Source organism: Kogia breviceps, chromosome 2 (assembly GCF_026419965.1).
Source record: "Kogia breviceps isolate mKogBre1 chromosome 2, mKogBre1 haplotype 1, whole genome shotgun sequence".
Lineage (NCBI taxonomy): Eukaryota > Metazoa > Chordata > Mammalia > Artiodactyla > Physeteridae > Kogia > Kogia breviceps.
The window spans coordinates 19,771,679-19,915,857 of NC_081311.1; the positions used below are offsets into that span (position 1 = coordinate 19,771,679).

Genomic DNA, 144,179 nt, shown 5'->3' on the forward strand with positions numbered 1-144,179 from the left:
TATCACTCTGGACTTATGGATTTTAAAAATTTATTTAATGATTTGACAATCTATCACAGTCATTATTCTTTTTAGTGCCGTGATTGACTCATATTTAGCCAGTGGAGTCCCCTCAAGCTGGGTTATGTGAACTTCTGACTTGATCCTGTTAGTTTTGGGGCACTTCCTTGTTTTCTGGCACGATGTTCCAGGCTCACCTTTGTACTATTGTACTTTCCGGGCCTAAGACCCAAAAGCAACCATTTCCCCAAGAAATACTGTTTCTTTTGTGGAGAATGGTATTTAAATATCAAGATACGGGCACCCTCCACTGGGGTAACATTACATCTAAGATATATGTATATATATATTTATTTTTTTCCAAAATTCAAGTTTAACATCAGAGGGCTTTCCCCCCCAAAACTTATTTTTTTAATATATTTTTCTTTCCTCTTATTAGAGTTTTAACTAACAAAATTTATTAATTATTCACTTTATCTAGAGTAGACATAAAAGTTTTAAATTACATTACTAATAGTACTATTGGAAATAAATCTGTGATGTTTGAGATTTTTTGTTTTTGTTCTTTCTGCCCTCAGACTATATCCCACTAAGAATGTAGGAGTACTATTAAACACCACTTTCAAATAGATCTAAAAAACTTTGATGACTCTGCCATTTCTGATCCTTGTAGAGCCTAGATTATCATCTTTTTCAAACTAATCCTTTTTTCTTTTTTTAGTGGTACACGTGAAACATAGAATAGCTGAAAATGTGCATCCTAAGACTAGAAAGGCAATGCAGATTTCAGTGAACAAATCAGGATTGCTATGACTGGTGAGGACCTGCATCGGTCAGCATTCATTTAAGGTTGTTTTTCCATCAACCTTAAATGGATGATAAAACCTAAAAGTCATCTCAGGATATGTTTTCAAGGTACTGTACCCCAAAACACTCAATAGGCAGAAAAAGTCAGTAGCTTGCCCTGCAACAAATCTCCATGCAAACATTCAAAACACCTATTATGACTAAAAAGGGCAAAAGGCATAGATATTTTGACTATGTACACATCTTTAATTCATTACCTTAGGCGTTTGTACAGATAGCAAAAAAGGTAGGCAAATCTGGGGCTACTTTTAGTCAAGAAGGGATACAATAAAAGCTAAGCTAAAGAATGCAATCTCCCATTTAACCAACATGTACTAGTTTATTCTATACTTTTATGCTTTGCAGTGAGTTGGTACATTTCCAAAGGCAGTGGCTATACTTTAATTATCTTTAGTAGTGAAAGGAAATAGCTGCATATATGACAATGTGGAGTCTTTAAATTTTATGTACTTACGGAGTTCAATAAAATAAATACCAGCTTTAAAGAACTAGAGGTTTTAGATACTGTTCTTTTTGAAGATAAACACGATTAAATTTGAGTGAGAATATTTTAAGATTTTGACACTTCAAAGGAAGTGGTAAGTCAGAACTCCTATTTGAAGGAACACTCTTAGTCAAAGCTTGTACTTGCTCCAGGTTTGTCTTTAAAAGCACACAGAATCACAGTGAAAAATAAATGAATACATGTAAAGTGTTTATAATGCTGTCTGGTACACACAACTGTTATCTCTTTGTGAGAACTAATAACATTCAGTATAACTTTTCTTTCCAAATATAATCTATGCTGCACACAGGGAGAGATTAAAAGCAGTCCTGAAAACAAAAGCGATCAAAAAACTATACTGAAGCTTATAAATACTTTCCTATTTTCTGATCTTGGGGGTTCATTAAGAGTTCTTATTTGAGAAATTTTTAAACAGCTGTAAAGTTTACTTTATATTCATGGAAGATCCTCCTGGCATTAGTTCTTAAAATACACAATTGAAATAACAGTTGTCAAATACTACATTGTGTTTTTAATAGATTTCTACTATATTAAAGAAAAGTACATCCTCTCTGGTTTAACCAGTCTTCCCTCTTAATTCTAGCTGCACACTGCTGCCCTCTGCAGCATTTTCCATTCTTGCAAGCTGACTGCCACTCTTAATCATCACAAACCCACCTTAGAAGAGGGCTTTCTTAACGGTCCAGCTACAGACCCCAGTCCTCCAGGGAACGTTCTTTCCCGGCATTTACATAGCCTCCTCGTGTTTCAGGCCTTTATCTTTTTTTAAACTAGTTTTTTTTTTGATTGGAAAAAATTATATACGTATGGTTAAAAGAAAGGATAAAAAGGATTATTAGTGAAAACATATGGCTTCCACTCCAAATCTCTACATAGATTCGTGCATCCGTCCATAAATGGTATATATTATTACAAACATACACACTTAATACGCATTTCTTTTTAAACATAAGTGGACGTATTCACACCACTGCTTATCATTCAACATTGTAACTTGGAGATTGTCCCCTTTCAGGCGGTATTAACCTATATAACGTAATTAAAACCAGTAAGTGCTAACAAAATAGGTTTTTCTTTTTTCACGGTACGCATGGCCTTTATTGTTTGCTACAGGAAGTGGAAGAGGCGGGGACGCGACAGCTCCGGCTCCTGGGGCGACTCCACAGATTGGGTCACAGCCCTCGAAAAGTCCAATTAGGTTTTAAATAAACCAATCTACTCTCGAATAGGTTCTGCCACAATCTAATCAGCTTTTTGTTGCCACTAAGACTTTTATTATTCTGTGAAGCGGTGGTTCTCAAACTTGACCAGACATTGGTATCACCTAGAAGGCTTGTTGAAACAGGTTGCTGAGGCCATCCTCAGAGTTTCTGACTCAAAGGTGTGAGGTGGGTGTTGAGAAACCGTATTTATAGTAAATTATTTTCGCAATAAATTATAAATTACTGTAAACAAAATAAATACCACGCAAGGCTGATGGTACCAGGACCAAACTCAGAGAACCAACCGGTAGTATGAATGCTGTACTAAACCCCGTTCCTCCCACCACCCTGGGAACCTCAAGAACTACCCAACATCACACAGCCCTAAAGTAACTACCCAACTGACGCCCCACTCCGAGCCGGAACTAAGACAAAACGAACCTACATCCGGCGCCTGGCGCATACCAGTACGTCATTTCCTTCCTACAAAACCCTGCCCACTTTACTTCCCTAACGTGATTAAGGGCCCGCGACCTAGAGGGAGCTGGGAATCACGTGAGTCGAGCGGCATCTTGCGAGGATTTTAACGTCTCGCGAGACTTCACCCGCCTCCTCAATTCCTCCTTCCAGTGCCCGGCTTTAGTCCGCTCCCGCTCGCCGCCGACTGAGGTATTCTCTTGAGACCGAGTCGCCTAGTTGTCGCCGCGGAGCTTTTGCTTGCTGCTGCCTCTGTCGCAACCACCACTGGGCTGCTTTGCCGCGACCCCGTCCCGCCGCCACTCCCCCAGCCCCACACAAGGTAACAAACGCTATGAGGAAGAGAGTAAGGCCTCGCCGGGCTTCGGCCTCCCTCTAGTTGAAGCGGAGGCCTGAGGCCGAGGAGCGGGCCGCGCTGGAGAGGCTCGGGCGCCGGCCGGAGTGTCAGGAGCGCCGGCCTCCTCTTCCACCCAGAGTTGAGCCCTGAGCGGCCTCGGACGGGGTTGGGCTAGCCGCGGAAACCCAGCGGGTGGGGTTGGCATTTTAAGGACGCTCCGGGCCCTTCCGAGCCTGTTTGCGGGTGGGGCTCCGGCTCCGTGGGCCTCCGCTGGGTTCGTGTTTTCGGTTTCCCTGGAAGCTGTTTGAATTTCGAGGTCTGAAATGGTCAAGCAAGTTGTGGCGGGCTTTGAGGTGTTGGGTGACCGAGGGGGAGCAGCCTGGCTTGCTCTAACCCTTTTGGAGTCCTTCCAGGCTCCAGGCTGTGGTTGGACGGGGATTGTACAACAGACGGGTCCTCGGAAACCCCGTATGTTTGCTAATAAAGCGAGAAAGAATTCTCTCCTATCTTATTTTCGGGAGAAGAATGATCCAGATTTGGTGAAAGCCACGTTCCTTAGATTGCCTAAGTAGGAGAGTATCAGTGCTGGTTTTTTTTTACTGCAGAAGATGCATCGTCAGTATTTAAGTGACTGGGTTTTTGCTCTGGATAAGAGTTTCTAAACACATTCATATTAATTGAATAGCTCTTGTGGAGAGTTATTTGTGTAGTTAATCCAAAATCAGTTGGAATTGGCTTTGGAAGTATTTTTTAGTGCTTAAAAATCAGAAGCCTCAACTCTTTCAACAGTTTAGTGCCTTTCTGTGTGTGTGTGTGTGTGACAGTACAACAGTCCTGTTAATTGAGCCTAACACACAGTGCCTTCCCTGTTACAGGACTTTAAAGAAAATTAGAAATTCTTCTTTTTTCTCTTACCTCTTGTTTTCTGTTCCTATGTGGAATTTGTCTGACATGTTTGTAATCATCAGAATACTTGAAGTTTGTGTTTGGCTCATAGCTTTTCTCTGAATTGAAAGTAAAGGTAGTAGTGATAAATTACGCTGCAGTGAATTATAATAATGAGTTGGGAGCAAAATTGGTTTGGGTTGATTTAGGCAGAAAGGGACAATTATTTTTTATGGTTTGTTTGGGTTTTTTTGTTCTGTTTTCATGGGCTTACTCTTTTTATTTTTTCCAGATGTCAGAGGATCTAGCAAAGCAACTGGCAAGCTACAAAGCTCAACTCCAGCAAGTTGAAGCTGCGCTGTCTGGAAATGGAGAAAACGAAGATTTGCTAAAATTAAAGAAAGATTTGCAAGTAAGTATGAGGGGACACTTACAGTTACATTGCTTGAAAAGAATATTTCTGTGTTTTACAAATGATCTATTGTTAAGAATCTGGGGGTATCCAGAACACCATTTGGAGGGAGTGTTTCACCCCTTTACACTACCCTTTTGTGTACAAGTGTGTATGCACATAGGCATACATGGCTTCTAGGAGTAGGGTTGTTTCCTCAGTTTGTGTACATCAAGATGATTGAAGCATTGTTCTTTGTTAACGTCAACCTTGTATGCTCAGATAATTTTTAAAAATAAGAGTTAACGTTAGAAGTCATTGTCAAACTTTCTAGAGAAAGAGCTACATACAACTTTACAAGGAATAGCACTTCTGTTTTTAAAGATCTGGAAAAGGAATTTTAGTTCAAAGGGTAACTAAAATTAAAGGAGGAAAATATAACCTGATTAAGATTCTTTTTAATGCCAAAAGATTCTTTGAAAATGAAATAGAGCACGCATGCCAGAGATCCTGTGTGTGTGTAACAGAGCTAGCTCTAGTGCCTTGTGTTGAAAACACATTATAAAAATAGTTAAATAGATGCTTGTTTTCTGCATAAATGTTACATAATGTTTAAACTTAAGGGTAGGTTTTACATGTAGTTTTTGACGCTTGTTAGCAACTTAAAATTAAACCAAATCTGTGAGAAGGAGATCTTAATTTGTTCTTTTTGTTGTGGAAGGGCAGTAAGTATGAAACCTGCTTTTTAAAACTTGCTCTGTGGTTTCGAGACAAACATAAAGCCATGATAGTAAATATCTGTTGTTTCTCTGAACAATAGGTTGATTAATAAAAATACCATATATAATACTTGTAAATATGTATGAGTTTTCATCTTAACAAATTTGTGAACTTAAAATTCTGAACCTGATTTTTTGGAACGTTTTAAAAGATGTTTTGATTAGATGGTCTGTGTTCACTGATTGAAAACAAAACTTGAATCATCTTCATTCTATCTAAGTAATCCTTTCCCTCCCTTTATATCATGCTCTTGCCTGTTAAAATTATTAAATTTTAGAGATATTAGAACTGCAAACAAATGAAACTTATGTGAAATGGGGTCCAGATTCAGGATTCTGAAAGCGCTTACCAGGGCATAATTAAGATGAGTTAAATATTTTCAGGTTCAAGTTCTGGATATAGGATAGACTTCCATGAAGTTGCAATAGTATGTTATTTTTCTAAAAACACAGAAACCAGGGCCTCACTTCAATACGTAGGAATAAGGCCAGTGGATTTCAAGGAGCCAGTCAATAAGAAAAAGATGTTTTGGGAGCAGTTTCTCCTACTCTCAGGCCAACTTTCTGCTTGCCTCAAGGAGAGAGCCTGGCATGCCCCCATCTCTCTGTCTCTCTCTCTCTCTTTTTTTTTTAAAAAAAAAAAAAAAAAACCAACTTAAAAGCAGTGCTTTTTTTTCTTTGAAGAAAATAAAACGTCATGTGCTAATGTTGTATATATTGCTTCCTGGGCAGTTGGAGGGAGGGGTATATGTGGAACTGGTGGAGGGGGGAGTTGGGAGTGAAGACTGAGAACATTATTATAAGGTCTTTTTAGTACTTACAGAGTAAATTGTCAGAGCCTGGGCAGAATTGTCTTATTAGGACATGATCCATAGTGGAAATACTATTGGGAGACAGACCATTGTGGTAGGCATTGTAGTAACCAGGTAAATGGCTTACTTAGGGTTCAGTTAATAATGACCTGGGGGCCATTTATCTGTAAAATGTCCTGTTTTCTGTAACCGTTTTGAAAAGCATTGTCCAGTAGAACTTTCTGTGATGATGGAGATGTTCTATATCTGCTGTGTAATATTATAGCCACTATCCACATGTGGCTGTCGAATATTTGGAATAAGACAAGGATGGCCAAAGAGCTGAATTTTTTATTTTATTTAAGTAGCCATATGTGGCTACCATATCAGATGGCACAGATTTAGAAGCATAAGTTCTAACACTTCAGTTAGAAATAATAGAGAATGTTTTTCCTGACCAAAACTACTCAAAGGTGGAAGGCATCATTTAGGATTACATAAAATTCTAGAAAGTTTTTTGCTGTCTGCTTCCATCTAGAAATTGTTATCTCCATTGACTACAGCTACAGCTTCTATTTTGTTATAGGTTTTTTTTGTGTGTTTGTTTTTTTTTTAAATCCTTTTCCTTCTCTGCATTCTGGGATATACTTTGTGCCATTGATATTTAATCCTGCCTTTTATATTTGCTGAAGAATCTGTTCAGACTGATGACTTGAGTTTGTGGCCTCCTTTATTTTCTTGTGTTCCTTTTATGGAATATCCTTACTCTGGTTAAAAATTTGTTTGCTCTTTCATTTATGCAAAATGTTCTTTCTGCATTTTTTCAGTGACCCTCATTTTGCCAGTAAAGCTTCTATGTTTATTTCTTTATGTACTATCTTTCATATAAAGTTACTCAACAGGCAGCAGATTAATTTACTAAAGTCCTAATTGCCTTTCTTTTTTCACTTAAAAGAAGTGGGTTTAGTAAAATCCAGGCTAGCTAGTTGGCTAGCTCCCCAGGCAGTCTCTGATAATCACAAAAAATAGTCAATTTATTAGGCTGTTTGCTGAATACACTGGTTCTAAAGGAGGCAGGGGTCAAGTCACTTGTCTCATATGTTACAGTGGCTCTGCATCCCCGAAACGCCTTCCTTCAGTAAGCAGAGTGCTTGAGTGCACCCCCTTTGACCTGCTGATATGTAGATCACAACATCTGATGCTTCCTGGGATTGCCGATTACTGTAACTGCTGCCCATCTGTCAATGAAGGAGCAGTTTCAGAACTCAGACTTGGGGGAGGAAAAGTAATTAATGGTATGTACCTTTAAGAACTCCCTCATACATAAAATAGTTTCTCTAATACTTTGGTCCATATACACATGGGAAGAAAAAAAAAAAACATTTAGAAGGGTCTTCATAGTTGTTGGGAGGGGTATGTAAAACATGGCAAAGTAAAAAGACAACTAAAGATAAATGCTCCAGATTTTTTAAAGTGTCATTTCAGTGCAGGACTCTGGAAATTATAACATGCACAGCTTTTCAGAACCCTTTTCTTTGGTGAAAATGTATTTCCTTATGAAAATATAGTGGGGAGATGTTTTATCCCAAGACAAGTAGAGTTCTAAATCTTGAGACCTACAAACACAGACTTCATGTTTGTGCTTTAGTAGTTAAATGATCCCTAGTTAAATGGAATTATTTAATGATAGGGATTGTATGGACTCTAGAGTCAGGCTTATTGGATTACATTCTTGGCCCTAAAAGTGGTTAATTAAAAACAAGACTGGGTAATTTACTCTCCTTCTTTGTGTAGTACATGATCTATTTATTTGGAAGTTGTTTGCTTATTTGCAAAAGATTGTCTTATTAAAAAGTATTTGAATGGATATTTGGCACCTAATAAAACTTTCATTAAAGATGTTAATCTACTGAATTTTTAACTTAAATCTGAGTCTTCTAGTTTTTTCATTCATAAAATTTTTTATTTTTATTTTTATTTTTTTTTGCATTACGCGGGCTTCTCACTGTTGTGGTCTCTCCCGTTGCGGAGCACAGGCTCCGGACGCGCAGGCTCAGCGGCCCTGGCTCACAGGCCCAGCCGCTCCGCGCCATATGGGATCTTCCCGGACCGGGGCACGAACCCGCGTCCCCTGCATCGGCAGGTGGGTTCTCAACCACTGCGCCACCAGGGAAGCCCCATAAAATTTTTTAATTAATAAAACTGATCTTTCTCCAAGGGCTTTAATAATCCTTTTTTTTTAAGGCTCAAATGTAAGTTTTTAAGAAATAGCCAGGAAGATTTAAGATCTTTAGGAGAGAAGTAACATTAAACTTTCTCGGCTATTGAATCAGAACTACTATTATAAAACCTCAGTGGGAACCAGAAGAAACTCAATACAGAGTGTAATTTTGCTAATTTTTCTCCCAGAACATACAGTGTTATGTTTAAGGTATTTTATTTGCAACAGAAGAGGAACAGGTATGCAAGTTCTTAAAATAAATCAGATAAGGTGATGCATAATATGAGTCTTCATCAGAGTAAAAATATAGCAGATTGGTAGCAGAATCTATCAATTTGTTCTATTTCTTAAGTTTTTTAACCAACCCTACTAAACACCTTTAAAGTCAGTAAGTGTAAGCTTGAGTTAGAAAATATATTTGCCACACAGAAAGGTTTTGCCTACCTGTGTGTGTTACAGGTATTTTATTTTTTTCTTTTAAACGAAGCTGTGCTAATGTGCTTAACATTAAGGTATTGAGATGTTTAAAATCTGACATGGTAATTTGCTTATGCAGATGGGATAGGTTTTATAATAAATGAATAGAGAAACTACTATTTTTTTAATACATCTACAGTACTTTGGTAGAAATATATATGAGCAGGAACATTTTTATTACTAATAAGGCTGCTTCAAGTGTTTGGGGGCTTTTGAGGGGGAGCTCACCTGTTGGCAGGCAGTTAATACGACTGCCAAGCAGTGCCCTCTAAAAAGTGCAGTTGCGTGACGTACATGTGACAGTGATGTGAGAGAAAAGTGATCTTGAATCTAGGTCAGTGCCTTGCAGTTGACTGTTTCTCATCTTTAGAGAGATCTCTTCAGCTAAAATAGGCGCTTAAAAATGTACAGTGTAAATTCAAGTCTACCCTATTTCTGTTAGTATTTGAGGTTAATTAAATTGAAAGGCAACTAACTGCCTGGGTTTAAATCCCAGCGCCAGTGTATAAAATACTGTATCTCAGTTTCTACATGGGGATAATCCACAGTATCTACATCATAGTATTGTTATGAACTGCAAATAAATATGTGTAGAGTACTTAATGAGTGCTATGTGGTATGAGAGCTGTTATCAAAAACTGAAAGAACTTGCTTGTTGAAAGTAGTTGACAATGTGAATTATAAAAATAATGTTAATGGTATTTGTTTTTTCTTTTTAGGAAGTTATAGAACTAACCAAAGACCTTCTGTCAACTCAACCTTCTGAAACGTTGGCAAGTTCAGACAATTTTGCTTCTACTCAGCCCACTCATTCATGGAAAGTAGGAGACAAGTGTATGGCAATCTGGAGTGAAGATGGACAGTAAGTGTAGAAAAAAACTGTAACTATAACATGAAATAGTAAAGTACAATGGTAAGGTGATTTTATTCAGCTTGAACTACCCTATTTTAATCTTTCTATAATAGCCAGTATGACTTACAGAACAAATTTGATTCTTGGGTGGTTACCATTAATACAGTTTAATTTTTAGCTTTAGGTTAAGTTTTAGGGCAGAAGAATGGCTTGGATCCTAGAGGAAATAAACATGAAAGTAGAGGAAAATGAATGGATATTTTTAAAAAAATAGTCTAAATTCTTTTTTTCTTAAATTGAAAATTGAGTAATGGTTGTTTATCTTAGACTTTTGTGAAGCACATACACTGAAATTATTCCTGTAAGAAGTATCTTTTCTCAAAAGAGATTGACTAAAGCACATATAGTAGACATGTAAGAGACTTCCTTGGCAATATTTTGGTTAGGACTTCCTTTTTTAAAAGCAGATGGCTAACTCCAGCCACTATTATCTTTACCAAAGGGACATTTGATTATAGAAGTTTCATTTTAGACACATTGAATAGTTGAATCACTGCAGTATAAGTCTTGTAGGCTGAGTGCTAAACCTTTACTCACCTGCTTACAGCCATGATATCTTTACAGGTGTTATGAAGCGGAGATTGAGGAGATAGATGAAGAAAACGGCACTGCTGCAATCACTTTTGCTGGCTATGGCAATGCTGAAGTGACTCCACTGTTGAACCTCAAGCCTGTAGAAGAAGGAAGGAAGGCAAAGGAGGACAGTGGCAACAAACCCATGTCAAAGTAAGTGATTTTGACTTTAGCATTTTAAATGTAGTCTTCCCCATTTGGGTACTTGAGGTGCCTGCAGTATCTATGCAGGCTAGACTAGAGTAAGAAACTTACAATACTGTTTACCATTATTTTGAAGATTAGCATTGTATGGTCAACATTGTCTGTATATGTATGCCTAGGTAAAGTGAAGACATTTTGGTTCCCACTTACGCATTTAATGAATAATTATTAAGAGGATTCTATATATCGATACTTTTCCCTAAACCAGGTTCTGGGTTCCATCACAGCAAAGAAGAACAAATTAGTGAGGCCTTGTCCTGACTGAGTTTATAGTCTAAAGAACAAACACGTAATTAAAGAAGAACTTTAATAATAAAGTGTAAAAGTAATGGAGGGAACATAACGGGTACTTTAGGGAACAAAGAAAAGGTACCTAAACTGTATTTTAGTCGTCAGGGCCAATTTCTTTGAGGAAATGATGTGTAAACTGAAAGTTGAAAAGAACAGGTGTTAGCCAGTTAATGAACTAGAAGGCATGATCTGGGGCAAGCTGCTTAACTTCTGTTTCCTCATCTGTGAAACAGGGACAATAGTATATCCGTTATGGGGTTGTAAGGATTAAATGACAGCATAAGTAAAACATGTAGCACAGTTCTTGACATGTAGTAAGATCTCACTCAGTAAATGTTTACATTTAAAGAAGAAAACAAGGTGGGAACCTAGAGGTAACAAAGAAATTCCTTTGGTAAAAACTTGGGGCTCGTGGGTGGGTGGTTTGACAAGAGAAGAGGTTAGAGAGGCAGAGGCCAGATCATAAAAAGCTTGAAAGCCACGGATGCATTTCAAGTAGAGAGGATCTGGCGTGTTCAGATTGGAGCTTTCGAATGATTACTGGCAGCAGAGAGAAGGCAGCTACTGCTGTCATCCAGGTATAAGATGATCGTGGACCTGAACCCAGGGAGTAGCAGTTAAGGATGAACCTGTGTATAGTTAGAGAGGTATTTAAGAGATAGAATGAACAATTTTCAGTTCTGCATATTTGCCACAATTTGGTATCTTTTGGATTTGTCAGGAGTTTTCAAAACTTAAGTTGCTACATAAATATATTTGAATTTGGGAAAATTATATCATCTATTAAAATAAATTTGGTTTAAGCATCCCAATAAGAAAGATTGTAGAACAACATGACATTTCTATTTTTAGTCTTTGATATTTGTGTAAAAACCACACTTCATAGTAGTGATTATATGATACAGGAGTCAAGATCATATAGCCTTGTTTTTTTTTTTTTTTTTTTTTTTGCGGTATGCGGGCCTCTCACTGTTGTGGCCTCTCCCGTTGCGGAGCACAGGCTCCGGACGCGCAGGCCTAGCGGCCATGGCTCACGGGCTTAGTTGCTCCGCGGCATGTGGGATCTTCCCGGACCAGGGCACGAACCCATGTCCCCTGCATCGGCAGGCGGATTCTCAACCACTGCGCCACCAGGGAAGCCCTATAGCCTTGTTTTTAAAGACCTCTTTCTTCATCGTCCTTTTGGTGAGAAGTCATTGTTAACAGACTGAGCAGAAATTATTGAGAGGGCTTTAGGCTCTGATTGGAAAACCGTAGTTGTTTTTGTTTTAAGAATTGTTAGCTATGATTTCCCTTTGTACTGCTGTGCTCTTCCAGTCTACATGAAATAGTTTTATCTGCGTTGAATCTCTTCATACAGTTTTTCCAAATGCAGCATATCACACTTGCTAACTGCCCATTTAACAATTAATACAGGTTTAGATAGCTTTTAATGTTGAAATTCATCCTTTTCCTAAAACACAACTGGTAAAAGCCATGTAAACAGCAAATTAAAAGTCATAGTTGAAATGTTTGATTTAAATGGATAATAGATTACTACACTTGGCGTTCAGAAGCTTCCAAGGATACTGTATGTTTTAAATAACATTTATTTCTTAGTAGTCCTGAGTGATCGGCATTGATGTTAGCTTTTAATCGTGGGGTGAAGAATGTGTAAGTTCATTAGGTTTTGGGTTTTTTTTGGGGGGTGGGCAGTGGTTGCATTGCTAAATATCTCTAAGGAAGTCATCTTTTAAATTTTAAGAGTTGACATTTACCTGTTCTGTCCACGCAGAAAAGAAATGATTGCCCAGCAGCGTGAATATAAAAAGAAGAAAGCTTTGAAAAAAGCACAGAGAATAAAAGAACTTGAACAAGAAAGAGAGGACCAGAAGGTGAAATGGCAGCAGTTCAACAACAGAGCCTATTCTAAAAACAAAAAAGGCCAGGTTAGTAAATCCTTCCATCATACTTTGTAAATTTGCAAAGTGCAACTGTCATTAAAATAACTTTAAAATGAAAAAGGTTCATAGATTTAACGAAATAGTAACTGGATCTTGAATTCAGAATCCTCTTTAATCTTCATTTTGACTTACTGAAAAAATATCTCCATTAGCCACTGTCTCTGCAGTGGAAGCACTATGAATGAGCTTATACCAGGAATCACAAAAGATCTAGGTTATTTCCTTTTATTTTTTTAAATTAAAAAAAAAAAATTATTTTATTTATTTGTTTTTGGATGTGTTGGGTCTTCATCGCTGCGCACGGGCTTTCTCTAGTTGTGGTGAATGGGGGCTACTGTTTGTTGCGGCAGGCAGGCTTCTCATTGCAGTGGCTTCTCTTGTTGCAGAGCACGGGCTCTAGGCGCACGGGCTTCAGTAGTTGTGGCACATGGGCTCAGTAGTTGTGGCTCGCAGGCTCTAGAGTGCGGGCTCAGTAGTTGTGGCGCATGGGCTTAGTTGCTCCATGGCATGTGGGATCCTCCTGGACCAGGGCATGAACCCATGTCCACTGCATTGGTAGGTGGATTCCCAGCCACTGCACCACCAGGGAAATCCCTGATTTTCTTTTATAAACTAAAATTTGAAAAATTATTTGCTATCTTACATACCTGCTTAGAGTGTATTGAACCCTACCTGATTTGTTAACATGCCTTACGTTGGGTATCACTAGTGGGTTTTATGAACACTCAGGTTCCCTTGAGGTACTTTTCCTTATAGGTGTATTTTGGAATTTTAATTTTTTCCAAAACTAATCAAGAATTGTTTGTTTCATTTCTCCTAGGTAAAGAGGAGTATTTTTGCTTCACCTGAGAGTGTAACTGGCAAAGTTGGAGTAGGAACTTGTGGAATTGCTGATAAACCTATGACACAGTATCAAGATACCTCTAAATACAATGTTAGGCATTTGATGCCTCAATAATCAGAAAAACTGTTGGATTTCATCTCTGCAGGGCTTTACATTTACCTTTTTATCCTTATATTTTTCTAAAGGTAAATTATTTGTTAGATGAGTAAGGAAGATACCGTTGTCGTCATTGTTTGACTTCAGTAGAATGAAACTTGAAGAAATTGTATTTGATAACTGCTTTTCATTTAAACTTTTTTCATCACTACTACCATTTTCCGCAAAGTTTGTTGGATACAGCAACTTTTCTAGATAGATGCTGAGTAAATACAGCACTTAGATGAATTATTGATCTTCTTAGTACCGGGCCCCCACTTAATGGATGGCATATACGTTTTGTAAGGTTCTAACTGGGAATTTTCATATGCTTTGAACTTGCCACATATTTTAGCAATTGACTGGAATATCAAGGCAAAATGCCAACCTGCTAAAGAGAACTTCATTTTTTTTTTAAGCTTCAGCTTAAACCTAGCTGTTGCCCAGTTAACCTAAAAGTAGGTTAATTTGTAAGTGGCAGAGTTTTTTTTGAGGTTTTTCTCAACTTGTTTCCTAAGCCTATTAGGCCATCTCTAAAATTGATCCAGCTCTGTATTCTTTTCATTGAATTTTAGTTTTATGTAAGAAACCTTGTTTAGGACCAGCTACCTTTTCTAATGTTTTTTTTGTTTTTTGTCCTTTTGCTTTCCTCCTGTGTTGATTTTCACTTATGGTAGTAGTACCATTTTTTGGACGTGTAATGTTTATATGAGAAAACAAAAAGCTGATGTATAGCCCTGTATACAATGTAGATACTATTTTTGTAAAAAACCAAGGCTAAATTAATGAACAAGAGTACCGAATGTTTCATCATTAAAAATTTACTGTATTTCTTGTGCATTAATCTGACCATAATTTCCCTGTATATTATGTTCACGTAGCTGAGTTTGTAATTTTTGTTAACTAGATCAAGTTGTCAACATTTGTTGGTAAGTGAACATCACAATTATCCTGAGTTGAGTTTAAGCCAAATGTATGCGTAGAAAAGGGTCTTCCTATTAATGGAAGATGGTGATTTTTAAGATGTGTATTAATTTCAGTTTTTGTATGTTTAACTTTTATTAAATAAAGTGTTTTTAAAATCTCCAGGGTGTGTTAACAGAAAGGTGAAGTTAGCTGCCAGCATTGATATAGTGATTAAGCATACATCCTTTCCACAGGAAAGAATATTGAGTGTGTAATAAATGTTTCAATAAATCCTTATGTGCTCCTTATATTGGACATAAGAAATTGGAAAGGATGCACTAGTTTTATTTTAAGGGTTGTGCTTGCATAGGGTTGTTTGTAAATTTTTGGTAGAAGGGGAAAATAATTTTTATTTCATTAAGAAAAAATATTTTTTTATTTCATGAATTTTAATTTTTTTGGTAAATTGAAGCTTTTTAAAAAAGTTTTTGGCCACGCAGCATGGCATGTGGGATCTTAGTTCCTGAATCAGGGATCAAACCCATACCCCCTGCAGTGGAAGCTCAGAGTCTTAACCACTGGACTGCCAGGGAAGTCTGGTAAATTGAAACTTTCAGAAGGACAGTGATGAGAAAGAGAATTCCTCATGTCTCCATCTCCCTCCCAACCCAGGAGATCACTGTTTTTTGGTTTCTTTCCCTGTAGTTTATGGCCAAAGGGTAGAGCACATAGGACAGAATGAAACGTGAAGTAGTTTTTCAATACAAGGCACAAATTACAGTAGAAGAGGAGCTACTTAGCCTGAAAAACTTCTAAATATACTAATGTTCTTGTTACCAGTATAACAAACTTTAAATCAGTGGTATCCTTAAAGGATTGCAAGGGAACCCTAGTAATTAAAAAGCACTGGAAAGAAATTTGGTATAACTCTGTGGCCATACAAAGTGGTTTTTGGTGAGATCATCTTGGTGTGTTTGCTGGAGTAATAGTTCACCTGGTGTTTGTGTAGGCAAGACTTGTGTTGAGACTAGTGCCTCCTTTGACTCTATGGGCCTTCCTTTCTGCACATTAATTTTCCTGGAGGGCTTTGCAGAATGAGGAGAGAAAAGGGGGGAAAAAAGTGACTGTTGCAGAAAACATTTTTTAACAAATAGGCATATAGCATGAAGTCAAGAGCCTGTGTGTCGAAGACCTAGATGTGGTCCTTTGTAAAGTCCTGTTGTCAGGATGATGATAGTGTCTCTGGACTAAACTTAAAAATTAGGAATCCTGGGGGGACTTGTCTCATAGTGGATGCTGAAGTTGAGAAATGCTTAATGAGCGTGATACCAATGGTATTTTACAAATGCAGGTGGTTAAGCTCTCAATATTCTAAAATCAAATATGATGCTTGGTTTATGAAGGTTTGTTATTAAAATTTAATGTAGAGGTTACCGTCTTGTCAAGAAAGGAGATGGGAAGCTCTGAAACGGACAGACTGAACCATACTTGATGGCCCCCACGTGGCTGTGGTTGCATTTGTCTTTTCTCAAAACTTGACATTTGACTTTGGTATTAACTCTTTCAAGGAAAGAACAGTCCTAACACCCCCAAAACAAACAATTTAAAATTTTAATATCACAGGTGACAGTGTTTTAATTAACATGTAGAAGAGTCATATTGGAAGAGCAAGGACTCTGGAGCCTGACTGCTGTGTTTGAATCCTGGCTCCCTCATTTATTATTTGTATGCATAATTCTCTGCCTCAGTTTTCTCAGCTGTAGAATTAAATTAATACATTTCATTAGGTTGTAAGGATGAGTGAGTTAATATGTGTGAAGTGTTTAGTAGAGTACCTGGTATGTTGTAAGCACTATAGATAGAAGTGTTTGCTACTACTGTGCAGAGCTAATGGTGACTATCTGATCTTTTTTCCTTAACTTGAATAACAATAACAATTCACATTATAATGGAAATAATACTATTGCTTATAAATGTGTTACTGAAATGTTACCAAATTACCAAAGTTCTAAGACGTATTAAGTAATCCTGGTAGAGGTTTAAATTTTTGTATTAGAATATTTTAGGGTTTGTTTCTTAGTGGGAAGGGGGTTACACTCCTAATAAAAATTTTTTTTTAAATTTTATTTTTATTTTTGGCTGCGTTGGGTATTGGTTGCTGCACGCGGGCTTTCTCTGGTTGAGGTGAGCTGGGGCTACTCTTTGTTGCGGTGCACGGGCTTCTCATTGCAGTGGCTTCTTGTGGAGCACAGGCTCTAGGCGTGCGGGCTTCAGTAGTTGTGGCACGTGGTCTCAGTAGTTGTGGCTCACAGGCTCTAGAGCGCAAGCTCAGTAGTTGTGGTGCATGGGCTTAGCTGTTCTGCGGCACGTGGGATCTGCCTGGACCAGGGATCGAACCCGTGTCCCCTGCACTGGCAGGTGGATTCTCAACCACTGTGCCACTAGGGAAGCCCCACTCGTACTTCTTGACTAGAATGAATGAGGGATTCTTGGATCTGGGTCCTACCCCAGGCCTATCCAGGCCAAGGTATGTGTTTTTTGACAGACACCACACAGGTGATTCTGATGTGCATCCCTGGCTGAGCACCATGTTTTAGGTTAAATGTGAAAACGGTTGGATTTTTGAAATGAAGGAAAAAATTTATAAGTGGCAGTTTTCTGAGCCCAGTTATGAAGACTCAGGCATCAAACCAAAGTGAAAATGTATCCATTTAATGAAACAACTCATTTTTTAAATACTTGTTTTTTCACAACAAAGGATGTGCATGTGCATGCACGTGTGTGTGTGTGTGTTTCCATTACAGTGCAGTTTTAATGCTGTGTCTGCCTTTAAAATAGCAAGGGAAAACCATGAGGTGACAAAGGAAACTCAGTTTTGTAAGTTGTGTGGTGTCTGTAGATTGTGATTATATAAGGTGAAAAATACCACTTGCAAATTAAGCGAAGAATTAGAGTTTTGATTTGGCTTTTTGCCTCGACTGGGTATTAACTGAGATATAAAAGAAGGAAGAAAATGTATTAAACCCAACAAGGTTTTGTATTTGTTAAAATATTTAGAGAGTTCAATAAACATGTGCTGAATTGTATTATTTGTATTAAACTATGAAACAACCAGTTAGTATAAATGGTAATTTACAAGTTCAGTAGTAAATGTAAACATTCTTTATATCTAGGATTTTTGAGTTGCAAGTTAAACTGAAGTTTTACTGCAGTGGAGAGGAAAAGCATAGCAGGTAAAATAACAGGTAATGCCATAGTTTAAACAAAACCAAAGCTATTGATTCCCCTTATACTATGATTTTTTTTAAAAGTGTACCTGTATAGATGGGTATAGATGTATTCTTAAGAAACATCTCAAGAGGTTCACAAACCAATAATATTGACATTCTAAGAATTTGTTTTGGCCTAGCCAAAAGTACTAAAACAAACAAAAACAGATGAAGGTGTTAGATTTCTGTGAGGGTCGTCACTTGCCTTTTCTGCCATTCAGCTTAAGTATATAAAGGTTCTTTTGTGGCCTTGGGTGGGGAAAAGCAGATCTGAGAATAATGCTGGGCTTGGGTTAGCTGACAGTTGAACTAACTAAAAATATCAAATTATGGCTACTTGTCATCTTCTAGTTCCCAGAAATAAAAACTGGCAGTTTACTTCCAACCAAGCACCTTGCCAGTTCATTTTTACAAAACCAGTATGGACTTGTTACTGGAATTACTAAAATTGTAACTTGTTTCCCCAGTTAGTTTTTTTTAAGAGCACAGCTAAAGAAGCTATGGTTATTCTCATTGGGAGGAAAGGTTTGTTTTTTGTGTGAAGAGCTACTTCACACAAAAATCATGGTTATTTTGCAGGCTCATGATTTTTCTTTTTTGGTGAAACTGATGTGCTTTTGTTTTTTCTCCTTTCAAGCCCTGTACTCACTTTAGCAAGATGCAGTGAATTTATGACCAAAGAAACAGAATTCAGGCTTGGAGGAAACACTTGACTCTACATCCTGGGAAAACTAGAGGTGAAGCCTGAGATCCGTAGCTAGGCTAGTCTTTAATAGATGGTAATTGTCCCAACTGTTAATTGCTCAGAAGTATGCAGGAAGGAGGAGTAAGTATCCCTTTGGTTCTTTTGCTCAGAATTTTTCCCTCCAAAAGCCCTGTCAGGTTTAGTTGACCTAGCTTTCAGAGTGAGTGTGATGAAGCTGCTAATTTAGAAACAACTGACTTCTTAAATTTGTATTTCTTACATACATTTTAGAGATATTTTATGGCTTTTATGTTTTTACGATGCTATTCTGTGCCCTGGTGTGAAAATCTAAAATATCCCAACTATTGTCCTACTAGTAAAGAGTAAAAGCATTTTTTCCATAGCTAAGAGCTTGAAAAAACAGAAAATATTCCAAAATTATAGGAAGTTGGCAGTACTTTAGAAGAGCTTCATTTAAGCTATTTCCCCTAATAATTAGTATATAGAAAGGTAAAACAAACAACTGAAGCTGTCAGCCAATACATCTATTTTGAACTACACTTATTATTTACAAAAATCAGATGTATTCCAAAAGAAAACTAGTTTCCTGTTGGATCTGGTACCTAGGCCAATACGATTTTTCTTTATGGTGAGGCCAGCACTAAAATATTAACTAGGACACCCTATTATGCAATGGTTACTATCAGTGTGTAACATACTCAAGCTCAAGTCCTTTCCTTTTTTTAGGAAGACCAGGTAATCACTAAAACCAATGATACATGAATCTTATAAAGCCTTTATTTAAAAATGTCTATAGGATGTCAAAATTTACTTCTTACAATGTATAACCTCCCACAGAATTTTGTGAAAATGAACCATTTTATTAATAGTCTTATTCTGCAAGACCCAGAGTCAGAATAACTAAAATTCAAGATTAAGGATGAAGAGATTAGAAGGCTGCATTCATCAGAGGAAGTAGATAAGTATAACACCTGTTAATTTCCTTCTGGCGCGACATGCTCCTGGGCTGTGGGGGTGGCGTGGATCCACATTTGTCCGCTTTTGTAATTTTTTTTTTTTATTCAAACAAAGTCAAAAATTATAATCATCCTCATCAGTTCACTCAGTCTACATATATCAGTTTTAATCCTTAACAGTCTTTCAAAATAGAGGTAGTATTTCTATCAACTTCCCAGGAGGAAACAAGTCTCCATGAAGAAATTTAGTTATCTTGCCCAGGGTCCTTAGCGAATGTTAGAACTGCTATTTAAATGTAACCAAGACCCTTGTTCTTCCCCTATTATGCTCTTTTTGGAAGGGAGTGTGGAATTTTTGAGGTGGAAGGATAATAAAAGAAAAAGGGCAGCTAGTTGCTTCTTCAAGTGGAAGAAAACAAACCCTCAAAAAACCCTTTCCCGAAAAGGTAAACCATTTCCTTGTGAGAAATGACCCAGGATGCAGTGTGGCTTCAGGTTAGGAGCCTTGCCTGAACAATCCCCCTTGCCTTTTAAAATCCCTTCATAATGCTAAAAACTGTCATTGTTACGGCCCTAGAAAAGGCATTTCTGCTGGAGTTTCTCATACCTATTCTAATGAGAAACTAGAGTTGCAATGACTTCATCACAATCTTCTTTGGTAATAATATGCACAGAAATAGGATTTACCTGTACCTATTAATAGATCACTCAGACATTTTACATAGGGGGCAGTGTAAACTCAGGTTAGTAAGGACTAAATGGGAACTTCCAGATTGGTTTTCAATTTCAATAATAGTAGAGTCAAAGGAATTCCCTAAAAAGTTATTTGGAGAACAGATAATTAGAATGACAAATGGCTTTGTGTCCTACCTGAAGAAATTAAGATTATTGGGTACATTAAACCATCTGCAGTTAGGGTATGTGGAATTATCAGTCAAGAAGGCACCTGCTGTAAATTATTGAACAGGAAATGGCGATGATTTAAACTGCCATTAATTCAGACCACTGAAGTGGTATAAACATAGACATTTAAGGAGATAGTTGCCTCTCAAGATATGGATGCTCATTCATTTTTCCTTCATAGAGAAGGGCGGTACAAAAAGCACTCGTGTGTTCTTCATTCACAATTTTTATTTCTTGCAGTTAACTTTTTGTATCTTCAAAGATACTTTTTGTATCTTTAAAAAAAATGAATACTTATTCATCATACACTCCATCCCCTTCCCCCAAGGAAAACAAATTCAGGGAAGGAGTAATTTAGGGGGCAGTTGAAATAGGTACTATAGGTTCGTGACAAAGGCTTCCCAGCCCACCATCCTGTACATATACAACAAAATTGCAGCACCTCAAGTTCACCTAAATGAAGTCCCAAATTCCAGCCCTCAGCAAGTGATGCAAGAGAATGCCATGGGAATTACAAAATGGGAGCTCTGTCACTGGCTTCCATTTATTTTCCATGGTAGTTATTAGCAGTCTTCAAACTGTCTCCCTTGGGAAAGTCAAAAATAAGCAAACATACAGAGCAACATTTTGACTTGGCCAGGAGTAATTATAAATGAAACCAGAAATAATTTACCTGGGCCACAGAAATGAGTTTCTTTTATCATGTTTTTCATTAAGTCCCCAGCACCTGAAGTAGCAAGTTCTAATAATGGGCTTCTAAAGGCATGCAGTTTTTCACACATCTACTTCAAAGAATTTCTTCCACTCAAACATACCACAGTCAAGGACAAAATATTTTTGGAGGCACGGGAAGAGCACAAGAACACGTAAGTAAGTATATGATGAGGCCTTGTGTATGACCAAGATGGTTCACTTCATATATAGAAGCAGTGTGAGAGCTGTTAAAAGTGCTACTTACAAAAGATGGTCTAACATTACACACACAACTCAACTGCACTGCTAAATATGGTTGTCTTTATTTTCTTTTTCCTTGCCCAGCCCTAGCTAAACAAAATAAAACTACAGGACTGAAATTAACCCATTAAAATCGGTAATAAGTTATGAAAATCATAAAGCTTTTTTTTTTAAGTAATTAAGGGTAGTTAAATTATTTAAAGTATACAAAGTCCAAAGAGCCAGGGTAAGGTCTCCAAGGCTTCCTGGGGTAAGGGAGAGGGCCAGGGGAGAACCTGGGAGTTTGAAACACAAAAAGGGAACACACGACATCAAAGTGCAGGCTAGAATTTCACTGAAAATAACATTTCTGAAAATATTGACAAGAGCAACAATAGCACCTGCACAACGGGACTGGGAGGGACAGAGACTGCCTGCAGGAGAACGGAAGCAAATCTTTACGTTAAAATGAGACAAGTGCCGAACTTAACTATGTTAACTATGATAGTACGTCTACTATAGATATCAGATGGTTAAAAGATGGTAAAAGGTAATGATCCTAAAAGAAAACAAAAACAGCATTGACCTTTTTTCTACTTAGCCCAGACCTCATTCATTTTGTGTACTATAAAGAGTGAGGTGTGAGGTGTTTTATCATTATCAAATGCTGCATCAAAATAGATGATTTTTTCCCATGTGTTTTTCACTATAAAAGACGTCTATGTTTTTTATGGACAAGCTTTAAAAAGATGTCATTTTGGTTTTCAACACATACAAACAGTTATCAAAATCTGAAATAAAAATGCTGCCATGGCTCAGACCTTGGCCTGTTAATCTGTGTGCACAACTCTTCTGGCCCACGCAGACACAGAGGCACATGGAGCTTTTTCCTTCTGGCCCCTCAGTCCGAACGCAGGCCCTGTGTGGTAGAGGGTGTCATGCACACAGACCCAAGGGCCTAAGGGCAGCTGACTGTGGAGCTGGCGGTTGGGTGCCCTAGTGCTAACAATGCTGGATAAGGTTAGCTTGCTTAGCATGGAATCCAACAGAAAGCTGAGCTGCATTGATCCCTTTCAAAAGGCTTCATGGGAGTCTCTCTTTTCGCAGAGCATGAAATGAGCTTTTTTTTTTTTTTTTAAAAGAATTGATCATCCACAGGCTTCATGATAAGCTGTCCCAGGCTTGAGTTTTAATAGTTCTTTAGCTATCCAAGATTAATGCCTGATTATCTTGTCCTGTCATTACTATAGGTTTGATTTTTGTTTTTAGGACCAAAAAGTTCAGGAAGCATTCATAATCCCATCCTTAAATGTGTCTACTCAATCAATGTAGTATGAGCAAACTAGAAAAGAAAAAGAGGATGGAATCTCCAATGTCCTCTTTCAAATCAACTAAATCAAATCGAGAAAATTTCACACACGTTTTCTTCTGCCATTAGAAACTGATTTTCAGATATGAATATTATGAATATTTGTTCTGCTGAGGAGCCTCTGCTCCACTTTTTGCTAAGTATTTGCTTAGATAGAGGTCTCTTGACCCTTCCATTCAAGTATAGTTTTGTTTAGCTTTAAAGAGGAGACTGCATCATGAACCCAATTTAAGAGATTGTTTGGATTGAACTGGCCCAGTGAATATTTTGCCCTGCACTGTTATGTCATGCTGGGTTCTAGGAAGTGAACGAAAGTTTGACACTGGCACTGGAGTAACCCTCGTCACTCCCAATACTCTGCAGGCTGCTGTGGTCATCAATGTCACTGATGCTGGTGGTACTGATATTGTCCACTTCTCCATGGGAGAACTCTGTGCTTTCAACATCCACTTCAATCTCCTCTGCCAAAAGGAAAAAAGGAAGAACGTTAGTAATCTAGTATACGTGTGCCTTCAAGAACAGGGGGGCATGAGGAAAAGAAATTACTTTTTGTAGTATAAACTGTTATACAAACTATTATCAGTGATCTCTGAAGAACAGAAGGACCCAAAGACTAAGAGACACGGGGATATATTTTGCAAGGGAAATGTCTGGTATACAGTGGTGTCTCAATTTAAGCAGCAAGTTTACTAAAGCCTTCGACACCAGTCTGTCTAGACCTTCCACCAAAAGCACTTGACCTATTTGTACTTAAATTAGTGCTTAATATTAAAAGTTCCCAACCCCAAGTGGTTTAACAACATTTGTTTTGCATTAAACTAGAAACTAATTCTCAGTGATCTTTATTAAGCAGAGTTGCCTTAAAGGGGGAAAAAAGCATAAACTGAATACAGTTGAACTAGAAAATGTATTCATCCGGGCCGTTGGTGGTATTATTTTACAGATAGTTCTACAGACTTCTAGGATTCATCATAAAGATCTCTGACTATTCAGTAACCAAAATTAGCCAGTCATTATAAAGTGGACTCTGAGAGATTTGTCTTCAATTAAATTCTCTTATATCAAATATAGCTTGAAATGAGGGCATGAGGCTTAACAGTCTCTGGATTATAGTGAGATCTGTAGTAAAGATTACAGTAAAGGCATTTTATTTTAATACTGGTGGTATTTAACTTTACTTCAAAAACCAAACATGATAAAAAAATCTAAATACATGTATAACCCAGCTATGTACAGATATTTTAATTGTTATATACTACATATACAATCGCCAATAATATATAAAAAGCACTACACATTTTTTTACAGGCAGTTGAAAGACCATTTTCTCCCATAACAGACAGGATGAACTCAATATTCTTCAGTTCTCTTAAAACAAACTCAAAGCCTGATGTTTCATATTCGGCACTGATTTTAGCTGTTCGCACTGATCACACAATCACTTTAGGAAACATAGATTCTAGCTAAGTGCAAGAAGACAAAGTAAGTTATTTTAAAGAGCATAATTTTCAAAAGGGCTTGTTACTGCAAAAAGTTTTAGCAATCTTTTAAAAATGCAGGCAGTTGTCCAAAGAAGCTGTACAAATAATCCTATGAATTCATAACTATTTGTTTCATATCCATAATGCTTCACAGGCTATTTAGTGTTTCCCAGTATCACAGAACACTCATCCAACCTACATTTGGGAAACAAAATCAAGACACCCTATCCAACAGAGCATGCTGAACTCAATTAAAACAAAATAAAATGAGAGACTGTTCTAGCCAAATGGACTAGAGATGTTACTAAGAAAGTCCCTGTAACTCTGGGAAAGAGAGCTGCCAGAGAAGAACAAGAATGGTACTTGGTAAGGTACTTGCACTTTGGGAATACTAGAAAAATGAGAACTATCATGATGAAAACATACCTTCTCTCTGCAATTTGGAGGTGGGGTGGGTACAAGGAGGTACCCACTTTTTGGTTATTTGAGGGTAACCAAAAAAGTTGATGAGGAAATGTTCTTCTTTAAAGAAGAAAAAGTTAATAAACACAAGAAGAATGATAGAATTAGAAAATCACTATTTTGTAACACCTAATGAAATAGTGATTGAGCAACAATCATCAATGACTGGTAAAACTATTAAGTGAAAGGTTGATACATCTGCATAAAAGATGACATCACCTGAGCCCACTGACCAATGCTATCACTATCACGGGACAATCAAAAATAACGCTGATGCAACAGGAAGTACACAGCACCATTCATGAAGTATTCTTGCCTCAAAAAAGAACATGAATTTAATCATGCCCCTAGATCTAACAACCAGTTTACAAGAAATATGAGTGACAGAACATGTTAAATGACACCATGAGGAATTCATTCAGCCAAATCTAGAATGTGGGAAACTATATAAGAAAAATGGCCCGGTTTCCCAGGTTCTACAAGAAATAATTGGCATTGAAAAAAAAAAGTGGGAAAGGGAAAACTAGTATAGATTAGAAGTACAGCTGACCCTTGAACAACTCAGGGGGTTAGGGATGCCAACTCTCCACACAGTCAAAAATCTGAGTCTAGCATTACAGTCGGCCCTCCCTATCTGCAGATTCAACCAATCATGGATCATGTAAGTGCTGTAGCACATATTTATTGAAATATATCCACACATACATGCACCTGTGCAGTTCAAACTTGTGTTGTTCAAGGGCCAACTGTACCTTAAAAGGTACAAACAAATGTAATGTAGACTTTGTCTGGATTCTAATTCAAACATACCAATGGTTAGATGCCATTTTTGAGAAAGTCTATCAGAGACTGGGTATTAGATGACACTAAATAGGATTATCTGATTTTATTAATTTTGTGGGATATTATAATAGTATTATATATATTTTTAAAGTCCTATTTATTAAACATACATATTGAAGTATTTACAAACAAAATGATAATGTTACCTGAAATTTGATTTTTAAAAACTCCAGAAAAAATGGTGAGGGAGTAAGGGTAGTAGAGAACAGGTGAAACAATAATGACAAAATGTTGACAGCTGTTCAAGCTGGATGACAGGTACATGAGAATTCATTACTCTATTTACTTTTGTGTATGTTTAAAAATGTCAATAATACAAAGTCAAAAGAAATTTTACAAAATTTTCTTCTTTTGTTTTAGAATCCTCAAAATCTTGTAAGCTCTAGTTCACCTCTGGGATCTTTTATTGTGGTGTGAGGCCTGATGTAGTGGAAGCTACAGATGAGCAGATCAGTAAGATTCAAACAATTTCTTTTCTGGTTGTTTTTTGTTCTTTAATTCTGCCAAAGACAAATGTTCTGGGGCAGATGTAAAGAGAAATGAAGGGCACGGTACTTTAAAATATAGATATAAAAATTAACATCACCAGTAATAAAACATATAAACATAATGTATCTTCCTGATACAATGAATTGAGAAGGGCACAACATCACTTCTGTGATTTTTTTTCCCCCAAATGGATAATACCTCAATCTAATGAAAAAAACATCAGACAAACCCAAATTGAGGAACACTGCATAAAATGACCAATATTCTTCATATGTGTCATGGTCATGAAAGAAAGACTGAAGAAATATCTAATGCAATGTAGGATACTGCACTGGATCCTGGATCAGGCAAAGGACATTACTGGGGAAAGTGGTGAAATTTGAATAAGGTTTATAGATTAATTAATAGTATTGCATGAATGTTAATTTCCTGGTTTCAATAACTGTATTATGGTTACATAAGATATTAACATTAGGGGAACCTGGGTGAAGGGTTTATGAGAACTCAACAATTTTCTACAGAAAACTTACAACTTTAAGTCTAAAATTGTTTCAAAGTGGAAAATTTTCAATATACATATAATCAAGAAAAAAATTCTATAATTCATACAGGCATTGCTAGACAATGTTGTGACTACATAAAATCTAGAATGCTACATTCAGTGCTGGAAAAAAAGGAAGCAAATACAATGCCACCCAACCTCCCCTCTCTAAATTCAGATGCAGGGATGCTAGTGTTTCATTAGCGAAGAAGCTCACTGCCTACCTCGCTCTGAATCAGAACGATCTGAAGAAATAGTTGATCCAATGCTGTCCATTCGTATTCGTTCCATCTCTTGAGGACCCTGCAGCTGTTCCAGTCGCCGCTTTAAAAATCTCTGTTCTCGTTCCAAATTCTCTAGCTGGTGCTGGCTCTTCCTTTCAGCTTCTTCAAGTTTCTAAAATGATAAAGTGATATTTAAGTTTGTGTGAGGTACAAACAATAAAACTGATTCCTACCTAACATCTCAAAAGATTTCTTCTTTTGACAGAGAAAACATGAATGACTATACATGTGTGTGTATACATAAAAACATACATAAGTATATAGTTTTTAAACATGAAAAATAGTTATTTCTTCACTGTGTGTGTGTGTGTGTAATGAATGCTACATTACTAGAACAGTATAGAATTCTCAAAGTCTGTCAAGTTACTACCACAGAAGAGAAACTTGCTCTGCAGTATAGTTTGATGGAAAATTACTGAGAGACACAGCCAAATGAAGTCATCTCCACCAGAGGGCACAACTGCCTTCCTTCAGAGTATCAGCAGAGTAATTGTTATTTTCCTAGTATTCTCAGCTCTTCAAATGACCACGCTGTCAAAACAATTTAATGTAATCAGGTTATGTTGCTCCCATCAGATGAGCTGATAAGTTTGCAGAAAATTTCTGTGCTGGCTGATATATATGAATAGGAATCACTGCTAAAAAGAGAGCAGGACTGAGAATCATGTGAAAATATGACAAAAAAATTCCTACCTTGATGTGTGCTTTGGCTTTGTTGAGCAAACCAAGTGTTGTGTGCCTGGTGCAATCTGGTCCTAGTGGAATCAGAACTTTTAAGCGTTCTAAACACAGGCGAAGATGAGCTCGTCTAAGAAAGACAAAAAAGTCCAATCAGTACATCCTGAATATTCCACTAAAAACATCCTAAAGCCTATTTTAAGACAAATAAGAATGTGCACATTATTCAGTCTATAACCATGTTACACCCCTAATTCTTCAGTTTCAACAAAGTATCTGCAACGCACGTGCAGGTGTGCCTACTGGTTTTCAGTTTCTGACATTTCTGTTGTTCTCTGAAGACATCGGTCACTTCAGATTATTATCCCCAATGGTTATCTCTGTCAGAGGTGATTTAATTTTAACCTGCCCCATAAACTGTCTCAACTGTATTAATGTGGAAATAGGAAAACATATTTGGGCAACTGTATTTGATTCTGAATGTGTAAAACCACAGGCTAGAGTAGAGGTTTTCAACTTCAGAGCACCCCAAAATGCTCACAAATTTCCATTTCCTCCCTTCCACTTTCATTCACACACACACACACACACACACACACACACACACACACACACACACACACACACACCCCTCTCTCCACAACTGTAGCCATCCTACAGTGTTTATGTTATTATGTATTAAGTTGAACCATATAAAATTTCTGATATTCAACCATTTCTCACTTATAAAAATGGCAACTTCATATTATCCAACACAATAAAAACAGCAAAATTCTGTGGCCAGTGAGGATAGGGTTAGGCAAAATATATGGCCCTGAGGTCAATTCTAGCCACTGAAACAACAACCCATAAAATAGTCCCCTGCTTCCTACTATCTAAGTGTACCAGCTACCATTAGCTTTTCATTTTTATTTCTGTCTCCCTCTTCCCTCTCTCTTACTACCCCTTACCCACCTCCAATTTTCTACACATGGAAAAAAGCCATGACAGAACTCTTCACTAAAAGTCACTGTATTCTTTAACACACCCATCCTGTGGACAAGTTAGGGAAAATTCTCCTGTAAATGCTAGTAGAGAGCCTCATGAATTTATATTCCCTATACCCTACAGGAACTATGATTACCATGATGAGAGTTCTGGGTACATAATTTCACCCTGAAACAATACTAGTTCGTATATCTGGTCCTGTGCTTCATAAAGTATAACTTAATTCATCAGTTAATAATATATCTGAAAAGAAAATCCAGAGATGTTTCCATAGATTAGCTCTATTCCATAAGGAGCCATAATTGAACATTTAGCAACTGTTTCAACTGCCCCACGAACAGAACACATCCTCCATTTTTTCCTCAAAGGGGGCCAAAACGGTCTACTAGCTCAGCCACCGAACTATGCTTTCTCTGTCTTAATACGTAAGAAATAATGTCAAGAGACATTCTCAAATGCTGGCAATTTCAAAGAGGGATAGCAGAAGGCAGTCAATTATGTCATTGACAAGTAAGGATGATTAAGGGTAGTGAGGTCAGAGATCTGGCAGATGAATGGTCAAGATTCTTCCAGTACCCAGTAGCCCAGCTAGTTAAAGGTCTGCTAGCATTTCTATTCCAAATCTCTTTATTGAGTTCAACAACTAAAATCTAGTAATTGGCTCCAGGCTGAAACCTGACATACCTAATGTGGATAAGGAAAAAAATTTTTAAACTTGCCCTAAATTAAAGGATTATCAATGGATTCCCCTTAATGAGATTTAACAATTTTAAAGTCACTCTCCTCCCCTGCTATGCTACCCCAAATCATAGAACCTTTAGTAGAATTTTCATTTTTAATTGGAAAATTTCAGGTGAGGATTCTCACATGATCATAGAGTGCTCTTGCTGAACAGGCTAAAACTAAACAAAGTCCACATTAAAAAGTGCCTTTGAGATTGGTTCAAGATGGCAGAGTAGCAGGACGTGCGCTCACTCTCTCTTGAGAGAGCACCGGAATCACAACTAACTGCTGAACAATCATTGACAGGAAGACACTGGAACTCACCAAAAAAGACACCCCACATCCAAAGACAAAGGAGAAGCCACAATGAGACTGTAGGAGGGGCGCAATCACAATAAAATCAAATCCCATAACTGCTGGGTGGGTGACTCACAAACTGGAGAACACTTACACCACAGAAGTCCACCCACTGGTGTGAAGGTTCTGAGACCCATGTCAGGCTTCCCCAGCCTGGGGGTCCGGCAAAGGGAGGAGGAATTAATAAAGAATCAGACTTTGAAGGCTAGTGGGATTTGACTGCAGGACTTTGACAGGACTGGGGGAAACAGAGACTCTTTTCTTGGAGGGCACACACAAAGTAGTGTGTGCATCGGGACCCAGGGGAAGGAGCAGTGACCCCATAGGAGACTGAACCAGACCTACCCGCTAGTGTTGGAGGGTCTCCTGTAGAGGTACGGGGTGGCTGTGTCTCACTGTGAGGACAAGGACACTAGCAGCAGAAGTTCTGGGAAGTACTCCTTGAGCCCTCCCAGACTCTGCCATTAGCCCCACCAAAGTGCTGGGTAGGCTTCAGTGTTGGGTAGCCTCAGGCCAAACAACCAACAGGGAGGAAACCCAGCGCCACCCATCAGTAGAAAAGTGGATAAAAAGTTTTATTGAGCTCTGCCCACCAGAGCAACAGCCAGCTCTACCTACCACCAGTCCCTCCCATCAGGAAACTTGCTCAAGCCTCTTAGATACCCTCATCCACCAGAGGGCAGACAGCAGAAGCAAGAAGAACTACAATCCTGCAACCTGTGGAACAAAAACCACATTCACAGAAAGACAGACAAGATGAAAAGGCAGAGGATTATGTTCCATATGAAGGAACAAGATAAAACCCCTGAAAAACAACTAAATGAAGTGGAGATAGGCAACCTTCCAGAAAAAGAATTCAGAATAACGATAGTGAAGATGATCCATGACCTCAGAAAAAGAATGAGGCAAAAGCAAAGATCGAGAAGATGCAAGAAATGTTTAACAAAGACCTAGAAGAATTAAACAACAAATAAACAGAGATGAACAATACAATAACTGAAATGAAAAATACACTAGAAGGAATCAATAGCAGAATAACTGAGGCAGAAGAACGGATAAATGACCTGGAAGACAGAATGGTGGAATTCACTGCTGCGGAACAGAATAAAGAAAAAAGAATGAAAAAAAACGAAGACAGCCTAAGAGACCTCTGGGATAACATTAAACATAACAACATTTGCATTATAGGGGTCCCAGAAGGAGAAGAGAGAAAGGACCCAAGAAAATATTTGAAGAGACTATAGTCAAAAACTTCCCTAACATGGGAAAGGAAATAGCCACCCAAGTCCAGGAAGTGCAGAGAGTTCCATACAGGATAAACCCAAGGAGGAACATGCTGAGACACATAGTAATCAAACTGGCAAATATTAAAGACAAAGAAAAATTACTGAAAGCAGAAAGGAAAAAATGAAAAATGACATACAAGGGAACTCCCACAAGGTTAACAGGTGATTTCTCAGCAGAAACTCTACGAGCCAGAAGGGAATGGCAGGACATATTTAAAGTGATGACAGGGAAGAAGCTACAACCAAGATTACTCTACCCTGCAAGGATCTCATTCAGATTTGATGGAGAAATCAAAAGTTTTACAGACAAGCAAAAACTAAGAGAATTCAGCACCAACAAATCAGCTTTACAACCAATGCTAAAGGAACTTCTCAAAGTGGGACACGTAAGAGAAGAAAAGGACCTAAAAAACAAACCCCACACAATTAAGAAAATGGTAATAGGAACATACATATCGATAATTACCTTAAATGTGAATGGATTAAATGTTCCCACCAAAAGACACAGGCTCGATGAATGGATACAAAAACAAACCCGTATATATGCTGTCTACAAGAGACCCACTTCAGACCTAGGGACACATACAGACTGAAAGTGAGGGGATGGAAAAAGATATTCCATGCAAATGGAAATCAAAAGCAAACCAGAGTAGCACTACTCATATCAGATAAAATAAACTTTACAATAAAGAACTTTACAAGAGACAAGGTAGGACACTCAAGGGATCAATCCAAGAAGAAGGTATAACAATTATAAATATATATGCTCCCAACATAGGAGCACCTCAATACATAAGGCAATTGCTCAAAGCTATAAAAGAGGAAATCGGCAGTAACACAATAATAGTGGGGGACTTTAACACCACACTTACACCAATGGACAGATCATCCAAACAGAAAATTACTAAGGAAACACAAGCTTTAAATGGCACAATAGACCACATAGATTTAATAGATATTTATAGGACATTCCATCCAAAAACATCAGATTACACTTTCTTCTCAAGTGCGCACAGAACATTCTCCAGGATAGATCACATCTTGAGTCAAAAATCAAGGGTCAGTAATTTAAGAAAATTGAAATCATATCAAGCATCTTTTCTGACCACAACGCTGAGATTAGAAATCAATTACAGGGAAAAAAACGTAAAAAACACAAACACATGGAGGGTAAACAATACATTACTAAATAACCAAGAGATTACTGAAGAAATCACGGAGGAAATCAAAAAATACCTAGAGACAAATGACAATGAAACCATGATGATCCAAAACCAATGGGATGCAGAAAAAGCTGTTCTAAGAGGGGAGTTTATAGCAATACAAGGCTACCTCAAGAAATAAGAAAGATCTCAAATAAACAATCTAACCTTACACCTAAAGGAACTAGAGAAAGAAGAACAAACAAAACCCAAAGTTAGTAGAAGGAAAGAAATCATAAAGATCAGAGCAGAAATAAATGAAATAAAAACAAAGGAAATAACAGCAAAGATCAATACAACTAAAAGCTGGTTCTTTCAGAAGATAAGCAAAATTGATAAACCATTAGCCAGGCTCATCAACAAAAAAGAGGGAGAGGACTCAAATCAATAAAATTAGAAATGAAAAAGGAGAAGTCACCACAGACACCACAGAAATACAAAGCTTCCTAAGAGACTACTACAAGCAACTCTATGCCAATAAAATGGACAACCTGGATGAACAAATTCTTAGAAAGGTATAACCTTCCAAGACTGAACCGGGAGGAAATAGAAAATATGAACAGACCAATCACAAGTAATGAAATTGAAACTGTGATTAAAAATCTTCCAACAAATAAAAGTCCAGGAACAGATGGCTTCACAAGTGAATTCTATCAAACATTTAGAGAAGCATTAACACCCATCCTTCTCAAACTCTTCCAAAAAATTGCAGAGGAAGGAACACTCCCAAACTCATTCTATGCAGCCACCATCACCCTGATACCAAAACCAGACAAAGATACTAGAAAAAAAGAAAATTACAGACCAATATCACTGATGAATATAGATGCAAAAATTCTCAACAAAATACTAGCAAACAGAATCCAACAACACAGTAAAAGGATCATACACCTTGATCATACCCCCATGATCAAGGGGGATTTATCCCAGAGATGCAAGGATTCTTCAATATACGCAAATCAATAAATGTGATACACCATATTAACAAATTGAAGAAGAAAAACCCTATGATCATCTCAATAAATGCAGAAAAAGCTTTTGTCAAAGTTCAACACCATTTATTATTAAAATTCTCCAGAAAGGGTCATAGAGGGAACCTACCTCAACATAATAAAGGCCATATACGACAAACCCACAGCAAACATCATTCTCAATGGTGAAAAACTGAAAGCATTTCCTCTAAGATCAGGAACAAGACAAGGATGTCCACTCTCACCACTATTATTCAACATAGTTTTGGAAGACCTAGGCACGGCAATCAGAGGAGAAAAATAAATAAAAGGAATCCAAATCGGAAAAGAAGTAAAACTGTCACTGTCTGCAGATGACATGATACTATACAGAGAATCCTAAAGATGCCACTAGAAAACTACTAGAGCTAATCAATGACTTTGGTAAAGTTGCAGGATACAAAATTAATGCACAGAAATCTCTTGCATTCCTACACATTAATGATGAAAAATCTGAAAGAGAAATTAAAGAAACACTCTTATTTACCACTGCAACAAAAAGAATAAAATATCTTGGAATAAACCTACCTATGGAGACAAAAGACCTGTATGCAGAAAATTATAAGACACTGATGAAAGAAATTAAAGATGATACAAATAGATGGAAAGATATACCATGTTCTTGGGTTGAAAGAATCAATACTGTGAAAATGACTATACTACCCAAAGCAATCCACAGATTCAATGTAATCCCTATCAAATTACCAATGGCATTTTTTATAGAACTAGAACAAAAAATCTTAAAATTTATATGGAGACACAAAATACCCCAAACAGCCAAAGCAGTCTTGAGGGAAAAAAACGGAGCTGGAGGAATCAGACTTCCTGACTTCAGACTATACTACAAAGCTACAGTAATCAAGACAATATGGTGGTGACACAAAAACAGAGATATAGATCAATGGAACAGGCTAGAAAGCCCAGAGATAAACCCACACACCTATGGTGAACTAATCTATGACAAAGGAGGTAAGGATATACAATGGAGAAAAAACAGTCCCTTCAATAAGTGGTGCTGGGAAAACTGGACAGCTACATTAAAGAATGAAATTAGAACACTCCCTAACACCATACACAAAACTAAACTCAAAGTGGATTAAAGAGCTAAATGTAAGACCGGACACTATAAAACTCTTAGAGGAAAACAGGAAGAACACTCTTTGACATAAATCAAGCAAGATCTTTTCTGATCTACCTCCTAGAGTAATGGAAATAAAAACAAAAATAAACAAACGGGATCTAATGAACCTTAAAAGCTTTTGCAAAGCAAAGGATACTACAAGCAAGACGAAAAGGCAACCCTCAGAATGGGAGAAAATATTTGCAAATGAATCAATGGACAAAGGATTAATCTCCAAAATAAACAAATGTCTCATGCAGCTCAATATTAAAAAACAAACAACCCAATCCAAAAATGGGCAGAAGACCTAAATAGACATTTCTCCAAAGAAGACATACAGATGGCCAAGAAGCACATGAAAACCTGCTCAACATCACTAATTATTAGAGAAATGCAAATCAAAACTACAATGAGATATCACCTCACACCAGGTACAATGGGCATCATCAGAAAATCTACAAACAACAAATGCTCGAGAGGGTTCGGAGAAAAGGGAACCCTCTTGCACTGTTGGTGGGAATGTAAATTGATAAGCCACTATGGAGAACAGTACGGAGGTTCCTTAAAAAACTAAAAATAGAATTACCATATGACCCAGCAATCCCACTACTGGGCATATACCCAGAGAAAACCATAATTCAAAAAGATGCATGCACCCCAATGTTCATTGCAGCAGTATTTACAATAGCTTGGTCATGGAAGCAACCTAAATGCTCATTGACAGACGAATGGATAAAGAAGATGTGGTACATATATACAATGGAATATTACTCAGCCATAAGAAGGAATGAAATCGGGTCATTTGTAGAGACGTGGATGAATCTAGGGACTGTCATATAGAGTGAAGTAAGTCAGAAAGAGAAAAACAAATACCGTATATTAACGCATATATGTGGAACCTAGAAAAATGGCACAGATGAACTGGTTTTCAGGGCAGAAACTGAGATACAGATGTAAAGAACAAATGTATGGACACCAAGGGTGGAGAGTAGCAGGGGTGTTGGTAGTGTGATGATTTGAGAGATTGGGATTGACATATATACACTAATAGATATAAAATGGATAACTAATAAGAACCTGCTGTATAAAAAAATAAATAAAATTCAAAAAATAAAAATTAAAAAATAAAAAGTGCCTTTAAACTCTTCATTAGGATTATTATAGCATATGCCTAACAACTGAACTCACGTGAGATGACTGGAGGGTGGAGAGAGACTGGTGGTTCTCTTGCAATAATTAGAGGCTCCCAAGGGAGCTCTAAATTCAGTCATCTAAAAAAGTTAACAAAGCAACTAACTAGTAAAGTTAACAAGTATTTTGCCACAGGAATAACTTGTCAATTTTGTTTAAATTATTTAACCCCAGAAATTCAGTCCATATATAGGAACTTCTACTTTTAGCTTAAGAAACTTGAAAATGACTCCTTACTATAGTATCATATCAAGAAAAAAATCAGTGGGTCAGTTTTCTGTTTTGTGAGATCTAAGTTAAAGTCATATTAACATCTAAGCAGAATTTGCAGCAACATGGATGCAACTAGAGATTATCATACTAAGTGAAGTAAGTCAGACAGAGAAAGACAAATATCATATGATATCACTTAAGTGTGGAATCTAAAATATGGCACAAATGAACATATCTACAAAACAGAAACAGACTCACAGACACAGAGGTCAGACTTGTGATTGCCAAGGGGGAGGTGGGAAGGGAGAGGGATGGACTGACAGGTTGGGGTTGGTAGATGCAAACTATTACATTTAGAATGGATAAACAACAAGGTCCTACTGTGTAGCACAGGGAACTAACTATATCCAATTTCCTGGGATAAACCATAATGGAAAAGAATATAAAAAAAGGAGTGTGTGTGTGTGTGTGTGTGTATACACACACATACACATATATATGGATAACTGACTCACTTTGCTGTACAGCAGAGACTGGCACAACATTGTAAATCAACTATACTTCAATTTTAAAAAGATGAAAAAAATAAAACTATGCTTTAATGTGAAAAAAAATACAATCTAGGCAGAAATCAATTAATAAGGGACTTCCCTGGTGGCACAGTGGTTAAGGGTCCGCCTGCCAATGCAGGGGACACAGGTTTGATTCCTGGTCCAGGAAGGTCCCACGTGCCGTAGAGCAACTAGGCCCGAGCGCCACAACTGCTGAGACTGAGCTCTAGAGCCTGCAAGCCATGACTGCTGAGCCCACGTGCCACAACTACTGAAGCCCATGCGCCACAACTGCTGAGCATGCATGCTGCAACTGCTGAGGCCTGTGTGCTGCAACTGCTGAAGTCCGCATGCCTAGAGCCTGTGCTCCGCAACAAGAGAAGCCACCGCCACAAGAAGCCACTGTAATGAGAAGTCCATGCACTGCAACTAAGAGTAGTTCCCGCTTGCCTCAACTAGAGAGCCCGTGCACAGCAATGAAGACCACCCCCCCTCCCCAAAAAAAGCAGCCAAAAAAAAGAGAGAGAAATCAACTAACAATATTAAAATGTCTGTTTTCTCTTTTTTAAAAATCATTCAGTTGTATATTACATGACTTTTGTGTACTCAGCAATCATGTTGCAGACACTTGTTTGAGTGGGAGAAGTAAAAAAACAAACGTATATTTTAAGAGTTTATAATCTAGACTACAAAATGAAACATTTTGTTTCATTTGGTTCACAATGAAATGAGTCATACAGGTATCAAGGGCAAAAGAATCTGAATAAAAGGAGAGATTGTAACTAGAGAAGGCAGCCTTATAAAAGAGGTTGAAACTTAACTTTGAACTTGAGGGATGCTGAATTTGTTTATGAAAAAAAGCAAGGATTTTCAAGGTAATTAAAAGAGTAAAGGATTCAAAGTTCACATATTGGGACCAAGTTTAAACCAAAAATAAAAAATATTTTTTTCATTCAAGAAAAAACAACTGAATTGGAATTCTATAAGGAAATATCAGCCAAGTTCAGAAGTCTGGTGATCTACAATAGCACTGTCAAATCAGGAGCTGCCCAGGCCAAAGGAGTCAAGGTGTAAGTAATGCCTAAATGAACAGGGAAGGCAGACTGCTCCTCTAAAATGTTTTTTTTTATTAGGCACTATTGAACATTTCTTCAGTCAAGTCAATTTTTTAACCATTTTTAAAAATTGAAGTATAGTTAATTTACAATGTTGTGTTAGTTTCAGGTGTACAACAAAGTGATTTGGTTATACATACATTTTTTTTTCAGATTCTTTTCCATTATAGGCTATTACAAGATATTGACTATAATTCCCTGTGTTATACCATAGGTCCTTGTTGTTTATTTTATATATAGTAGTGTGTATATGTTAATCCCAAACTCCTAATTTATCTCCCCCTCCCCTACCCTGCTATCCCCTTTGGTAAGCATAAGTTTGTTTTCTACGTCTGTGAGTCTACTTCTGTTTTCTAAATAAAGTTCATTTGTATCATTTTTTTTAGATCCCACATATAAGTGATATCATATGATAGTTGTCTTTCTCTGTCTGACTCAACTTCACTTAATATGATCATCTCTAGATCCATCCATGTTGCTGCAAATGGCATTATTTCATTTTTTATGGCTGAGTAATATTCCATTGTATATATATACACCACATCTTCTTTATCCATTCATCTGTTTTTTTTTAACATCTTTATTGGAGTATAGTTGCTTTACAATGGTGTGTCAGTTTCTGTTTTATAACAAAGTGAATCAGTTATACATATACATATGTTCCCGTATCTCTTCCCTCTTGCATCTCCCTCCCTCCCACCCTCCCTAACCCACCCCTCTAGGTGGTCACAAACCACCTAGCTGATCTCCCTGTGCTATGTGGCTGCTTCCCACTAGCTATCTATTTTACATTTGGTAGTGTATATATGTCCATGCCACTCTCTCACTTTGTCACAGCTTACCCTTCCCCCCTCCCCATATCCTCAAGTCCATGCTCTAGTAGGTCTGTGTCTTTATTCCCATCTTACCCCTAGGTTCTTCATGACATTTTTTTTCTTAGATTCCATATATATGTATTAGCATATGGTATTTGTTTTTCTCCTTCTGACTTACTTCACGCTGTATGACAGACTCTAGGTCTATCCACCTCAATACAAATAACTCAATTTCATTTCTTTTTATGGCTGAGTAGTATGCCATTGTATATATGTGCCACATCTTTATCCATTCATCTGTTGATGGACACTTAGGTTGCTTCCATGTCCTGGCTATTGTAAACAGAGCTGCAATGAACATTTTGGTACATGACTCTTTTTGAATTATGGTTTTCTCAGGATATATGCCCAGTAGTGGGATTGCTGGGTCATATGGTAGTTCTATTTGTAGTTTTTTAAGGAACTTCCATACTGTTCTCCATAGTGGCTGTATCAATTTACATTCCCACCAACAGTGCAAGAGGTTTCCCTTTTCTCCACACCCTCTCCAGCATTTATTGTTTCTAAATTTTTTGATGATGGCCATTCTGACCGGTGTGAGATGATATCTCATTGTAATTTTGATTTGCATTTCTCTAATAACTAATGATGTTGAGCATTCTTTCATGTGTTTGTTGGCAATCTGTATATCTTCTTTGGAGAAATGTCTATTTAGGTCTTCTGCCCATTTTTGGATTGGGTTGTTTGTTTTTTTGTTATTGAGCTGCATGTAAATTTTGGAGATGAATCCTTTGTCAGTTGCTTCATTTGCAAATATTTTCTCCCATTCTGAGGGTTGTCTTTGGTCTTGTTTATGGTTTCCTTTGCTGTGCAAAAGCTTTTAAGTTTCATTAGGTCCCATTTGTTTATTTTTGTTTTTATTTCCATTTCTCTAAGAGGTGGGGTCAAAAAGGATCTTGCTGTGATTTATGTCATAGAGCGTTCTGCCTATGTTTTCCTCTAAGAGTTTCACACTGTCTGGCCTTACATTTAGCTATTTAATCCATTTTGAGTTTATTTTTGTGGATGGTGTTAGGGAGTGTTTTAATTTCATACTTTTAACATGTACCTGTCCAGTTTTCCCAGCACCACTTATTGAAGAGGCTATCTTTTCTCCACTGTATATTCTTGCATCCTTTATCAAAGATAAGGTGACCATATGTGTGTGGGTTTATCTCTGGGCTTTCTAACCTGTTCCATTGATTTATATCTCTGTTTTTGTGCCAGTACCATACTATCTTGATTACTGTAGCTTTGTAGTATGGTCTGAAGTCGGGGAGCCTGATTCCTCCAGCTCCATTTTTCGTTCTCAAGATTGCTTTGGCTATTCGGGGTCCTTTGTGTTTCCATACAAATTGTGAAATTTTTTGTTCTAGTTCTTTGAAAAATGCCAGCGGTAGTTTGATAGGGATTGCATTGAATCTGTAGATTGTTTTGGGTGGTAGAGTCATTTTCACAATGTTGATTCTTCCAATCCAAGAACATGGTATATCTCTCCATCTATTTGTATCATCTTTAATTTCTTTCATCAGTGTCTTATAATTTTCTGTATACAGGTTTTTTGTCTCCTTAGGTAGGTTTATTCCTAGATATTTTATTCTTTTTGTTGCAATGGTAAATGGGAGTGTTTTCTTAATTTCACTTTCAGATTTTTCATCATTAGTGTGTAAGAATGCCAGAGATTTCTGTGCATTAATTTTGTATCCTGCTACTTTACCAAATTCATTGATTAGCTCTAGTAGTTTTCTGGTAGCATATTTAGGATTCTCTATGTTGATGGACATTTAGGTTGCTTCCAGGTCTTGGCTATTGTAAATAGTGCTGCAATGAACATTGGGGTGCATGTATTTTTTTTAGTTTTTATTGAGTTATAATTTACATACCATATAATTCACTTGCTTTACTTGTACAATTCAATGATTTTTGCGTATATTTAGAGAGTTGTGTAACCATCACCACAGGCATGGAGTTTGTTTTTTTTTTTTTTTTTGGCCATACTGCATGTGGGATCGTAGTTCCTCGACCAGGGATCAAACCTGCGCCCCTGGCATTGGAAGCATGGAGTCTTACCCGTTGGACTACCAGGTACATCCCGCCTGTATCTTTTTGAATTAGAGTTTTCTCTGGATATATGCCCAAGAGTGGGATTGCAAGATCATACAGTAACTCTGTTTTTAGTTTATTAAGGAACATCTATACTGTTCTCCATAATGCCTGCACCAATTTACAAGCCCACCAACAGTGCAGGAGGGTTCCACTACTGAACATTTCTTCAGTCAAGTAATTTTAAACGTGCTCCAAGATGCAGTTTATACTAAGAAAACATACCCTGAGATAACATGTCTCACAAAGGCCACTGATGCCATTTTCCATATTTTGTAAATAGGGTCCTTCAAAACAGATAATATTATGAAGGATGAGTGGTGAATGATGTCCTTTGCTCTTCTGCAGGGACAAGTGTATGTGTGGGAGCCAAATGTCATTTCCTCCAGTTTTTGTACTTGTAAGTGAATCAGGCATTTGGAGAATAGAATAACAAAGGGTTAATGGAAGTTGAACGATAGCAGCTGACCAGGGTGGAGCCACACTTTTCAAAGTTGCCAGTCAAATACTGCACACAGTTTTTCACATGTGCTTATATGCCACTTTTAAGTAAATGCAATGGACTCTCTGACTGTAAACTGGAAAGTTCAATCAGAAAATCCACTCTCTTCCATGTGTAAGTTTTTTCTCTCCAGCAAATTATGAAACGAACTGTATGGCAAAATTCTTCTTCCCTTACAATGGTGCTGTGCTGCTCTCCACCCTTTCCCCCATAGTCTCCCTGCTGGTAACCAGATTGCAAGCTTAACTACCAATGACCTAGAAAGGCATGTCTTTTGATGCCATCTGGTCCTTTCTTTTCTTGCCTTCATTCTCATGTGACTGGTGGCTCAGGAGTCTCCTGTACAGAGCTGCCAAATCATGAACTGCAAGACAATGGGGGGAAAGAGGACAAGAGACAGAGAAGAAAAAAAGCTTGGTTTGATTTGAAAATCCTTATGGACTGAGAAAAAATTTGCAACTATCATGAGATGATGTTTTTCAAGTCTTCAAGGAGTGGAAGAACTGACATAAAGAAGAAGGATTCATGAAAGGCATGGTTCTGTACCTTTAGTCAAAGTAGGGTAAAAAGGTTGGGGAAAGTTAAGGCTGCTGTTCTGAATATTCTGGTGAACATTAGACTAACAATCAATGGGAAAAAACCTCACATTGTAAAATTAGCGTAATCAGACTTGATGGAAAAAAATGTAGCACCCTGGTTAGCAGTTACTTAACTTTTCACAACACATCAATAGCTCAATAAAAACTATACAACTAAAATCTTTCCTAATTTAGCATGAGTGACTGTAAAGCAAAGTTAAGATTAGACACTGCAGCAGGAGGTGCCTTGTGAGAAAACTGGAGTCTTGCAGAGAGGGAGGGGGCAAGACAATGGAGAGATGGCAAAGTACTTTTATTTTCAAAGACACTTTGAGGTCTGTTTTAAAATGAGATTTAAAAGTGGGTTTTACCCAGGGGAAGAGACAATTCCCAGTGACTAACCCTGTTAGAGAGAAGGTCCTATCAGAATTACCCACACCTTCAAAAAGGGCAAGCCCCTTGTGGGAGAAGGAACAATTAGAGTCTGTTTGGCTTTTATTTTGGTAGATTGGGATCATTTTTCCCTGAAAGAACCAGTGCTGCTTCTGATTTCAAGCCTTGTAAACTCTACTGCCAAAGTGAAATATCACAGAACATGAGGGGAAATGATTTTGCCATAAAATGGTCCCTGCTAGTAGGTGTGATATTTTAATGCATAGGTATATCAACCAGAAGCAGCACACTGTTGAGGGAGGAGAGAGGAAAGAATTCCCTTTCAGAAGAAAATTGCAAGTATCTATCACAAGATGATGTTTTTCACGTCGTCTCTTGAAGCTCTAATCCCTCTGCCCAGCAACAATAAGAAATTTAACGCCTGTCCAGCCTCACAAACCATCCATTGGCTGATGCCCTTGGAGGCACGGTCCTTCGCTGGAACTTACTTGTCTTTCATTCCTCCACTACGGGATACCAGGACATTGCCAAGTAACGAAATAAAAATGGAAAACAAGTCAAGCGATAGGGACAGTACTGTATTTTCCTCTCTGTTGAACGTTACGCAATGGGCTGAGTCCTCCCTTGAGCCACTTTCTTCAAAGCTGCAGTGGCTTGGGGCCAGGTTTCCCAACTCCCTACACAACACTTTTGCACATGACAGCAACTAGCTGTTTTTCCTACACATTTTATACTCCAGCATTTCTCTAAAATGTAACATGCTGAGAATTTTCTGAAAATCTAGTTACCAAAAAACCCCCAAAAAACTGCCTGCCCTCCTTTTCTTATTAAAAAAATGACATTAAAGATGGATCCACACACTATTGTAAAACAGTTATACTCCAATAAAGATGTTAAAAAAAAAGATGGATCCAGATATCAAGCACAATCATGCTACACATGAACTTTATTTACAAAAACAAATATGATCATATTCTGCTGTTCAGCTTACTCTGTTTGTGAAATAAGCTTTAGACAAGCTATTCCCATAAAACGGCACATGATAATTATATGCTTCATTTACAACTTATATATTATCTACTTCATAAAAAATAGACTATTAACTCCCAGTGAGTAACTTAGTAAGTGGCATTTCCCTAGCATCAGAATTGACTGTGGTGTCATGGGGCTTAAGGACAATAAAATTAAAACTTAGGAGAATAGCTAGGACCCTCTTCTCACTTTTCAGAAAAAAACTGCTTTCATTAATATTCCTCTTATTTCAACTGGTATCTTGTAAAATAACCAGCTAGGAATATTAACAAGTGTTATAATGAAGTTGTAAATTATATAAAGTACATAATATTATGATAATATAAATTATTCTATAGTCACATTTATCCACCTTAGCACTTAAAGGGCTCATCTATATATAAGATAAGAAAATCAGTAAGGTTGAGATACATGTTACTCATTCTTTGAAAACTTAAAAAGATCACTTTCTCCCAGTAAAATCAAAGTAGTTCTTAGGGTAGGGAGCCAGAGAGGTGTTTTTTTTTTAAAGTTATTCTACTTTTTAAAAATAAATTTATTTATTGATTGATTTAAACATTTTTGGCCAGTTGCGGCAAGCGGGGGCTACTCTTCGTTGTGGCGTGCGGGCTTCTCATTGCAGTGGCTTCTCTTGTTGCAGAGCACAGGCTCTAGGTGCATGGGCTTCAGCGGCTGTGGCACGCGGGCCTCACTAGTTGTGCATCGCAGGCTCTAGAGCGCAGGCTCAGTAGCTGTGGCGCACAGGCTTAGTTGCTCTGCGGCATGTGGGATCTTCCCGGACCAGGGCTTGAACCCGTGTCTCCTGCATTGGCAGGCAGATTCTTAACCACTGCACCACCAGGGAAGTCACCAGAGAGTATTTAAAGCCAGAAAGTTAAATACAGTATGCCTTCCGGAAGTCATAATTTTCCTCAAAGGTTTGGAAAAAGAACACTATTTTATATAAAAACAAGAACTGATAATATAAATAGTGTTTATATAAAACAGTGTTCTTCTTTAAGAAGACTTCAAATAAATCTTACATTATTTCACAGTACAACCCAGGACCTCCAGGAATCTATGTTAAACTATTAGAGCAAATTACTACAGATCACTATCAGAGCTCGGGACTTCAGAACATCAATTCTGAATTATTGTTGGGATTATGTCTTTCAAAGGTTTAGAGAGAGAGAAAGAGTGGAGCGGGGGAAGTGAGCAGGGAGAGGTGAGTACTCAATAAATTAATGATGACAGTGACATATTCTTTCTTAAACTACACAGAATCCTTGTAGGCTGAAATTTTAGTCTTTACATCTCAGAGATGTGAAGAGGATGAAGTGCCACTCAGTCAATAATAATGACCATCAGTAAACAAAGAGCTACACTCTATTATGCCACTGAATTAGATGCTGTAAAAAATTTTTAAAGATGCCAGTAGTAATCTTTATGTGTTTGAAGATGCTATAATTTGGCTTACCACCTTTCCAGCTCCACCTACCATTATCCATTCCCTTTTGCAAACCTCTTCCACAAACCAAAGGTTTGTATTTACGAATTTCTCTACCTGGAATACCCTTTCCTCCACTGTCCTCTAGTGGGCATCTGATTCATTTGTCAGCCCACAGCCAAACTACTGTTTCTTCCATGAGGGTTTCCTTGCCATATCCCTTCCTCAGATAATTAATACTTGATTTTTACACTAACCACACTATGTTTTAATTATCTTCTGGATAAGAATGAATCCATACTTTTTAGTCATTTCAGTTCTTCCAATACCCAAACAGAATGACTGGCCCACCTCTCAAACCCAGGTATGAGAGGGAAAAGTCTAAAAAGAAATACTCCACAATGCAAGGGGGAAAAACAATTAAATGAACAGTTTTTATCTCATTTGATAAGATGAGAAACTCATGTCTGCATAGTTTTACAAGCTCCCTGGATTGCTGAGTCCTTGAAGCCTACAGAACACATAAATTATTTCTTTTTTTATTGTCCTGCATTCACCTCTAAGGGAGACTTGACTTTTGACAGCCTCATTTGAAAAAAATAATTAAAATCTGGTTTCAGAGGCATATGTTCTCTACCGAAACTCCCACAAGGACCACAATCTCCAAAGTGATTTAACAGAAATTGCTCACTTGATATCCATTCTGTGCTCAACTTAACCTCCATGCATACATCGCATTCCCTCTCATATCTGTTTACAAGAATTTTGTTTAAAAAAAAAAGAAAAACTTGATCATTCATTCACCATATTTCTTCTTTGGTCACACAAGTACTTTCTGTATTCCAAGTTTCAAAGTCTGGGAAATAGGGCTACATCACTGGTGAAAACAGTGGCAATTTGTTCTAAATACAAAATAGCTTATTTTCCTTTGGCAACTCTCCAGGGTTTTGGGTGGAGGGAAAGGATACTCCTCTCTGGAGAGATCAGGCTCTTAACCTGGCCTACTGTCAAAACTTAGCTGTGGGTGGGAGAGAAATTTTTTAAAATTATTTATCTTTCACATCAATTTGGAAACTGATTAAAGATTTTTGCATTATTAACAGTTTTTCTACTCTTCAGTCTTTTGTTGGTGTTCATCCCTATTCTGGCAGCCCCCATTGGCTGATTTAATGGTACCAAGGGGCTGAGAAGTGTTGCTGTCCAAAAGAAAAAGCATTCTCTCACAGGGACTGGGAAGGCAATCTGCAATCACAACAGTAGCTACTTGTTAATTTTCCATTTGAAACACAGTGATGTCAATAGTATTGTACCCTGCCAGCCACCATGGGGTAAAGTACATTTTGAAACCAAAACAAACTTCCTACGTGCTGGCAAGTCAGATTTGAGACACAGTGATAACTTTCTGTAAGACACTGCCCTAGTTTTATATACAAAATGCACACAACAAGCACCAGTCTATTATTCTATAAGAGTTTAAGTCTACCTCTCACAGCTCCATTCCTACCCACAGCCCAGTACAGTTTATCAAATCACAGTCCAGGGTGGAAGAGGGAAAGGAAGAACTACTGTTACTGACCTCTAATAAAATGGCGATCCTGCTTAGCACAAACAGCACACTCCAAGAATGCTTTGTAATGCAGATGTTCATTTAGAAGCATAAAATGAAAAGAGCGTGATACCTTTAAAAGTAGCCCCACTATTAAGATGTGATTAGTGTAATAGTTCACTTTAAAGAGGCGTTATGCACTTCTGAGGAAAGGCACCTTTCTTACATGAAGCAGAAACACTCTAGCCTAAGAATTAATGCATAACTGGAAGATGAATATTCACAATTTGTAATGAATATAAATAACCTGAAATAGAGAGTTAAATGACTAAAACTGGTGACCATGCTTACTACTGGCAGACGGCAAATGGTTTGGCATCGTTGGACATCTGCCAATTTAGTCAATCCAAGCTAGGGATTATTTTTAAAGCCCCATTTTAGCAAAATTTTCCCAAAATCAAAATGTGGGGTTTTCTGGTTTTGTTTTTGTTTTGGGGAGGAAAAATCTGGGGGAGGAAAAAGGGTGACAAAGAGCAATTGTTGGCCAGGTGTAATTTAAAAAAAATTAATCCTGAGGTATTTGTAGGGCATTTGGAACCTTTTAAAAAATAAGATTCACAGAATTCACAGTCCTGACAATGACAGAGAATTACTGTTCTTATTTCAAAGTTACTTAACTCCTCTGATCTTTCTCTTTCATTATATACTGTATCACATTTTTTTCTGACCACAAAGGGCCCAACCGAAGAGTAGTTTTTGAGTTACTTTTGGAGGCAGCCTGGCATAACAGCTGGCACCAATCCTAGGCATGCTCTCCTCTGATAAAGCAGAAATTTTTTCAGTGTTGTATTAGGGCACTGACAGAAGAGCATTTTTAGGCAGGTAGAAAGTGAACATGCCTTCAGAACTACTTTACTTTTAAAAACCCTTCTGAAAAGGAAAGGTATTCAAAGGATTAAGAACAATTACAACAGTCTCCTAAAAGGTAAACTTTTATCAGTAAAAGACTGAGTTCAAATTAAGACTGGGTTGCAACACTACACTTTGTGGCTTGTTTCTATTTATATTTGTCTAAATCTTAGTTTGACTCTCCTCTGGATAAGCCCAGAAAAAAATTAAATGAGAGAAGAATCAGAGATATAATATTTATTTTGTATGATTCCAGCCTCAAGGCAATACCATTATAGTTTTCTGTTCAAGGACAGCTACAAAAGTGCCATTACACTTTGATTCTAGGAGAACAGCCTTGAAAAATCTATATTGTTCTGTGGATTTGAGAAGAAGGAAAAGACATGCTGAGGGAACATGTTCCATTTTGTTACCACTCAATCAAAATCCTGGCTGTTCATGGGGGAGGTTGTGTGGCTCTCTCAAGTATATTCCAACAACAACAACATAAAAACTGTTGCTTCAGCCAAAGAAGGGGTTAGAGTTAGGAGGTTAACTAAGTTTGCCCAACTTGGGCCACAGTTCCTTTCAGTTATTAGAAATACTACAGGGTGAAATTCTTGAAACATCTTCCAGGATCACCAACATCTCTAATCTCAGGGAACAAAAGATACATGAAGGATCCTTTGAAATAAAGGAAAATAAGACCCAAAATTTATTCAGTATTCTTCTAGATACACCAATATTTCCTGAATATTGCAAGCCAACAAATACATGTTTCTTCCTTCATCTGACCCAATACACGCAGCAGTAAACTCCAACTGCTTTCAAGGGAGTTCTAAGAGCCCAATATCACCAAACTGCTCTTTAGGAAAAGCCTCCTCCATTTCAAAAATAGCAGTCTTGCAAAGCCGTTCAGCTCTATCTAAACTGTGTTATGTTTACAAATGTTTTAACTGCGAAGACAGAATTTCCAATTGAAAAAGAACCTTATTTAGAAGACACTGAATTTTTTTTACAGCTATGCCAAATACAAGCTGTTCTGTAAAGGAATAATTGTGAATCCAGATGGATTAAAATGAATCAAGATAGAAAAACCATACAGACGTTACAACCCTAGAGAAAAATGCAATAATTGGTCACACCAATAATTCAAATGCCAAAGAGTAAGTTTTGTCAGTGACACCAGCAGGCTCAGGGAAACTATGGTGATTGTCCTACATGACAATACATGTATATTACAGAGACATACCCATAACATCTTACTAAAGTCCAACAGCAATGTTTTTTCGAAGAACTGATCTAAATTGGTTTGACTTTATTTTCATGTTTTATTAGGGTAATAAGTCCCTATGTAGTTAGTACTCACTGTGTACAGCAGGACTGTCCTTTTTTTAATCCTTTCTTTCAAGCTTTCCAAGCTTCAAAGGAGTACACTTCCTAAATCTAGTCCGTTATGATTTTGGTGAAAAAATCTTAGCTGTATTCTTTATTAATTTCCAGATTTCTCCCTTGTTCTAATTTAGCTATTACATTTCCAGATTAGAAAGATATTTTTCTCATTTAATTTTAGATTATTTTAAAGGCTCAGCGTTGCTCTAATTACTTTGGGATAAAAGTACTGGAAAATAAAGGATTCGATAAAAAAATAGACTTTTTGGTAATGGCATAAAATCCTATATCAACCTCCCATTTCAGGCAAACTTAAAAGTGACAGGTTGTATGTTGAAATTTTTAAAAGTCAACGATCTAAGGAGCAGGCACAGAGTTTACAAAGGGACAGGATTTCTCACAGATATATCTTGTTCAGGGTTCTCAAAGGATAAATTGAGACACACTCAGATGAAATATAAGTTACAAGGGGAAACACATGATAGCAAAAGTTACTTGGCTCTTCATCATGAAGGGCTTATTACTGGAGTACAGTGAACATCTTCAACAGTACTCCAAAACAAAATGACATACAAGAGATTTTGGAGAGCTAAGAAAACTGGCCTTTGGTGTTATCCTTATTTACCTGAAGCTACAGCAGATGTACCTGCCCCAGCTGAAGCTTTTGGTTGTTTTCACAAGACATTTGGGCATTCATCTACACCGCCAGTACAAAAGAGGGAGAAAGAACCCTAGTAGACACCCCTTCATAGGGAAAACATAGTCATTACAAATGACCCTGTATTTTAGCTGTCATTAAAGAAATACCAGGAAAACAACTATAGATTAAGAGAATAAAAAGGCTTTATTACATTCTCTAAATGTAGTCCCAGGCCCATATCTATCTTATCCATGCTGAATAGCTGAAAGTCCACTTTCACCCCAGAACAAGTGACAAATTATCCTTTAATGACTGAAAGAACAAAAAAGTTTCAGATGCAGCATTTCTCCTGAAAACCCTTTCAAACACACTGACAATGTTTTAAAACCAATTTTGGCAAAACTCCTACAGAGAATCATGCAAGTCACAGGAATAATCACTCGTAACTAAGTTGTTCATACAAGCCTCAGCCCATGATAACCTCCTGCTTTGAGTTTACCACAATTCCCATCTGGAACACACACAACTTAGCAGTTAATTACATACTGTTTGCAGGGACTTTATAATTTTGTCTTCTACCTAGTTAGACTAAATCCTCAAACGCAGGGCCTGGGATTTCTCCTCCTTTTATCCTATCCCCAGTACCTAGCACACAGTCAATGCCTAATAAATGCTTGTCAGTTGATTTATAATTATCTTTAGGACTCCTTTGTCAGTGCCAGGAATTAAGCCACTTCAAATGAACTCCCATTTCCACACAAAGATTTTAAATCAGAAAACATGATCTTGGGGTTAACAGTATGTAAGGCTGTTATGTTAAGAGACATTAGCATAGACATCTGACCATTACCAATAACTTATAAGTCATCCTAGATTGATATTCAAAGGAAGTTCAAAACAAATTCTAAACTTTCAAGATCAAGGAAACTTAAAACAAATCCTAAACCTAAATTTTCAACATATTTCTGAGTTAAAATAAAAGTGCAAAAGATGGATGAGGAGAGAGAGTTACAGAGAGGTCTAATAGTATCTTAGCTGAAACAGTAAAACTGCTGCTAAAAAACAAAAATTATTTATTCCTAACCACTGTCTTTTGGACCTGTACTAGCAACCAACCAACCCTTCAAAGTACGCAAAGCTCTACCAAAAATGTTGAGAAACCGCCATTAAACCTTCACCTGTCGAGCAAAAGTAAGGCCATTTTGCAAATTGAAGCTGCTAAGTTCAAACATATGTTTGAGTTCCAGCTTTGCTAGGTCTAAATCAAGAAATCCTGGACAGAAGTAAAATACAGTTCTTTACATCATTTCCAAAAAAGCTTCTCTGTAGAGGACTACCATCTGAAAAAAAATTATTTTGAAATTAAAGCACTAACCAGAAAATACCCTGAAGCTCATATTTAAAAATCAATTTTTTCCTACTCCATTCAAATGTTACTAAACTAAGCATGTTGACTACAATTTTAAAATAAAATGAATTTTATTGTAGCAAACTGTAAGGCCAATTAAAAGTTTAGAAAAATAAGAGCAAATACCTATTAACTTTATCACAAGTAAATTAATCTACATATCTTTGTCAGTATGAAAATAAAAAATCTAGGATCTCAAGAATAGGGGAAAACTAACCACTAGTATCTTTCCTTCTAAGCAGAGCAGATCAAAGAGTGCTAAACATGATTATTTTTAAAATTTCTAATAAAATGCTCAACAGAGCAACAAGTTTAATACACCATATCTGAAATTCACTGAAGTAGTTAGGGATCACTTTCTATTTACTAAACCTGTTACCTTTACTTTAATTACTTCACAGCTTTCAAGTGAGCCAAACTCACAGTTACTTTTTAAACAAATACACACAAACACACACACTTTTAAATTCAGGCATAAAAGAAACGGCTCTAGATGAATACCTATGAGCACCAATTGGCCATTTCAATAACAATCTATTTGGCTAGAAGCATTTATGGAAATTCTTAGCATTCTATGATGTTTTCCTAAAGCTATTAATTCTAAACTAAGAGAGACATTATTAGCCTTCCAAAAAAGAATGTCTTTGGAAGCAACCTAAATGTCCATCAACAGAGAAATGGATAAAGAAGATATGGTACATATATACAATGAAATATTACTCAGCCATAAAAAAGAATGAAAGAATGCCATCTGCAGCATCATAGATGGACCTAAAGATTTTCATACTAAGTAAATAAGTCAGACAGAGAAAGACAAATATCATATGATATCACTCATATGTGGTATCTAATTTTAAAAAATGATACAAATTAACTTATTTACAAAACAGAAACAGGACTACAGATATCGAAAACTTATGTTTACCAAAGGGGAAATGTGTGTGGGGAGGGAGGGATAAATCAGGAGAATCAGGAGCTTGGAATGAATATACCATACTACTATATATAAGATAGACAACCAACAAGGACCTACTGTATAGCACAAGGAACTCTACTCAATATTCTGTGATAACCTGTAAGAGAAAAGAATCTAAAAAAGAACAAATATAGTATATGTATAACTGAACCACTTTGCTGTACACCTGAAACTAACACAATACTGTAAATCAACTATACTCTAATAAAATTTAAAAGAAAATAACGTCTTCCTAAGGTGCCACCCAAGAACAATGTTCTAAGTGATCATGGAAACTTCCATGTAATAATCTATTTAGATAGTTCTACAGGCTTTTAATGATGTCAAAATCAACAGCTATCACAATAAATCAAGTTACAAAAAAATCAGAAGCAAAACAGGATTAACACAACTGCAGATAAAAATTACAGGGGAAAAAAATTACAGGGAAGAGTCTATATCCCAAAAAGAAAGCTAATATGTAATAAGATGTTAACATCTTAGAGCTATGTAGACAGAACAAGGTAACAACACATCAAGGGGAAGACACCTGTATAAATTCTAAACATTCTGAGGAAATGTCTTTATAACAACAACAAAAAGATCTGTCACTGCTTCTTGCTATTTATAGCAAAACTTTAAGTCATGATTGAGTTTCTCAGTCTGCTGTACTGAATTCAGATACAGAGAGACATGTACTTGCATCTGTAAAACCATCACACTCAAGAGGCATTTTCCCATGACACAACTTTAGGGGAGGTCCCATTATGAAGCACTATCATCACATACTTCCTAAGTGGGTCATATTACCTAGAATACCCTATGAGGACAAACTGTTCTCTCTGAAGCAGGAGTGGAGAACAAAAGTATTTTCCTTGGAAATGGAAGATATCTTCAGGATAGCAAATATCTCACTATGTGCCTTGCTAAAATATTTTCTATCTTGAAGTGGCAGGTTTCAAAAAAACCCAAAAACCATAAAACCCCCAGCTACTTATTTGACTTGGCATTTAACATTTTTCTCTTAATCTAACACAATGTGCATAGCCAGCTATAAAAATAAAATAAAAATGTAAATTACTAATTCACTGACCACCTGTTACATGCAAGACACTGGTCAGATATAAAGATGAGCAAGTTACAGTCCCTTTCCACATGATCCAGAAAGGAAAGACATTACAGTATGAGGTAGTATGGGTTAAAGTTCATAAAAATGACACAGTGAACAGATAGGAATTTAGAAGAGATATCATTTTGGATAAACAGAAAAGACTTCGTGAAAAACATATTTTAGCTACACCTTGAAGGCAGTGTGAAAAAGTTCTTCTTTGGGAATCAGAAAATCTAGATTCTCATCCTGACTTTGTCATTAGCTTGGTGGAGTATAAAACTTGAAGGAACTTAGTTTTCCTTATCCATTAAATAAGAATACTAGACTAGATGATTTTCTAAGAATCCTTCTAGCTTTTTTATCTATAGAAATGTATAGGTAGAATTACATTTATTGCCTTTCAAAAAAATCTTTAAGTTCACAAGTAATACACTCTTAGTACAGAAATTCTAACAAAATCAACATGATAGTTTCTCCTTGATTCTCACTCCCCTCCCCAGAGGCAACAAGTGTTTCAGTTTAACATGTATCTTTCCAAAACTTTTCCAATGTATTTACACATTTGATTGTGTTATTTTTAACATAAATGAGATCATACTGGTAATACCATTTTTCAATTTGCTTTTTTTCACTTAGCATGTCTTTGAAATCTTTCCACATATACACATAGAAATTTGTATCATTCTTTTCACCCGATACAAGGCACAGATGTATTATTATTTACTTAGCCATACCCCTTTTGATAGGAATTCATGTTACTTCTTTTTTTTTTTTAACATGGAAATAATTTATTGGATATACTTGGGCATTTATTTTCCCATATGACTCTTAGGAATATTTCATTCAAATCTTTTAAAAAGCTGGCAGTTTACCAAAAAATATTATAGGACATCTATCAATATATATTAATTTTAGGAGAATTTATGCTATTACATTAATCAATTGTTTAAATTTTTTTAAACATCTTTATTGGAGTATAATTGCTTTACAATGGTGTGTTAGTTTCTGCTTTATAACAAAGTGAATTAGCTATACATATATCCCCATATCCCCTCCCTCTTGAGTCTCCCTCCCACTCTCCCTATCCCACCCCTCTAGGTGGTCACAAAGCAGCGAGCTGATCTCCCTGTGCTATGCAGCTGCTTCCCACTAGCTATCTATTTTAAAATTTGGTAGTGTATATATGTCCATGCCACTCTCTCACTTCGTCCCAGCTTACCCTTCCCCCTCCCTGTGTCCTCAAGTCCATTCTCTACGTCTGCGTCATTATTCCTGTCCTGTCCCTAGGTTCTTCATAACCATTTTTTTTAGATTCCATATATATGTGTTAGCATATGGTATTTGTTTTTCTCTTTCTGACTTCCTTCACTCTGTATGACAGACTCTAGGTCCATCCACCTCACCACAAATAACTCAATTTCGTTTCTTTTTATGGCTGAGTAATATTCCATTGTGTATATGTGCCACATCTTCTTTACCCGTTCATCTGTTGATGGACATGCAGGTTGCTTCCATGTCCTGGCTATTCATTGCGGCTCTATTTAGCTCATTGCAGCTCTATTTACAATAGCCATGCTACTTCTAATTTGAGGTTATTATAAACATTTTTTGTTATTCTTATTCATCCCTCTCTGTGCATTAGAAGTTTAAAAGGGGAGTGTGGGGGTGGGGGGAAGGAATTTGAGCCAAAAGCATGAAGGTAGAAAATAAAGAGGAAGATGAAGAAGTTCAAACCAGGAGTTCTTATTTTCAGCAAAGGAGGAAACAGGAGTCACAATAATATACCGCAAGTAGCTTTAAGACTAGGAATTGGGAGATATGAGTCCTAGCCCCTGGTTCACAAACTAGATCTGACAGTAAAAAGTGGAATTGGGTATTTCAAATCTCATAATTTTTTTCAGACTAGACGAGATCTTAAAGATTATTCACTTATACTTCCAGATTTTAGAGAAACTAAAGTCTTATCTGTAATCTAGAATGTGATTTTGATGACCCCTAGCTTTGAGTTTTTACCCCACACTCTGCTGAAAGGATTTTTTTAGAAGGGTTTAAATAGTCACTGTGATAAATGCTATACAGACACAATAAGAAGTGAGAATAACCGACCCATAATGTTATATTTAAAGACAGCATAAGTTTCTAGTGGACCCAGTCAGCACAGCTCTGATTTCCAGCAAACTTTACCAACTCTGAAGAGGAAAAAAAAAAAAATAGTGGAGATGTCCTAAAATTAGGGACGGGTTTGGCAGACTATCAAAGCAGTGAGGACATTATTGAAAAGCTACTTTGTCCAAATGGTAAGGAAGAAAGATCCCAATATACCTACCTACTTCCTCTTTGGATTGTTTATAGACAAATGTTTTAAATAAGCTAAGCTGCCCTTCCCTGGAGTTTTGTGTAACAGCAGTGTGCTTTTTCCTCCTGTTATGGCACCCCTCATCTAATGATCAGTGGGGCCTATTAAAATGACTGATTAGATATAGCAGTACAATACAGTTACAACCACAAAACCAGATTTCTGGAGCCTGAGCAAATGTAAACTTAAACTTGTCAGAGAATACAAAAAAAAAAAAAAAAAGTGACCAGGATTTAGCACAATAATGTTTACAGATTAACTCGTTACATTTCCTTAGTGAGTCAATGGTAAGTATTTTTCCAAAAGGGACAAGGTCCTAATATTCATTAGTATTTAAATCTCAGAACTCATATCTATATTTATGTGTGTATTCAGCTTTGAGGACTGTGTTTATATTAGTTATAAAAGACACACATGCTTCTTAGGGCAAGTTCTAGTTTTACAGAAATATTTACTATTTATCATTATAAAATAAGTACTTGTTACAAAATAAGTTTTTATTGTAGCTATAGCACCATGTGTTACAATAATCTATAGATATTTTACAAAGCTCAAGTTTGAATGAGATGAGGTTCTAAGCTCATTTTTCCAGCTGCTCTTTAATCTTGTGGGGGGGTGGTATTTACATACATACATACATACGTATATGCTTTGGAGATAGCAGAATAATATTTAAGTTTTTAATATGCCTATAAATCATTGAACTTAAAAATTCACAGAACTATAAAACTTTTCATGTAGGAAGGGAATCAAAGATCATCTAGGTCCCCTCCTTTTTACAGCAAAGGAAAGCAAGACCCCAAGAATTTAGCTAACTTATAATATCTACAACCTACCACTAGTAGAGAGGAAAAGAAAAATTATTCTACCAGTAGTTGAGATGAAAAGAAAAATTATTATCTTCTAACTTCTGGTACAATTCTCACATCAATGCATTACATATCCCTGAAGAAGTCATCTGTGTTGGATTACAGGTATCCTTTTTGACAATTTAGCTCCTAAATCACATTTAGTATTAAAATCTACCTTTCTCTATTGGCTTTCCCCAAAATAACAAAGAAAAAAGGAAGTCATTCATACTTTTTAGTTCACAAAGTTTCAACTTTTCTTGATTTAGAAGATATGAATATAAGCAATATGTCATATGGTTGTCCCAGGGCTGAATCAATTATTTTCCAAGCAAATTTGTCTTCAGAAGCTGGTTAGTGGGCTGCCCTGGTGGTTCAGTGGTTAAGAACCCTCAGTTCTACTGCAGGAGGCATGGGTTCAATCCCTGGTCGGGGAACTAAGATCTCGCATGCTGCACAGTGCGGCAAAAAAAAAAGGGGGGGGGTTAGCAAGTAACCATATTAGAAAATTCTATTCTTATTACTGAATTCTCCTTTAGAACTGTGGCTTTTCATTCTTAACACCCATGGGACTTGCAACTGGCATTATTCACTAGAATAAGAAGATAATAAGAATAAGATAATAAGAATAAGAAGAAGATAATCATGTACAAAATAACTACCCTCTTCTCTGCAACAGCTAAAACATATCAAACGGTCTGAATCTCTTCATTTTTAAAAGTAAATAAATTGAAGATACGAAAAAAGTATCTAATGTAATAAAAAGATGTCTCACTGATGTACCTCTTGGCATTCTTTAACTGCCAAAATCTGCACCAAAATAGAAATTTCTTTACATGAAGATGACAGTTTAAGAAAAAGTATTTTAATTGAAGTTATTATTATTAAACCAATATTTATCAGAGCATTTACACTGCATTAATTACTGTATGCAACAAAAGAATTTAGCAAAACAGCATACTGCCTTAAAATCTAGTGAAATTCTGCTGCTGTATAATCATTATGAACAACGGTGTAAAAAGGTATACCCAGTCTTATGGATCAAACACATTCCTTAAAGCTGACATAAAATAAATTCTTGTATACTGCATCATCTAAAATATATCAGGAAAATCTATTACTATTCCTCTTTAAATTACAAATTCATAGTTTGAGAGGAAGTGTTTTCCTAAACAAGTTACAGTTGCCCTGAGATACACACTCTGCAATCACTTGAATAAAAAGCTACTACACCTTCACTATAATACTCACCATGTCAATTATTTAAAGTCTGACTTATTTATTCATAGACATAATTTTAGAATCTGAGTTTCAAGTTATAATATTTCTTGGTTATTTTTAAAACCTAATGATCTCATCTCTTCCCAGGTATCATCTGTAGAATTGATTTAAACTTTAGGAATTGGATAACTGAAGTTCTGAGAACACTTAGTTTCTAGAATGCAATCCTTATCTGAGTCAGCCTCTGTCACCTTGCAGCCTGAGTCAGGGAATAGAAAGCTTAGCCTTAATGAGCTATTTCTAACAAAGGTCAATATAGAAATTGTGAATCTGTCTAGACACTGCTGCAATGACTTCACTGTATAGGCTGCATTTTAGATGTGTAATTTTATCCTGGCTATGCTTCCATAAATTTTACCTCTAAAACCCACCCATTACTTCATCTCTATCTCATATAACATTCAACATAATTGAATTGAACTCTAACAGGTGCCTATCTCTGCACTTGGACAGCTATTTTTAGTTTGTCTACAGTTTTCAGTGTTCCTATCCCTACAAAACTACAGTTAAAATATTCATTTACTTGCATACAACAGTAAATGCATCAATTACATGTCTCTGACAAATGATGATGTTACTCTGCATACTGTTTGATAATGTTAACATCTCTATATAGCTGGTTCTACAGTTTCATAAATAGCCAAATTCTATTAAATATGTGTCCCCTACTTTCCAGTCCATAGCTACTTTTTTAGGGTTTTGTAGTTACCCTCGATAACTCAGTACTGTAACTGGACTCCTACTGTCTAAAAAAGTACAAAGAATAAAATTAACTTCTTCAGGGACTTTTACATGAATTTAAAAAATAAGGGCCAGTTTTCCATCTTTAGACTAAAAAGAGGAAACAGCCATCATTTTTACTTGCCTAATCAGAAAACAAGATCAGTAGCTGTTTCCTGCTATCTGGACAATGCCGTTTTTCCTTCCCTCCACAGCTATACTTTTTCTTTTTTCTTTTTCTTCAAAAAACCCTCCAAAGAACTGTGTTTTTAAAAAATTTTATTTATTTATTTACTTATTTATGTTTGGCTGCGTCGGGTCTTTGTTGCTGTGCGCAGGCTTTCTCTAGTTGCGGTGAGCAAGGGCTACTCTTCGTTGTGGTACGTGGGCTTCTCATTGTGGTGGCTTCTCTTTGTTGTGGAGCACCAGCTCTAGGAGCGTAGGCTTCAGCAGTTGTGGCACTTGGGCTCAGGAGTTGTGGCTTGCGAGCTCTAGAGAGCAGGCTCAGTAGCTGTGGCGCACGGGCTTAGCTGCTTTGTGGCATGTGGGATCTTTCCGGACCAGAGCTTGAACCCATGTCCCCTGCATTGGCAGGCGGATTCTTAACCACTGTGCCACCAGGGAAGCCCCCCACAGCTATATTTTTAAAATTTTGTTGTTCAAGGCCTGACAAATACAGTCAAGTTATATTTTAGTATACCTTAAGTGAAACTGATACAATTACTATATCCTTTCAATATATGGTCTTAATTTTGTTAAATTTCATTGTTAATTAGAGGCTCTGAAAAATCTTTAAATATTCCCTTTTTATATGCTACAGAACTCAATCTTTCCTCATTATCAAGTACTCGAACCACATTAGGTAGTAGCACCATATAATATATTGGAAATTTATCTGTGGTTAATTACACATCTTAAGCAGTTGTAAAGTGTTGAGTCATCTGTGCAATGCCATCAGACAATGATGAAATCAGCACTTTTTAAGTGCCAAAAGGTCAGTAGACTTTTTCAGACCTTTTCCCCAGCCAATGGTGACTGGTATGATGAAAGGATGACCACAAAGTTGCTGAGCAATTAGCCATTTTAGTGAGTGGTGAAGTGGTTATCTCAATAGTTTTGATTTGTATTTCCCTAATGATTGTTATGTTGAGCATCTTTTCATGTGCTTATTGACCCTCTGTATATCTGTTCAAATCTTTGCCCATTTTTATATTGGGCTGTCTTTTTATTGTTTAGTTGTAAAAGTTTTTCATATATTCTGGATACAAGTCTCTTAAAAGATATATGTTTTCCAAGTATTTTCTCCCATTCTGTAATTTGTCTTTACTTTCTTGATGGTGTCTTTTGAAGCACAAATGTTTTAAATTTCGATAAAGTCCTACGTATCTATTTTTTCTTGTGTTGCTTGTGCTGCTGGTGTCTTATGTAAGAAACCACTGCCTAGGCCAAAGTCACAAATATTTACTCTCAGGTTTTCTTCTAAGAATTTTATAACAGTTTATACCTTAAATTCAGGTCTGTGATCCATTTTGAGTTCATCTGTGTATATGGTGTGAGATAGGGATCTAACTTCATTATTTTGCATATAGATATCCAGTTGTATCAGCACCATTTGTTGAAAAGACATTGAATTGTCTTGGCATCCCTGTCGAAAATTAATTTACCATAAATATGAGGGATTGTTTCTGGAATCTATTCCATTGATCTATAAGTCTGTAAGTATAAGAATACTTACATCAATACCACACTGTCTTGGTTACATAGCTTTGTGGTAAGTTTTGAAATTGGGAAGTATGAATCTTCCAACTTTGTTCTTTTCAAGATTGTTTTGGCCACTCTGGGTATTATGCATTTCCATATGAACTTTAGGATTAGTTGTAAATCCCTGCTTAAAAAAAGAAGCTGGGATTTTGACAGGGCTTGCATTGAATCTGCAGATCAATATGGGGAGTACTACAATATTAAGTCTTCCAATCCATAAACACAGGATCTCTCTCCAGCTAAGGTCTTCTTTAATTTCTTTAAACAGTGTTTTGTACTTTTCAGTGTACAAATCTTTCACCTCCCTTGTTAAGTTTATTCCTAAGTATTTGATTTTTTTTAGATGCTATTGTTAATAGAATTGTTTTCTTAAACTCATTTTCAGATTGTTCACTGCTGATCTATAGAAACAGAACTGGTTTTTGTGTGTCAATCCTGAACCCTGCAACTTTGCTAAATTTTTTAATGAACCTAGTTTTTTATGTGTATTCCTTAGGATTTTCTATACATAAGACAGGACTATGACATCTGCAAGTAGAAATGGTTTTACTTCTTCCTTTCCAATCTGAATGCCTTTTATTTCTTTCTCTCACCTAAATGTCTTGACTAGAACCTCCAGTACAACGTTGAGTAGAAGGCATGAGAGCAGACATATTTGTCTTACTCCTGATCTTAGGGGAAAGAATTTAGTCTTTTACCATTAAGTACAATGTTAGCTGTGGGTTTTTCATAAATGACCTTTTTATCAGGCTAAGGAAGTTACTATGAGGTATTTTCATAATGAAATTTATATCTTAGTAATAAGCCAAAGCTAAGAAAATCTTTCAACTGAACTTTCCAGAATTATTGGACCCAATGTAAAACTACAGACTTTTGATCCAGCTGCAGTTATATATTTCAAACCTACAATAAAGGTATAGTTTCCTTAACTACATAACTTTTTTTTTAAAAAAATTATTTATTTTTGGCTGCGTTGGGCCTTCACTGCTATGCATGGGCTTTCTCTAGTTGCAGTGAGTGGGGACTACTCTTCGTGTGGTGTGAGGGCTTCTCACTGCAGTGGCTTCTCTTGTGTTGTGGAGCATGGACTCTAGGCACGTGGTCTTCAGTAGTTGTGGCACGTGAGCTTAGTTGCTCCATGGCATGTGGGATCTTCCTGGACCAGAGCTCGAACCCGTGTCCTGCGTGCATTGGCAGGTGGATTCTTAACCACTGCGCCACCAGGGAAGTCCCACATAACCTGTTTTTAATGCAAGCAAATATCCTTCAATATTAGTTGAGATAAGAGTTTTAATGAAAGTTCTACCAAACCAATCTTGCATGTTTTTTCTCCTAACAAATGTACATTTTTTTCTAGAATATGTACATTGTACATAAAAGCATATGTTCTTTTTAAACAAGTGTCATTAAAGCACCCAAAATATGCAGCTAAAACCATTTAAGATATGCTCTTCCTGCCAAGGAATCCTAAATAGTCAGGTGATACACTAAGAAACAATTGCCTAACCCACGGTCAAGACATACTCTTATGTCTTGTTCTAAGATAATGTAGACCAAAACAATCACTCTGTCAAAATGTCCATGTCAAATGAGGACATGTATATAGTCTAAAAAAAAAACCTGTATCCATTATCATGTCCATACCACTGAGATAAACATAATACACCAAAAATTCTAACACAAAAAAGTTGAAATTATTTATGATATTCTAGTCTCCAAGTATATATAAATCTTTACCTCAAAAAATGCTTAACCATTTTCAAGTCATGGAATGAGAAAAGAGTAAAGACCTCACAAGTGCAGCATAAACTCCATCAGGTAAACTGCTCCCCTTTACAAAATTACCTGTCTTTTTTTTTAGTGTGCTATGTGATATCTTAATGAACTGAAAGAATCAATTAGCTTCTAAAAAAAAAGTTACCGATTCTTTTCTTATGAGCAGGATAAAGTTCTGCATCATAAAAATCCTTTAGTATGTTGCCAGTTATCAAGTTTTTTCCATATAATTTATTTACATTTTAAGAATTCATTGTTTTCCATTTACCTCCTATGAAACTGTTTTATTATAATAATATGTCTTCTGAGCGCTCAAGAGTATTTTATATATTTGTCATTTTTCACTTGTCATTATAATTCAATAAATAACATTGATTATAGATACGCTCAATAGCACATTTAATCATTTTTTCATTCAGTGAACGTTTAATGAATGACTGCTATCTGCTAAGGGTAAGTAAGACAAAGTCTCTGCCTTCCTGAAACTTATATTCTAGTAAAAGAAGTCAAATAACTCAAACAAATAAATAATTCATACAGAGATCAATGTTAAGGTGACAGAAAAGGCAATGGGATAGAAAGTGACTGGGGGGCAAATACTTTTCTCTAAGGAGATGACCTGAACACTGAGAACTAAATAATGATGAAATACTAGAGCAAGGGCTTTCCAAGCAGAAGAAACAGCAGGTACAAAAGCCCTAAGATGGAAATAAACATGGTGTGTTTGAGGAAAAGAAAGAAAACAGTGCCAGCTGGACCACAGGAGATGAGGGATAGAGTGGTAGGACTTTGTCGGCCATAGATTTTATCTAGTTGCAATAGGAAGCCAGTGGAGGATTGTAAACAGAAATGGCATGACGTGATATATCCTTTAAGATTACTCTTGCTGCTATGTAAAGAATGAAATGTAAGGAGGAATGAATAGTAGCAGTTAACGGAAAATAATATTCTTTCTTTACACTGTTTCTTAGTCTGCTCTGTCCCTTTCTATTCCTAATTCCATCAACTGAATGCTGGTTCTTATATCCTTCTCCTACCTGGGCTACTTCAGAATATCCAAACCAGTCTCCCTGATTTCACAGCTAGAGTATGTGTGTGTATGGGCGCATGTCTGTGTGTGCGTGTGTGTGTTTGTATGTGTATGTTTTGATCAACGGTCTCAAAAACTCACTACTACCAACAAAATAAAATCCAAATTCCTTGACATTCAATAACACTGCAGTCTAATATCAAACCACCTTTCTGGCCTCATTTCCCAACACCAATTTGATAGACTCTACTCTTCCACTATATATGGTCTACTCACTCTTTCCTGGACAGAGTTTATGATGCCACCTTCCTGCTTCCATGGCTCTGACCCCTTTCCTTATTCTTTCCTTAGATTCAAAGTCTCTCTCTTCCTCATGGCTCAGGATACATTCTCCGTGACTATCCAGGCAGTAGCTGTTTCACTATGACCACAGCATTTTTACATCACGAGCCAGTATATACAAATTTCACAATTCTACATTTAACTTTACTTCAAGCAATGCACTTTGGTATCTATTCTATTCTACTTCTTTTTCAAATGACTCACTAAAATGACTGCATAGACTACTTAATGGGTTTCACCCTTCAATTTGACAAACAATTTTAATACATCCCTCTGGACATTAATTGTTAACATATCATACATATCCTGGTATTGAAAGAGGCAACTTATAACTACCAAACTACAATGGCCTTAACCTTAAGGATAGAACAGGGTATCTTATACTTCATTTTATCTACCATGATGCCAAAAACAGTATTGATTAATCCTTACTGAAGAGAAAGACTGATATTACACATTGCTATCATATTTATGATCAGATATGATCATGATTGACTGTTTTGTGTTCCCATCAACTTGTTTCAAATTGTAGTTATGATGGTCAAAATGGATAGTTTTTAATAACACTTTGATCTATACTTTCTGCCTTCCTACCTTACAGGATTAAACAATGGTTCTGCATAGTGGGAGAATACAGTAAGTACTCAATAAATGCTCATTTTCACCATTCCTTCAGAGGTATAAGAAAACCTCTATATGGAGGACACCTATTACCATTCACTGGGCATGCTTCTCTTTTATCACAAATACTCGGGGTACTTCTGCTCTGCCTAGGAAGGCATTGTAAGTCCCGTGTCCTCATGTGGTCCTTTTAGCTTTGCCAAAGTGGGGATAAGAGTAAGCCTTTTGTTTCAATGGAATGACAACTATTAAGGTTAAATGGCCTCTCCTGCTGTCAGCACTAAGGTTCTTGATAATTAAAGTCCTATTAAAGTTGTTGACTCTTTCAAAATCATCTTCAGTAATTTGAATTAAGAAAATGAAAAAGCAATTAAGTGATCTAAAATCTGTACTGAATGGTTTCTTCTCTGGCAAAGGACCCAACTTATAAAATAAGCCAATGGAGCAATGTAAATTCTTAATTTTCAAATCTCAAAGACTCAAAAGTAAAATTAATTTTACCATGAGATGATTCACAAAGGCTCCCGAGGAATGCAGAACAGCTAAAGGTATTCTACTTCCCTTTACTTCTACCTCCTGAGCCTGTTAAAACCTCTTGTAGGTCTAGAGGGACAGGGTGAATACACAGGTAACAAATGTTCTGTACCACCTAGACCAGGCTCAGTGAAACCATCAAGGTTTTAGGCAGAAAAAGAAACCCAGGACCTAAGAAACCCAGGACCAAAAAAGAATCTGAATTTCTTTATCAGGTCTGAAACTACCTAAAAGCTCCCTAATGGGCAATAGGCATCTTGGGGTAATTGTGGGCCAGAGAAAACTACTCTGTGCTTGCCAGACCCTCTGAAATCTGGGAGTACGAACCTCAACATTTGTTGGCTATTGTCTCCTCAAGGCCAGACCCAGGGCTTCAACAATCTTAGGGCTCTGTTTAAGACAGCCATCTGGGGACTTATCTGGTGGCACAGTGGTTAAGAATCTGCCTGCCAATGCAGGAGACATGGGTTCGAGCCCTGATCCTGGAAGATCCCACATGCCGCGGAGCAACTGGGCCCGTGTGCCACAACTACTGAGCCTGCGCTCTAGAGCCCACGAGCCACAACTACTGAGCCCGAGTGCCACAACTACTGAAGCCTGTGTGCCTAGAGGCCGTGCTCTGCAACAAAGAGAAGCCACCACAATGAAAAGCCCGTGCGCCGCAATGAACAGTAGCCCCCGCTCTCTGCAACTAGAGAAAGCCCGTAAGCAGCAACAAAGACACACCTCAGCCCAAAATAAATAAATAGATAGATAAATTTTTTGAAAAAGATAGCCATCTGGAATTACTCTGTCATTCACTAACAATTTAAAATCATCTACTATAATTCTCACTGCATTGCCTCAGTAAAAAAAACCCACTAACTTGGAGTAGCTTTATATGCAAGCTTTTAGAACTAAGCTTTTTAAAAAAACTTTTTATATGAACATATTGTATGTAGAGTGGCAAAATTTCAAAAATATGACTTGCTTCAGGAATATATTTTCAGAATGAAAACAAAATCAAATCACTCTTTTGACAGTGAATTACTTTCCTCATATAAGCTCACACTCAAAAGCAAATGAAAGGTAAAGCCAAAATTCTATTTATTTTAAAGGATGCCAAATCTACGTTAACTTTTTATTTACTATGTCAAATAAAAACACTGCCTTAGAAAAAAGGATCATTAAATAGAATTGGGTGGGGACCTAAAAAGTAATAGCAATACAGACTTAAATATTAAAAATATTCTTGTGATGCTTTCCTGCTCGTTGGCTAAAACATCCCTCCACTCCTCCCTTTAAACCATCCTGTGTCTACCAATATTTTTGTTTTCTTGTTAGATCCACTTTTCAGAAGTGAAATATAGGTTATTCAATTGGATTCTTCCTTTAACACTCATCCTCTGACACATTCCACTAAATTAGAGATTTATTCATATTGATAAATATCCCTTTTAAAAACAAATATATCTTGGAAAGGTTAATTCTATATTACCTTTCAACCTCAAAGAAGAGAGGGAGGGAGGACAAAAGAACAGGAGGGAAGACAGGAGAGAGGAGAAGACATAATTTGAGAAATAAAGACATCTAGGACTATCAGAAGAGGACAGAAAAGGAGGAGTGAACCATGCTTTAAGAGAGGTAGGGTAGGAAACCAGCTAGAAAGTCTTAGACCTAAGTAAATAAAACGGGAACAAAAAGGCTTCACTGGAGAGAGCAGAGATCAGGTACAGTCCAGGTGATAAAAGCCACACATGGCTACTCCAGTGCTATAGACAAATACTAGATTAAACAATTTACAGGGAATATCAAAGTAATACTATGGGTGATAAGGTTATCAATAAGTCAGAATTGATATACAGAATGCATTGAAGTTTACTCAAAGGTTTTAAAAGCTCAATTCCAAATACTTTACTAAACAGTCTTTTTACTCTCTTGTTAAACAAAGGTTTTTGCTAGATTTCCAATGAGGGTCTCCCAAGGGCCACATTCATGTGGGTGAAATAATTATAAAAGCCACATGTTTATCAGTATTGAAAACATATGGCCCAAAAATACACTCTGTGCTCTAAAGGTCAAGAGAAGGTTTTATTTTTAGTATCTTCAAAGCTGTTATTTCTTAGTCCTTTTGCCATGTTTAAACTACCCAGATACTTGCTTTAATATACTAGAAATATAAGACAGAAAAGAGACTCTTTAAAATAAAACATTTCCTGCCAAACTGCTTTGCCTCAAACTAGCAAAACATTTTTGACTAGACCACTGAACTTTGCTCCAGTTTTATCCTTCGTTCAGTATTAAAGCTATCATCTACTATACATGCATCAAACGCTAGACACCAAGGATACAAAACTGAACAAAACAGAATCCATACCTTTGAGGTAGTCATAGTCATTTGGCAGAAAGAGACATATAAACAGATAATTATAAGACTACCTGATTAAATTTTACAATAGGAGATATGAACAGAGCATTGTGCAAATAAAGTGGTAAAAGCCACTAAGTCAGCCTGGAGGAAAATGCTAAGCCTCTTCAAGAGGGTTTGACATTTAAATTCATCTGCAATGAGGCAGCTGGGTTAGTCAATATGTAAGGGCCCTTCTATTTTAAAAAGGGCAGGACAAAAAGTTGAAGGTCGTAGAAATCTTGTTTGTCAAAAATGGGTGGTACACCCAGCTATTCTACTTCTGGGTATTTATCCAAAGAACAGGAAAACAGTGATTTGAAAAGATATATGCCCCCCTATGTTCGCTGCAGCATTATCTACAGTAGTAAAGATATGGAAATAACCTAAGTGTCCATCAATGGATTAATGGATGATGTAGCATGTATATGTATGTGTGTATACACACACACACACACACACACACACATATGCACACGAGGGAATACTACTCAGCCATAAAAAAGAATGAAATTCTGCCATTTGTGACAACATGTATGGACCTTGAAGGTATATGCTAAGTGAAATAAGCCACACAGAGAAAGACAAATACCTATGATTTCACTTGTATGTGGAATCTAAAAAAACAAAACAAACAAAATAAAACAAAAACAAACCTATATATACAGAGAACAGATTACTGGTTACCAGAGGGGAAGGAGGTTGTGGGGCAGGGTGCAATGGATGAAGGGGGTCAACTGTATGGTGATCACTTTTTAGTGCATAGAGATGTCGAATTATACTGCTGTACATCTGAAACTTATATAATTTTTAAATGGCTAATATAAACAATTCCAGTTTGTTGCTTATTACTTTAACCTCTGTACCAAAAAGAGAATATTTAGTCATTCAATCCTCATCTTTCCCCCAAAACTTGTCCTCTTCCTATATTCCTTTTTTTAGTAAATGATAATACAATCTAAAACTTAACCTTCCATAGCCAACTAATCACCAGTTTCTACTGATTATATTCCATACTATTTCTTTATTCTACTTCTATCTCCAATGGCTACCATCATCTCTTACCTTGGAGGCTTCCAATGGCCTCCAAAGAGTTTTCTTGTCTCTGAGATCCCTTCTGCCAATCAGCCAATTCTTTACACTGTAGCCAAAGTGATCTTTCTAAAACCCAAATCTGATCGTAAGACAACACACCTTAAAACCATGCAACTGCTGCTCCTTACTGCTCTCAGAAAAAGTCCAAACTCTTCAGCATAATTGTCAACATCTGGCCTGGCTTGCCTCATGCTACCATATTTTATACTCATACTGAACCTCTTGCAGTTTCCTCAATAAACAGTGCTCACTATCCTCTGGAAAGCCTTCTATGACTCCCTCAAGAGAGAATCAGGTGACCTTCAAAAATGATCTTTCAGCATCCTCTGCTTCTCCATCATCATACTTACCACACTATACAGTATTTTAATTACTTATCTTTCTCTCCCAGGAAGCTATAAATTCCTTAAGGTCAGAAACTGCCTTACACATTCTTGTATTTACTATGTAAAGCATTACGCCTGTCTGGCACTGACATATAGATGGTGCAAGATAAAGATTTGTTGAATGCATGAATGAATGAATGGACTGCAAAGAAAGAGAAATTCAATATCCTACAATTTTCCATAATAGTTATTAGCTACATTACAGAAACCTAATCCTTTAGAAAGACCATATTTAAGCCATGAGCCTATCACAATCAACCCGTTGAGACAGAAACAAAGAACGCTCAACATAAACTCAAAATTCAAATAAACTTAGAGTATATTTATGTCTTCCAGTTTAGATAGTGTAAGCAGACTACTTTTTGGAGAGAATACTCATATATCAGAACCATGATGTGTTACACATGTAAAAAAGTTATAACTACACATGCAATATATTTTCACAGGTCAAATGTTGAGTTTGCTTTTTAACATATATGAAAGCTGCACCTCATCACTGACTCACCGATTCTTTTCCAGCTCATTGTGTGTAGACCTAAAAGGGAGGAAAAAAGGGGGAAAAAAAGAGTATTAGCCATGTTTTGTTGCTGAGGCTATAGAAAGGGGGATTAGTTTAGGTACTGCTAAATAAATTCACCCAGTTAATTTATTTAACAATGCAATACATGGTCAGATTCCTATCTGTCTCACTCATCAAGAAGAAATAGTCTATGTTCATTAAGACTGTTCATTCAGGTATACTGTTTTCAGTTAACAACTCTAAATATTTTGAAATTAGGATCTCATTGTCATTTTTAATAAAATTGACACTAACAAGTATTCTCTTGCCTACTTCTAGGGTCCTATGTTTTACTGATTTGTAGACATCATATAAGAAATTTTAATTCAAACATAATCCCTTTTTTGTTGTTGTTTAAAAAAAAAAGGTATATGTACTTCCGTGTCCTCTTCTATCTCCACTTACCTACTCCTAAACATAGGGGGAGAAAAAGTTTTGGCCACAACAGAAGCTGAAACAGGCTTGCCTTACTGCTAAGTGATACAGACAAATTCAAGCCTTCTTTCCTTGAATATGAAACATAAACCAAAAAAGTTATACAAGGGAAAAAAATGACATGAACAGAAGGAAATATATTAATAAAATAAAAAACACATTTTTAAAAGACTGGGAGGATACACCTCAAAATGCTAACAGTCTTCTGTTTGTGACTTTTTTCATTTTACTTATTAGTATTTGTTATAATAATACTTACCATCTATTGAACAAGCTGAGTGTCTGCTAAACAGTTAACATACATTACCTCATTTTATCCTTCAAAACCCTCGTTTTATAAACAAGAATACTGAGGCTCAGAGAGGTAAAGAGACATGCTCTTGTCCCAAGAATATAAGTTGCAGCCATGATTTAAGCCCATGTCTGTGTTACTCCAAACCCCAAGTTCTTAACCACTCAGTGACAAGCAATACTGAAGAGAGGGTAAGGGCACAGACTCTAAGGCCTGATTGACTGGGTTCAGATATTGTGTGGCCTTTTAAAAGTCCCTTCATTTCTCTGTGCTCAGTTTTCTCATCTATGAAATAGGAAAAATAACAGTACTTGCCTCAATATGATTGTTATGAGGAATAAACAAGTTTATGTTGAACATCAAAATATAACAAACTCTACCTAAAGTTAGCTACTATTAGAATATTATACTAAGTTCTCTTGAATAAATGTATTATTTTTACAATAGTTTACCATTAACAATAACGGAATTTTATAAAGGAAAATTTAAGTGCCTGTCATCAGAACTGAAACTTTAAGCATTTAATATATTCTGGTTAATGTCAAAAGCCTTCAGATTATTATATTACTGATTACTTTAATCTGATTTATTATTTTAATGGATATTTAATAATCACATTTCTAAATTTTAACAATAAGAATATTTTTGTCAGTCTCATAATTTGTGGAAATTTTACCCACTGTCTTAGTTCAAGAGCCAAAAGGTCTTCTTTGAATTACTGTCTACTGTCCACCTTTTGTTTTCTTAGCAGTTTCATAAGGTCCAAGTGACACAGGATGAAAAAGACTGATGTTCATTTTCTTTTTTTAAAAAACATTTTTAATGGAGTATAATTGCTTTACAATGGTGTGTTAGTTTCTGCTTTATAACAAAGCGAATCAGCTCTACATATACATATATCACCATATCTCCTCCCTCTTGCATCTCCCTCCCTCCCACCCTCCCTATCCCACCCCTCTAGGTGGTCACAAAGCACTGAGCTGATCTCCCTGAGCTATGTGGCTGCTTCCCACTAGCTATCTATTTCACATTTGGTAGTGTATATATGTCCATGCCACTCTCTCACTTTGTCCCAGGTTACCCTTCACCCTCCCCATGTCCTCAAGTCCACTCTCCAAGTCTGCGTCTTCATTCCTGTCCTGCCCCTAGGTTCTTCAGAACCATTTTTTTTTAGATTCCTAATATATGTGTTAGCATATGGTATTCATTTTTCTCCTTCTGACTTACTTCACTCTATATGACAGACTCTAGTTCCATCCACCTCACTACAAATAACTCAATTTCGTTTCTTTTTATGGCTGAGTAATATTCCATTGTATATATATACCACATCTTCTTTATCCATTCACCTGTCAATGGACACTTAGGTTGCTTCCATGTCCTGGCTATTGTAAATAGTGCTGCAATGAACACTGTGGTACATGACTCTTTTTGAATTATGGTTTTCTCAGGGTGTATGCCCAGTAGTGGGATTACTGGGTTGTATGGTAGTTCTATTTTTAGTTTTTTAAGGCGACTCCATACTGTCCTCCATAGTGGCTGTATCAATTTACATTCCCACCAACAGTGCAAGAGGGTTCCCTTTTCTCCACACCCTCTCCAGCATTTACTGTTTGTAGATTTTTTGATGATGGCCATTCTGACTGGAGTGAAGTGATACCTCATTGTAGTTTGATGTTCATTTTCAAGAGATTATCTTAATAAAAAAACCTCTCTCTCTCTCGAGATGTAAAAAAATATCTCAGGATGCTTTAAGAGTTCAGACAAATTAATGGCAAGGATATGTAAGATGGGAGAAACAATAAAAACACAGAACTTTTAGTATAACACAGACTCAGACTTCAAAACTCAATAAATAAATTACAACCAAATCTCTATCACATATAAGTATTTATAAAAAGGTTTAAGTTCTTTTTTGTTTGAATGAAATGTCAAAGTAAATCAAAAAGTTAGAAGAGGGAAAAGGTGTATTTTAAAGAGATTTAAAGCAAAAAAATATTGTCCAAAATTTGAACGGGTAATCAATAAAATTTCCCACCTACCACGTCTTAGTAAGTTATGGTTTAATTGCCTTAATCTGAGAAGAAAACTCAGAACAAGTAAAACAAAAACAATGAAATACTATAGTAAGGGGACCTCTCTGGTGGCGCAGTGGTTAAGAATCTGCCTACCAATGCAGGGGACATGGGTTCGAGCCCTGGTCCAGGAAGATCCCACATGCCTTGGAGCAAATAAGCCCATGCGCCACAACTACTGAGCCTGTGCTCTAGAGCCCACGAGCCACAACTACTGAGCCCGAGTGCCACAACTACTGAAGCCCGCGTGCTTAGAGCCCGTGCTCCACAAGAGAAGCCACCGCAATGAGAAGCCCACACACCTCAACAAAGAGTAGCCCCCGCTCGCTGCAACTAGAGAAAGCCCAACGAAGACCCAACGCAGCCAAAAAATTAAAAAATAAATTCATTTAAAAGAGAGAGAGAGAAGCAGAGATTTTTAAAAAAAGAAATACTACAGTAAGTAATAAATGGAAATAATCTATTTAGAGAGACAAAGACTATGTACCGTATACTTATTTCAAACAGTGGCATCCCACATATGGTATTAAATGCAAAAGATATATATCCAAAGATGACCAATTGCTGAATTCCAGCATTATATTGAGCCTACTATCAAAGCTAGCACCAAAACAACACAATCTGAACCACTGCTGTGAACAAAATTAAAACAGCAGGTTATTCCCACCTCTTTCAGATTTTTCTTTATTATCTTCTTAAAAAATATAAAATGATAGCTAAGTATATGAACTTTTCCACAAAACCAGAAAATGTATGCCATATCTAGTTATACCACTAGTAAAATTTAACAAGATCTCCAAATACCAAGAAGCAAAAATGACCATATATGTACTAATCTTTATCATATTGCCATATTCTTCCAATTTTTAAAAAATGCATCAGTAGTGTTTACTCCTATTTTGATGACTTTTTTGCCTCTAATATCATGTCAACAAATAATGCATATCTTCAATGTTCAAAACTGTCTTAGGCTGCAAGGAATCAGAGACAGTCTCTAGCTGGTAGATTAAGACATTTACATGAATAATTATAACTCAAGGCAAAACAAATATATGAAGAAAGGTACAAAGTGTTGTGGGAGTTTAAAGGATGCAGAGTTTACTTACAAATGGGGCTATCAGAAAATGGGGCTTTAGAAAAGGGGACATTTGGTCTGCAGCTTACGTGATGAGTACATTTGCAACTACTAGAAACTAGACCTGATAGGGAGAAGAGATTCCAAGTGGAAAAGATATAGCACAAGCAAACAAGCAGAGTTGTGAAGTCCAAAGAAAAACCGGAGAACAAAAATGGAAAAAAAGCCCTGAGTTTAAATATTAGCCCTATAACTCACATTAGTTGTGGAACTTTGAACAAATTATTTAACCTCTCTAATTAACAGTTTTCTCATTTGTAAAACTGGAATAATACCACATGCCTTGGCTGGGTTACTGTGAGAATTAGAGAATAATGTAAAAGCATCAGCACCTAGTAAGTATTCAGTAAATGTTAGCCACTGCAAATATTCTTATTATTTTTAACAAGACTGAAAATATACTACCTAAAACAATGTTAAACATATTACATGGGGCAACAAATTGAGAGGTTCTCAGTAACACTTGGAATTAGCCTGGAAACAACCAACCAACCATAGTGATTAAAAAAGAAACTGAAGGAAAAGATAGGTATTTTGATCACTTAGTGGGCTGTGAGGACAGTATAACATTTACGGTATAATGTCTAATTATACGTACACGCAGAAAATAACGATCCAAACAGTGCTGGCAAACAGAGAAGCTGAACACATCACATCCTAGCACACTCAGAAACAACCTCTTTGCTTCCCTGAGCCTATGTGCCTGACCAAGCCCTTCCAATAATATGCCATTAAAATAACCCATTATGATAAATTCTCTATAAAGCTGAGATGTTCTGAATAATCCATCTGGTTAGCACACTTTTCTTCTCCAAACAAAAATACACCTCTGAGAACAAACACTATGAACTGTCTTCCTTTCAGACACCCTTACTCTGAATGCTTAACAACTTCCAAGGACAGGGATTAAAGACATTTCTATCATTTTATCATCAAATCACAGATAATCTTTTTCGCAAATACCATCCCTTTAAGAGACAGGCTAACACATTCTCTGTTTGAGTGGGAGTCATTATCTCAACCAAATCTGTGAGTTTTCACTGATTACAACACTGCTCTAATACGAAAACTTTTAATTCTTTAGGGTGCAGTTTGGTGGCAGTCAATGAAATAAAGCGTAGAATTGAAACTGCACAAAATGGCACCATTTGGCCCAAGAGTAGTATCACCATGGAAGGAAAATAAAAGCTCCTGTTCCCAGAATTAATATTCTCTTCCAACAAAAGAAAGACTTCTATCTTTGTTGGATTAATGAGCCAACCCCTAATTTGTTAACATTTTCATTTCACTTATTTTCTAATCCTAAAGTGCCTAATGGATGTTGTCCTCCACACAATGAAAAGAACACATTCTATGACGCTAAATGAATATTTTCTAACTGTATCCTAAAGCATAAACTTCAGCTTTCTTAGAGCAGGGGGTCTCTGAAGTATATACCTAAAGGGAGTTGAAAAAGAATTGGCTGAATAGTGAAACTTCTATTTATGTTTATTCTTCTTCTTAAACTTTATTCTGTATTTATAAAATATTAGTACAGTAATACATGTATACAATTATCAACACATACAAATATATTAGGTATACAGAATTTTTTTGCTGCTAGTGGTATATAATAAAGTGGTCAATAACGTTTGAAGAACACTGTAATAAAAGAAAATCATGCTTATTGCCAATAAAGTAATTCTTTCAAAGAAGTAGTTTTGTACATTTATTTCTATCACAAATACATATTTTTTAAAAAACATTAAAGACAGTACAACTTGAATACTGCACACTTTTAGGAAAAATGCCTCATAAGAAACATACTACTTCTTCCGCAACAGTAACAAAAAAACCCCACCACAATAACTAAGACCACAAAAAAGCAAGTGTCTAAACAGGATGCATAACAATAACTACAATGAATAAGTTTTTCTTCAAACTTACTATCAAAGCTTAATATATGCACACCTTATGACTCAGCATTTCCCCTCAGAGGCATACACCAAACTAATATACATAAATATGCTCACCAAAGTACATACAAGAGAATACACATTCTTTTCATACTAGCCCAAAACTGGAAACTCAAATGTCCATCAATAGTAGAATGGATGAATAAATTGTGGAACATTCATATTGATATATAATGTAATACTATAGAGCACTGAGAATGAACAACTATTATGCAATAACATGGATGAATTTTCAAAATTTCAACATAGTGCTGAATAAAAAATGGCAGACACAAAAATACACACTGCATAACCCCATTTGTATAAAGTTAAAAACTGGCAAAACCAATGGTATCAAAAGAAGATTATGGTTACCTCAGGTAGGGTTGACAGTAAGTCTATAATATTTTATTTCTTCACCTTTGTGAAAATTCATCGAGCTATACACTTAGGATTTATACACTTTTCTGTATGTACATTTTCAATAAACAAGAAAAAATGAAACAATTACACATGAATCAAATTCAGTAAAAATCAATTCTTATTTCAAATACAGCAAACACTCTAATTTCTCTCTGGTAAATCTTTTGATATATTACATAAACGTCCCTAAGTTATGCACTTTGTAAAGCATAATTTTCAATAAATTTAAGTACTAAAATCATACAGAGTAAGTTCTCTAAGCACAATGGAATTAGAAATCATTAACAATAAGATAACTAGGAAAATAGCAAAATTTGGAAAATAAGCAACAAATCAAAGAACAAATGACAGAGAAATTAGAAAATATTCTGAACTGAATGATAATGAAAACACAACATGTCAAAATTTGTTGGATGTATCTAAAGCAGTACTTAGAAATGTTTAGCTTTAAATTCTTCTATTAGTATTAAAAAAAAGGTTAAAAATCAATGGTCTAACTTTCACCTTGAGAAGCTACAAAACGAAGAGCAAATTAAGCCCAATGAAATGGAAGAGGAAATAAGAAGTCACAGGTTAAAGAACAAATCACAAAGAAAACAGGAAGTATCTTCAGCTGGATGATAAAGAAATACATTTCAAAATTTGTGGCATGCAGCTAAAGCAGTGTTTACAGAAAAATGTTTCTAGCTTTAAATCCTTATATTGTTTCTAGCTTTAAATCCTTATATTGGGGTGGGGGGCAGTGATGGAGTCCAAAATCAATGCCTTCCACCTTTAGAAGGTAGAAAAAAAAGCAAACTAAACCAAAAGAAGGTGAGCAATGGATCTCAACTGTGTGGGCCATTTTTCCCACCAGAAGATATTTGGCCATGTCTGGAGACATTTTTGGTTATTACACCAGTGAGACACTACTGGTATTTTGTGAGAAGAGGGTAGGGATGCTGCAAAACATCCAATGATGTTCAAAACAGAATTATCTTGCCCAAAATGTCAATAGTGCTGGGGTTAAGAAACTCTGAAGTAGAGGAAGAAATAATAAAGCCAAGAACAGGAATAAGCAAAATAGAAGACAGGAAACAACAGAGTATCAATAAAACCAAAAGTTGACTTAAAAAAAAAAGTAAAACTGATAAACTTGTCTAAAACTGATGAAGAAAAAAGGCAAAAATTAACAACACACAAAAAATAACTAATATCAGGGACAAAAGAGAGCACATCACCACACATACTACACACATTAAAAGGATGATAAGAGAATATTATGAACAGCTTTATACCAATAAATTCAACATGTACATGAAATGGACAAATTTCTTGAAAGATACAAATTATCAAAACTAACTCAAAAAGAAACAGAGAGTTAGTGTCAGTCTTGCATCTATTACGGAAATTGAATTCATAATCAAAAACCTGCCCACAAACAGAAGACCTACATAGACATTTCTCCAAAGAAGATATACAGATTGCCAATAAACACATGAAAGAATGCTCAACATCATTAATCATTAGAGAAATGCAAATCAAAACTACATTGAGATATCATCTCACACTGGTCAGAATGGCCATCATCAAAAAATCTAGAAACAATAAATGCTGGAGAGGGTGTGGAGAAAAGGGAAACCTCTTGCACTGTTGGTGGGAATGTAAATTGATACAGCCACTATGGAGGACAGTATGGAGGTTCCTTAAAAAACTACAAATAGAACTACCATACAACCCAGTAATCCCACTACTGGGCATATACCCTGAGAAAACCATAATTCAAAAAGAGTCATGTACCAAAATGTTCATTGCAGCTCTATTTACAACAGCCAGGACAGGGAAGCAGCCTAAATGTCCATCACAGATGAATGGATAAAGAAGATGTGGCACATATATACAATGGCATATTACTCAGCCATAAAAAGAAACGAAGTTGAGTTATTTGTAGTGAGGTGGATAGACCTAGAGTCTGTCATACAGAGTGAAGTAAGTCAGAAGGAGGAAAACAAATACCATATGCTAACACATATATATGGAATCCAAGAAAAAAAAAATATCATGAAGAGCCTAGAGGTAGGACAGGAATAAAACACAGACCTACTAGAGCATGGACTTGAGGATATGGGGAGGGGGGAAGGGTAAGCTGTGATGAAGAGAGTGGCATGGACATATATACACTACCAAACGTAGGGTGGATAGCTAGTGGGAAGCAGCCGCATGGCACAGGGAGATCAGCTAGGTGGTTTGTGACCACCTAGAGGGGTGGAATAGGGAGGGTGGGAGGGAGGAAGATGCAAGAGGAAAGAGATACGGGAACATATGTATATGTATAACTGATTCACTTTGTTGTAAAGCAGAAACTAACACACCATGGTAAAGCAATTATACTCCAATAAAGTTGTTTAAAAAAAGAGTAATGTACCAAAATGTTCATTGCAGCTCTATTTACAATAGCCAGGATGTGGAAGCAACCTAAGTGTCCATCAAGAGATGAATGGATAAAGATGTAGCACATATATACAATGGAATATTACTCAGCCATAAAAAGAAATGAAATTGAGTTATTTGTGGTGAGGTGGATGGACCTAGAGTCTGTCATACAGAGTGAAGTAAGTCAGAAAGAGAAAAACAAATACCATATGCTAACACATATATTTGGAATCTAAGAAAAACAAAAAAGTCAGGAAGAACCTAGGGGTAAGACGGGAATAAAGACACAGACCTACTAGAGCATGGACTTGAGGATACGGGGAGGGGGAGGGGGAGGCTGTGACGAGGTGAGAGAGTGGCATGGACATATATACACTACCAAGCGTAAAGTGGATAGCTAGTGGGAAGCAGCCGCGTAGCAAAGCGAGATCAGCTAGGTGGTGTGTGACAGCCTAGAGGGGTGGGATAGGGAGGGTGGGAGGGAGAGAGATGCAGGAAGGAAGAGAGATGGGAGCATGTGTATATGTATAACTGATTCACTTTGTTATAAAGCACAAACTAACACACCATTGTAAAGCAATTATACTCCAATAAAGACGTTTAAAAAAAAAGTAATGGTATCATAAGAGCAAGGAAAAAATTAGTGAGAACAACAAAAACAACCTGCCCACAAAAAAAACTCCAGGCCCAGAAGTATTCATTGGCAAATTTTACCAAGCATTTAGGGAATAAATAATACTAATTCTACAGAACATATTTCAAAAGATAAAGGAAATCAGAATATTTCACAATTCTTTTTTTTTTTTTTTTTTTTTTGCGGTACACGGGCCTCTCACTGCTGTGGCCTCTCCCGTTGCAGAGCACAGGCTCCAGACGTGCAGGCTCAGCGGCCGTGGCTCACGGGCCCAGCCGCTCCGCGGCATGTGGGATCTTCCCGGACAGGGGCATGAACCCATGTCCCTGCATCAGCAGGTGGACTCTCAACCACCGTGCCACCAGGGAAGCCCTCCCAATTCATTTTAGGCCAGTATTACCCTGATACCAAAACCTGACAAAGCACTTACATTGAAAAACAAAACAAAACAAAACTACAGACTACCATTCCCTCAAGAACACAGACACAAAAATTCTTGAGAAAATATTAGCAAATTTATAGAAACTATCAGTTTTACAATAAAAAACTTGTCTGGTCTTTGTCCCAATTTCCTGGGACAGAGCTTTGGAAACCTTGGAATTTCCTCAGTTATAGTAGTGTCTCTGTTATTCATGGTGGGCTCTTGGATTACTCTTGAGTTTATGCTAGAAGATGACTTAAATTGGACTGGTCATGCCAGAAAGACCAGCCATGTAATTTGAGGATTCAGGCTTTGAGAAACTGATATCAGCCAACCTCTGGGGAGAGGAGGGTCACTAGAGAGTTCAATCACATGGTGAATGATTCAATCAGCTATGACTACATAATGATATGGAAATAAAACTCTAGAATCCAAGGTTCAGGTGAGCTTCCTGGTTGGTGAATACATCAATTTGCCAGCAGGGTAATGCATCCTGATACTACACGGAGAGGACACAGAAGCTCCATGCCCATGATTCTCCCAGACCTCACCCTATGCATCTCTTCATCTGGCTGGTCTTGATTTGTATTATTTATATTAAAACTTGTAATCGTTAAGTATAGCACTTTCCTCAGTTTCATGAGTAGTTCTAGTGAACTACTGAACCTGAGGGGATTGTGGAAACACCTAAATTTGTAGTCAGTTGGTCAGAAATGTGGGTGGCCTGGGGACACTAAAACTTGCATCCGGCAACTATAGTGAGGGCAGTCATGTTGGGGACTGCACCCTTAAACTTGTGGAGTCTGTGCTAACTAGAGATGTTAGCATCAGTATCGCAAAATACACCATGACCAAGTAGGGTTTATTCCAGGAATGCAAGGTTAGTTTAAGGTTCAAAAAAATGAATCAGTGCAATTAACCATATTAACAGAATAAAAAAGAAAAACCACAGTATAATCTCAATAGATGTAGAAAAAGCATTTGACAAATTCATGCATCCATTCATGATAAAAACTTTCAGCAAATTAGGAAATAAAGGAATTTCCTCAATTTTTAAAAAGGCATCTACAAAAAAATCTACAGTTGTCATATCAATGATGAAAGAATATATGTTTTCCCAATATCAGAAGCAAGGCAAGGATGTTCACTCTCATCAGCTTCTATTCAGCCACTGTACTAGAGGTCCTAGCCAATGAAACAAGGCAAGAAAAATAAATATCATACAGAAAGGCAAGGAAAAAGTAAAAATATCTTTAACGTAAACAACATCATTTAGTGTCTACTTAGAAAATCCTAAAGATACACAAATTACTAGAACTAATGAGTTTAGCAAAGTAGGTTTACAAGGTCAATATACCAAATTCAATTACCATTTACAATAGCATCAAAGAACATTAACTACTTTAACAAATATTAACTAATTAAACGAAGTATGTGCCACACTCTGAAAAACTAAAAAATACTCCTGAATTTTAAAAACATCTAAATAATTGAATGAATGGGGAGATATACTATGTTCTTGCATCAAAAGATTCAATGTTGTTCAGATGTGTCAAGTCTCCCCAAAATTAATCTACAGATTCAATGCAATCCCAATCAAAACTCTAGTAGGCTTTGTTGTAGAAAGTGACAAGCAGCTTCTATAATATATGTGAAAATGCAAAAGACCTAGAAGAGTCAAAGGAACTTCTGAAAAAGATGAACCAATGTGGAAGGCTTACGCTACCTTATTTCATGACGTACTAAAAAAACTGCAATAATTAAGACAGTGTGGTACTGTAGTAAAGATAAATATTTAGATCAATGGAGCAGAACAGAGAGTCCACAAATAGATTCACACATACATGGTTCTTTCATTTTTTTTACAAAGATGCCAAGGCAATTCAATGTAGAAATGTCTTTTCAACAAATGATACTGAAACAACTGGAGGTGCATTTGCCAAAAAGTGAACTTCAACTGTTACCTCACACCTTCTACAAAAATTAACTCTAAATGAATCTCAGATCTAAATGGATTACCTAAAGAAAACTTAAGAAAAATTTTGTGATCTTGGATTATGCAAATATTTCTTAGGACATAAGAAGCATGAACCAGAGAGATTGGTTCAAGATGGCAGAGTAGAAGGATGTGCGCTTACTCTCTCTTGCGAGAGCACTGGAATCACAACTAACTGCTGAACAATCATCAACAGGAAGACACTGGAACTCACCAAAAAAGATACCTCACATCCAAAGACAAAGGAGAAGCCACAATGAGACGGTAGAGGGGCACAATCACAATAAAATCAAATCCCATAACTGCTGGGTGGGTGACTTACAAACTGGAGAACACTTATACCACAGAAGTCCACCCACTGGAGTGAAGGTTCTGAGACCCATGTCAGGCTTCCCAGCCAGGGGGTCTGGCAACGGGAGCAGGAATTCTTAGACAATCAGACTTTGAAGGCTAGCGGGATTTGATTGCAGGACTTTGACAGGACTGGGGGAAACAGAGACTCTTTTCTTGGAGGGCACATACAAAGTAGTGTGTGCATCGGGACCCAGGGGAAGGAGCAGTGACCCCGTAGGAGACTGAACCAGACCTACCTGCTAGTGTTGGAGGGTCTCCTGTAGAGGTACGGGGTGGCTGTGTCTCACTGTGAGGACAAGGACACTGGCAGCAGAAGTTCTGGGAAGTACTCCTTGAGCCCTCCCAGACTCTGCCATTAGCCCCACCAAAGTGCTGGGTAGGCTTCAGTGTTGGGTAGCCTCAGGCCAAACAACCAACAGGGAGGGAACCCAGCGCCACCCATCAGTAGAAAAGTGGATAAAAAGTTTCATTGAGCTCTGCCCACCAGAGCAACAGCCAGCTCTACCCACCACCAGTCCCTCCCATCAGGAAACTTGCTCAAGCCTCTTAGATACCCTCATCCACCAGAGGGCAGACAGCAGAAGCAAGAAGAACTACAATCCTGCAACCTGTGGAACAAAAACCACATTCACAGAAAGACAGACAAGATGAAAAGGCAGAGGATTATGTTCCAGATGAAGGAACAAGATAAAACCCCTGAAAAACAACTAAATGAAGTGGAGATAGGCAACCTTCCAGAAAAAGAATTCAGAATAACGATAGTGAAGATGATCCAGGACCTCAGAAAAAGAATGGAGGCAAAGATCGAGAAGATGCAAGAAATGTTTAACAAAGTCCTAGAAGAATTAAACAACAAACAAACAGAGATGAACAATACAATAACTGAAATGAAAAATACACTAGAAGGAATCAATAGCAGAATAACTGAGGCAGAAGAATGGATAAATGATCTGGAAGACAGAATGGTGGAATTCACTGCTGTGGAACAGAATAAAGAAAAAAGAATGAAAAGAAACGAAGACAGCCTAAGAGACCTCTGGGATAACATTAAACATAACAACATTTGCACTATAGGGGGCCCAGAAGGAGAAGAGAGAGAGAAAGGACCCAAGAAAATATTTGAAGAGACTATAGTCGAAAACTTCCCTAACATGGGAAAGGAAAGAGCCACCCAAGTCCAGGAAGTGCAGAGAGTCCCATACAGGATAAACCCAAGGAGAAACACACCAAGACATAGTAATCAAACTGGCAAATATTAAAGACAAAGAAAAATTATTGAAAGTCGCAACGGAAAAATGAAAAATGACATACAAGGGAACTCCCACAAGGTTAACAGCTGATTTCTCAGCAGACACTCTACAAGCCAGAAGGGAGTGTCTTGACATATTTAAAGTGATAAAAGGGAAGAAACTACAACCAAGATTACTCTACCTGGCAAGGATCTCATTCAGATTCAATGGAGAAATCAAAAGCTTTACAGACAAACAAAAGCTAAGAGAATTCAGCACCACCAAACCAGCTTTACAACAAATGCTAAAGGAACTTCTTCAAGTGGGACACACAAGAGAAGAAAAGGACCTACAATAACAAACCCAAAACAATTAAGAAAATGGAAACAGTAACATACATATCGGTAATTACCTTAAACGTGATTGGATTAAATGCTCCAAACAAAAGACACAGGCTCGCTGAATGGATACAAAAACAAGACCCGGGGCTTCCCTGGTGGCGCAGTGGTTGAGAATCCGCCTGCCGATGCAGGGGACACGGGTTCGTGCCCCGGTCCGGGAAGATCCTACATGCCGCGGAGCGGCTGGGCCCGTGAGCCATGGCCACTGAGCCTGCGCGTCCGGAGCCTGTGCTCCGCAATGGGAGAGGCCACAACAGTGAGAGGCCCGCGTACCGAAAAAAAAAAAAAAAAACAAGACCCGTATTTATGCTGTCTACAAGAGACCCACTTCAGACCTAGGGACACATACAGACAGAAAGTGAAGGGATGGAAAAAGATATTCCATGCAAATGGAAATCAAAAGAAAGCTGGTGTAGCAGCACTCATATCAGATAAAATAGATTTTAAAATAAAGAATGTTACAAGAGACAAGGAAGGACAGACAACTACATAATGATCAAGGAATCAATCTAAGAGGAAGATATAACAATTATAAATATATATGCTCCCAACATAGGAGCACCTCAATACATAAGGCAACTGCTAACAGCTATAAAAGAGGAAATCAACAGTAACACAATAATAGTGGGGGACTTTAACACCTCACTAACACCAATGGACAGATCATCCAAGCAGAAAATTACTAAGGAAACACAAGCTTTAAATGACGCAATAGACCACATAGATTTAATTGATATTTATAGGACATTCCATCCAAAAACAGCAGATTACATTTTCTTCCCAAGTGCGCATGGAACATTCTCCAGGATAGATCACATCTTGAGTCAAAAATCAAGCCTCAGTAACTTTAAGAAAACTAAAATCATATCAAGCATCTTTTCTGACCATAATGCTATGAGATTAGAAATCAATTACAAGGAAAAAATGGAAAAACCACAAAAAAAACACATGGAGGCTAAACAATACGTTACTAAATAACAAAGAGATCACTGAAGAAATCAAACAGGAAATCAAAAAACACCGAGAAATAAATTAACAATGAAACCATGATGATCCAAAACCGATGGGATGCAGCAAAAGCAGTTCTAAGAGGGAAGTTTATAGCAATCAAAGCCAAGCTCAAGAAACAAGAAAGATCTCAAATAAACAATCTAACCTTACAATTAAAGGAACTAGGGAAAGAAGAACAAACAAAATGCAAAGTTAGTAGAAGGAAAGAAATCATAAAGATCAGAGCAGAAATAAATGAAACAGAAACAAAGAAAACAATAGCAAAGATCAATAAAATTAAAAGCTGGTTCTTTGAGAAGATAACAAAATCGATAAACCATTAGCCAGACTCATCAAGAAAAGAGGACATCAAGAGGACTCAAATCAATAAAATTAGAAATGAAAAAGAAGAAGTTGCCACAGACACCGCAAAAATACAAAGCATCCTAAGAGACTACTACAAGCAACTCTATGCCAATAAAATGGAAAACCTGGAAGAAATGGACAAATTCTTAGGAAGGTATATCCTTCCAAGACTGAACCAGGAAGAAATAAAAAATATGAACAGACAATCACAAGTAATGAAATTGAAACTGTGATTTAAAATCTTCCAACAAACAAAGTCTAGGAACAGATGGCTTCACAGGTGAATTCTATCAAACATTTAGAGAAGAGCTAACTCCCATGCTTCTCAAGCTCTTCCAAAAAGCTGCAGAGGAAGGAACACTCCCAAACTCATTCTATGAGGCCACCATCACCCTGATACCAAAACCAGACAAAAAAACTACAAAAAATGAAAATTACAGACCAATATCACTGATGAATATGGATGGAAAAATCCTCAACAAAATACTAGCAAACAGAATCCAACAACACATTAAAAGGATCATACGCCATGATCAAGAGGGATTTATCCCAGGGATGCAAGGATTCTTCAATATACGCAAATCAATAAATGTGATACACCATGTTAACAAATTAAAGAAGAAAAACAATATGATTATTTCAATAGATGCAGAAAAAGCTTTTGACAAAATTCAACACCCATTCATCATAAAAAACTCTCCAGAAAGTGGGCATAGAGGGAACCCACCTCAACATAATAAAGGCCGTATATGACAAACTCACAGCAAACATCATTCTCAATGGTGAAAAACTGAAAGCATTTCCTCTAAGATCAGGAACAAGACAAGGATGTCCACTCTCACCACCATTATTCAACATAGTTTTGGAAGTCCTAGCCATGGCAATCAGAGAAAAAGAAATAAAAGGAATACAAATTGGAAAATAAGTAATACTGTCACTGTTTGCAGATGACATGATACTCTACATAGAGAATCCTAAAGATGCCACCAGAAAACAACTAGAACTAATCAATGCCTTTGGTAAAGTTGCAGGACACAAAATTAATGCACAGAAATCTCTTGCATTCCTATACACTAATGATGAAAAATCTGAAAGAGAAATTAAGGAAACACTCCCATTTACCACTGCAACAAAAATAATAAAATACCTAGGAATAAACCTACCTATGGAGACAAAAGACCTGTATGCAGAAAACTCTAAGACACTGAGGAAAGAATTTAAAGATGATACAAACAGATGGAGAGATATACCATGTTCTTGGATTGGAAGAATGAATATTGCAAAAATGACTATACTACCCAAAGCAATCCAAAGATTCAATGCAACCCCTATCAAATTACCAGTGGCATTTTTTACAGAACTAGAACAAAAAATCTTAAAATTTGCATGGAGACACAAAAGACCCTGAATAGCCAAAGCAGTGTTGAGGGAAAAAAACGGAGCTGGAGGAATCAGATTCCCTGAATTCAGACTATACTACAAAGCTACGGTTATCAAGACAATATGGTATGTGAACAAAAACAGAAATATAGATCAATGGAACAGGCTAGAAAGCCCAGAGGTAAACCCATGCACCTATGGTCAACTAATCTATGACAAAGGAGGCAAGGATATACAGTGGAGAAAAGACAGTATCTTCAATAAGTGGTGCTGGGAAAACTGGACAGCTACATGTAAAAGAATGAAATTAGAACACTCTCTAACACCATACACAAAAATAAACTCAAAATGGATTAGACACCTACATGTAAGACTGGACACTATAAAACTCTTAGAGGAAAACACAGGAAGAACACTCTTTGACATAAATCACAGCAAGATCTTTTTTGATCCACCTCCTAGAGTAATGGAAATAAAAACAAAAATAAACAAATGGGACCTAGTGAAACTTAAAAGCTTTTGCAAAGCAAAGGAAACTATAAACAAGATGAAAAGACAACCCTCAGAATGGGAGAAAATATTTGCAAACGAATCAACGGGCAAAGGATTAATCTCCAAAATATACAAATGGCTCATGCAGCTCAATATTAAAAAAACAAACAACCCAATCCAAAAATAGGCAGAAGACCTAAATAGACATTTCTCCAAAGAAGACATACAGATGGCCAAGAAGCACATGAAAACCTGCTCAATGTCAGTAATCATTAGAGAAATGCAAATCAAAACTACAATGAGGTATCACTTCACACCAGTTAGAATGGGCATCAGAAAATCTACAAACAACAAATGCTGGAGAGGGTGTGGAGAAAAGGGAACCCTCTTGCACTGTTGGTGTCAGTGTGAATTGATACAGTCACTATGGAGAACAGTATGGAGCTTCCTTAAAAAACTAAAACTAGAACTACCATATGACCCAGCAATCCCACCACTGGGCATATACCCAGAGAAAACCATAATTCAAAAAGACACATGCACCCCAATGTTCATTGCAGCAATATTTACAATAACCAGGTCATGGAAGCAACCTAAATGCCCATTGACAGATGAATGGATAAAGATATGGCATATATATACAATGGAATATCACTCAGCCATAAGAAGGAATGAAATTGGGTCATTTGTAGAGATGTTGATGGACCAAGAGACTGTCATACAGGGTGAAGTAAGCCAGAAAAAGGAAAACAAATATTGTATATTAATGCATGTATGTGGTACCTAGAAAAATGGTACAGATGAACCGGTTTTCAGGGCAGAAATAGAGACACAGATGTAGAGAACAAACATATGGACACAAAGCAGGGAAAGTGGCATGGGTGGTAGTGGTGGTGGGATGAATTGGGAGATTGAGATTGACATGTATACACTAATATGTATAAAATGGATAACTGATAAGAACCTGCTGTATAAAAAAAATAAATAAAATTCAAAATTAAAAAAAGAAGCATGAACCATGAAAGATAAACATGTAAACTGGACTTCATCAAAATTTAAAACTTGTTTTTCAAAAGACACTGTTAAGAAAATGACAAAGGCAAACCACTGAGGAGAAAACATTTGTAAACCACATATGTAACAAAGAACTTGTATCCAGAATTTACAAAGAACTCTTACAACTCAATAAGAAAACAAACAACTAAATAAAATAAAAAGCAAAAGACACAGACCCTTCACCAAAGAAGATATATCAATGGCAAAAAAACACACAATAAGATATTCAAAATCACTACGAAAATGCAAAATAAAACACAGTGAGATATTATTATACACCCACTAGAATGGCTAAAGTTTAAAAGACTGACAATACCAAGTGCTATCCAGGATCTGGAGCTACTGCAAGTACCCTACACTGCTAGTCAGGATGTAAAATGGTACAGCCACTTTGAAGAATGGTTTCGTAGTTTCTTTATAAAGTTATATACACACTTAATATGTGACCCAGAATTCTACTCCTACGTAGCTAAGAAAAATGAAAACATATATGCACAGAAAGGCCTGTTCATAAAAGTATGTAGCATCTTTACTTATAATAGCTAGAAACTAAACACAACCTAATGTCTATCAACTGGTAAATGAATAAACAAACTGTGGCATATTCATACAATGGACTGAGCAATATAAAGGACTTAGCTACTGATTCACAGGACAACATGAATGAATTTCAAACAACATTATGCTAAGTGAAAGAAGTCAGACACAGAATAGTATATACATGATTCCATTTATATGAAATTCCAGAAATGGCAAAACTGTAGTGACAAAACAGATCAGAAGGTGGAGATGAGAAACTGACTATAGAGGCATGAGGTAATAATATTTTGAGATTTAGAAAAGTTCTGTATCATAATTGTGTTGGGGGTTGCATGACTGTATACATGTCTAGTCACTGACACATACACTAAAAATTGAGGAATTTTATTGTATAGAAATTACACTGCATCAAAACTTTTTTTTTAAGTTACAAACCTCATCCTACAATTGAGGCAATACTCTAATCTACCATAAAATACTCAGGAATGAGACTAAAACATCAATTCTTTATTCTAGAAGACTAATAACACAAATTATTAGAAAGTGCATAATTTTAAAACATAAGCGCTTTGGGGAATATCTGTTCATCTACTTAAATTTTTTTTTTCCTTTCTGGCATATGATTAATCTGCCATCAGTCAAGAGTACAGACAGTCAAATCTTCATTTTCATAACAACAGGAAGTCAACAGATAACAAGCAGGATAAGCTCCTAATTTAGAAATATGAAAGCAAACAGTAAAAGAAACTGTTAAATTACTGCAAGTGGTAGCCTCTAGGAAGCAGAAATTGGATGGGGAGAGATGAGGCAGAGGAATGTTATTTTAACTTGTAAGCCATTTAGTATTAACTAGCTTTTATCTTAGTGCCAGAAATTAAGACGCATCTAAATACAGACTAAAGTTATACAATATTTGTGAAATAATCAATTCTTAGGTAAAAGCAATATTGGGAACTACAGAGAATTTTCAAGATTAAAATGACTGCTCTTAAACAAATTTTAAAAGTTAAAACAAGGCATTTAAAAAGACAAACCACTAATTATTTGGACTGCTTCATTATTTGATTCTATTACAGAGCAACATTCTAAAAATCTTTAAAAATGGAAAAAAAATCAGTGATTTCCTAAATCACTGGACTTCCAAATTGTAATTCAGTATTTCAGGAAGGAGTCAGGCATGAAATAAACATTCAGTAGATATTTGTTGAAGGAAAAAAAAGCCCCAAATGGTACCATAATTAATAGCACTACTCATAATAGAAAGCCCATAGATCCCAATTTTCACTGTTACTATACTCCATTCCTCACTATAGTACTAGAAGCAGACACAGATGTTACACATATATCTATTTCAAAGAATCCTCCTGTATAAGGGAAATATATCACATAGAAAAATGATTCTCAAAGGGAGTAAGGGAGGAGAGGTTGGCAGGATAGCTGAATTTTCCGTGTTCTGGTCGCTGCAGGAGAGTGCAAGTGCCTTCTTCCAACTGACTACACTCCCTACTCCTTATTGGTTTATTTCAAGTTTTAAAGGAATCATTGTTGTGGTGATCATTTTGTAATGAATAGAAATAACAAATCACTATGTTGTACACTGGGAACTAACATAGTGTTGTTAGTCAGTTATACTTCAAAAACAATCAAACTCATAGAAAAAGAGATCAGATTTGTGGTTATCAGAGGCCGGGGGTGACGGGAGGGGTAATTGGATGAAGGCAGTCAAAATGTTTAAATTTCCAGTTATCAGATAAATAAGTACCAGGGATGTAATGTACAACATTATTAATATATTAACACTGCTGTTTGTAATACATGAAAGTTGTTAAGACAGTAAATACTAAGAATTCTCATCACAAGTAAAAAAATTTTTTTCTTTTTCTTTTATTTTGTATCTGTATGAGATGATAGATGTTCCCTATACTTATTGTGATAATAACTTCATGATGTATGTAAGTCATTATGCTATACACCTTAAATTTATATAGCGCTCGCTGTATGTCAATTATATCTCAATAAAACTGGAAGAAAAAAATAAAGGAACATTGCTTAATATTCATTCATTCATTCTACCTTTAGTTCTTTTTAGCATTTGTCATATGTTCAAGACCCTTCATTATCTTACTGCAATAAATAAGACAGGCAATCTTTTTTTAAGTTTTATTGATACATACTATAAAATTCATCCATTTTAAGTGTACAATTCAATGAGCTTTTGTAAATTTACGTACTTGTGTAACCATTACCACATTCCACTTTTAGAACACTTCTATCACCCCAAAAGTCCCCTCATGTCCATTTGCAGTCAATCTGCACTCCCACCCCTCACCCACTGCTGATCTGCATTCTATCTCTATAGTTTTGCCTTATAAATATAAATTTCATATAATGGAATTATGCAATATGTACTCTTATGTATCTGACTTTGTTTACATAAGTTTTTTGTGGTTCATCCATTTTGTCATATGTATGAGTACTTTTTCTTTTTTATTGTTGGGTAGTATTCCATTGTACAATATACTATATTTTGTTTATCCATTCACTAGCTGATGGACATTTCAATTGCTTCCAGCTTTTGGTGATTACAAATAATGCCATGACCATGCATGTTCAAGTCTTCCTGTGGACTCCTGTAGAATAAGAGACCTTCATCTTACAGGACAGTGTCTCACACTTGTTACACTTTACCACTAACAGCCAAATGATTTGTCACATTTGTGGCCAACTGTATGAAGCACATACTGATACTTCATAAATTAATATTAAATTCCTACTGATACTTAAAATGTTTGTTAAAAGAATAAAAGAAACATGTTACTCAGCTATTTCTGATAATATGGGTGTTAACTTCAAAAGCTAAAAAAAAACAAAACAAAAACAACTTTGTCTCCAATGAGTTTACCTGCTACAAATAAACTGACGATGAGAATAAAGATATTAAACATCCCTAGATCAGTTTCGTACAAAACAATCAATTAAGGCTAAGTTTCTCTAAAAGTCTTCTCAAAACTATATCAACATTTCATTAAAAAGTACCTTCAGGTCTACATAACCATGCTCAAAGTATTCAGCCATTCATTTACTTAGTAAGGATTTACTGAGTGCCTACACTGCGAATATAAGTACTCTAAAATTTCAAAGTCTCTTCCCTCATGTAGCTCACATTCCATCATCCAATTTTTGCAAAAAGTAAAAATAACAAAAACAGCAAAAATAATGCAGGACTTACTAAGAAAATTGCAACTATATACCATACACTATGGCACTATATTCTTACAATGTTAGATAACCACCATGTAATTCTTTTAAACTAATTTCTACATACTTAAGCATGTTTAAATTTTATACAAATATATTATTTTGTTTCTCTAAACAGTCAGTGGATTAAATATGGTGTTTGTGATAAATTCCATTAAAATATTAGACTCTGAGCTTTTGGTAACCCCCCCATACCCAGCAATAAATAATGATCCTATACAAAAAGGGGATTCAAATACTTCTTTTTGACTAATAGTGCTATTTCCAGGAATGTAACCTGCCTTCCAAAGGACAACTGATTGGGTAACATGTTAAAATGATAAAATTAAGTACACCAAACCTTAAGAGCCAGGCCTAGAAATCTAAATTTTAAATTGTTTATGTGCATTTACTGTTATCAACAAAGACTATAAAAAAACATCCAACAGACTAAGTATTAATGACAATACATTATGCAGAGTTTTTGTGGAGACTAAAGATCACTTTTGTTCTGTTGTTCCTATAGAAGATATATACTATCACACAGGACTATGGTGATTGAAATTAAAAACTTGAAAATTTACTTCTAATACCAAGGCAAACTTACCACATTTTACTTTCTAGTCTCTTTTATTACATGAGAAGAAAGGTTCTTTATAGTTCCTCAAAAAGAATCCTAAATTGCCCCGTCTAATTAATCAAAATAAGAGTAAAGTAAAATCAGTTGCTTTATCAAAATACATGACTGACTAAAGACTGAAATTATATTCTCCTATAATTTAAAAATGCTTGTTTCAAATGGCTTCAAAGCTCTCGTCATGTGGCCTCCACAAATGGTATTTACATAGTGTTCTCAAAAGACTAGCAAAAATATTTCCCATGATAAACAAAGACAAGGAAATAAATACCACATGGAAACCCTTTTATCCAATGTCATAAAACTAAATAAAAAGAAAATCCATAACACTTTCCCCTGAAATGTATGCTGTAACATTAATAACAAAATTATCTACTAAACCAAATATTTTCTCTTATAAGAAATTCATTACTTAGATAAAACATAAGGAATTTCTCTCTAATACTATGTTGTGGAATCCCTATGTCTCCTTGAATGCACATTAAATTTAATCAATGAACAAGTATATATTGTGAATCTATAGCATTTCCATAATAACCTTTTTCTATAAATTTAAGCTATTTACTCTGTACTATCATCCAACATAAATAAAAATGGCTCTGTCTATAACATCTTGCTGATTTGTATTATTTATCATTTTTACCATATACACTATCTTTCCAAATATACCACAAGCTCCTCTATGGTAAGGAAGCATGTACAGCAATAGTTCTATATATACAATAAATTTGATTACAAATTATTTTAAGAGAGCAGTTTCAACAGCTAGCAAATAAGGAAGCAAATTGCAAAGGGTAAAAAAGAACTCTGGTGATAAGGCATTAAAACAGCAGGTGCAGACCACACATTTCAGGCATTTCCCAGAGCAGAAAAGGAGAACAGTAAAACACATAAATTTCAGGTTATAGCCACTGAGTATTAGTTTTTAAGTAAATTATTACTAAGGACTGTTTGCTGATTCCAGAGAAACAAATTGCAGGGATTTCTCTCATCTTCTAGTTGTACTGTGCATACCAGTCCAGTTTCCTTATCAAAAAAATAGAGAAATAAATTCCATTTCACCTCACAGAAATGTTCTGAAATTCAAAAGAAATAATAATATATGTTAAAGGGCTTTGCACACAAGTAGCATATTAAATGCAAGGTGTTACTGAAGATGGATTCTACCCTTTGATCCAACAATTCTAATTCTTCATGTTTATCCTAAGGATCTAGGTGAACAAATGCACAAAAGTATCTCTACAAAGATGTTCACAGTAGCCCTGCATGGCATGAAAAAGTAATGTAAAAGTAACATTTTAAATGTCATTAACAGGGACTTCCCTGATGGTCCAGTGGTTAAGAATCTGCTCTCCAATGCAGGGAACAGGGGTTCGATTGCAAAGGTTCATCCCATGTGGGAACTAAGATCCCACATGCCACAGGGCAACCAAGCCTGTGTGCCACAACTACTGAGCCCGCAAGCTCTGGAGCCCATGGGCCACAACTAGAGAGAAGGCTGTGTGCCACAACAAAGAGTGCGCCCACCACAACGAAAGAGCCCGCGTGCCACAACTAAGACCCAGTGCAGCCAAATAAATAAATAAATATTTTTTAAAATGTCATTAACAGATGGTTGGCTTAACAAATTATGGTACCCACATGAAGTAGAATATCATGCTGTAATTAAAAACGACTTAACAGACGTGTATGAACTTGAAAAAATGTTCAGGATAAGTGAAAGCAGGATTGCAAAGGTTCACAACCCTGAGATGCCTTTTTTCATCTTTCAAACTTGATCAGGTCCTCTATTATGGCCTTCACAGGATCCTCTATTTCTCTCTATTAAGCTCATCATAGTTTGAAATAATGTATTATGTTTACTTGATAACATGTGTTAGATGATAATGAAGATGGTAATAAATATGTGTACATACACACACACACGGAAGAAAAGTCTGCCACTGTTTTAAAACGTCAGAAGCCAAAATGAAAATAAAAACAATCTAAAAAAATATGCATACTTAAATTACATTAGCACTATTGAACAGAAATGAGGTCTGGATACATATTTTGTCAAACCACACCACAAAACCTCTTTGATTAGATTAGTATTGGGGAAACTGTCTTCACTTAAGAAATGACAAAGAATCATGCTACAATATATCCAAAAGGAGGCAATTCTGTTTAATTTGTAAGAAAAAAACTAGAAGAGAAAGCTTTCTTCAGGTTAACATTCCTGCCTGGTTAGAATTATGCATATACTGCTTAAAATCTGGCTTGATATTAAACTTAACCATCACTTACAGCTATAAGGCTTGGACAAAAATCCCTTAAGCATCTCTAGGCCACATGAGCTTTAACCATAAAATACGTGATAATATCTTACCTTCATAAAGCAGAGAGCTGTACCAGATGAAATCCTGAATACCCTTTCTATGATTTGTGACCTTCTATATTACACTATCACATAAATATTCTGGCAAAAGGCCTCTCATCAAATAGGAACAGAAGGAGTTGTTCTACCAACTTACAAGCCACAATCATGCAAGTCTCCTTCAAATGATACTTCCACAGGGGGATATATTCTTTTTTTTTTTTTTTTTTTTTTTTTTTTTTTTTTTTTTTTTTTTTTTTTTGCGGTATGCGGGCCTCTCACTGTTGTGGCCTCTCCCGTTGCGGAGCACAGGCTCCGGACGCACAGGCTCAGCGGCCATGGCTCATGGGCTTAGTTGCTCCGCGGCATGTGGGATCTTCCCGGACCAGGGCACGAACCCGTGTCTCCTGCATCGGCAGGCGGATTCTCAACCACTGCGCCACCAGGGAAGCCCAGGGGGATATATTCTTAAGAAATCCAACAACAGCAAACTTATGCTTCAATGAAGCATTTAATGGAAAATCTGAGTTTGTTGAGGTATATAAATAATTCTTGAGAATTTTTCATTTAAACTTGGTTTTAGTGAAAGAATATCACAGAACACATCAGATCACATCACTCAACATTTGGAAAGTACTTGAAGAACAACACTAATATCATTAAGAGTTTAACTGCTACTAATTTCCACTTTTGTCCTGAAACGTTGGGAGTTCTCTACTGGACAGAGACTCAGCAACTAGTTATTTAATATAGAAAAATTGAAAAATACAGACTAATAAGAAATTTCACAAAAATAAAAATAAGGCTTCATTCTATTATTCTGTGAACAAATAAGTACATGTTTAAGAATAAAAACCGAAGATATATCTCAAATTACTTCCACTAGGGGGAGAAAAAACCTCTACAACTATACTAGAAAAAGAATTCACCCCATTCCTGCAAAACAAAAGAAAAAAAACCCTAATAATCCATGAAGAAGACAGACAAAAAGGATATAAAGCTGAAAATATAACAATACATCATTCCCTCTAAAATAAGACTAAAACATTTCATCATTCTGTAGTTTAAGAAAAGTTAAACTAAAGCCTTACAAGCAGAAGGAAAGTTGTTTTGTTTTTTATGTCATCAATCTTAGCACACAGTACTGAAATACTGCAGCTGAAAAATGTAAGGCATTTTCCATCAACTTGAAATTCAACTATAAATTGGTATAGGTATACCTTGGGGACATCATGGGTTTGGTTCCAGACCACTGCAATAAAGTGAATATCTCAATAAAGTGAGTCATACAAATTTTTTGGTTTCTCAGTTCACATAAAAGTTATGTTTACATTATACGATAGTCTTTTTTTTTTTTTTTTTTTTGGCTGCGTTGGGTCTTAGTTGCCGCACACCGGATCTTTGTTGAGGCATGCGAGATCTTTCATTTCAGCACGCGGGCTTCTCTCTAGTTGTGACGTACTGGTTTTTTTTTTTCTCTCTCTCTAGTTGTGGCGCTCGGGCTTCAGGGTGCATGGGTTCTGTAGTTTGCAGCATGCAGGCTCTCTAGTGGAAGCGCGCAAGCTCAGTAGTTGTGGCATGCGGGCTTAGTTGCCCTACGGCATGTGGGATCTTAGTTCCCCAACCAGGGATCGAACCCGTGTCCCCTGCATTGGAAGGCAGATTCTTTACCACTGGACCACCAGGGAAGTCCCTACTATAGTCTATTAAATGTGCAATAGTATTATGTCTAAAAAAAAAAAGTACATACCTCAATTCAAAAACATTTTATTGTTAAAAAATGTTTACCATCACTTGACAATGCAGGGTTGCCACAAACCTTCAATTTGTAAAAAACACAATGTCTGTGATGCACAATAGAGGGAAGTGCAAGAAAATGAGGTATGCCTGTACTTACTACTTTGTAGATCACCTTAAAATAATACAATTACTATATGCATGTCACAAGCTCATACCAATATTTACTGCCAATATTTGACAGACTTATGGTTCTTTGCATATATGTGATATCACTGAATTCTCATGACACAGGATGACAACAGTAGTCTTTAAAATTAATTGTAGCATTCTGTAGTTTACTATAACATACTTGTTTAAAAGAACTGTCAATCTGAAGATTTTTATTCTTCAAATACTATATATTGTTTTCCTTTCCAGATGTATTATCATTAATATCCTTCAGAACACAAAGTAATCGGAGTTTGCCAAAGCAGGAGTTGCACATTCTTCCATTATTTCTACTTACAGAGTCTAATATAATATTTGGCACAAAAGAAAAACTCAGTTCCAATTTAGGACAGTCTACTTGGAGTTTGAAAACCTTCCATTCTTCAAAAACATCTACTGTGTACAGAGCACTGTGACAGGTACTGGGGATAAATCTTTAAGCAGAAGATATTCAATCCCTGCCTTCATGGAGTTTTTTATTTTTTATTTTATTTTATTTTATTTTTTGTGGTACGCGGGCCTCTCACTGTTGTGGCCTCTCCCGTTGCGGAGCACAGGCTCCGGACGCGCAGGCTCAGCGGCCATGGCTCACGGGCCCAGCCGCTCCTCCCGGACCGGGGCACGAACCCGTGTCCCCTGCATCGGCAGGCGGATTCTCAATCACTGCGCCACCAGGGAAGCCCCATGGAGTTTTTAGTTCAATAAATGAGACATGAATTTATCAATCAGCTAACTGTATTTCTATAGACTGTGATAAACAGTGAAGGAAAAGTAGGGATGCCATGAGGTATGTGAATACCTGCTCTAGTTTGGCAGATGAGGAAAAGGCTTCCCTGAAGAAGTTATTATTGAGCTGAAGTAAGAGTGTAATTAGATAGAGATAACATGACAAAAGGGGAAGGAAAATGATTCTCAGAAGAGAACAGAGTATGTGCAAAGACCCTGAGGTAGGAGGAAACATGGTATATTAAAGCAATTGAAGGAAGGCTAGCCAATATAATTCATCAGAATTGTATTTGGAACAAGAGTGGTTGCAGGGATACCAGTTAGGAGGTCGCGACGGCTGTCCAGGTGAGGAGTGATAGTATCTTGGATTAGGTGGGTAGTAACGAAGCTAAGAGAAAAGGCAGGTTCAAGAGATATTTAGGAGGAAATCAGTGTTATGCGGAAGCCATGTAGTGTAGTGTCAGTAGAGTTTTAAAGATGACAGATCTTAATATTTTTCAGTTGTGAGACCAAACAGTAAAGAAGCTGGGAATTTGAACTTATCTGATACTACTCAATAAGCCAGATAGCAACTGCAGCCAGTTCTCTAATAGCAGTAACATCTTAGCAAGGGTGATTTTTGGAAGTGTGCCAGAAGGCCATGAACCAAGACTACAGTAAAGTCAACCATGAATTTTAAAAATAATTATGTATTACAGATCCTACCTAATTGTTAAAAGGATCGCAAATGATTAAAATTACTGGGATTTTCAAGGTACATGCTTTTAAACTCACATTACATCACTCATTTTTCTCTCCTTTTTCCTTCTATGAAAGTAAGGTTTCAAGGCTTGGGAGAAAGGAGGAATAGGAATTTATAATATTATGAGTCAACTCTCAGCATAAATTTATAAAGTAACATTTTATATCAGGAATATCATATTATATCTGAGAATATTAGGGGGGAAAGTCAACCAACATTATATCTTAAGGATGCTACAATGTCAGGGAAACAAATGTCACTTTATGACATACAAGAGATCAATGTTCAAGATGCATAAGAACAGCAACTTCCATATAGGTAGCTTTTTGATCAGGAAAATAAGACGCATAAACTCATCAACTCTATTCCTTTCCTTGTTTCAGATGACTAATAAATGAAAAATTTTTACAAGTTTTCTTTCTTTCTGCTTTATGCAACCAGTATAATAAAATCTTTACTAAATCCAGTAATAGGCTTAAAGTTAACAGGGAGGCTACAGTGCTCCCTTACAAATGAAACAACAACACTATCTCCCCAGTACCCCAGTATTAGAATTTGATCCCTGGTTCCCTACTCCATGAAGCAGAAATATTAAATGATAAGGAGAAATCATTTCTAGTGTTCCACTTTAACATACTAGTTCTCATCTGAAGGCCCCACCCTAAATCCCACACATGGGTGAACCTTGAGATAATATATCCTAAAATCTCTTTTTCTTTCTCTCTCTCTTTTTCTTTCTTTCTTACTATTTATATTCCCATGAAAAATTACTTTACTTAGTCTTAGGTGGTCCAATGTACATGTAATTATTTCCCCTTGGGTACTAAGAGCAACATGGCATAGCTGTAGTGTTATAAATTTTCTGACATGCTGTGCTAAAATACACAGTAATTAGCAATGTGGTCCCACACACAATAGTAGAATCCTGACAAGAACACTAGCATGAAAGAGAAACATCACTTAGTCAAGACCCCAAGCTAAGCAAAGTATAAGTCAACAGATGACAAAGACATTAATGCCTGTAACATAACTGGTAAAATCTAGAAATACACATCTTATTTATACCTCTATAATCCTTGAGTTGTTAGTAAAAATGTCACATTTGCAATGATGGGGTGGTATACTGAATAACCAATATAGTAACTGATCTCTAAAACTGTCAATAAATCAGTGTCACAGAACTTCAGGGGAAGGTGGGACCTTGGTGAGTATGTAGCTCATCCCTCAATTTACTATGATGACAGTAAAGAGAGAAAAAATGTAATGAGATCAGATACTTGATTTCTAGAAAGTAGGAAACAATAAATACTTGCAGCATGGCAGAATCCGCATTTGGTTTCCTACCTGGTATTTCTCCCATGTCTCTAAGTTAAAAATATATATTTTTTTAAAATCTACACATGGATTGGAAAACTCATAAATTCCTGAATACAGGTTTTAATTGACGATACCTTAACCAGAGAAACTGTGAGGGGCAAGAAAATTTATATGTACTTTTTGTTTAATGCTGCATATCATACTACGTATTTTCATCCCAAACCTACCATACCACAACAAACCCTCTAGATCCACACATAAACATAAATACAGCATAGTACACTTATGGCTAATTATTGTTATAATTTTTAAAACTGTTTAAAATACACAGAATAGTCTTAATGAAGAAAAGAAGCCATAAAGGAAACACAGCTTTAAAGATAAGTCAAAGCAAGAAGAGTGAATCCTAGTGATATGCCTCAGTAATCCAGAGGGGGAAGATCCAACACTTTGAGCTCTGTTATATATATATTATATATATATAGGAACCTCAGGTTTTCTGCGTCAATGAGTTAGAGCCCCTACTCCTGCTCCCTCCCCAATCCACCCTCCCCAAGTGTTACCCAATTTCCTGTCTGGAGCTCTCCGAAGTCTTCAGGCAAACTTAGTTACCCAGAGATTGCTCTGTGTCCCTCCAAAATGAATGCTTATATTCTCTAAACCAAACTTTGGAAAAAAAGATCTCATTTAATTCCTTTTATCAATGGAAAAGGCAAGCATCTGTTGATTTTGACTTTCTTTTAAGACTGGACTTTTGAAAACTTCATATGAGATGAATCTTTAGAATTCACTGACCCTCTAGAACAAAAACACTGAAGAGACAGCCAGACACTACCAAAAATTTTCCAAAAAAATGTAAGTCAACTATGTCTGAGTACAGCCAAGTAAGCATTTTCTAAGTTTCTGTTTGGAGTGAAGAATAAGCACCTTTTTTCTTTGCCATTTTTTTTTTTTTTTTTTTTTGCTTTAAAAGCTCCCAATTCAATCTTATCATCCTTAAACAAGGAAAATAGACTGTGCCCACTAACTTCCTACTCTACCTAAATATTTTTATTCCTTTGACAAAACCCTTGATTCTGTTTTTTTTTTTTTTTTTTGCGGTACGCAGGCCTCTCACTGTTGCGGCCTCTGCCGTTGCGGAGCACAGCGGCCATGGCTCACGGGCCAGACCGGGGCACGAACCCATGTCCCCTGCATCAGCAGGCAGACTCTCAACCACTGCGCCACCAGGGAAGCCCTGATTCTGTTTTATATCCTGCCTGAGCTATTTCTGATTTTTAAAAATTTTTGGGTCGTCCAAGTTTAAAGCTGGCCCAAGATTTTATTTAGCATGTGGCTGCATGCATGGACACATGCTACCAGGTCTCTGAACTTACTATCACTCTCAGTCACAGACATCTCCACTTAATAATCCCCAGCAGGAACTTCTTCGGTTGTCTTTCCAGATTCTATTTCTTCCCTTCTATGCAAAGGTAGGTTATGATTCCGAGACTTTATTATTTTAAAAGGGCCAAATCCCGAGGGATGGTGGGAAAGGCACCCATTTGGCTGTTCAGTGTTGCTCTAGACTCGGTATTAGAGAACTGAGGTCAGTTGGGCCAGCACTTCTGCCTGAGTATGTGCTCCCTCCCCCTCCAGCTGCCCTTTCTAAACCTCCCCAGCTTGCTACCTGTTGGCAGTGCTGGTGTTGCTGCTCCCGCTGCTGTGTTTCTGTGCCCGGCTCAACCTCCGTGGGGGCTTTGAATGCTGCAGCCGGGGGCTCGGCATGGAGGGGAATGCTGAGGCGTAGCCATGTTCACACTCTAAAGAAATGACAAGAAAAAAAGATATTGTAAGAGGAATATACACAAATTCATGGATCTACAGATCTCAAGTCCTTGCAGTAACAGGTTGTTGAAAACAAGAGAAGCAGACCCAACTCACCCCTGGAAGGTGTACCAACACCTCCTCTAAACCAAGGAACTTCTCCCTCCCCTCCAAAATCCTTTTCTCCAAGAATTCTTGACTCAAACACCCTCATTTCTGAGACCAATTACCATTCACCTAAATTATTTCACTTGCCTCAAAATCCCTTTTCCTTTAACTATCCCCCTTCTAGAAGGTGTCTCTCTAAGCCCCACGTTTTTGTGTACTTCAAATAATTCAATCACCTAGTCTTAGGAGGACATTTTCTCTCAACACAATTTCCAGGAGCTGTACTCTTCATACCCCAATCTCTTTACATCTCCCTTAGTCTCCATTCCTAAGGGGATTCCATCGCATCGCACTTCAGATTCGAAGAGGTCCCTTGGCCACAAGTGTCTGTCCTCCGCCCTGCTCTTCTGCAGGCGTTCCCTTTCTTTGCTCTCAGCCTTGTCTCCTCCACCCCTACCTGCACTGCTCCCAGCCCTTTCCTCCAGTTCTTTGCGTCCTCTTTCCTCCCAGGTCCTCAGATCACCTCCACTCTCAACACCCTCCTTCTCTCTCCTCTGGTCCACCTCCACTCACGGCAGCTCCCAGGTCCAGCCTGACCCCTCGCCTCCATCTCCCCCAGGTGACAGTCTCCTCCCCTTCATTAACATACACACACCCACATGTGCCCCCTCACACAGGCACCAGTGGTACTCCTCCCCTCACATACCTGCTGCCTCATGCACCCCCTCCACTCACATGCCCACCCTCTCTCACACGCACACCCCCACACATGCACCCTCTCCTCACACACGCACCCCCTCCTCACACACGCACCCCACTCCTCACACACGCAACCCCCTCCTTACACACGCACCCCTCCTCACACACGCACCCCTCCTCACACACGCAACTCCCTCACACACGCACCCCCCTCACACACGCAACCCCCTCCTAACACACGCACCCCTCACACGCAAACCCCTCACACACGCACTCCCACGCAACCCCTCCTTACACACGCACCCTCTCCTTACACACGCACCCCCTCCTTACACTCGCACCGCTTTTCACACACGCACCCCCCTCACACACGCAACCCCCCGCCTCACACACGCACCCCCCCGCCTCACACACGCACGCCTCCTCACAACGCACCCTCCCTCACACACGCACCCCCCTCTTCACACACGCACCCGCCTCACACACGCACCCCTCACCCGCCGCACCGCACTCCCTGCGCGGAGCTGGAGTGCGCGGGCTCAGGCGGTGGAGGAGGCGGCGGCGTCCAGCCGTTACCTCGGTCGCGGCGCTCCAAAAACTCGGCCGCCTCCAGCAGGCGCTGCACGTTGATCATCCGCACCTGCTCCATGGACACCGCGAGCGGCGACAGGAGCCTCTCCGCGCTCCCTTCCCCGGCCGACAGGAGGCGCCTCAGGCGGCTACAATCCGGCACCGCCCCGGGACATGTGCGGCGGCGGGCGGGCCAGCCCCGCCGCTGCTCCGCGCGCTCCCCGCCGCCCCCGCGGCTCAGCAGACAGCCGGCGCGGGGTTTGTTTACCTCTCCGCGCGAGCACGGAGGAGGGGCGGGAGCAGCGCCGCGGCCCGCCCCCTCCCGCCCCTTCCTCTGCCTCCTGGGAAATGTAGTCCCGCCCCGCCCACTGCACGCCGGGAGTCGTAGTACTCACGCCGCTTCAGTGCGCTTGCGCCTTGCCAAATTCCGCAATGCCCGCCGGGAGATGTAGTCCCGCTCGACTTGAACCTCCCAGATGGAAAGACTAAGAAGCTCTCTGGGCTTTGCTTCGCGGAGGGAAGGATTTGAGCGAACTGTGAATCTACTCCCTGGGAGCCCTTTTCTCAATGACTTCCGGCGGGCGCCTAGGAGCTGGAGCATGCTTGATCCGCAGTGCCACGCTCCAGTTTTCTATCTACTACTACTTTCTCCTGTAACTTGTGTGCCTTGGTTGCCCCATGTGCAGAATAAATACTTGAAAAGCCAAAAATCCCTGTTCAGGAACAAGAGGTGATCCTATCAGGGCCAGAGAGGGCTCCCATAAGGCCTTTCTTCCACCCCAGTTTTCACAGAGAGGTAGTGTGTTTTGTTTTTTTTAAATCTTATTTTTTTAAACTCCTTTCCCCTCCCTCAGGAGGGGAAAAGGCTAGAAAACCTCGAGATTTTAGAAGCTAGAAAACCTCTTTGGTGCTGCAAGTGAGGGATATAATTCAGGGGTTTGGTGCTGGAGTCACATGAGGCTCAGTTCAAATTCTGACTCTGCTACTTAACACTAGTTTTGTGGACTCTTCAGGCCTCATTTTCCTCACATTTATATCAGATATAATTACTCCATTTATCCAAACATTGAGGGTCTGCCATGTGTCAGGCACTGTACTAGACATAATGTGTACAGTAATGAGAGAAACAGAGATGGGCCTTGCTCTCAAGGAGTGTGTAGTCAGTAGGGCTAATTGTGAAGATTAAATAATTCCAGCACTTAGTACATGTCACTCAATAAATGGAAGCTATGATAATCATTTCCTCTCATGCTCTCCTGCACAGAGCAGGAACTGAAAGCAGAGGCTAAAGAGACCAGGACCACATTAAAAGATTGCCAGTGGCTGCCCTCACCACCACCAACTTTCCAAGTCCTCAAAGACTAGACCAGAGTTTCTCAACCTCAGCATTATTGATATTTTGGGCGAATAATTCCTAACTGGGGGTGGGGGTGGGGGTGGGGGTGGAGACCTGTGCATTGTAGATATTCAGCAGCATCCCTGGCCTCTACCCACTAGATGCCAGTAGCACACCACCAACTCAGGTGTGACTACCAAAAATATCTCCAGACATTGCCAAACGTCTCTTGGGGCAGAAAATCACCCCTGATTGAGAAGCTCTGGTCTAGGGCGAAGAAAGGCAAGAGGGTCATAACTGTTGAAAGCTCTAGGAGCAAGCTGGGAATTGCGTAAACATCCATAACTTTTCCCCACCCTGATTATTTTAACCTGCTGGTGGACATCCAGAATAACAGGAAGCTCTTGGTGAGGGGAGAACTTCCTGTGGTCATTCCAGTGGCTACTGCAGAAAATAACCATCTCAGAATGAAAATGTTACTCTCAAAAATGTCATGGGCTTCATGCTGCATTTTAATATGCTCTCCCTCCTTTTTTTTTCCAAAGTGAACAAGATTTCTAATGAGGTCAAAATCTGCAGAATTCTACCAGCCTTATTAAATATTACACTGGCACCACATTTAAGAACCAAATAGATGTTCCATCAAATGCAGGGAGACCCCAAATGAGAGATGTTCACAAGCCACAGGAGATTTTTTTTTTTTTTGTAAAAGCTTTGAAACAGGAACTGTGCTTTTTCAGCTGTTGGCTAGGTCACTTCAGATCTGGGCTTTCCCATTGGGTGTTGGTAACAACCACCTTCCAAAGGGACATGTTGGATAGGGGAAGAATGGAATTATTTAAAAGAAAATACCTGTTCACTCAGAACATCTGTAAGTTGAGGGTAGAAATAAAAATAAGGTTGAAAGTTTCTAATAAAGTTGAAAGTTTCTACCACTTCAGATCACAAATTGCTAAGGGCTACCCCAGGAACTTAAAAGAGGTAGCTTTATAACAAATATAAGTCTACCCAATGGGAGGTAAACCATGCAACATGCAATCAAGGAAAAAAGTACAAACTGAAAATACACATGTGTTCAAGATGGGTTTAAATCCATACATCATAAGCCCTAGCAGTCTATTAAGAGGGAGCAGGATGCTTGGAGCACATGCCTGGCCTTTCACAGTTGACCTCCAGGTGAATTAACCAACCCTTCTTTTAACGCCATGGACAAGAAGGAGATGAGGAGATGGAAAGTAGTGCGAGAATCACCAAAAGGCCACCTGCATATGTTGAAGAAGAGAAAAGGTGATGGTGATGGTGGGCAGTGTTAAGAACTGGTTTCCGTACAGAAATATCCAGCCTCTTCTAACAGCAAATGACCTGCTCCGGCTGACTCCCAGAGTTTTTGCATGGACATTGGCCACAAGGGCCTCCTACAGCACAAAGCCTGGGGCTCTAGCCTTGGGAGAGTGATGCTACCCACAGACCATCCCTCAGCACCAGCCCAGCCTGGGGAAGCCCAGAAGCAGCCATGGCCTTTCCTTTGCAGATGAATCCAATCTGAACTACAAATAGGGAAACTGAGGAAAAGCAAGGCTTCCAAAGTCTACTGACAAAAGAACCTGGAATCTTACCCATAGTTTCTGGCTCTTCTGTCCTCCCCCTAAAGTATCTCACTCAGGGGAGTCTCTTTTGAAGGCAGAAAGAGTCCTCCAGAGTCCCCCAGCCCTGTGACAAACAGCCTGGATGGGGACAGTCTGCCCTCTGGAAAAACATAGCAAAGCTCTTCATTCCTGGGGTCCTCTCCCTGCACCGTTTACTCAATGTAAATTTTCAAATGATTTACTGCAGATCCATGAGCAATGGAGGAGGCTGGTCTGTGTTATATCGTTTCTGCAGACAGGAAAGATGAATAGAGGGGAAGGGGCCACGAGGTTAAAGTGCAAGTCCGAAGTCACTGTCTTAGTGACACCTGGTGCTTAAGAGAACTTCCCTGAAACTACAAAGTGCATACTGTGTGGGGCACTGTTTTCCGCAACTATCTTTGAGGGTGGGGATCTTCAAATAATCAAGGTTGGGAACAGGGGAGGGTAAGTCCTGAGCTTCTTACCTAAGTAAGAACCGTTAACAGTTATACATCTTTCCATCCCCCACCCCAAAATGACAACCGCAGCCTCCTCCTCGCCTCTCCCCTCGGAGCCCAGAAACGTGAAGAGCAGCAGAAAACCTTTTCTTCTGCCCAGTGAGTCAGCCTTGCCTAACTTCATGCGTAAGCTCTCCTCGAGTCAGCAGCAGCTCAGAGCTGCGGGTCTGTGTGCAGCCGAGATAAATTTGGGTCTAGAAGGGATGACGTAATGCTAAACCCGAGAGGTAGCTGCCGCCTCCCAGGGCTCCAGTCGCCAGGGCTGCCGGCTGACATCCCAACCACACGGAAAAGCACCACGACCCAGGTGCCTGAGCTGGGGATAAAGGGAAAGAAAGGACATGAGGGTGGAGGAAACAGCAGGGGGAGGCAGTGTTAACCTGAGATCGCTGAATCTGGAAGTTTGTTGTTTTTTAACTTTGGTTTTCTGGTGAGATCAGGCCACTGGCAGAGGCTCAAACAGCTGCACTTGACTTCCACCCTGGCCTATCTCTTCCCTGTTAGAAAAGGGCTTCTTACATTTTATTAAATGGCCCTTATAACAGCAGCCTATTTCGGTGATTATAAGGGATGTGTTAATCTCTCAAATGTCCTCTTCCTTCTTTTTTGCATTAACTTGGATCCAAGAAGAAATCTGCATTGCAGGACTCAATTAATATGCACATGTAAGACTCTTGCCTACCCCGGAGCACCCCACTTGGGGGTGCAACTGATAAAGTATGCAGGAGGATCTTGCTAGGGCCATGCCAAGTGAATGTTCCCCCAAATAACATTTCATGGTTTGTCTCATAGAAGTTTGTATCATTAAGCTTATTCCTCAATCCAGCCTCCATTTTTCAGATGCAAATACTGAGGCTCAGAGAGGTATGGTAACTTACCAAGGTCACACAGTTATCTATCAAACTGATGGACAAGGGTTAGGACTCAGTCTTACAGACTCTCATCCTGTGCTTTCTACCCATCTCCATAATTCTTTTTCTAGTTGATTTGTGGTTTTAAAAATAAATAGGTAAATATGGGGTTTCCCTGGTGGTGCAGTGGTTAAGAATCCGCATGCCAATGCAGGGAACACGCGTTCTATCCCTGGCCCGGGAAGATCCCACATGCCGTGGAGCAACTAAGCCCATGTGCCACAACTACTGAGCCCGTGTGCCACAACTACTGAAGCCTGCGTGCCTAGAGACCATGCTCTGCTACAAGAGAAGCCACGACAATGAGAATCCTGCACACTGCAACAAAGAGTATCCCCTGCTAGCTGCAACTAGGGAAAGCCTGTGCACAGCAATGAAGACCCAACACAGCCAAAAACCAAAAAACAAAAACAAATAAATAAATTTATAAAAAATAAAATAAAATAAATAACAAATAAATAGATAAATAAAGTGGAATACATTTTCTGGTCTTTTAAATTTATGGAGCTCCTCTCCTTTAAATATCTAGATCAAGTTACATTCCAAAGGGATCCAAAGCCTGTTCTGTTTCATCTTCTGTTCAAGGTTCATTCTTCCCTAAGGAAAGGGAAGAATCAACTCCTCTGCTGGTGATGACCACAAGCCATGGGCCCAACCTCCCTACATCACTTTAATTAAAAGACCAGCACAGGTAAATGATCTTTGTTGTATGGAAGTAGCTTCCTTCATTAGGAATGCCTCCCGAATACTTTTTTTCAAATGACATTTTATCATGTGTTGCTGTAGTCATGTATTATTCTCCTTTAATTTGTGGTTATAATCATTTATACTGATAGATTTTGTGACTTTCAGCCATCTCTGGCATATATCCTGGTCAGCCATTGTATGTTGTTCTTTAAAACTGCTCATTCCATGGGTTAATATTTTGTTTAGAATGTTTGCCATCTATATTCAAAAGCAAGAATGTACTGTAATTTTTTGTTGCACTTATCAGGTTTTGGATGCAATGACCTATTCTTTCAAAGTTAAATGCAATTTGATTTTAAAGCCTTAAAAAAATATATTACCAGAGGCCTTCCCCTGCTGCTAAGAGGATGCCCCACATTCTTGACACAGCCCTGGGTAACCCTCCCTCCCCTGCCAGGAGCCTGCCTACAGTTGCCCTGCCTCACCACCCCTTGGCATCATCACTCCCTTCCAGGCGGCAGAAACTTGTGGAGGTCACTCTTAGGGCCAGCCAGGCCCTGGACACTAAATCACACACCTGGCCCTGCTGCCTCGTGGCTGAGTTCTCAGCTTCAGATGCACTATTTAGAATAAAACACCAGGGGCTTCCCTGGTGGCGCAGTGGTTGAGAGTCTGCCTGCCAACGCAGGGGACACGGGTTCGAGCCCTGGTCTGGGAAGATCCCACATGCTACGGAGCAACTGGGCCCGTGAGCCACAATTACTGAGCCTGCGCATCTGGAACCCATGCTCCGCAACAAGAGAGGCCACGACAGTGACAGGCCCGCGCACCGCGATGGAGAGTGGCCCCCGCTTGCCACAACGAGAGAAAGCCCTCGCACAGAAACTAAGACCCAACACAGCCATTAATTAATTAATTAATTAATTTTTTAAAAAAGTTTAGAATAAAACACCAGGCCTTTGCCTGGCCAAAGATGTCTGTGATCTCACCATCACTTCTATTTCCAGCATTCTGATTCTAGGATTCTGGGATTCTCCAGAGATCCTAGAACAACATGCCTCCACTTGCCTACTAGCTGCTACATAATGAGAGCCAACTATGTGCGTGGTGCCACTTGTATAGTCAGTTCATTTAATCTTCTACACACCTCCGAGATTCCTGTTTTCCCGATAAGGCCCCAAAAGGTTAAGTGATTTGCCCAAGGTCACATAGGTAGCAAACGGATTCAAACCTAAATTTCCCAACTTTTGGACCCCACTGCATATGTCAGGGTATGTTCCATCAGATAACGTCAGACAAAATTGGTTAGGGCGATGGTCTCACCCAGGCGTAATACCATCCGCCTAGAAGATTTCAGAAATGTGTAGGATTGTCTTTCTTGAGTGTCAACATGACTGGGGAGTTCTACTGGCATTTAGTGAGTACGAACCAAGGATGTTAAATCGTGCAGTATTCCAGACGCATCTGCTCAAGAAGAACCGTCTCATCAATAGCTCCCTTGTTGATAAACACTAGGTCAGAAGGTGAAAGGCAGAGAACTCATCATTCGCTCAACGAATATTCCTTAATCCTCCATTACATGCTGGGCACTAACCTAGATGCTAACGAGAACAATGAACAAAACTGCTTGTGCTCTTTGTCCTCAAGGTGCTTGTATTCTAGCCTGATAGACAGATGATAAGCAAGTAAAATCATTGTAAACTGTGATTAGTAGGATAAGGGATAAATAATAAACGAGATGGGGGGGGGCTTCCCTGGTGGCGCAGTGGTTGAGAGTCCGCCTGCCGATGCAGGGGACACGGGTTCGTGCCCCGGTCCGGGAGGATCTCGCATGCCGCCGAGCGGCTGGGCCCGTGAGCCATGGCCGCTGGGCCTGCGTGTCCGGAGCCTGTGCTCCGCAACGGGAGAGGCCACAACAGTGAGAGGCCCGCGTACCGCAAAACAAACAAACAAAAAAACGAGATGGGGGTAGCTTCAGGTAGGTAGAGGGATTAGGGCAATCGCAAGGGCTGTCTAGGCAGCTTCTCAAACTTTAATGAGCACACAGATCACCTGGGAATCGTGCTAACGTGGAGATTTGGATTCAGCAGCTCTGGGGTGGGACCTGGGAGTCCCATTTCTGACAAGGTCCCAGGAGACACCAGGGCTACCCATCTTCAGACCACACTCAGGTTAAACAGTAAGGTTGGCAGCCATGCAGGGAATGTGGATTTTATTCTAAGTGAGATAGGTAGGAAACTATTGAAGGGCTTTAACCAAATAAATGACATGAACCCAGTTATATTTAAGTTCACTCTAGTTTCCCAGATCTCGATGGAGGAGAGGAAGAGGTTGGACCTAGGCCGTTTGACCAGAACCAGCTGGCCCACACCGGCAAGGTGGCAGCCAGGGCCTAAAGCTCATCTGTGTGGCTCACGCTTGCCAAGCATGGGCCAGACCAGTTGCCCTACAAGCTCAAGTGCCTTCTGGAAACCTAGTAGAGCCTGACAGGGTGTGGATTTACACCCTTGACATTGTAGCAGCCGGAGTATCAGGAGCCCTACTGGTTGGGTGAGTTCCCCAGGGGGTGCTGGGCAAGGTGGCACTGCACGGGGAAGTGGCAACACCCTAGACCACTGCCTTCCAGAAAAAAGGGCCCTATCTGGCTTCAGTGTCAATACCTAAAGGGTCCCAGAAGGTTTTGGCTGCCCTCTCTCTGCCCTAGGATGAGTGGGAAGTAAAGGAAGTCGCTCCAAGGAGGCATTCCCAAGGGGACCCTCAGCCTGAACCTCAAACATTCCAGATTCCATTTCTTGCCTCTTGCTCTCTGACACTTCTCTCAGAGTCCTGAAGTCTCCTAGGAAGAAAGAAAAACCTGGTTTTGAGTCTCAACTCCACTGTTTGTTAGCAGGTGGCCTTGGGGAAGTTAGTTAGCCTTGCTAAGGCTAAGGCTTTCCTCATCTATAAAATGAGGATAATGACAGCACCCTCCTGTTGGATGATTGTTAGGATTTAATATAAAGCACTTAGCATTGTGCTGGCACATAGTAACTGCTCAGTAAAAGGGCACCATTATCATTATTCCTTTGGAAAACAGAGACAACATTGTATTTGTCAGCAGTCTCCTTGGGGACAGGCTATCAGACTCGCAGGAGACAGGCAAGTATTATTTACTGTTCTCTATTTGTCTGTCACTTGCACTGGAATATAGAACTGGAACTGGAGACCATACATACTGCACTTGGGAAGCAACAAGCCCAGTGCTTGGCTCCTCACAGGTGTTATAAATTTTACAGCTGGTGGAAAAAAGGAAAGAAAGTTGCATGCAAGGTACTCAGAGTCTCGGGTGTCAAGAAATATGGTAGAGATGGTCAGGTGTGGTGGAGGTAAGAGGGAGATAACACAGGGACATGATAAGGAAGTTCTGGGCCCCTGTAGAAATAAAATCAAAGGCCACATGCGCTTACACTTGCCACCCATGGCCCAAAACAGAGCAGCCCTGGGCACGCCCTCCATTTTAATACAACAGTATTAAAATAGTCCCGAATCATCTTTATTCAAGTATCCTTGCTAATGGCAATAAAGACACAGAGTAAAAATATCTCAGATAGCAGGTAATCCAAATCCCCTTTTATTAGCTTTAAACTTCCCAATCTTTCTCTCCCTCAGGACACTGTGTTTATCTTTCTAATTTTGCTGTGTTTAAATTTCCTTAGCAGATACTGGAGTTGGATATTAGAGGTATGAGGCCAAGGGCATGTTGTACGGGAGAGCAGGCTTGGTAGGAGCACTGCTATGACCAATCCTCCAAGTGCAGAGTGCCCCCGTCTATAAAGAACTAGGAGTGGAATGTGCTTATTGACAAGGTTGCTTACACAGTACTTGATTTCCTAAGCTCAGGCAGCTTAAAAAAAAAAAAAAAAAAGTCAGATCTGTAAATATTACAAGGATAAACACAAAACACAAAGGATTTTAAACACCAGGCTGGGGGGTGGCAGGGTGCATGCAGGGAGGGGAGGGACTATTCTTTTTTTTGGAAGCCCGGCACAAATTTTTGTTCTATCTGTAATGATGGCTAGAACCAAAGACACAAAGCCCAAGTCAGATGCAGTCCCACATTGTTGGGGTTTACTTTAAGACAACTGAATTTCTAAAATCTGGCACTGCAATAGAGTATAACTCCATGATGGCAGGAAACTGTACTTCCAGGTCCTAGTACTGAGCCTGACATAAAGCAGTGTGTACCCCTTAAATACCAGTTTGATGGATGGATGAATGAACAAACTCACAGAACACATTTAGGGAGAATTCCTGGCATGCAATATAATTCCACATTTTATAAAATTATTTGCCACAGGGGCCTTTTAAAGAAAGCTTCTCTAACCTAAATTTTTAAAAAAGAGATCCTATTTACATATATTTCCTGGAGATGTATTGCTCAAAACAAGGGTCACCTGAACTTTCAAAATATTTCACAAGCAAGGGGCCCTGTACAGCATTCTGCCAAGATGAGGAAGCAAAGAAGGAACCTCCAGCTGGGGAGGATGGTGGCAAATGCCCATTCGCTTTGGCTGGAGAGATCAAGTCAGCTGCTGACAGCTTTAACACCTCCAGCCAGGCCACTCAGGGACAACAGTATCGAGAAAATTATTTCCCTTTAGTTTAGCAGAAGAGCCAGAGAGCAGGTGTCTCTCCCTGCGGAATTGAAGCTTCTCTCCAGTGTGAGGCAGAGCTCCACCCTCCACCCCCAGAAGGAGGCCCCTCTGGGAAGACTTGAATTCCTCCTCCTCAGTTAAGGCTGGGTAGCCATCCTGTCACTGACATTGCCTTTGGCTCCACCCACTCCCCTCACCCTAAATGTAAAAGAAAATGTTTCTTCTAAATGGTGAATTCAAATTAGCTCAATTTTGAGAGACTACTGAGAATGTTGCAATGACCTTTGCAATAACCGGACACACCCCGAGATCAGTAAACCAGGGTTGAGAATTGCTGACTTTATGAGCACCTGACTTGTAAAACAAAAGCCCAGTTTGGGGCTCTGCCTGGGACCCATTCTCACGTCAGGTGGGAGGGAACACAGCCCAGAAGGACCTGGTTCTGCCTCTCCTGTGTCATCTTGGGTAAGCCACTGTCCCTCTCTGGGCCTCGGCCTCCCCATCTGTATAGTGAGGATGATGGCTGCTCTGTGACCTCTAGGGCTCCTCCTGGCCCTGATGCTCTCCGCCTTACCACCTGCCTCCTTTAAAACAGAACCCAAAAGGGAGTGGAAGGCAGAATGAGAACTGGTTCAGAAGGCCAGGCTACCATAAACCTTCCCCCGTTTCTTCCTGCTGAAAATGCCTTTATTCATTCTGCAGGAAGATTCCCATTTCTTGCTGGGTTATTGCTTTTTATACTTTGTTTTCTTTCTCTCTCTTTTTAACTCAAAAGCCACAAAACCACAAGTCACCTCCCCAAAACGGGTCATTTGGAAGCCAGTGCTATCAGGGGTTAGGTGTGTCAGGCCTGGCATACTGGTGGTATCTAAGTGAAGACCAGGCCAGGGCAACCATGGGCTTCTCCTCCAGAAACCCAGTTTAAATCAATATTTATCCAACTGTATTTATAGAAAGTGGTGGTGGTAGGGAAGGGGGGCGGTAGGGAAGCAGGGGGATCTAAAACAGAACAAGCCACAATGACTGATGCAAATCTTTGTGGCCAATTCATTTCTGCAGGGCCAGGCTTTTTTTTGAAAGGCAAAAGACCCAGCTTTTGGTGAACCTGCTGTTGGCCCTAGTACCATAGCAACAGCCCCAAGTCCTCTAATATGTCCAGAGGACAGACTTGGGAAAGGCAATAGGAGGTGGGTAGTGTTTCCTAGGAGCCTAAACTTGAGTTAGGGCCAGCAGACTTGAACAACTCTGAAAAACAAAAACAAAATCTCTCTGGTTGGCTCTTCTGTCTCCAGCTTCACTTCTAAACCTTTTCTAAGCAGAGTGTGTGCAGAAAGACCCTGGACAATCAACAGGGTGTTATAAACACCCGCTCTGCTTCAGATTATTGGGTGACCTTGAGCAAGTCATTTCACCTCTCTGGACTTCATTCCTTGCCTGGAAAATGCATACACGTATATATGGTTAAAACTGTAGGCTCAGTCGAATCAGAGGCCGAGGTTCAAAACTCAGCTCTGCCATTATTAACCCTGTGACCTTTGGGCAAGTTACTCAGCTCCCTGTTCCTCGGTTACCCCCTCTGTAAAATGGGGGTAATAGAAGTGCATATGCCATGGGGTGGTTGTGAAGATTGGAGGAGATAACGCATGTTTAGCCCCATTCTTTACCAAGTAGAGTCAGTGCTCGATAAATAGTTGCCAGTGTTGACATTATACAATGCAATTAGTTGCTGCTGCCGCGGCATGCTGGCACCCTCTTCATTTCCTTCAGTTCTACCCCCAGACTTCTGCCAGCCATCCTCAGATGAAAACCCCCATTTCTAGGTGCATCAGTGGGAGAGTGTTTTGGTCAGAGAGGGCAGGGAGGTGAGCAGCTGTTGTTTTGCCTTGGATCTGATAGAGCTTCCCCCCCACCCCCCACCTCCCAAACCAGGAATGGCTCAGTTCAGCTTCTCTAACTTCCAAGGTCCGGATGCTTTTCCTGGGTTCCCTCCACAGGTTACCCAGTCCCTGGGAGCTCTGGGACTCTGAAAGCCACAACAGTATCCTCAAAAGTCTATTTCTGGCCTTTACCTATGGGCAGAGATAATATTTAAAACTGGAAAAAAAGTTGAATCTGAGGAACATAATTTAGGATGCAGAGGAAACAGAAGCCTGATTTAATAATGCTCTTTACATAACTCCACCAAAAACAAGTACATCACTCCACTCCCATCATAAATCAACCCATGGAGTTTTCAGAAAAAAAAGCAATTGCACATAGTACATGCTCAATACATATTTGTGGAATGAATGAATGAATGAATCATAAGATCCTGCTGTACCGAAATGTGACCTAGGTGAAGGTTAGTTGCCACCAAAGCCCTCAATTTTAGCATAAGTTGCGCTGGTTTCCTGCTCTCTAAATCAATAACTGATCCATCTGTAGGGTCACAGCTGATGTAGTTTCAGCTCTCTAGGCCTGAGGTACCATCTCCTTATAAGCCCTGGTCTTTACAGCCCAAGAGCATTCTGCATTGATAATGGGAGACATCCTCCCTCCTTGGAAGAGATCAGTATTTCCAACTCTTCTCCAAGTCTTCAGAAAGTCTGTCATGTGTCCCCTGGCCTTCAAACCTGATCACTGTGCCACAGCCAGTAAATGACAAATCCAACCAATCAAAGGATGTATATAGTCTACCGTATGTGTATGCCCAGTGTTATGCAACGGTGACATATACTGAAATACCATAAGTGATCTTTTCCCTTAAGATGCTAATCTTCTCCCTGTGAGGATAAAGCTAATGCACAGCAAGCAAGTAGAGAACTGCTGATTATCAAGGCTCAAAGAAGTGACTGTTTTGAGCACCTACTATATTCCAGGTACTTTAAATGGAGCATCTCAGTTCAGCAATGGCAGGAGGCCAATGCTATTGTTATCCTTGTTTTACAAAAATGAAATGAAACCTCAGAAAGGTTAGGTAACTTGTGCCCAAGGTCACACAGCCAGTAAGTAAACTGTGAAGGGGGAATTTAGGCCCTGCTTTAGGTGACTGTAAAGCTTTCATTCTCTCAACTACCGTGACTTAAGAAATATCCAGGGGAGGTTTCCTGGAGGAGGTGGGAACTGACCTAGGCCTTGAAGGGTAGGTAAGACACAGATAACTCTAGGGGAGTAAGAGAATGAGGGCATTTTAGACAGAGGGAAGAGTCTAAGTTAAGCATAGACACATGACTGTAAAGCCTGCTTGCTGGTGGACCTGGCAGACGGGAGCCGAGGAGATTAAGTCAGGAAGGCAGGGTAGGGCCAAATGACACCACACAGCAGCAGCTTACTCTAGGCAGGAGGAAGAGGCTGCTCTTTGGCCTGTCCATGCCCTTAGGAAAGCACCTCACCCTCAAGCCCAGGTAATGCACTCCAGAGAGCCACCCATGGCTTCTACTCCCATTTAATCATTCTTTTCTATCTTAAGCATTGCCCCAAAGCCACCTTCCCTACAGACTGGGAAGGCCTTTTCTGTCCTGTAGACCTTACCGGTTATAGTAACTTCCACTTGCCTGCTGAACAACTTTTATGCACATAACACCCTTTTGTGAATTTCTTTCTTAGTTCCTTTCATTTTTAACCTTTTCCAAAACAGGAAGTACATATTTTTTCTCCTAATCAGTCAGTCCTAAATTGCCATCCCTCCACTGGACCCCAAATGGATATGGGTGATATGTCAGAGGTTATTTATGTATAATTTCTGAATTTGTGATAACAGGGTCACAGTATCCATGATTAATATTTCTGGAGGCCTTTAATTTGAGATTCTCAGGGATTCACATCAGTTGGAACTTTGGGAGAATGTACCAGCATATCCTAAGCAATCCTTGCCTTGCACAGAGCAGTCAATACTGAGTGACTTAATTTGAACACCCCAAGAAAACTCATTATACATACTGAGAATAGTTCAGTACTGTGTACACTCAGTGACCTCTCCTAGTACAGAAACCTCAAAGAAGCCATGAAAAGCAGTTCTGGTGACAACGGAAAATAAGGCAAGCTCCTGCCAAGTAAATACTTTGCAAACGGTAAAAGCGGAACATGTAAACTCGTGACCAGGGCCTATCGGTGCATTTCGAGAATGTCTCACAGAACCCGAAATGGAAAATTGAGGCTCAACACCCAGGTGAAGAGCGTCCCTTTAAGAAGGGACTGTACCAGCTGGCCACACTAGAGCTCCCCGTGATTTTCTGGCTTGCCTCCTGGCTCCACCTCCCCAGTCTCTGGCCTCAGCAACGCGTGACGTCATACAAAGCTGAAGCTTCCGATTGGCTGAGCGACGCTGCTAGGTCAAGTCCAGTCAGAGGAAAGAAGTTTGTCTCCATGTGGAAACCATGTGTCTCTAGCTGGGAGGGGGAAGAGGAGGAGGCGGAGAAACTGAGATCAAGTGATTACTGGAGAACTGGCTGAAATGAAAGCGGGGAGATTGTGCACCTGAGCCGGCCAGTAATGCCCTTTGCAGTAGTGACCTAAGAAAACAAGCAAACAAAAAACCTTGCCCAACTAACAAAACTTGAGCCCCCCCTCAGTCATAAAAATAATTTAAAAGCTAGGGTCCTTGCTTCCTTCCGAAAATCAGGGACCTGAGAAACGCTGGAATCCTATCGGAACGCCTAGATTCCCCTCCCTCCCCCAACGACTGAATGATGTAAGCGTTTCGGAAAGCGGGGCTCTGAAGCAAAACAAGTCCTGCGCGCGCGGAGGGACCCTCAGTGACCGAACCCGACGCACGCACGACCCGCCCCCCGACTCGCGTTATTGCTGTGCACACGCGGACCGCCGTGACGCGCGGGCATTGTGTGAAGCGAGCAGAAAACAACGGCGAGCGCCGCCAGCGCGAAGAAGCACCCCTAATAAAATGAGGCAGATGTAGGGCCCGCTGTTTTCCGTACCAGGAGACCGAGACTGGGCGGGAGGCGGGGCGAGAGTGGGGAAAATAAAGTGGCCTCCGTGGGCCGCTCCAATTTTAAGGGGAGATAATAGAGGGCTCTGCGGATGGTCGCCCCATAGTTTGCTGGAGGTCACCCTCGCCTGCGTGAGCTGTTGGGGAGGGGGCAAGGGCCTCGAGTGGAGTTCCCGCTCTCGGGGAAATCTGGGGGCCGCTGGCATCACGTCATGCTGAGCCAAACAGCGGCTGCGAAAAGAGGCAAGAGAGCTAAAAATACTCCCGCGGGGAGCCGGCCGAAGGAGGGGGGCAGCGGGGCCGAGGGGCTGATTACGCACACGAAGTTGACTTCGATTGGGGCGCCCAGGTTCCCAAGCCCCTCTCGGGGTCTTGCAGCGCGGACGCCTCGGGAAAGGGACCAGGAGGAAGCCCCTTGGCTTCCACGGTCTTGGGAGCCTGGCTCCGCTGCCGCTGGCTCGCCCGGTGCGGGGCAGCCCGGCCAAGCGCGCCCGGCCCTCTGCTTACGTGACTGGTGGCCACGCCAGAGCCCCGGCACCGGTAAACAAGGAGGTGGCGGCGGCCAAGGCGGCCGGGGGAGCGAGGGTGGGGGCGGCGAGGTGGGGAGCAGAGGTCTCCGATTGTCTGCGAGTGCGAGGGGCGGGGGGCGAGGGATGCGGTGGAAGCTCCAGCAGCCTGTTTAGTACACTCTTCTGTAGAGGGGGGCGGAGGGGGCCAACCAGGTTTGCCACACACTGCCAAGGTGCCCTCTTTGGGTGCACCCCGGCCAGAGCCGGCGCCACGGGACAGACTCAGGGGAACAGGGCACCCGGGCGGGGGATAGCGTAAGAAATCACGCCCCTCCCCCCTCCAACAAAAGCGAACACACCAAACAAAACCACGTCTTCCCCCACCTCCCCACCAGCTCTGGCTTTTCAGAAACTACCGTACTGACGAATGCACACTGCCCCCCCCCCAAAAAACCCGTGAATAATCGCAAACATTCAGCTACACGGCCGACGATGCGCCTTTCTCGCAACCCAGGCACTCCGAGAAAACAGAAGAGAAGAAAAGAACGCACCACCGACCACGCTACACAAACCCCTGTTTTTGCCTTAAGCTACTGCACGATTTCGCTGCCATCACACGGTTGCTTTAACCCCTAAAGCCTGGGGTGTCGGTCAGCTAAGGTGTTTTTGTGTTTGAGGGTTGTTGTTGTGTTTGGGGGAGGGGGGAGTAGGTTGCAAGATCTGACACGTTGCAATCGGACCCTTTCTTTCTTCCTTTCTTTCTTTCTCTCTCTCCTCCTCTCTCTCTCTCTCTCTCTCTCTCTCTCTCTCTCACACACACACACACACACACACACACACACACACACACACACTCTCATCTCATTGATCTTCCTACTTGTTCGGACAGATTAAACAGCCTGCTTTTCTCTACTCTTGTCGGTTTATATTCCTCGGCCCCTTCGCCCTTCTCGCAGCTATTATTTGTGAGGACCGTGCTGGAAACGCCGCACACGCGTGCCCCCGTTAACGGCGCTGAGCGACTGCCTGGGGAGGATGGGGGGGACCCAGTTGGCAGAGGCAAAAATGAAACAAACAAATACAAAAAGGAGGACAGGCCGGGGTGGGGCTCCCAGAACCCCCTCCCCAAGCATCGCTCTCCACCTGAATCTGGGGTGGTGGGGGGGAACAGTAGAAATCCACGAGGAAGGCATTTGCCTTCCTTGCCCAGCGCGCTCACTCGGGAGCCTTATCCCGGAAAATAAAAAAAACGAACATAACAGCCTACACCTTCTTCCATAACTATTGTTTCCTGCGAGATCCCAAAGTTTCCTTCTGGCTGCGTCCCCCTCGCCAAGTTTCCCGGGCGCAGGACAGCGGGTCCGGGGCGAGCTGCTGGGGGTGCTTGGCTTTGCCGGCCTGTTTCTTTGGGGGGGGGGGGCGGTGAGGAAACCACAGGGCACCAGAGGCGCAGGAGGACTGTATCCGTGGACGCGATGGCCTGAGCCCAGCCTTGCTGCGAGAGGAGAGGAAAAAGCAAAGTAGACAGGAGGGAGAAGCAGAGCTGAGCCAGCCCGAGCCCACGCCGTGGAGGGCTGTTTGGTTGTTGGTGTTATCGTTGTCGTGTGTGTCTGTGTGTTTTCTTTCTGGAACCGCTGAGCTCTGCCTACAGTTTCCAACTTTCGGCTTCTAATCCCCACCCCACCCAGGAACGAGCGACAGAAAAACAACACTTGTCTGCCCGAGAAGGCTCCGGAAAAAAAAAAAAGGAAGAAAGGCGACCTCGAAGAGATGAGCTCTCGGCTCAGTTGTCAGCAAACAACAACACTCCCCCGCTCCTCGGCCCAGCGGTCCTGCCAGCCTCTGGGAGACGGACAGACGGACGCACCGACAGGCCCCCCCCTTCCCCCCGCTCGTCTTTGTTACATCTTTAGCAGCTTTGTGCGTGCGTGTCCTTTCTCCGGTGTCATCGGCTTTACTGCCGAGGGCTGGATGTGTGTGTGTTGGGGGAGGGGGGTCAAGCAGGCGACAGGGGTCGCCCAAATGGGCGAGGAAGAAAGAGCTGGGCGCCGAGGAGGAGCCAGCGCCCCCAAACTTACTTTTGTTTTCTTTCTCGATCTGCTCCAGGTAGCTGGCGGCCTCGAGCAGAATCTGCACGTTCTGCAGAAAAGTGTTGATGTGCTTCTCCATCGAGTTCTCGCTGGTGTTGAAAATGTCCGAGAAGGGGCACCTGAGCTTGGCCCCCGCGAGCTCCTCTGGCTGGGCCGGGGGCTGGGGCGCGGTCACGGCCGGGGGCGCGGCGGGGGCCAGCCCCGCACCCTCGCAGCGCGACTCCTTGCGCGGCCGCCCGCGTTTGCCCATGGAGGAACCGGGGTCCGCCGAGCTCGTCCTGTTTTGGGGCTGCGCTGCCCGGCCGAGCTCCGGGCCCCAGGGGAGAACCGGCTGGCTGGAGCGAAGGCGCCGAGGCGAGGAGGCGACCTGACTTTCCGAGCCTCGCTGCGTGCAGTTGTGTGTCTGAGTGTGTGTGTCCGTCTCGCAGTGGGTCTGTGTGTATGGGAGATTGAATGAAGCTACAGGACAGACGGAGGCGCTCTGGCGCCTGGGTCCTAGTGCGAGCCGGTCGCCATCGGACCGGTCAAAATAAAAGGTGGAGACAGGCGAGGCAGGGACCGCCCCCTGCCCGTCCCCGCACACTTCCCAACTCTCCCCAGATCCTACCACATCGTAGAGCATAGGATTTAAACACGAATGGAAAAAAATACTCGAAGGCTCTGAGCGCACCGGCATAAAAACAAACTACTAAGCTATTTTTTTCTTCACATAAGAGTAATACCAATGCCTGGCACATAGTAGGTTTCCAACAAATGGGAGCTGCTATTACTTAAAAAATAAAAGCCCAATCCAAAATATCGTCACATGTGACCTCAAGTTCTCTTCCCCCAATGCACGCACACTCGCTCACTCACTCACAGACGCACGGGCATCTGCCTTCACGGGACCAAATGAAATCCCCAGGCCACCAAATCCCAGTTACAGATTTACTCACTCTTTCTTTCTCCCTTCGAATGCAAAGTTATTTTCCAGGAAGAGGGAGGAGGTGTAAGCATCTCTCCCCACACTCCTCTTCCGAGCCGAGCCAAGCCGTAGTCCAGCTGTGCAAAGCTCACAGTGGGGTGCCTCCACACCTGGCTCTCTTTTATTTGACAGAAAGGCAGACGTGGCAGCCCAGGAACCTCCCACCCCTACCCTAGCTGAATTCCACCTTTTGGTTCTGAAGACCCCTGCCCCAGTTGACACTGTTTCACTGCTACTGCAGACCCAGTGAGAGTCTGCAGGAACCATGGATGCTCTCCAGGCTCGGGAAGGACGGTGGGAGTCAGGGCCCTATGGGAGTGCCATAGAGAAGGATTCAAGTCCCAGCTCTGCTGCATACAGACTGCGTGTGTGCCTGGGTGAGTCCTGTAACTGCCCTTGGCCTAAGTTTCCCCATCCACGAAACCTCTGTTAAGATTCGTGTGCTGATTAAATTATATCTGCACTTAGTACACTGCCTGGCCCAATAGTAAAATCTTTTGCTTCCAGTAGAGACCCAGACAAGAGCCTGAGTCCCCTACCTTCAGCTAAGGGGGAAATAAGTTGCAGGAAACAAGACTCTTCTGCACTGTGTTGGAAAACATATCTGCAATAAGCCCACCTAAATATTGTCAACTTGTGAGGTCACCTGGAGTTTTCCTCCAGGGAAACCGTTTACTTAGAAGACACAGTGAATGCTGCCCCCTGGAGTTGTGCAACCCAGCCACCCTGCTTAGAGTCAGCTTCACACACATTTGTCAGGAAGACTTTTCCTGGAAATGGAAACTTCTTGCAAAAATGAAAGTACATTTCTTTGTAAAAACACTCACTATCACACACCCTCACCAAAGTCCTGTGTATTTGGAGTCTATAATAACCTGCTGCTGATATGACAGGAACAATCAGTATTTGGCATTTTAAAGCCAATATATTCAAATTTTGGATCATAATATAATCATACTACACATACTCTGCTCATTTTCCATCTTGATTGATCTCTGCATCCTTTGGCTAGGGTAGAGGAGAAGCTCCTAAAAGCTGTGAGATAAATTACTTCCATCATCAGAACAATTACTTACTATTTGTTCTATTGGACCACAATCTGAGTTACTCATGCTTAAAAGTCTATAAATGTCTAAGGACTTTAGGAAGTACAGTTTCAAACAAGTTTTATCCAATGCCATTTTGCAAAAACTGATCTCCCTTGCCCTAGATGAAAGATGATAGTGAGACTATGAACCACCTAAGCCAGGAGAAAACCTTGGTCTCTCTTTAATTCCCCGGTGGAGGCATGGGCCAAATGGGCACATATGCAGTACTGTGACCTGCATGTATGTATATACACACGCACCAAGATAGGCACACCCCACACATGAGTGCCAGGGTGGGGGTAGGGTGTTTTGTCATTATTAATTTATCACTGTTTCATCTCTCATAGGTCTGCAAGCTTCAGAAAGACCAGTGGGAATCTTCAAGCTGGGCCACGGATCTGACCAAAGCCAAAACAAACAATGGCTTGAAGAAAATCTACAAAAAAGTGCTGATTTGCACTATTCCCACAGTCAGCCACAGCCCCCGCCATCATTCCCATGGAAAACACCACTGCTGGTGCCAAATCAAGTCTTCCCCCCCATCATAGGGGCATTGTTTTTTGTTATTATGTGAGTTCTTAGCATCAGACAATGGCACCCCAAGAGACACATTGGAAGCAGGAGAAATGCCTTTTTGTTTCACAAATTCTATGCTATTGTGCCCCAGAGTGTCACATACAGTATAGTTGCCTATATTCATTTTGGTAACATGTCTGTGGAACAATGAATGTGCTAAAGCTCAAAGGTCCTTCCTGATTTTTTTCAGAGTCCATCAAGTGTTAAATCATGTTAGCATCCCTCCTCCCTCACCAACCCCCAATTAACAGATTTCTCTAATAAAGTTGGCCCCAACAGAAAGGGTGGTGTTTCAGAAGTTGTATCCTGGGGCAGGCATCCAGGATGCTGGGTTACAAGCTCAGATCCATTCTTGGTTACCTTTGCTTCCCAGGAGGAGCCATTCAAACCCTCTGCACCTCTTTCTCTGGCGCTTTGACTCCATAAATAAACAGGTCTCTTTGGAAACTTGCGGAGAATTTCTGCAGAGAACAGGTAGGGGATGAGAAGGCGACCAGCCTGATAAGAACATGTGAACTCTTTGAAAGGAAAGCAGTGATTTTTTGCAGTTCCTGGCCAGGCCAGCCGTGATGCTCCCAAGGGCCCTAGGTGTCTTGGGTGTCCACGCAGTCTGGTCTCGTTTTCTCAACCTTCTGTTTCTTTGTTTGGCCTGTTTGGTAATATTTTTCCATCAATCTTGTTTCCATATTAAAGCAAAATCACTTTTTCTTTTTTTTTTGCCCCTCTTTTCCCCCAGACTACACTACACTCTTACATCAAAGGAGTTGTTCTGCGTGTAATTATGTCTTCAGGTACACAAGCTGGTTAATTACTGAGGCTGTGATATGAGTTGCCCCCGGACCTCCCCATCCTGCATTTGTATGGGGTGCCCTTCCCCTTCCTGGACCACTTTGGCGTTCCTGAGCTCCTTAGCCTTGCCCTTTCTCCTTACCTGTGCTCCCCTCACTAGCCCTTTCTGCCTAAGTCTACCCTCCAACATCTCGCTTTTCCTCGGACCTTGTCAGCACAACCCCGTCAGGTTTCTCCTCCGCTCTTTGACCTGTGGTCTTTGCACTCAGGCTTAGTAAACACCATCAAGAGATCTTCTGTCCCCTGCATTGTCACTTGAGTCCTAATCCTCAGAGTTTTCCTGGCCAAATTTTTCCCGGGCATCTTTCGCTTTGGAAAGGCATTGTCCAGCAATGATCTCAGGAGCTGGCTCGGGGCTCCTTCTCTCCTTGGGAGCCTTTATCTTGCCTTCATGTTTTAGAAGAAAGAAGTGGCTCCAAGGAAAAAGGAAAACTCCAAGGAAAGCCCTGGAGTTGGGGGTTAGGGACTGATGAGGCACAAGCAGAACGGCAGGAACTAGGAGAACTGTGGGACTCTGCCTCTTCCACTGGCTCCTGCACAGGCTTAAAAGTGCTGACCAGGTCTCCTTCAACCACTCCCCATGCCCCCACCCCCAACTCCATACTCACCAGCGGGCGTAGACATGGGCAGAGAATAAAGAGCCTCCGCCCTACATGGGAGCTCACCCGGACGTCACCTGATCCTGGGCATTATCTCTGCTCTTCTGGACTCTGCCCTTCTCCTGGACCTCTGAGGCTGGCAGGCCCTTCCTGTCTCAGCCAGCTCCTGGGCTTCTCCTATGCCACGCCCAGTACTTACAGGGTTCATTAGACTATGAGCTCATCGAGGGCAGGGAGCACGCCTCGCTTCCCCAGCATCCCCGGCCCCTGGCACCTAGCATGGCACAAGCGTGACACAGAAGAGAGACTTAGGCCAGGAGGGTCAAAGGGATGAATGACCTTCCCTTGCCTGGCCAGAAATTGGTGCTGGCCCTTCGTGGCTTCTTTGCTCCAGCGTGGCAAAAAGAGGCATTTGACACCGTCTGCAAAACTATTCCTAAGTCACTCACTTTAAAGTTTAAATATCAAAATGCTGCCTCTGTAGAGAAGTCAGAAACCCGTTGAGCCAGATGGTTGAAGTTCCCTTCCCCAAAAGTGCAGAGACCCCGCCACCTTCTCCCATGTTCTTATTGTTCTACCTATCTGGTGACAAGATGGGTCTCCAAGGTAATAAATTGCCTCTAAGGGAGAATCTTCCAAAATCACCAGGCAATGAAGGCAGTGGCCTGAGACCAAAGTGGGAATCAAACAGAGCTTACTTTTTCATGTCTTCTTATTCTAAGGTGTAACCTGGGGCGAGGGGTTGGGGGAGTCCTTCAGGCCTCTATTTTCTTTAACATCTCCATATTTTTTTAAATGAATTCAGCAAAGATTCTAAATTCAGGTACATTAAGGTACCAGTGTCTGACACTAACTCAAATATGATCATTTCCAGGGGCATTTGGAAATAAAAGATGGCCAATGCCTTAAGCTAAAGGAATACAGTTCTAATGGTGAAATGTTAGGCATCAGGAGATGGAAGGGAAAGGCAGTATGCAGGTGGCAAATGATCTTCTTCCTGATGATGATGAGCTGCCTGTGTGAGTCACTCAGAACCTCAGTAGCGAAGAACAATGTTTGCCTTGCTGAAAGGGTACATATAAAGGAACTTTGGAAACTGTGTTGTACACATGTCAGAATAGTACTGGGCTAAGAGAGTCTTGGAAGATTTTCAGGGAAAACTAAAAGAATGGCAAAAGGATGGGAGCAAGAGTTAGGACCCCAGAGTTTGGGGCCAGCTGTTTGACTGCACTGTTGTGTAATTTTGGAGAAATAATCTCACCATCTGCAGTGTCAGGGTCCCCAACCAAGATGGGAGAGTTCCACTGGCACACAGTCTACCTCTTTCCCCCTTTCTGAAAAGCATCATTAATTCATCTTCCCCGTGTTCATTAATCACAGACAGGGATGTCACTACCTATGGGGGTTTTGGGTCGGCATGGGAGAACCAGATGACCGCACTGAGCTGGTAAAATTCTAGCCAGAAGTGAAGAAACTGGCATTTTAGGTCACCTTATCTGCCTTATCTCTGGGGAAAAAACCTGCTTCCCTTTGATATTCTTTTTGGAAAACAAACAAAAAACAGGTGGAGGAGACCCATCTCTGTCTTCAAAGAGGTCTGGGGGACCAGGACCCCTGTCTGTGAACCACTAGACTCTATAATCTGGGAATCAGCGCCCACATTGGGAGTTACACAAAATCTACAGGGAAGAAGCAGCTCAGAATGGTGCTACTTCTAGTTCCTGACCTTCTGCCTGGACACCTGTCCACCACCCACGCTCTCCTCCCCTCCGAAGGCTTTTCTCTCTTTCTTCTTTTTCCATCTCTCCTGACTGAGGCCTGCAGGTTGCCCTCTCCCTTTCCTGACCCAGAGCTCAGTTCTCGCGGGTGAAAAGGTTGACAAGCACTGAAGTGGATATATTTATCAGGGATAATAGATGCATGAGCACATACTCAACATATGGATTAATTCATTCCATCAGAAGACATAGTCTCCCACGTGTCAGGCTTCTTCTAGGTGTAGGGACACAGCAGTGACCAAAGAGCCAAAACTCCCACCCTCACGGGACTTATTTCTTACCCAGGTGTACATGTGACATAGGACCAGTGGGATGCATGCAGGTATACGCATAGGCACATACGTGCACACAAAACCCTTTACTCCCATATCTTTCAGAAAATGAAATGTAAACTCCCAGTTGGAGCCAGAGTAATAGGGATTCATACAGAGGGACTGTTACATCCTTTTACGTATCACAGAAACAGTCATAAACAAGAGTAAAGAAGGGTTTACCCTCACTGGAAACCTTTTCTCTCTTCTTGCTTACCATGGAAATTGACTTTTGTTTGCATACACTGACCTTTTGCGTGTTTTCACATAGTAAGGCATACTACACTATGTATCAGAATACTTAAATTAAAAAATTTTTTCATATGTTATTCTAATACACAGAGTTCTGAAAATCTCGCAGATATGTGTGGCCTGGCAAAGAGTCACGTCAAAACAACTGTCTAAAATTATGACTTACCTGGAAAAGTCAGAAATGTAATCAGAGGCTATTTCCATTTAACTACACCCTACAAACACCCATCCCAGACAGGCAGGCACATGAGAATAACATGTTGGCATATAGTTGCAAGAATCTGCTTTAGACTTTTGATTCTTAATTGCATAATTGTTAAAGTAGAATTGAGTAGAAAGTACCAAACACGGAGGCTAGAATTGGGGAATTCTTCTCCATTTCCTGGTTCACTTTTCAAAGTCTTGGAAGAACTGGACTCTATCAAATCTTAGGCCGAACTGATGCTAAGGAAATGTCTTCTCATCTTGTTAGTTTAATTTTTCATCCTTTGGACATGAGCGCTTTTGAGTGTACTATACTTACGTGTAATGAGGTCCCATATTGAGACACTGTAAGTATAAAAGCTAGTATTCACGAATGCTTATAATATTCCAGGCCCCGTTCTCCAAGCACATTCTATTTCATCCTCTTAATCACTCCATGAGCTATTATCATCACCCCCATTTTACAGATGAAGAAACGGAGACTGAGGGAAAATAAGTGCCATGTCCCAGATAGCACAGCGAGCAAGTGGCAGTGCTGGGGTGCTCCCTGGTCTCCAGTCTAGCACAGCAGGATGTTCCTTCTTCCTGTTTAGAACCAACTTACCTTTATCCAGTTCTGTCCAGCCCATGTGGGTTGGGTGTTCTCGCACCTATGTACATAACAAGGTGCTTGTTGCAAATCCTCATTAGATTGTAGACTGAAAACTTCTCCAGTAAAGGAAACTTGGATTCTCCCTTCCCAGGCTGTGAGTTCTTCCACAGCTTCCACAACAACCCCTGCGGTGCCTAACAAGTGCCCTGTGTAAACTAACTGCAATACACATTGTTCAGTTACTAGGAACTCTGCACAGAACCAACTCAGGGTGTAGGCAGCACCTTCAGTGTTATTTATCAGACATTGCCAATCTTCCCTTGGCACCCAAGCTAACTTCTCATGAGCTATCTGCCCTTTTACGCAATTAGTCTCACTGCTGAGCCAGAGGACAGACACCGTGCCACAGAAGGCCCTAAGAAAACACATGTATTTGCTGCCTGTGCCAGAGGTTGTGAAGCTGAGTGCAACACATAAGTGCACTTAGAAGGATTGTTGACCACATAGGGAAGAGGTTCTCAGCCTGGGCCTGTGTATCAGAATGACTTGGGAATAGGATTACCAGATTTATCAAATGAAAACACAGGATGCCCACTTTAATCTGAATTTCAGATAAACAACAAATAATATTTTAGTGTAATTACGGCCCATGCAATTTGGGGGACACACTTATGCTAAAAATTATTCATTGTTCACCTGAAATTCAGATTTAACCAAGTGTCTTGTATTTTATCTGGCAACTTAATTGGGGAGGTTAACCTAGTCAATTAGATTAGAATCTCTGGGGAATTTCCTGGCGGTACAGTGGCTAGGACTCCATGCTTCCACTTCAGGGGATGCGGGTTGGATCCCTGGCTGGGAAACTAAGATCTCGCATGCCATGTGGCATGGCCAAAAACAAACAAACAAAAAAATCAAAATTAGAATCTCTGGAAATGGGGTTAGATACCAATACTTTTCAAAGGTTCCCTAGGTGATTCTCATGTGCAGCTGGGCTCGAGAATCACTGATAGAAGGGACCTAATATTGTGGAGGGTAAAGGAGGGGAAATGGAGTTTGGCCCAGGGTAGGTAACCCCCAAGCAGAAAGTGGTAGAGAGGGACTTCCCTGGTGGCGCAACGGTTAAGAATCTGCCTGCCAGTGCAAGGGACATGGGTTCGACCCCTGGTCCAGGAAGGTCCCACATACCGTGGAGCAACTAAGCCCATGCGCCACAACTACTGAGCCTGTGTTCTGGAGCCCGCCAGCCATAACTACTGAAGCCCACGCATCTACAGCCCATGCTCTGCAACAAGAGAAGCCACTGCAATGAGAAGCCTGCACACTAGAGAAAGGCCACACAGCAACGAAGACCCAATGCAGCCAAAAATAAATAAAATTTTAAAAAAATTTTTAATTAAAAAAATGTTTTTAATGAAAAATATTTTAAATGAATAAATAAATTAAAAGCCTGGGGTTTAAAGCCAAGCAGAGATAGGTTCAAATTCTGTGTCTGTCATTTACTCGGGTATATACGCTTGGGCAAGTTACATAACCTCTCTGAACCTCGGTTTTTCATCTGCAAAATGGAAGTGATCATTATACTTACCTCACAAAGTTATTGTGAGGATCAAATGATATAGTGCCTGTAAAGCGCTTAGCACAGTGCCTAGTGCAGAGGAAGCATTCAGTATGTAGCTGTTATTATTATTGCATTGCTGCTGCCTTTCCCAGATGCCCCTGCAGATCTTCCTCTCCCAAGGCTTAGCAGCAAAAGAGGCTCATACAGGTGACTACAGTACTACAGTACTGTCCAACCCAGAGCTCCCCAAGGAGTCCAGAACATGAGCTCAGACCCTCTTGTTCTCACCCTTCTGGCTTTGAGCCCTTGACCAAGCCTTGTAAGATAGAATTACTCACAGCAAAAGGGAAAGGGCAGATTACACAAAAGGGACCTGACTCCCTGAATTCCACTTGTGACTTTGTCACTAACTGGTCATGATCTTGGGCAGGTCACTGCACTTCTCAAGACTTAGTTTCTTTCTCTATAAAATGGATATAGGCTAGATGGTCACATCTAGCCATAATTCTCTGTGATCAGCTCACTTGTAGAAATTCTGGCCCTCACTCCCTAGCCACTCTCTTCAGAGAATTTAGGTTCTTTTTCTACTTATTCCCAGGGTTCTGAAGTGGAGCTTCAGGGTTCATGCAGGGCAGAGAGCTCTGAGAGTCGTGGGTTTCCTGCCTTCTCTTCAGGTACATATATACTCTGCTACAAAGTTCAACATACCCTCCCCTTTATGTTTTCCCTTCGAAGAATGGAGGGAAACTTCAGTGTTTATTCTGTCTTTTGCCCTTCTTAAAGATGATACCACACTCATCACCACTGGCCACTGCCAAAGTCCACGGGTGCAAGTGGACCTGAAATGTGAAGGGGCGACTTTGAGGGTGTCATTCAAAAGCTAAAGTGCCCCCTCCAACTGGAGCACCCTGGATACACCTGTTCTTTTTCTCTTAGGTAATCCCTTACTAATCCTTTTTCAAAGTTCACCTGCCACTGAGAGTCCACTGCTGTTGCCATTTTTGAAGGACAAACCTGTTTCTCAAGTGATAATTGCACTGACCATCTGTCTCTCTTAGCCGTCCCCCACACATCATCTTTCTCCAAACCCCTAAATGACTGAAATAATAGTGCAATAGAAGAATCTGGTTGCAACAGACAGCATTTTGTCTATGTGTGTTCAATATCAGGATGGACCTACAAATAAATCAAGTAACAACAGAAAAGTCCTCTTTGGTTTCCCCAAGTTTTCCTGCCACAGGGCTCAGAGCTGAAGAAACAGCCGACTCTCACCTCTGATGAAGATCATTTTATTAGTGTGGATCCCAAGGAGGGGTTGTGTTACTGTTTTACAAGGGGACATAATTAGCTAACATCCACTCTGATGGATAGTCTGAGAACACGCCTGTCTCCATGAGCGCTGGAGATAAAGTCCTAATCAAAGTGGTCATGAACTCCTTTTGAAGCTGCACAGGAAATCTCTGGGAAACACAGTTTAAAAGACTCTAGTTCAAAGGAAACCCCTCCTTTATTAATAATATTCAGAGATTTGTTCCTGATTTGGTTTTGGTAAGTTGCTGTGCTGAAAGAAACAAAATAGGAATTTGGGCAATATCTGTGGGAAATCAAACCCAAAAGATTGGAAGGGGTTGCAGATAATTAATTTAGGGGAAACTTGTCAGCAACCATTTGGAGTTTTGGCATGGTGAAGGGAGACCAAATTGTTGGTCATGTTGGTGTTTTTAAGGCAGCCATTCTGAAATAAAACTATCTCCACCTCCCCGCTTTGAACTATCAAAATGTTAACATCCTTCGATGCGGTTATTTTTATTCTAATAACAGATTTACCCAGAGAAGATCCTTGCATAATTCAAGACTGATCATCTCTTTGGAAAGATGGGCCCAAAATATCTCATGGAGATAGTCTATTAGCAAAGGACTTTGATCATTTAAAAGTGTTGGTAAGTTATGCTAAAAGTTAGCATGATACTGAAACTTCAGTGGGTTTTTGCTTTTGTTAAGAGGTGTAAGTAAACACAGGGAGGAGAGAACTTCCACTTCTAGGAAGATGAGGTAGACATAATCTTCTCTATTCTTCCTACTAAGCACAACTAAAAACCTTGGACATTTTGTATATAACAAACATAAGAAGACTCTTGGAGGCAGAGAGAGAAAAACAGACCAGCTAGGGATCTCAGGACCCAAGGAACAACACCGTGGTGAACTCTCTGGCTTTTATTTTTGCCTCATTTATCCCAGACTTGGAATTGAAGAAGCCAGCAACCTGGAAATGTCAAGTGCAGACAAAAAAAAAAAAAAAGACAAACAAAAGTCTGTCCTCTCTAGCCAAATGATCAGGAAAGGGGCAGCCTAGGAAGACAAAAAACTTTTAGATAATAAACACTCTGCTTCAGCCAAACACCACAGAAAAATTGTGACCCCACCCACACCCACACCCACACCAGTAAAGGCCAAGTGGGGAGACTAGACTTCCACCCTAGCCAGGCTGTAACAAGGCTCCCCAACATCCCCTTCCAGAATGATCCCAGAGAAGGCAGAACAGGGAGCCAGGACTTTCACTGCTACCAGCTGGTAAAGAGGGCCCTTTCCCACAGTGTTAGTGTAGATCACATGGGGAAGTCCTGTCTCTGCACAGCTTAACAAAAGGTCATCCTCGTCAGGTGTCAATTGGGATGAGAGGGGAACCTGGACTCTTATCTCCATGGAGCAGTAATAAGGCAGTGCGCCCCCCCCCCCTTTCCTGCCATAGCAGGTGTCAGAGGAAGTTCCTGGGAAAAGGTATCAGAGGAAGCCACATGAAACAGAAGGTTTAAATAAGGTGCCGAGTCTTATAATATGAAAATGTCCAGGTTTCAATAGAAAAATCATTCGTCATTCCAAGAACCAGGAAGATCTCAAACCAAATGGAAAAAGACAATCAAAGGATGCCAACACCTAGATAAAAGAGAAATAGCCATGATGAAAGAATTTCAAGGAACAATTACAAACATGATTGGAACAAATTAAAAAATGGAAACCCTCAGCACAGAAATCAAAGGTCTAAAAAAGAACCAAATGGAAGTTTTAGAACTAAAAAGTATAGTAACCAAAATAAAAAGCTCAGTGGATGGGCTCAACAGCAAAATGGAGGGCACAGGAGAAATAATCAGTGATCTAGAAGATAGACTAGAGACCATTCAGTCTGAACAACTGAGAGAAAGTAGAATTAAAAAAAAAAAAAATGAACAGAGCCTCAGAACATGAGACTATAGCAAATCGTCTAAGATTAAAGTCATTGAAATCCCAGAAGGAGCGGAGAAAGATGGCAAGGCTGAAAAAATACTTGAAGAAGTAATGTTTGAGAACTTCCCAAATTTGTCAAGAATAAACTACTGATTCAAGAAGCTGAGTGAATCCAAGACAATAAATCCAAAGAAATCTGTGACAAGACACACCGTTATTAAACTTCTGACAACAAAAAAACAAAGAAAAAGGCTTGAAAGCAGCCAGAGAAAAGTGTAGATTAAAAAAGATTATTCTAGAATTTATATGGAAAGGCAAGTGAATTAGAATAGCTAAAACAATTTTGACTCCATCTGCTTGAAATCAACACTTGGCATGAACTCTATTTTATACTACTCACAAAAATTAACTTGAAATGGATGAAGGACTTACATGTAAAAGCCAAAAACATAAAAATCCTAGAAGAAAACATAGGGAAAATGCTCCTTGACTTTGGTCTTGGCAATGATTTTTTTGAATATGACACCGAAAGTGCAAGCAACAAAAGCAAAAATAAACAAGTAGAACTATATCAAACTAAAAATCTTCTGGGGCTTCCCTGGTGGTGCAGTGGTTGCGAGTCCTCCTGCTGATGCAGGGGACACGGGTTCGTGCCCCGGTCCAGGAAGATCCCAGATGCTGCAGAGCGGATAGGCCCGTGGGCCATGGCCGCTGAGCCTGTGCATCCAGAGCCTGTGCTCCGCAACGGGAGAGGCCACAACAATGAGAGGCCCACATACCACAAAAAAACAAACAAACAAAAAACAAAAAAAACTTCTGCGTAACAAAGGAAACAATCAACAAAATGAAAAGACAACCTACAGAAGAGGAGAATATATTTACAAATTGTATATCTGTAAGGGATTAACATCCAAAATATATAAAGAACTCGTATATCTCAATAGTAAAAAAAAAAAAAAAAAAAAAAGAATTAATCTAATTTTAAAATGGGCAAATGTCCTGAATAAACATTTTTCCAAAGATAACCAACAGGTACTTAAAAAGTACTCAACATCACTAATCATCAGGGAAATGCAAATCAAAGCTGCAATGAGATATCATCTCACACCTTTTAGAATAGCTATTATCAAAAAGATAAGAAGGGCTGGTGAGGATGTGAAAAAAAGAGAATCCATGTGCACTGTTGATGGAAATGTAAATTGGTACAGCCACTATAGAAAATGGTATGGAAGTTCCTTAAGAAATTAAAAATAGAACTACTATAGAATCTAGCAATTCTATTCCTTGGTACATATCTGAAGGAAATGAAATCACTATCTCAAAGAGATATCTGCACCTCATGTTCATTTCAGCATTATTTACAATAGCCAAGACATGAAAACAACCTAAGTGTTCCTCAACAGATGAATGGATCAAGAAAATGTGAATATTACTCAGCCATAAAAGGAAGGGAATCCTGCTATCTGCGACAACATGGGTGAACCTTGAGAGCTTTACACTAAGTGAAATAAGTCAGTCAGAGAAAGACAAATACTGTATGATCTCACTACATGTGGAATCTTAAAAAAAAAGAAAAAAACAGCCACCTGAACCCATAGAAACAGAGAGTAGATTGGTGGTTGCCAGAGGCAAGGTTGGGGAAAATGGGTGAAGGTGGTCAAAGAGTGCAAACTTCCAGTTATAAAATGAATAAGTTCTGGGGATCTAAAGTACAGCATGGTGACTATAGTTAATGATACTGTATTACATACTTGAAAGTTGCTGAGAGTAGATCTTAGAGGTACTTACCAAACATACATACAAAAAGGTAACTATGTGAGGTGATGATGTGTTAATTAACCTGATTGTGGCAACCATTTCACAATACACATGTATATCAAATCATCACACTATATGCCTTAAATTTACAGTGTTATATGTCAATTATGTCTCAGTAAAGCTGGGAAAAAATAACTATAAACATATACACACTCACAAGTTTCTTGTAAGATGTTATCATTGGGAGAAACCAGGTAAAGTGTAGACAGGATCTATAATTATATTAAAATAAAATATTTACTTAAAAAATAAGTCAGGGGGAAAAAAGGAATCAGAGCTACCCTTGGAAGACACAACTGTGTTCCCCATTCATAACTGCAGAATATATGTATGTAAAATGAGGGGGCCACATGACAGTATGGCTGAGGTGACCGTCTGCCCAGAAACAGAAACTAGCGCATGTCTACAGGATTGCCCTAAGGAAACATGCTTACAGAAAAGAGGGCCCAGCAATTGGTAGCACGTGTCCCAGGGGCCCAGGTAAGGTCATGGGCATTGTCCTTGGGAGACCAGACTGCAGATGAGGTTCGGAAGCAACTGGAGTTTGCCTGTTGCTCTCTCAACACCCCTCTCCTCCCTCCCAGCTCTCGTGGTCCTCCAGCCAGCTAGCTTGGATTTCTTTTATTCTTTTTTTCCCCCCAATAACTTTAAAAAAAGTTTAAATAAGTAAATAATTAACACAAAATACAGAGGAGAAGAAAAATAATAAAAACTATCCAAATCCCAGCTGCTACTTATAATACCTTGGTTGATATATGCACACAAATACACCTACTCTACCCGCTTCAGGCCCTTAATTTGTACCACTCTCCCCTCTAGGGTAAAGTCAAAGCATGTCAAGTGTAAAAGTATATTATCATAATGCAGAAACCTCCTGCATAAGGTCCTATATTACATGTGCCTCTAGCAAAGAATATTCTCCCAAGCTGCATTTTATATATATATATATATATATATATATATATATATATATATATATACACTTTTTTTCAATAAAAAATGAGATCATACTGTACAGGCTGTTTTGTAACCTCTTTTTCACTCAATAGTGAATCATGAACATCTTTCCAGGTCAATAAATATGCTTTTACAGTATTTTAATGGTTATACAATATTCTACTGTATGACTGTACCATAATTTATTTAAGCAGCGTCCCAAAGGTATGCATTTAAATTGTTTCCAAATATTTTTTGCTGCTGTAAACAATGTTACAATAAACATCCTGGAGCAAAATCTTAACACATCCTTAATTATTTCCTTAGGATACCTTCCTGGAGGGGAATAGCTGGGTATATGTTTGCACGTTTTTAAGGTTATAAAAAGGTTTTGTCACATTGTCCTGCAGTTAATTTGCTCCCTTTCTCTGTATATGAAAATGTCCCACCCCCTCTCCCCAACACACACGTAGCAGCAGAGTCCCTAACACTTAGGTGCCATTCTAATTTTCAAGGAGCTGCCAACTAATTCTTGATTGGTTCTTAACTGATGCTAAAGGTTTAGGCTAATGACAAAGTTCGGACCTTTCCATGGCAATTTGCATTTTAGATGTGGGTGTCTAGGAGGGTGGTGTGTCCCTTTTAATGGACTCTGCCTCTGTAGCATCTGCTGCTGGCACTCAAAGATTAGAGGAGGTACTTTTGGGGTGTCCCCAACTATTACCCACCACGTTGGAGGGCAGTTTGCTGAGAGCTCCACCCCTTTTGGGAAGGAGTGATTGCATTAAAAAACAGCAGAGGGCTTCCCTGGTGGCACAGTGGTTAAGAATCTGACTGCCAGTGCAGGGTACACGGGTTCGAGCCCTGGTCCGGGAAGATCCCTCACGCCGAGGAGCAACTAAGCCCACATGCCACAACTACTGATCCTGCAAGCCACAACTACTGAAGCCCACACGCCACAACTACTTAAGCCCGCAAGCCTAGAGCCCGTGCTCTGCAACAAGAGAAGCCACCACAATGACAAGCCCGCGCACCGCAACCAAGAGTAGCCCCCGCTCACCGCAACTAGAGAAAGCCCGCACGCGGCAACGAAGACTCAACGCAGCCAAAAATAAATAAACTTAAAAAATAAAATAAATAAATAAATTTTTAAAAAACAGCAGGGCTTCCCTGGTGGCGCAGTGGTTGAGAGTCCGCCTGCCGATGCAGGGGACACGGGTTTGTGCTCCGGTCCAGGAAGATCCCACATGCCTCGGAGCAGCTAGGCCCGTGAGCCATGGCAGCTGAACCTGCGCGGCCGGAGCCTGTGCTCCGTCTGCAACGGGGGAGGCCACAACAGAGAGAGGCCCGCGTACTGCCAAAAAAAAAAAAAAAAAGCAGAGCCTAAGTCTCTCAAGGTGCCCTCTCACCAGGACAGATGCATACCACCTCTACTTCCAGGGTCACCAACTTCAGTGGTGGCAACACCCCCTTCTAGGCCATCTCTAGAAGGCACAGGATCTGTTCAAATTCTGCACGGGATCTGCACCTTGACATCCTTCCTCCAAGTAGACACGTGGTCCAGGTCCCTGATTGCCCAGGCTGCCTTTGAGCCACATGTAGAGAAAAGAGCACTGGTTCTGAAACCAAGGAAGTAGAGGTCTTGGATCTCAACTCTCCAGCAGGACAGCCGAGGATGTGGAATAAAACCTCTTTCTTCTGTGTCATCCATCCTGGCAACAGGGAGAAGGGATGTCCTGTTCCATGTCTCTTGCAACCTAGCAGGACTGGACAATGGGAAAATGTCTGGTGAGAGAGCAGACTTTGAGCCCTCAGGACATGCTTGCCTTGTGTTTATTATCATTGTTCTTGTTAATAGTCCCTAACACATACCAAGTGCGGACCACCATGCGCCAGGCACGTATTGCTTAACAGGTATTAGCTCACTTAATCTTAACAAACTCTATGAGGTAAGGGCTAGCCTTATCCCTATTTTACTGGTAAGCAAACTAAGGCCCGTAGAGGTCAAGAGATTGCCCAAGTCCCACAGCTGGTAAGCGAGGGAGCTGGAAGTCTGACCCAGGTGGTCTGACCCCCGAGTCCACATTCTTAGCTACTATGCAAAACTGTCTGTATAGTAATCACAGTGCCATCACCCACCAGAGATAAACTGGGTGTCTGGCATGGTGCTGAGAACTTGAAATGCAGAGTCTCACTTAACTCCTCCACCCCTGATGAACTGGGGATTACAGTCACTGGTTTACAGACGAATAAACTGAGGTCGGGAGAGATCTGATGGCTTGTCCCAGGGCCAGGAGAGCCCTGATCACGATCGCTCACACACTACTTCTCCAGTGGCCCGCAAAGCCCTGATAAGCAGGGACCATGGGACGCCAGGACAGCCTCTGTGTACTTACTCCCCAGGACCCCTGGCAAACAACACCCTTCCCACTGCTCCCTGGCTTATCTCCCAATTAAGCAGTTTGTCAGGGCAAGTGGCTTCTTGTCCTCAAAACAGAACTCCTCTTTCCTACAGAAGAAAGCAATTTCCTCCATGTCAAAGTTGCCAGTTCCTGGAGTGGGGGCCTGGGTGACACCATCAAACAACATGACTGTGGCATGGCCCTCCTATCCCTTCAGCCTTCCTGAGGGCTCCCGTCTTATCTGCAAGGTAGAGCACTATCAGTTTCCAAAGCCCGCAGGCTTTCTCTATTTCCAGAGAAGAGAAGGGAGAGCTTTCGGGCCCTGGCTCCGTTTGGGATGCTAGTCCAAACTTGCAGCTGGATCAGCCTTCAGGGGCCGATGGACTCTCCCTTCCACTGGGATCTGTGTTCTGAGACCAGCTATGGCCTCAGGGTCACGGGGTCCTTTTTCAATCTAAAGAGTTCTATATTTTTACACATAAACACCTTTGAAATGACACAGAAGCAAATAGTGTAAAAAGTACAATTCTCATTCATCACACCCACCCAGTGTTCTCCACAATCCTTCCAGGTTTTCCTTCATATATTTGCATTCATCTGTGCAAACATAAACATATTGTTTGGTAGATGTATACTTTTCATGCACAAAAGTAGTATAGTATAAGTTGTGATTATTTTTCACATAAAGAATATATCTTGGTGTTCTTTCCATCTTTTTGAATAGGTACATAGTATTCGATGGTATGAATGTGATTTCTCCCCTCTCTATGTTATTTAAATGGTTATTTTTAGTTTGAAAGGGGAAGATATGCATGGATAAATTAAAACAGTTCAAAGGGGTGTATATGGTGACTGTCTTGTCCACTGATGTATACCCAGTACCTAAAATGGTATGTATTTGACACATGGAGACCCAGTAAACAAAGGGTGCCTCCCTCCTGCTCCTGGACAGTCACCACAGCCACTTGGTCTCCTGTATATCCTGAAGATATTCCGTGCACACACAAGCGCAGCTGCCAATACAGTCTGTGATTTAAATACAGCCCCTCTTCGCCTCCTTTATTCCCTCCTCCTACCCCCGTGCAAGCTGGCAGGGGGCAGATCTTTGAGCGAGAGATAACAGTCCACGTGAGTGCGGGTAATCCCACAAGCAATAAGACTGGGTGGAAGGAGTCCTGGCTTTGGCATTAGTAGATGTGGATTGGATTTCAGCCTCCAAGGCTGACTTCGCAGTTGCTTCATGGGTAAAGGTGGGTGACAACCATATGGACCACGCAGGGGTGTCCTGCAGGAGCTGTGAGAGAATGTGTGTGGAAGCAACAGACGCACGGTAAGCACACAATCAGTTGGAACAGGTGACAGGATGCCGAGCCAAGTTGCTCTGTGTACTGCCCTGATGTGGAGGAGTCCACTTTTTCCAGGAAGTAGGGGAGAAGTCGAAGTTTTACTTCTTTGAAATCAGATGAGCCTTTAGAGCAATCTATTTTTAAACCATGGTTTACTGCCATTAATTTGTCAGTTAAGACTATATTTGAAGAGTTACCAGGTACCGGGCATTGTACTAGATGCTTGAGATACAAAGAAGGAAAAGTTTAGGTGCCAGGATCCCCTGTTCTATCAGGGAAGAAAGACATAGCCATTAACCTGTATTTCTTGAGAGCCTACTCCAGGTATAAAGTATACGGCAGTGAACAAAATGGACAAAAATGCATAGAACCTACCTCAGAGACTCAAACAAATGCAGAAAGACACACAGTGGGTGGGAGAGGGTGCAGCTAGCCCAGCCCGATGGGGCAGGGAACAGCTGCACATAGAGACAACACTTGAGATCAGTCCTGAAGGACAAGGGGAAATTCACAAGCAGCCAAAAAGGGGAAGAGCATTTGAGTCAGAGGGAACAGCCTTTGCAAAGGCACAGAGGTGTGAAAGAGAACGGTATGTTTGAGAGAAGTCTGAGTGACTGGAGAGCTGAGGGGCTGGGCAGGTGTGGGAAGGGGGCGTCACCAGGAGATGAGGTTGGCAAAGTAGGTCAGGAAAAACTATGAAGGGCCCTGTTTTAGTTTCCTATTGCACTTAGCACTTGGTGGCTTAAAACAATACAAATTTATCACCTTACAGATCTCGAGGTTAGAAACCTAAAATGATCTTACCGGGCTAAAATCAAGGTGCCCACAGGACTATGTTTCTTCTGGGGGCTCTAGGGGACAATCCATTTCCTTGACTCTTCCAGCTTCCAGAAGTTGCCTACATTTCTTGGCCTGTAGCCCCTTTCTCCATCTTCAAAGCCAGAAGTGTAGCATCTTCAAGTCATTTTCTCTTTGACTCTCTCTCTTGCCTCCCTTTTTCATATATAGGAACCCCTGTGGTTATACTGGGTACAGCTGGAGAGCTCATGTTGGCGGGCAGTGGGGAAGATGGGCCTAAGTCCTGAGAGGCTACATAGGGGAAACCTGTCAGGAGGCTGACTTGATGGTCCAGGAGAAAGAAAGGGATCAACTGAAGTGAGTGGAGGGGATAGTGGACTTGAGAGGAGATGTGAAGAACTTGAGAAAGATCTTTCTAGAAGTCAAGACAGAAAGGGAAGGTAGAGCTGAAGGAAGATGTTTCTTGTATTTGCTTGTTGGTTGCTACTGTTTTATCTTTTAAGATAAAATAAAATGCCTAAGTGTGATTTTTGGCTGAGGGCACAAGACAATGAATTAGAAGGGAGATTTTGAGAAATTAAAGATTGAAATAAATATTATGTAATTTTTTAACTCGAAAACGTGTGTTTGCCGGGTCTCTCAGCTGGGGAACCGCCCTCATTTTCTTTCATTCTGCCCAAAACTTCTGGCTCTAAGATAAAAATTCACTAGAGGATATTTCTAAAAAACATTCACCCAATATCAGTTTCAGAAGAGGCAAGCTCTTCCCATATATATTATTTTAAGTCTTTTTGTATTGGCTTCTTCAAAAATTTTGAGGTAGGGGTAACTTAAGCCCTCTAGTTCCAGTGCTTTGATGACATCAGAGCCTTATGACAAGTTTAGTTTATGAAACCACCTCTGACACTTTCCATATCAGTGAGAAGAGTTCTGGAATCGGAATTGAAGACCCGGGTTTGAGTCTCAGCTACACGCACCTGTGTGACCTTGGACAGGTCACTTATTCTTGCTTCCTCTCTGTGAAACGAGAAAAATTATAATACCTGCCCACTTCACGGTGTTGTTATGAGAGAATCAGTTGCAACAGTCCACAAAGAGCCCTGTAATTGATAAAGCACCATATAATTTGGGGGCACTATTGTTATTTTCTTCATGCCCAGTCTTCTTCTGTTATTTTTCCTGAAGATTACATTCTATTCCATCTAAAAGTAGGGAAAGGAGCTTTGGGCAAAGCCAGGTAAGTCTCACCTGGCCAGAGAGGAGATAGAGAGGGATGAGCCATTCGCTGTGGCTCCCCTTTCGCAGAAGGGCCTCCTGCTCACCTCACAGGGCTCTCTGCCCTCGCGGGGCTTACAGTCCAGTGCGGGAGTGGAGAAGCGAAGTGACAATTACCACCTGTTGTGGTAAGTGTTGCCGATGTCATCTGACTCGTTGGAGAGCAGATTCTCCCAGAATAGGAAATCTGATGCTGGGGACTGGTGACCGGGGGTGGCTTATAGGGAGGTGATCATATCCTGAGTTCAGAAAAACAAACAGGTAGGCAAAGGAAGGGGAAAGGGCATTCCAAGTGGAAGAAACAGCATGTGCAAAGACATGGAGGTTTTCAGCACTATAATAGGTTCAGGAGCCTTTGATGGGACAGCCAAATTCACAAGGTTGTTGCCAGCTCATACTTTTACCTTACGGGCTTCCCAAAGCCCAAAGTCCATCTCATTTTGTTCTGATCTGGCCTGACCATCCAGTAGGCTGCATCTCTGCCCTGGAACAACTCCACACAGTTATGGAACTCAAGGAGCTCTCAGCTGGCCAGTCAACCTTGACTCCTTTACCATAGAAGTCTTAGGTTGCAGCTTCATCTCCTGGAATACATTCGCCTTGTAAAGAGCCAGTCGCCTGCCATGAGTTTCTCACTGAAGGCAATTTTGCTATTAGGAAGAAAAAAAGCCTCTGACCCCTCCCCCGTCCGTCCTCCCCCTACTCCCTGACATGAGTCCGTGTCATTAGTTACTCGCTTTGGCAGTTTTATTATGGAAATGACATATTGAAATACAAATTGGGACGCGTACAGTATAATTACTAATACTGCATATTCATTTCCTCCCTTTGTTACTGTTGAGTCCCCATAAAGCCCTCTTACCAGCCATATCCCGATCCTGTGTGCAGTTGTTTCTTGTCTCTTTTATTCTGAGGGCCAGTCACGGCTGAGAGGGGAAACGCAGCCAGAGGAAGTACCTGCCTTCCCTGAGAAGGGCTATTTTTGTGACAATGCTGAGCTGACGCGACAGTCGGGGCCTCCGAGGTCCAAGGGCTTCCCAGCTCTTCCCAGACAAACAGCTTGCAGACCGAGCCAGACACGGGAAGTCCCAGACAGGGAACCTTTCAAAAAAATTGAATGCAACAAAACAAACATTTTCAGTGACATGGGGGCCAATGGTCCAGGCTGGACTCTGCTACCCTCCAGGGCCTCTGACCTCTCTTCCCTCAGGAGCTTCTCAGGAAAAGGACGTCACATACGTTGGTTAAAATGACCACCTGCTAGAGCTGCACAGTCGGGCATTCAGTGCTGTGTAGCCTGTGCCATCTCCCTCCATGGCCTTGGTGTCTGCCCCTCGCCAGAGGGACACTGTGCTGCAAACATGCCTCACTGTGACACACAGTCACTTAGCAGATGCACCACTTTGGACAAATGTGCTTAATCCATCTGTACCTCAGTGTCTCCATCTGTAAAGTGGGGCTACTAGTAGTGTCCATCTCACAGAGGTGTTATGAGAATGAAATGCCTTAATACAGATAAAGCATGTAGAACAGAACTATTGTACTGTAGATTTATTGCACAGATGACCTCAATTAGACCTTTTGCAAAGTGGCTTTGAGAAATAACAGTGGGCCAGTTCTAGGCCCCAAGAGGTCTTACCCACTTCTGTTCTGTTGGAACCCTGCCTCTGCCATGAGAACAAGCTCAGTCTAGCCTGCTGGACGATGAGAGATTCAGAGCTGAGTTAGCCTTCTTTTCCCAGCCGAGGTCCCAGGCAAGGAAGAAAGCCTAGCCATGAGCAGCCCACAGGTGACCCACAACTGACCACAGGAGCATAAGTGTGGCCATCTTAGACCAGAAGAACCACCTAGTCAAGACATAGACTCGTGTGCTATTTATTTGTTTCTTATATTAAGCCACTGAAGTTGGAGGTGGTTAGTTATGCAGCCATAGCTAACTACTGCAAATGGTAAGCTATTAGTGTACTTTCTCCCTCCTCTCCTACTCACTGTCTGTATACCTTGATCTATTGCCCATTTAAACTAGAGTCCCCAGGGGCAGAAAGATAGTAAGGTACCAGGGCAAGAACATAGGTCCTGGAGTTGGACAGAGTTCAAATTCCAGCTGTGGCATGGACAGAGTGTGGAGTTGTAGCAAGTAAATTTTGCTCTATTACATGGGAGTAATAACATCTGTCATATGAGGTTGTAGTGGGGATTGAATCAAGTAGTGGACAGGGAAGAGTCTGGCACCCGGACTCTCCTTCTCTTTCTATAGGAAGCTCAGTGTCTTGCACATAAAATAACATTCAATACATGGTGACTGAAGTCATGACTTTCTTGACTAGGTTGAGCTGTTCAGCTCAGTTACCTGATGCTCTACGAGAAGGGACAGGTCATAGGCCCATTCAAAAGCGTAACGGGAGTCTTCTCCAATTAGCCAATGATGATAATCCAAATACCCAAAATAACAGAAATCCATGGCATTTGCTTAGTGCAAGCACTTTCTTTTTTTTTTTTTTTTTGCGTTACGCGGGCTTCTCACTGCCGTGGCCTCTCCCATTGCGGAGCACAGGCTCCGGACACACAGGCTCAGCGGCCATGGCTCACGGGCCCAGCCGCTCCGCGGCATGTGAGATCTTCCCGGACCGGGGCACAAACCCGTGTCCCGTGCATCGGCAGGCGGACTCCCAACCACTGCGCCACCAGGGAAGCCCCCAAAGCACTTTCACATATATTACATTGTTGAATTTCACATTCACTTTGGGGAGCCCCTGAGGATCAGCATTGTCCCCATTGTACAGCCTCCAAGAATATCACTGGGAGTCAGTGCTTTTGCCCTTTGATACATAGCTCCGAAGTGGCAGGACTGGGACTCCAAGGGCCCACACTGCCCCTAGTAAACCGGCTGTTGCAGCACTGAGGGCCCATGAAGAGTCCTGCTAATGGTACATTAACCTCTGCTTTTCTGTTTATTGAATACAGAGAGCTTAAAATGAAATGTTCCTCATCTCCTGGAAACACATCTCAGATCTCACCTTGGCTCAGCACCAAGGTCTTGGGCTTTTTCAGTCCAGGAGCCTTTTTTTTCTGGGGCGAAGAAACTCTCATTGTCCTCATCACTCACTGCCAGGAAAAAACAGGACCCACAGCCGTTCGCAAGGAGAACTCTCCAAGTCAAACTCTGCAGCTGACATGCAGACAGCCAGCCGATTGCTCTGAGGGCCCTTCCTCCACCACCACTGGGAGCATCCCCTCTAGCCACATTGCTGGACAATGTGTCCCAGCAGCTGAACTCTCCAAGGATTAGGGTATTTCTTGAATAAAGATGAACTCCTTTCTAGAAGGACAGTAGGAAAGATAGGACTACGCTCTGCAATGTCAGTCAGCGCACGTACAGAGCCCTCCCCGTGAGTAGATTTCTGTCCTTGGTGAGATCAGGGGTTGAGAGGTAAGGATATAGGGGATATGAAATGTCAGCGAAACAGTAAGGTCATTTTCTGCTTTCCAGGAGCTCGAAATCCAGATGGGTCCTGGGAAATGCCCTTGTGGGGAAGCCATCTCCAGGAAATTGGTCAAAAGTTTAAAAGCTATTTGGACAAAGATATTTATAGCAGTGATTCAGAGTGACGAAAATCTACAAATTGCCCAAATGCCCAATAAGAGAGAGTTGGTTAAGCAAACTTTGCATTATCAAATAGATGAAATATTACTTTATCATTAAAAAGGATAATAATGAAGTTTAAGTAGATCCATGGAAAAGTGCATATAAAATAATATTGCTTAGGGCTTCCCTGGTGGCGCAGTGGTTGAGAACCTGCCTGCCGACGCAGGGCACACGGGTTCGTGCCCCGGTCCGGGAAGATCCCACGTGCCGCGGAGCGGCTGGGCCCGTGAGCCATGGCCGCTGAGCCTGCGCGTCCGGAGCCTGTGCTCCGCGACGGGAGAGGCCACGAGTGAGAGAGGCCCGCGTACCGCAAAAAAAAAAAAATAAATAAATAAAAAATAAAAAAAATAAAAAAATAATAATAATATTGCTTAGAAGAAAAGTGCAAAACCGTTTCTAAGCAGTCACACTTGTGTAAAATCATATATGCACAGTGACAATGATTGTAGGAAGATGTCATAAAATAAAAATAGCAGTTGTTTTAAGGTAAATGAGACTGATTGTAAGTTTTTGGTTATGTAAGCTTAATATGCACTGAGAAATCTAGAAAGTAGCAAGAGAGAGACACATGCTGCCTGGCTTTTAGAACACTGTGCAAAACACCAATAGTGTAAATGAGAAGAAAACAAGCGGACAGTAGTGGTGGGATTATTGTGGACTTTGAGTGGCTTAATGAAACATCACTGCTGAGTTGGCATTCCCAGGGATATTTCTGGGGACCCCCCTGAAATACAAAGCCACACCCACTGAACATACAGCAGTATCTATGATGGGATTTCAGATACAAGGCCAGCATATTAGGAAAGACTTTTGGAGTTCAGGGAGGTCTATTTAGTGCCCTTCAAATCACATCAGTAACATATTTCTCATCCATCACTTGGAAGACTGGCCTCAACCTGCATTCAAGTGTTTTTGTTTTGTGGGTTTTTTTTTTTTTTTTTTTTTTTGCGGTACACGGGCCTCTCACTGCTGTGGCCTCTCCCGCTGCAGAGCACAGGCTCCGGACACGCAGGCCCAGCAGCCATGGCTCACGGGCACAGCCTCTCCGCGGCATATGGGATCCTCCCGGACCGGGGCACGAACCCGCCTCCCCTGCATCGGCAGGCAGACTCTCAACCACTGCGCCACCAGGGAAGCCCTGTTTTGTTTTTTAATATAAATAGCAAGCACTGCATAAAGATGAGAAAGAACAAAGATGAGCAGTGAGAAGGTGAACTGTGCACCCAATTTCCTTTGAAGAAGCCAGGTTTTATGATCAGGATGCTCCATGTAGGATGTTTCTGGGGGTCAAAAGGAGGTCAGTGCATAGATCCCCTCTAAATAGCTTCTCTAACTCAATGGTTAGCACCCCAAACTGCAAGCTTGAGACTCAACCCATCTGTTCTCAAACTTTAGTCTGAGATGGACTTCAGATGCTTGATAAATAAGCAGATTCAGGGTCCCACCTCCTGATTCAGACTACAAACTATTTGTCAACAAGCCTGTCAGGTGACACTAATGCATGTGGTCCTAGGACTATACTCCGAGAAGTATGGAGCTTAAAGATTTATTTTATTTATTTGTTTTTTTAATAAATTTATTTATTTTATTTATTTTATTTTTGGGCTGCGTTGGGCCTTCATTGGGCTTTCTCTAGTTGCGGTGAGCAGGGGCTACTCTTCATTGCGGTGCGCCGGCTTCTCATTGCGGTGACTTCTCTTGTTGCGGAGCACAGGCTCTAGGTGCTCGGGTTTCATTAGTTGTGGCACCTGGGCTCAGTAGTTGTGGATCACGGTCTCTGGAATGCAGGCTCGGTAGCTGTGCCACACAGGCTTAGTTGTTCCATGGCATGTGGGATCTTCCCGGACCAGGGCTCGAACCCGTGTCCCCTGCATTGGCAGGTGGATTCTTAACTCCTGTGCCACCAGGGAAGTCCAAGATTTAGTTTATTTTAAAGTGCAAATCCTAACCCAGACTTACCACCCCATTTGCCTCCTTGAAGCCATATGGGTCATTTTCACGTTTTATTGAGGAAACAGGAGGGAGAAGGAAGGAAGAACCCAAGAGCATAGGATGCTGAGGAAAAGGGGGCAGGTCTCCCTGCCCCAGAGGAGAGGCCGAGAC

The 144,179-nt window shown here is 39.9% G+C and overlaps 2 protein-coding genes across 5 annotated transcripts; one reads left to right on the forward strand and one right to left on the reverse strand.

Annotated features, from left to right (window-relative positions):
• The first annotated feature begins 3,073 nt into the window (after window positions 1-3,073).
• Window positions 3,074-17,736, forward strand: SMNDC1 (survival motor neuron domain containing 1). 2 transcript variants are annotated; one of them, XM_059054907.2, is made up of 6 exons: window positions 3,074-3,373; window positions 4,566-4,685; window positions 9,652-9,794; window positions 10,410-10,571; window positions 12,688-12,841; window positions 13,677-17,736. In XM_059054907.2, the coding sequence occupies exons 2-6, from the start codon at window positions 4,566-4,568 to the stop codon at window positions 13,812-13,814; spliced, it is 717 nt and encodes a 238-aa protein (XP_058910890.1). In that variant the 5' UTR covers window positions 3,074-3,373; the 3' UTR covers window positions 13,815-17,736. The 2 variants fall into 2 exon arrangements, with proteins under 2 accessions (XP_058910890.1, XP_066880801.1); XM_067024700.1 differs by having other exon boundaries at window positions 3,087-3,243; window positions 13,677-14,921.
• Window positions 17,737-20,785: 3,049 nt separating this feature from the next.
• Window positions 20,786-118,319, reverse strand: MXI1 (MAX interactor 1, dimerization protein). 3 transcript variants are annotated; one of them, XM_059054902.2, is made up of 6 exons: window positions 117,848-118,305; window positions 99,130-99,262; window positions 67,880-67,909; window positions 27,671-27,785; window positions 26,918-27,089; window positions 20,786-23,338 (listed from the first exon to the last, which is right to left on the reverse strand). In XM_059054902.2, exons 1-6 carry the CDS (start codon window positions 118,107-118,109, stop codon window positions 23,175-23,177), a joined length of 876 nt encoding a protein of 291 aa, XP_058910885.1. In that variant the 5' UTR covers window positions 118,110-118,305; the 3' UTR covers window positions 20,786-23,174. The 3 variants fall into 3 exon arrangements, with proteins under 3 accessions (XP_058910885.1, XP_058910888.1, XP_066880802.1); XM_059054905.2 differs by lacking the exon at window positions 117,848-118,305 and adding an exon at window positions 100,650-100,978; XM_067024701.1 differs by lacking the exons at window positions 20,786-23,338; window positions 26,918-27,089; window positions 27,671-27,785; window positions 67,880-67,909; window positions 99,130-99,262 and adding an exon at window positions 116,608-117,264 and having other exon boundaries at window positions 117,848-118,319.
• Between the last annotated feature and the right edge of the window lie 25,860 nt (window positions 118,320-144,179).

Excerpts from the sequence above, each read along its gene's own strand:
- MXI1 (XM_059054902.2), bottom strand. The coding sequence starts at position 118,109 with ATGGGCAAACGCGGGCGGCCGCGCAAGGAGTCGCGCTGCGAGGGTGCG. Across the intron at positions 27,786-67,879 it reads AATGAGCTGGAAAAGAATCG|ACGAGCTCATCTTCGCCTGT; the intron begins GTGAGTCAGTGA and ends TGTCTTTCTTAG. Across the intron at positions 23,339-26,917 it reads TCGTTCTGATTCAGAGCGAG|AGGAGATTGAAGTGGATGTT; the intron begins GTAGGCAGTGAG and ends TCCTTTTGGCAG.
- SMNDC1 (XM_059054907.2), top strand. The coding sequence starts at position 4,566 with ATGTCAGAGGATCTAGCAAAGCAACTGGCAAGCTACAAAGCTCAACTC. Across the intron at positions 9,795-10,409 it reads ATCTGGAGTGAAGATGGACA|GTGTTATGAAGCGGAGATTG; the intron begins GTAAGTGTAGAA and ends ATATCTTTACAG. Across the intron at positions 12,842-13,676 it reads CTAAAAACAAAAAAGGCCAG|GTAAAGAGGAGTATTTTTGC; the intron begins GTTAGTAAATCC and ends CATTTCTCCTAG.